Below are 138,137 nucleotides of genomic sequence, written 5' to 3'. Positions count from 1 at the left end.
AAAGCCAACTTTTCTGTTTAAGTGCCCGTAATAATGCGTCAACCACTATTTTGGCAGACACTGAGGATGCAGCTCCTTTGACTCTACATTAGTCTTTACTCATTTTAAGCGCTGCTGCAGGACACAGGCGTGTGAGCAGGGTTGGGACCTCGCGGTCATTCATTCTGTCTGGACAACAATACAAGGGAAGCTCGGCTGGAATCCCAAAAATCTCCCGGCAGAGCCCAGCTTTGCTCCCATTGGCCGGCTTCTCCTTCAGCTCTCTTCACCTTGTGACTCAGCTGTGAAGCTTCCGCCTCTCAGTCACAGGCTCAAACATAAAGCACATGCAGGAATGTGGGCCAGAAGGTAGAGACGAATGCTCACCCAACACGCGAGATCCAAGCAGGCCAACAGATGCACACTCGCACCCATGGGCGTGCACACAGTCACCCCCAGAGTGTACAAAGGACAGAGGGTCAGAAGGTGAAAGGGAAGAGGCCACAGTCCCTTCATTTTATCTTCCTCTCTATACATTATATGCAACAGGTAAATATATGAAGTATTAGGAGTAGTGTGTGTGTGTGATGTGATTCATTTTCCTAAAAAATAGACAGCCTAGAATTGTGGCAGATCTGAGCATAACATATTACACATTAAGCTGCTTTCTTCATTTGCACTAGATTCCAACAGTGTGTGTTTTTCTGCTATCCGGCTACACTGTCCGTCACTGTCCAACGCTGGTCCCCGGAGGACCGAGTGGATCAAGAGCAGCAGATTCCTCTGGCATGTGGACGGTTGAGGATGGGGGTGAACTCTGCTTCCTCTGCCCTGTGTGTGTGTGTGTGTGTGTGTGTGTGTGTGTACACTGAGGAACGTACTCCTACTGGGGGACTGCACATCAGGGCCAGAACAGGGGGAGGGGCAAAACCAGGATATAGGCCAAAGTTACAATGACAAGGACACAATGATAATGGAGCCATGAGCTTTTTATGTGTAGAGATGAGTACAGTCAGCAAAGTAACTGCACAGCCATGAAAAGTAGATGAACTTTGAATTTGTAGGATACTTTTGTCTTATAATATGGTTAGAGAAAAAAGTATCACAATGTGAAAATTATTGAGGTGGGTGAAGTTCACCAAAGTGAATTAATGCCCGAAAGCAAACGATTCCACCGCAGGAGCGGATACTCACAGCCGTGGTAGGAGGCAGGAGAGCCCTCGGAGCGGCCGTACTCCTCGCTGTAGGAGGTCGAGAGGTTGGGTTGGGATGAACCTCGGCCAAAGCCCATCTGGCTGCTCCCTGTGGAGACCTGGGCCATGCGCTCCTTGGTCTTCAAAGCCTGAGACCTAGCGAGACATCAGAAACACAATGTCACAATATTCAAATTAGCAAGTTACTATTGAGAAACTGACGACATTAAGCCACATTTATTGATTGCTCATGTCTACTACACTACATAGTGTGATATTAAAAAAGCATTTCTGAGAGACTTTGTTGCTCTAATTATTGGTATTAATCTAACAGTGCTACTAATATTATTAAATGGAGTTTTACATGAAGCTACATTTGACAAATCACAGCCACAGCAGCAACAGAAAGTCTCCATGATCGCTAACATGAAGCATGTCTAACTAGAGGGACAAGAGTCTGCAGTCGGGCACATCCTCCCAGTGAAATCATTTGGTTACAGCACTAGATGTCAGAACTCAGACAGGACAGCGTGTCAGCGTTGCTCCACCTACAGAAACAACCTCACGGCTCCTTTCAGTCTCCTTTGACCACCCCTACCTCTCTCCTTTGAGCCGGTCCTCGTCCTTTAGTAGCACCACGAGCTGCTTGCTCTTCTCCCTGACGTTGATGCCCTGGTCTTTGCCGTCTCTGTCGATGTACTGGAAGTCCTTCAGAGTCTGGATGGCAAAGATGTTCTCCTTGCACTGCAGCGCCACACGCTCGGAGCCCGTCTTGATCAGGTAGTCGAGCAGCGTGAGCGCCTTGTAGACGTGACGCCAGTTCTTGCCGTGGTCGTTGAGCCGTTTCCAAATCATGCTCATGATTTCGCTGAAGGCCACCACATTGTAAGTACTGTCGGCGATCTCCGACATGAGCGAGGACGACGGCCCCCAGGGGTCGTTGGAAGTTGCTTCTCTGACTTTCTTCTCGGCATCAGAGTAATTATTTACCATGTTCTTCATCTGCCGGCGAATGGTGGAGCTGGGCATGGTGGCAGTGGCGGTGGTCGGACAGGAAGAAATCAAATGGGTGCTTTCACACAGCGGAGGAGTGGGGGTCGCCTAAACGTTCCAGGAGCTCGTGCTTCAGATAAAACTTGGGACTCGTGCCCGGGTCCGTTGTCACGGCGCAGTGGAGTGCGTTATGCTGGTGTGTTTGTGCGCTTTAGTTTATGAGGCTTCTCCAGGCCAGTGCAGGGTTCCCGAGTCCTCCAGGACGCCCTCTGTTAAAACCATCTCCACACACACGCTGCTGACTGAACACATGACAACACCATCACCTGGGAGGACAAGATGCAAAGGAGAACGGGTTGGAGCATTTCAGGACAGGTGAAGGAAACGTAAAAGAATTTAAAACACAATAACACTTCCTCATTCCAACGTGTGAGTAAGAACCCATGAGAACAGAACATTATTCTCAAATATTTTTGACCAATAATTGTTTAACCTTAACACAAACCAGAAAACTTTCACGATTATTTTCCAGAAATGGTTGAACTGACAAGACGAAATCCAAAACATCTGTTCAAGTAACACGGTGAATACCAACCGTCAGTGTCGCTCCAATGCGCAGACTAACATCAGTGATAAGAATTTGTATTTATAGACGACCCTGGCATCGCTTTTCGAAACCTGACAAAACATTGCTTCATACTTTCACATCTAGTTCTGCAGTTTCCATGCAGTTGCAAACAGGCTGCCTCCCTCATATTATATAAAGCCATGTTGCCGTGACCAAAATCTGCCTTTCCAGTTTTGTGACCTCACTTAGGTTTGCAGCAACTTAAAGCAGTGTTTTGGAAATGAAGTAGGTTAGGGGCGGCCCAGTCTCTTCCCAGGCTGCTCAGAAGAGCAGACGAGCAGTTCACCGGGTGAACGTGGAGGACAAACAATGAATGGGAGCAAAAAGTGGAAAGGCTCATAAAAAAACAAGACCATCCTGGAGCAGATTCTACAGTATTTAGACAGTCAATATGAAGCTGATGAGGGAAAATGCAATTTAAGACCAATTTAAAGTTCCACTGTACTTTGAGTAGCAGAGTATTAACATTCAGTGAATTACTACGACCGATTTCCAGGAAATGAGAGACTAAACTTGTGTTTCCACCCTTGGGTGGGTGGCAGAGGAGATAAACCATTTCCAGTCTGATAATGAGTAGATGAGTGACTGATGACTCCCCTGTCCCGTTTCTGACAGATCAGCAGCCCAGCTACTAATCACTTCCTGAATGACGTGCAGACAATCATACAGAAAGTTTGTGACGCCCCACACAAGTTCCAGAAATAAAGTGACACACGTTTTCAATACGAAGCTGCGACACACACTTCTTCTGTGCTCTTGTTTGCCGGTTGTTTTGTGATATGTGCTGCTGTGGAACACGCCACAGCAGGCCCTACCTGCTTTGATCCTGTAGTCAGATTACTGCAATTTTTATTCCAGACTGCACATATTTACATGAATAAAGCTACACATACATGTAGTGATTTGACCCAGTCTTTAAACAGTATCTCAGGTTTAGTGTCATTTCCTCGCCGTCCCGCTGCCGACAATCTAAGAAAGCCATGAGCACTTTCCCTCTTCAGTAACTTGATCCCTGTGCCAAAGCCTGCACAGACGTGTCCCTGAATGAAGCACATTCACAAAGAGAGAAAGTGTGTTCACAGTGATTAACTGTGCTCTAAGCTTTCATGCAAACTAAACATGTTTGCATACATGTGGCTGTTTTGTTTTGTTTTTAAAGGGAGCTTCCTGCTTTGCGTTGCCATAGGAAGACAGCTGAGGAGGACCGAGGATGAGGTAATGAAGTGTATGTGTTCCTAGGGGTGGGGGTGACTTGGCACATCCCATAAATTCACTTAACACCAGTGAAATGCGATTCCTGTGGCGCATGCCCCCCTCCAAAACCTTCCCTCCTCACCCTGCATCCGCATGAATACAGCCCAGACCTAATGACACATCTGCTGCTATAATCACCTATTCACCCAAGTCAGACAGGAGGAAGAGAGGAGAGTCTGTCTTGTCCATTCCCAACCCCTGCGCCCCCACTACTCCCCGGAACAACCCCCACCACAACAGACCGCCAGCCCCCTTCCTTCAGTCCTTCTGTGCTTAGATCACAAGGCCCAGAAGAGATGGCACACAATACTTCTGCTTATGCGCGAAAAAAGGATCATCATTCTGCACAAGCTGCCACTTTATTCATTAAACAGAAAACACCTTTTCCTATAGTTTACATGAACCCCTTTTCCAACAGTAACCTGTCTGCGTTGGGCACAAATTACCCGAGTTGTAGCAACTGTGGCCAAAGAATCCAGCGTAATCCAAAGTCAGGGTTTGTTTTCTGAATGGGGGAAAAGCAGAATGCACCAAATGCAAAACATTACCCAAAGCACCTCAATGGTACAGAAACCAAACGGTTACATGCAAAGTCAAAAAACCTCAAATGACCACCGCTTATTCAATCACACTTTAAAAAACAAACTGCTTTTATTACTACGTTATTAAAAAGATCATAATGAAAACAACGTCCCAGTAAATAAATGTCCAGTTTGTTTGTGACACAAATAAACTGTTGATTGATACAGCCAATAGTCAAATGATGAAATATTAAATTAAACATTGTGGGGGAAAAACTATTTAGTGACACTTAAATGTGAAACAGGAACAGACAGTGATTAGCACTGAGGCTGAGTTTCACTGAACTGAGAACAGGTCCAGGCCAATAACAGCAAATCTGACTGGAGGAGAGAATCCTGCACAACGAGGCACCTGTGCGAGTGTGACACGTTTTCCTGTGTGTTCAACGAGGAAAGGAAAGAGTCTCACATCACGTTATCCAGCGAGTTCCTCCAATCAGTTGCATCCAAGTGCAGCCACAGATACAACTATTTAATCCCGCAGCTCGTGCCAATTCACGGATTAGGTTCTGCGATCTTGACGAGGGACTGTCAAACTCGAGGACAATCAAATCGCGAACGTGTGACTAGAAATAATAAAGCGCACCGGGGTCGGTGCTCATCATGTGTCCGTGCGGAGAACGCCCCGTTAAATGCCCCTTAGACGCCGCCTGTCCTCTCTGGATCAGGACAACAAAGCGGGGCAGGAGGAGGACGGGGATGATGCGTCTGTCATCCAATGTGACTGATCGTCCTCAATTTAGACAAAGCGCGACTCTCTCTCCGGGGCCACGTTTCTGTCGGCTTATCGGCCGAAAAGGCTCAGCCGGTCGGACAACACGGGCGGAAATAACGCGTCTGTTTATCATCTGGCAGCAAACACGTTCTGCCTGTCTGCCCGTGTAGCAGCGCGGCTAGCCGATCGGTGCCGGAGCGAGCGAGCGAGCGGGCAGCGCCCACACCGCCAACAATTCCTCCCAAAATCTCATTAAGTACACACACGTCATGTTCGCCACGATGACTCACAATAGCATCGGCGGACTTTGCAGTCGCCGCGATTGCGCCGCGATGCGCTGGTGCTGAAACAAGCGCTCGATCGACCCATTATGAAAAAAAAAAAACAAATCACGGCGTTTCCTTGAGCTGACGCGATCAACTACGTTAGCTTAGCACGCGAGCTAAAATAGCCCCGGCTATCATTAGTTGCTTTGCCATGTTAACTCCTCATATTTCCACCAGCATCGGTCCAAACGACAGATTCGGGTTACGAAACAATGCCAACCGTCAGCGGAGAACCAACATTGTGCAATGTCACTTTAACTCGTAGCATATGGGACGACGAGCTAGCGACCGCCGCTAACGCGAGCGACTTTAAAGTTGCGTCAAGTTAGCTAGCGAACAATGCAACTTAATTGCGTTGATTTACTTGGCGACATCAGGTCGAAAAGTGAAATCGACCAACTTGTGTTGGCTTCGTACGACACCCCGTGGCGCCCACTCTGCCGACGACTTTGGCGTCTAGTGCTGGAGCATCGAACCGCTGACTAACGTTAACAATGTTTCTGGCCATCCTTCCTGCTCATTCCGCACCTCCCCATCTTCTCTACCTCCTAGTTTCATACACTCTCTCTGATTTCACGGTCGCCCCATTTTCTCCACCATGTCTTTCTTACCCAACCCTTTCCTTTGTCTTGCTGATCTTCCATCAGCACCCGTTTACTTCTTCCTCCCGACTCCTAACCTCGACCAACTTACCCCCTCCTCCTTATTAGCTTTTCTTTTTGCTTATCATTTCTTGCCTCCTTCCATTCCCCGCGTTTTCTACTCCTACTGTCCTCTTCTTGCTTGCCTTCCATTAACTCCTGCCCTCTTCCCTTAATACCCCCAATTATCTTCTCCCCCCGAATTTCCCCCTCCTCGCTATTCCTCTCTCCCCCCACCTTCTTTGTTCTCTCTATTCTGTCCAATCCTCCTCTCGCCCTCTCCGCCTTTCTATACCCACCATTCACTTTCTCGATCCGTTTTGCCACTCTACCCTCTCTGCCTCACCACTTTCAACTTAATCATACGTTATCAAAACTTGCCTTAGAAAAAAGTTGGATCAGTGTTAGCAAAGCGCGTTGGGGTCGTCAGTGCAGATCAAGGCTCGTCTAAGAACGCCAACTGTTGATAACTTAGCATCTATTAAATGATCAATGTAACTTGAAGCGTGTCGTTATTGGGAGCCACGCAAATCCTTTCGCATAGAAAAGCAAGCAGTCCAGTCGTGTCTCAAACGATTTTTCTACACTTAGATAGCTAACTAGCATGCTAAGCTAGTTAGCGTCCCCCAAGCTAGCAGCCAAGTCGGGTGTTCGGTGGAGACATCACCGGAGCAGACTGGATTACAGGACACTCCGAAAACAGAACAACTCGCTCGTCTTTAAAACTGACGCTAACTTACCATATTGTCTGTGTTACATCTGCGTCTGGTGTCACTTTCACTCCGAGAACATGTAAAAGCTACGTAAAAACAAACAAGGCAGTTATTTGTGCGCCCAAGGAGCTTGTTGCACCTCCGCCTAGCTTGATGGTGCTAATGCTAAAGCCAAGCTACACGTCTCTCTCCTCCTCCAGAACATGGCGGCAGAGGGGGAGGAAGCCGGGAAGGGTGTGACCACGGCGGCTTAACTTGCTCGGGACGCGACAGGCCCTTCACACCCTGCGGGAAATGTGACACAGCGAGTCCGGGAAGGCAGCGTTTCCCCGGCGGCCAGGTGTGTCTGAGAGGCCCGTGTGGCCCCCGCACGGTGTCTCATCATGTATTTGAAGTTAGCGCAGGGGTGACATTCAACAGGGTGGACGGGTCGCTGAGAACACAACACGCATCAGCACTGATTACAAAGTCTGCTGGGGCCTGACAACATGTCATTTGAAGTCACATTCCTTGTCTCTTTGACCCTTTCTGTCCCTGATGAGGCGTCTCAGCTCCAGGAAACCAGAGACTTCTCAGAATCCACTTGCGTAATTTTCCCACTTACAAAACAAAGTCTGGGATAATGACACGTCGCTGCATAACGTATGAGCCTGCGTCGTCGGTTTCCAGTGAAGGCCCGTGTGCTGCAGGTGTGTCTGGACCGGCAGCGCTCATGGAAGAGCAGCATTCCATCGCTTTGCATGGAGTGTGGGATGGGAGGGACGCGCAGAGTCATGAGCTGCTGTTGTTTACTTAAACACAGCTCTATGAATAGAAATGACAGGTTCCCGTTGCCTAAAATAGACGGAGGCAGAGCTCCCGGCGACGGTTTCACACGTCTGGACCTCCGACACCTGAACGGGAGCGTGTGTCCAGCGCGGTCGCACATGTGGGCGTCTCTTTAACTCAGTGGACGAGGCCAAGCTGATCCCTGAGCGTGTGCTGCTCTCTGTTGTTGTTAGGGTGAAAGTCAGCGTTTACTACGAGCAGGTTGTTTAGATATGGTTTTATTCTCATGATGTGGAGCTGAACTGAGCTGACATTTACAAATGAGGACTCAGACCTGCAGCGACAGTGCTTTTTATTTCTAGCTTTGGTTTTTAGTTATTAAAACAAATTGTTGACTCGTTCGATCAGACTTCAAAACAAACACTCGTAAAGCACAACACCATCCCTCGGAAAAGTCAATAATTTGGTTATGATCCTATTAAATACAGGAAGGACTAGGTGTCAAAAAGAGAAGGACATGCAAAAAGAATTACATTACATTACATTAATAAAACTAACACATTTGCATTTTATGCACATTCAAACTTGGTAAATACAAAATAAACTCAATAAATGATCATTAAATACAATAGTTTTCTATTTAACTATTTCATGTGTGTGTATGCCCCCTGCAAATCCCATCATCCATCTGCAGGTCCACTTTCAGCCAGTAGGGGTCAGGAGTGATCTGCACATTCATCTGAAGCTCTGTAGTAAGTCATATGTACTTGTGACCTTTTATGTAAAAAGTCCTAATCAGCCATTTAATATCAACACAACAACCTCACAGTTAGTCACACATTCAGTGAATTACACTGTTGTTCCATAGATGTTGTTACGTTTAACATCAAACCATAAAGTAGACTTATTTCCATTTAGATGTTACAGTTTCACAGCCTATAAATATTATAGTTATTTATACTAATAGCTCACATTAGTTATTCATTCTCTGTCCTTGTGTATCAGACTATTTCAGATCCCCATTTTAAACTACTCATGACATTAGACAATACACAAACCCTCACACATCATTGTGAAATATTTTTGCCATAACATTATATAATCACCTCTGCACCGATGCAGGCAATGACAGTATATCACAGTTACAGCACCAGCTCCCAAGTGATAATAATAGGAAAACTACCTAGGGGTCTGTATGAATATTGACGTCTAACGAGGAAACAATGGGCCTGGTGGTTGCCTGCGATGCGAGAAGAACTGGAGCATCGTTCAACAACCTGCCAAGTGCATGTGTGTGTGTGTGGGGGCGCTGGTGGGGCTCCGTCTTTGGCCCGCTGTGGTACACGTGATCCCAGGGGCAGAAATCAGCAGAAAGGCACCAGAGGACACAAAGCATGACACAGGATCATGTGTAATACCTGCCTCTCCTGCCAGCTTATTAGCTGAGGCTTTAATGCTGGTGCAGATTGGACCCGAGGAAGGTGAGCAGGAAGAAACGTGCTTCACAGCTCTAACGACGGACACTCAACCGATCAGCAGCTCTGAGCGCTGACAGGTGCCCCTGGTTTGAGTGTTTTAGGCAGCAGGTGGACATTTTGTCCTAATGGCAGGAAAAGCGGTCGAGCGTAAGGATTCGGGTGAACACGTCCGACCCATGGAGCAACCGTGCATGTGTGGATGTGCTGCAGCCGGGCCGGGTTCCACAGCCCAGCCTCAGGCCTCAGGTGGAGGGGACCAGGGCAATGTTAGACAGGTGGTCATAGTGTCTGCTGTGCTTAGCTCACTTAGCTAAAGTCATCTCAGTGGTGGTAAATTATATTTAATTGTTCATTTGATGTTAAAATCCATAATTCAGCGACACTCGGGGACTGAATGAATGAATCCTCCTCTCCTATGTGTTGTCGACACACTCTCTGGTCTAGTGCGTATCCCATATACTGCAAAACAAGCTGACGCGAGTGGAACTAACACTTACACAGGAAACATTAATAATAAACTGCGGTAATCTCACTCGGCTGCAAAGAGACAGATTAATTCAAACAGCAACAGTATTTTCAGCACAGCTCACTGCCAGGTTTGATTATATTCCCCCATAACAGACTGGGAGGAATCAATGATTAACGCGCCACATGCTGCTTCAGGTGAAGCATGCGTATTTTTACACCAAACTCTTCAACTCCTGCCAGTGTCATGAATAAGACAATTACTGATCTGTTTAATCTGTGCATCAGCGCGGACAAGAGGTGGAAGTGTTTAATAGTGACGGGTGCGCGCAGACCGAGAAAATGGGAGATAAAAAAAATGTTCACCGCGGACCAATTAATAGGAGCGAAGGGAGAAAGAACTGTTTCACATTTAAAACAAACAGAGTGTGGAAGGAGAGACAAGTGATTAAGAAGCGAGTCTAACGAAAAACACCGTCATTGTGCCCGGTATTTCTGAAGGAAGTGTCGCACAGGAAGAAGGTTCCGCTGCAGGATCCTGAGCAGCAGGGTGTCAGAATGAACCTTCACACCACAGTTCATGATGATGATGCAACACACGCACAACTACAGGTCAGCTCATCGCAGCGGTGACGTTTGATGACTGACACCTGGCTGGAAACAGACACAGGAAGTGATGTGACTGCGTGGACTCAGTCTGCGACGACCAGCGGCTCCTGGAGGACGCGGCTCCTGGAGGACGTGGCTCCTGGAGGACGCGGCTCCTGAAGGCGGCTCCTGAAGGCGGCTCCTGGAGGACGCGGCTCCTGGAGGACGCGGGCTCCTGGAGGACGGGCGGCTCCTGGAGGACGCGGCTCCTGAAGGCGGCTCCTGGAGGACGCGGCTCCTGGAGGACGCGACTCCTGGAGGACGCTCCTGGAGGGACGCGGCTCCTGGAGGACGCGGCTCCTGGAGGACGCGGCTCTTGGACGCGACTCCTGGAGGACGCGGCTCCTGGAGGACGCGGCTCCTGGAGGACGCGGCTCTTGGACGCGGCTACTGGAGGACGCGGCTCCTGGAGGACGCGGCTCTTGGAGGAGCCGGTCCCATGGACGGACGCGGCGTACTGGAGGACGGGGGCTCTGGAGGACGCGACTCCGTGGCAGGACGCGGACTCCGGGGAGGACGCGGCTCCTGGCGGACGCGGTCTACGCTATGAGGACGCGGACTCTCATGGAGACGCGGAGCTCTGGGACGCGGGCTCTGGCTCACTGGAGGACGCCGGCTCCTGGAGGACGCGGCTCTCTTGGGAGGCTAGGAGGACGGCGGACTCCTTGGAGGACGCGGCTCTGGAGACGCGGCTCCTGAAGGAGCGGCTCATGGAGGACGCGGCCGTGAAGGCAGCGCAAGGAGTGAGAGGAGAAGGGCTGGCAACTGGCGCGGCATACGGAGGACGCGGCTCCTGGGAGCGGATCAAGAGAAGAGCGGCTCGCGGAGGACGAGGACATGGCCGGCGTATATGGAGCGGCTACTGGAGGACGCGGCTCCTGGAGGACGCGGCTCCTGGAGGACGCGGCTCCTGGAGGACGCGGCTCCATGACGGGTCACTCAGCGCTGCTAAAAGCAGGAGGTTCCAGTCCGGGCACTTCCACTTCCCCTTCTGCTCCCTGTCACCACGTGTCCAGGCCTCCGCTCTTCCTCCTCCACGTCTTGTCACGTCTGAGTCAAACGAGCAGCCGTCTGGGGATTTCCTGGACAGAACTGCACATTAACACTGTCCGCTTTGGTCTGAGAATGACTTTTGTTGTTGCTGTCTCAGACACGCAACAGATGATCAGATTGCAGGTGATGCCTCTCTGAGTTAAGTCACATCCACTCATTTCTGACTGTGGCTTTCATTACCTTGTGAAACTAACATTAGACTATGAAGCAGCTGATCAGACGTTGAGCTGTGTTCAGCACTAGGACATTTATAGAAATGACTATTTTAAAAGAAGGAAATTTAGTTAGAAACTGATTGTTCCAGCAAACAGTCAGTTCCCACTAGATTTCTTCTAGTTTCCTCTTTTTGAATGCAAATTTCATTTTACTGAAAAAAGAAAACAATGTAGCAGCAAAGTACTGAAATCAAAGTAGGTTTTAAACTAGTCATATTGGAAAGTGTCCATTATTATTATTTTCCATTTTCCATTTCGAGGTGTCTTTGCCTCATTGATCTTCGGGTAGGAGCAGGATTTTTCACTATGGGTGAAAATCGTAAAGAGTGCACGACCAAGCACTCAAGATTGATGACGCATCTGAAACGGCCAGCACTAGCTTGAGACAAATAAACGTGCTCCCTGCCACAAAGCGTGAAGAGATGTAGAGGAGGAAGGTAGATAAGAGAGAGGAATAGGAGGGGAGAAGGAGAGAGGAGAGAGATTCAGAGACGTAAAAAAGGGAAAGAAAGAACAGGTGAACAGAAGTGCAACGACGGAGCAAGACGAGCAGTGCGCCATGAGTGACATGAAGGAGTTAACGCATTCATGAGCAAGTGAGCACAGAGGGTACATATGAGAAAGATTGAGTGATTAGGATACGGAAGAGAGAAAAGAGGAGAGGCACGCAGAGAAGAGAAGAGAGAACAAGAGAAAAAGACAGAGAGAAGGAGAAAGGAGAGAGAGAAGAAAAGAAGAGATGAAGAGCGAGTAAAAAAGAAAGAAGAGAGAAAGAGAACAAAGAAGAGAGGGAGAGAGAAGAGAGAGAAGAGACGAAATGAGGAGAAAGCGAGAGAGAAGAGAGAAGAGAGAGAAGAGAGAGAGTGAGATGGGAGAGAGAGTAAAGAGAGATGGAGAGAGTAGAACGGAATAAACGATGAGAGAGAGATGGAGAGAGAGAAGAAGAAAAGGAATGAGACAGAAAGGAAAAAAAAAAAAACATAGAGAAGAGACAAGAAGAAGAGAGAAGAAGAGAAGACGAGGAGAGAGAGAGAAGAGAAGGAAAGAGAGAGAGAGAAGAGAGAGAGGAGGAGAGAATAAAAAAGAAAGAGTGAAGAGAGCGATGAAGAGAAAGAACTCAGAAGCCGAGAAGCAGTAGGCACAGAGCGGAACAGATGGATCGAAAAACAGAATACGAACAGGACCAGCACACAAATGAGGGGAAGAAAGAGAGTAGAGAGAGAGAGAGAGAGAGAGAGAGAGAGAGAGAGATGAGAGAGAACAAAAGAGAAGCGAGGGATGAACATAGTATAGCGAGAACACTAGTATTCTCCTCGAGCTGCAATCCCAACTATGCTCTCTCGATTCTCTCTCTCTCTCTCTCTCTCTCTCTCTCTCTCTCTCTGAACGTTACTCATGGCAGTGTGTTGCTGAGCAGCAGCCAGTCGCGTTTTTCCCCTCGTCGAGCTCACTCGCTCCGTCTCTCTCCGTCTCTCTCCTCCTCCTCTGACCCTCTCTCGCGTTCTCGGGCTCAGAGACACCAGACCTCCGCTCTCCGTCTCCGTCTCCTCTCAACCTCTCACTCATTTCACGGTATCGTCGTTTTCTCCCGTGATCTCGTTTTCTCTTCTTCCCTACCCCTGTTCCAGGCGCGTTACTGGGGGGGTCCCAGGGGGTTAGAGAGTGGGTGAGTGTGTGTGTGTGAGTGTGTGTGTGAGGTGGGGGGGTTTCAACATGGAAGCAGTGGCACTGTATACATTTCGTGCCACAGAGAGCGATGAACTCAGCTTCAACAAAGGAGACTTGCTCAAGGTAAAGAAAAACTTTGTGACTGATCAGCTGAGTGTTGGTGTCTGACTTGAAACTTGTCTTCAATGTAAAGCAGTGTTTGTGTGACAGCTGGGTGTCGTGGGCATTGTGTGCAGTCAGAGGCTCGGCTGGCCCGGCGTTTACGTTCACAGACGCTTTGTGTGACTCGCTCCGTGTCTGGGTTTTGGTGCTTGGAGCGGCGGGGACTTCCTGAACTTTGTGCTGCGTGCCCATCGTATGGCAAACTGTCATGGCCGCCCCGTGGCCTCGCTCGCTGCTTCCTCCCGCCTGCCGCCTGCTGCTGCTGAGCTCAGGGTGGCTGCTGCATTTACCCAGCACACCTGGGCGCCGGTAAATTCCCAGTAAGAATTTACCCAGAATATGTAAATACAATATGAAAATATAAAGCAAACCCAGTTGAAGCCCAGCTGTTGTACAGTTCTGATGGATAGGCGCCCAATTGCAATTCTGAGCTTGTTCCTGCACAGCTGGAAATTACTGTAGTAGAAAATTATCCCTCCAAGACATTAGCACTAAACCTCGGCTAGAGCTTCTTTCTAGATTTATAGCATGGCACCAGCTGTTCGGCGCTCAAACGTGGACAAAGCCACTGAAGAAGTGAGATTAACGTGTCCGGTGGATTTAACGTCAGTAGATCTGAGCAGTGCTGCAGTGGGAGAAGCTCTGAGTCCTGGACTGGGCAGCCTCTCATGCATATTTTAATCTCATAATTACTAGTATTTACAACATCATTTTATTTGCCAAAGCTGAATTAATGCTGTCTTAACAACCTGTGGTTTTTTATGGTAGTCACACATTTATTGTAACCACATTTACTTTCCACCAGCTGAGGTGAAATCGCTTGTCTCCATCAGAGCAGTTCTGGGTCAGACTTGGGTCAAACACAACCAGTGTGAGAATGTTTGAGAACTAAAATCACTTTGGTAGAAAAGATAACTTTTGTGGGAGTGTTTTAGTCTTTTTGTGGTGTCGCTGGTGGCAGAGCTGCTCCCTTCCCCACCGCGCTGCCAGCGCGGATGAAAGCAGATATTTTTATGCATCCATCTATTGTTGTGCAGGAGCCATGTGGCCATGAATCACTCAGACTCCAGAAGAAACGAGAGAAGCAGCTCCACGGTGACATGAAAACGTGGCTGCTCCGACGTCCTGTTTAAAGCTGATTTTAATTGGGTTTGGATGGTGCGACTGCCCTGTCACCTGTCAGCACCAACGTCTGACAACCAGCGAAGCCAGGATCCAAGTGTCTGGTCCAAGACGGAGAACGGGTTCTGCGGCTCCGAGTCCGAGTGTCTGAAGACGTTTACTCTGTGGTGTCAACGTTCCTGCGAATCATTTTGCACTTCTTCCTGTCTGCACTTTGGGGCTTATTTAAGAATTCATTATGTAATTGTTAAATCTGTTGGTGTGAACCGGAAGCTACTGAGTCAGTCACAGCTGAATTAGTCAGGGTGGTCGTGGATAAACAGTCTAATTATAGATTTCCTATACAGATTCTAAGAGATGGGTCTAAAAGCTGCTGCTGCTGCTGTCAAAGACGCTCTTCTGTCTCAGTTAATAAAGAATAATGAAAGACGCAGACGTAAAGAGATGAGAGACTACAATGGGTTCCGTTCCCAAGATGTTCATCATAAACACAACAAATGAGCATCTGGATGTTTTTCACGTGGGACGCAAAGATTTGAGACCTGTTTACTTGTCGAGAAAAGAGAAAGAGATGATTTCATGACAAAGGGAAGTGCTTGAACTGTGACGCACCTCACGGTGAAGGTGGGGGGGGGTCTCTATCAGATGAATGAGAAGAGGATGTTGATCAGGAGTCAGCGACATGAACGGGGGCCGCTCTGGTTCCGCTCCGGTTCCGCTCCGGTTCCGCTCCGGTTCGGTCTCCAGTCCCAGCAGGACACACGTGGGCTCCCACTAATAATAAACGCTCTGTTCAGCACCGAGACTGTTCCACTTTGTGACTGATGCTGTGAGCAGTAAATCACTTCCTACTGCAACATGCACATGTCCAGCCTGCATGAAATGACACGTCGAACAGCACAGGAACGTTCCGACGGAGGGGGACGTCGCCCGAGGAACTCTCCATCACAGCTGCACCAGCCTCAGTGCAGACGGCGACACACTGGGTCCTGTTCAGGTCCAGTTAATGAATGCAAGTGATCCAAAACACCCCAGCCCTGGTTTTATTCAGGATGAATGAACAGGAGGCTGTCACCTGCCTGTTCACTATGGCCACATGTGGCTGTTTGTCATTAATCTGGTGTAATGTCAGCGGGTGCAGCTTTAACAGAGTTAAATCCCAGCATCATCATGTAACGTTATCTATGTAATCCAGTTCAGACCAGATCTGTTCACAGGCCCTTGTGTAATCATGAAGGTCTTCGTGTGGCATTTTGATCTTGCCAATAATCTTGTGTGGAATTTATGTGGACTGATGGTTCACACGAAGACGGATGAGAGCCGCTGTAGCGGATAATAGGAGAGAAAACTGATGTAGCGAGGGAGGGAGGGAGGGAGGGAGGGAGGGAGGGAGGAGTGATGCCGGCCTCTCACCCGGTAGTAATGGCCTGCGTCCACATCATTACAGCAGCATTTCATCCGTGTGTGTGTGTGTGTGTGTGTGTGTGTGTGTGTGTGATGGCTCCTAGATCACCAACATGGAGGATGATCCCAACTGGTACACAGCTGAGCTCCACAACCGAAAAGGCTTCGTGCCAAAAAACTACATCAACCTACGGCCATACGCGTAAGTACACACACACACACACATACACACACACACACACACACACACACACACACACACACGCACACACACGCACACACACACACGCACACACACGCACACACACACACACGCACACACACACGCACACACACGCACACACACACACGCACACACACACACACACACACACACGCACACACACACGCACACACACACACACACACACACACACACACACACACACACACACACACACACACACACACTCATCTGTAAAGCGGACGACGGCGCCTCACGCGTCCGGCGCTGGTCTGCCTCAGCAGCTCATCAGTGAGTGTGCAGCGCTCCGGGCTCTCTCCGCTCTGGACATCTGCACTCCGGTGTGAGGCAGCTTCCCAACGGGACGCTCACTCGCTGCCTTACGTAACCACATGATACGGCCGCGCATGCTGGTCTCCATCGCATGGCCGTGCACCAGCTGGCGACATTCGTCTGTGGTGGGCAGCGGCCCGTGTGCTCCCTCCTCCACCGTTGGACTGCTCTGTCCTGATCCGATCCCAGCCGCTCACCTGAGCAGGACGAGAACCCCCTCATCACACAGAGTTTATTAATAACCGCCCTGCTGCCGTTTGCGTTGATCTGTGCTCCCTGAACTTCTTCCCTGCAGCTGGTTCGCGGGCCGTATATCCCGAGGCGTGGCAGAAGGTCGGCTCAGACACAGGGAATGTGGAGCGTTCCTGGTCAGAGAGAGTGAAAGCGCTCCCGGAGAGTTCTCCATGTCTGTCAGGTAGGACCCGAACTACGCTGAACGCATCTAACACTCTCATTCCTCTATCCTCGTCCTACGTGCGTCCTCTTATTCCTGCATCAGGCCTGTTTCTCCCCAGGGATCATTAAAGATTCATCCCATTCCATTAAATACAGCCTTATTCAATTAGCAGCTTGTGTACGTGCTCATCCACTAATGCCGTCCACTCCAGTTAGCCCAGTGATGTCTCCCAACATGCATCTCCACATACAACACCACTGCCACATGTTTGCTAATTAAATCATAATTGGATGCGTGCATGGATGAGCGCGCGTCTGCGGTGGTGGCAGAGGAGGCGGTCGGGGGCGTGGCCACAGGGCGAGGGGCGGGGTAAGAGGGGGATCTGCAGCGCCCCCGGCCTCCTGGGAGCTGATCCCGTCTGGCACATTACAGTGTGCGGGGCTGCTGATTGGGCCGATCGCTCGTCCTGTCAGGCCACGGGGCCGGGGCTGCAGCTGAGGCCTGGGCCCGTGCTCCCGGGGGGGATGATGCCCTCACACACGGCCAAAGACTTGGACGTGGGAGCAGTCGTTTGTTTGGCTGGATGTGAAGTTGGTTGTGATGCTTCTCGGGAAGAGAAAGGTTTATTGCACAACCCTGGAGGAAGGAGCGAGGGGGGGTGGGGGGGTGCTAGCGCTCCGGGGACAGAGGATTTTGATGCTACTTACTTTTTGGCTGCTTGTTGATGTGTCTCTGGCTGCCGCCGCCGCTGCTGTTGCCGCTGGATGGTTTAGCAGCTTGAAAAATGGGTCAGGTGTTTGTGTTTGAGCGCGTGTGGTCCTCGTGAGCCACAGCAAACGTCCTGACGGCAGGAACTGTCCGGTTCTGACGTCACTCCCCACGAAATCGGAGCCACTTTCATGGCCTCGAGTGGAAGCAGACAGGGACAAACTGCAGGTGAGATCATGGAACACTCTGGATGTCAGGTCACTGTATAAACCACTGAGTAATAACAAATCAAATATTTACACTTGTTTACGGTAATTGTGTCAATCTACAGTTTGAGTCTGGAAAATAGACGCCATTAAAACAATCAGCAGACCAGTGTCTTTACTGGTCACTGCTGCAGTCTGGAAAATCAGTCAGAAAAACATTTTGGAGTGAATAATAGATTAAATGAAGGACACTTTTCAAAGGTGGCTGTGAAATGGCATGTGACAGTGTCCTGGTGGTTTATTCAGTAGCTTATTTTTGGAAAATGGAGCAAAGTGATGCCAACGCTGACGTTTCCAGAAATACATGATGAGGCCATTCTGCTCCGCGCTTCTTACTGACTCAGCAGAAGAGGCACCTGGCTTTTCATTTTAACTAATGAAGCTTTGGCTTTTTACTCAAATCAGGCGCGTCACCTTGAAAACACAGCTCCCACTGTGTCGATGCCACATCCTCAGCCTGTTCAAACACGTGTGGCTGTTTCCAGCCACGTCGTCCTCACAGCTGGACATTAACTCAAAGACAAAAGTGTGATCTGTGCTCATTAAAGTCCCTTTAAACACTTCACTTCTCCGCCGCGGCCTCACATTTCCCTGACTCAAGCCCGTTGCTGATGACTCACACAGCAAGTGCTGAATCAGGCTGTTTATTCAGCTACATAATCATCTTTGAGCTTTAAGTGACACGCGGTGTCCCTTGAATGTCGCCACTTGGGACACAATTTCATGCTAAGTGACTCTGGTTGACCCCTCGGATCATGTGCATCAGTTTAGTTGGACGCATTAATCCATTTAGTGAAAAGAGCGGAGAAAGAAAGCAGTCAGCTGTGAACTGGGGCTTCAAAATAAAAGCGCAGAGCCAGGAGCAGTCTGGGGAAGAAGTCGACTCCTTTTCAATAGTCCAATAAGCTCCGATCGCCTGCACCACAGCTCAGTGACACAACGAGACTTATGGGAGAGACAGAGATAAAAATAGGCTGCAGGAAATGTAAAGCGCAGTGACGAGGGCGAAGCGCTGGTGGCAGGTGGAGAGGGGCCAGTTGAAGTTCTGATTCCTGTTTTCTCCCACTGGCAACAGAACCGGACCAGCCGGTCCTCAGGGAGACAAAGCTGCTGGATTTATTCACAACTGCTTCTGTTCTCTGCTTTTCTCTGGATCGACAGCGTCTCCAGCTTCACACAGTCTCCTGAACCCGGCTGTTTGACTGGGACGTCCCCAGAGCCGGGCCTGATTAGCCTCGTCAGGATGCCAACGTGTATCCCCATACTTTTGGTACTTTTTGATCCTTTTTTAGATAAAAACCGCCCCGTCCAAATGCAGTATAGCACCGTTTTAAATGGCTCAGAACCGCGGTACCAACTGTGCAGGCCTAGTCCTGATACGCAGGCTTTAACACTGGCTGACTGTGATCCAGGGCCCGTTTTGACCCAGTTTGCTGCTTTGGTGCCACCTTTGCCTCTGTGGCTGTGAGAAGCCTTCTATTAAGGCTCTTTAAGCTCAAAGCTGTTGTTGTCAAGAAGCCTCCAAGAACTCCTCTAGTTAATTAGTCTCTCCTACGCGGATATCGATCCTCGGGACGTTTCTAAAACCAATTAGATCCCGTCTCCCCTCGGAGCAGCTCTGGCTCTGAAGCCGTATTTGCAGGATTACCTCAGTGAAAGCACCCCGACCAACAACAGCAGCTCCCAGTTTGTCTCATCAAACACGTGTTTGCTCAGGCTCACGGATCACATCGGCGCGTTCACCTGCTGCCTCCCTCAGCGTCTTTCATCATCCTCCCCTCATTGGCTCCGTCTCCGCTCCCTCGCGCCTCATCCATCTGTCTCCGCGGCTCTGCTTTATTTATGCTGCAGGAGACGCAGAACTTCCCTCGCGCTCGCTCGCCCGCCCGCTCGCTCGCCCGCTGACACACACTCAGCGCACGCAGCGCCGCCATCACACGGCCCGCGTGGACGCACGCGTGTCGCCCGTCACACGTGTCCTTCAGAGTCACGGAGTCCGAGTGACAGCTGGAGGTGCCGCAAACCCAGACGTCTGCAGCGGTTCAGATTAGAGAGCGAGTGAGCGACGGGCCGATGGAGAGAGAGAGAGAGAGAGAGAGAGAGAGAGAGACGCATGACCTTCACGCTTCTTGATCTGCGCTGAGGAAAAGTTTTAAAAATAACTCCCGTCTGCATCGACAGCGTATCTCTGTGTCCGTTCTATCTCAATCTATTTCATTTCCTCGGTCTCATTCTCTTTAATCTCTCGCTCTGGTTCTTTTACTTGGAAAAGGAACATAATCTCTTTATCGCTGTGAGCCTTAATTACACTGGATCAGGGAGATGAGAGGGCAGCTGGAGAGTGGGCTTCGTATGTGAGCGTGAGAGACTGAGTGGGACAAAGCTGAAAGCGCTGCTGCTTGTGTTAATGTGATCTTAATAACCTGCGCCACCTAGAAAACTGAACAAGCGTCAGAACCATTCTTCCGCCGCCGTTTAAAATAGTCTGCGTTTTCACATAATTGTGTGTCTGTTTATTCTCCAGTTGCACGGTTTTTGTTTGTGTTTCATCACTGTGGTTCAGTGGTGGAGTTGTGTTTCGCACTCCAGGGCAAAGTGAGTATTAAGATGTGAAGCGGTTGCTCAATAAATATTTGAATGGATTCCGGTCAGCGGTGCTGAGATGCTGCGTGGGTTTTTTTTTTTTATCTGTTCAGCTGCAGTTCGACATAAACAACCTGTGGACCATTCGCCTGATTCAACGTGAAAGGTGTCACATGTGATTGTGGTTCAGACCGTGTACTCACTCTGCTTCTGCCACGAGAGAACACTAGTGGAATGAAATCCGGCCTCAACGTCTCACATCTCACATCAGTGCCCAAAGAAATGACAAATTAAAGACTAACGTGCATCTGGCAACAATAAAGGTCCAGTTGCGTGGAGCGGAGTCTCATTTAAGAGGTCAGAGGTCGGATGAGATGGTGAAGAAAATGAGTCCTTTGAGTGTGATGCTGCTAGAATCCTCTGATTGGACTCATTGTGATTAATGAACAAACCCTCCATGTGGGAGGCACCAGCTGAAGCCCGGTCCTGCTGCAGCGCTGAGGCCGAGGTCCGTCATGCTCGTAGTCAAGTCGGGTTCTATCCATCAAACGCATGCAGCTGTGAAATTGTGCAACGTTCATAATTTTTAACTCAAAGCCCCCAAACAAACCGAACAATACACGCTAGACATGGGCTTTGTTCTTGACACCTGCAGGAAACGTGAACTAAGTGTAGGCGACTGAAAATGTTTCCTCGTTCCCCTTTTCTTAGAATGGAACTCGCTTTTATGGGTTTTATTGTGAATCCCCTGAAGGTGAAGTCCAGCCTACATCCTCTTCCTCCCTTTCAGCCCTCGTAAACCTTCGCTCATTGTTTCTTTGTCGTCTGGTTACGTCACCGGCCCACAGGTGCGCAGCTGGCGGCTGCAGTAACCGAGCCCCACCAGTGGGGGGCAGTGGAGAGCGGCCGACATCTGGAGAGACGTTAGAGGAGATAATCAGTTACAAGCTCAGTCTGCGGTTCAGTTTAAAGAGAATTAAAGCCCGCTGCAGTGTCAGTGCAGCTCCACGAGCTTCACATCTGGACTCAGAGCTGCAGGTTCTTCATGATTGAGTTGGTGACAGCAGAGAGGGAGGTGTAGCTGAATGCCATGCGGTCACGGGGGAGTCGGTCCTGCTTGTTGTGAATAGAGAAAGGAATTCTGGGCCAAACAAGCCGATGCTCATTTACCTTCTCCTGACGCTTGGATCAGCGCCAGTCTGGCGACAAAGAGCTCAGTGAGGTCCAAACGTGCAAATGTCATTGTGTCGCTCACTGTGAAGAAAAGGTGCCGTCCAATTTATTAAGCAGCGTTTATTTCCCTCTGCAATGTCATATTTCTCAAAGCATGCATGTGATTCATTGTACAACCTACTCTGTGACGTGTTTAGAAATATGGGGGCGCTGTATTGACTTCCGCTGCACACTGCATGCGGTTATATAACAGTGTGAACACGGTGGGATGTCCAGATTTCTAAAGATAAGCTGGCAGGTTACTTAGCAACCGCCAGCGAGCAGGACAGGGCACAGGTACGCGTGCCAGCGAATCCCGGCCAAACTGCTTTAATCATAACAACAAGGCATGAGCTGCAGCACCGGGGCTATTTTAATCCTGCTATTTACTATTATACGCATGCATTTAGTCCTTAAACATTTGTTTGCATTGTGAGAGATGAATCTATCAGCAAGCGTTCACGTTTGCTTGGCATCAACTGCTCCAGCCTTCGTCCAGTAAATGTCACTGTCTGCTGTCTCTTAATTAACAACACAAGCTGCTGTAAACGTCTTAACGTGGCGTAGCTGTCGACAGAACATATCGAGCTATAAACGCGGTAGGAAACAAGCAGCGAGGACAAACACTGAGCCTCGACACTGACAGCTGCGGCCCCCGCGAGGGCCGAAGGCCAAGACCGTTGCTCTGAACCCAAAGCTGCTCCAAATTTACTGTATGCGAAAGGCAGAACGTGATGGGAAGAGACACCCGACCTCAGGACAAGGCTACGGGAAAACTTCACTGAACGTGCACACACTTGAGTGTCTTTGCAAGGACTAGATGCAAAAAGAATACGCTTCAGACCTGTTATCGTGTAAACGTCTGGTTCTTGACTGATCCCTGACCAGCAACAGTGTACTACATGGTGGCTCATTGTCAAATCATCTGATCTCACATCAGATCTGAACTCATCTGCACTTTGACGTGTCTTTAACTGTGTCCGCAGCTACGGGGACCACGTGCAGCATTTCAAGGTGCTTCAGGACCGCTCCAGTCAGTACTACGTGTGGGACGAGCTCTTCTCCTCCCTGAACGAGCTGGTGGAGTTCTACCACAGCAACAGCATCGCCAAGGAGAGGACGGTGTTCCTGAGAGACCCCGAGCACTTCGCCAGGGTGAGCGCGCACACACACACACACACACACACACGTTAACGGCCAACTCTCAGGTAACTCTCCACCCGCTCCTCGTGCTGCTTGAAGACGAGCCGAACCTGCTCCGTAGCGGAGCCGACAGCGCCGGGACCGCTCCCGCTCCGGGCCAAACGTCCGGAGCAGCAGGCGTTGACGTGGAGGTGCCGCACGTAATGAAGGATCACAGCACCGCTGACGGATCGGAGCAGAACCGGATCAGTCACGTCGCGTGCTGATCCGGAGGGAGGGAGGAGAACTGAGCGTGGGCTAAACGTCACTCCAGGTCAAACACGCATGAGCCTGTGGAGTTTACGCACATGATATCAGATGATTTATTAGCAAGTTCAAGACCTGATTTACTGGTTCTAAACATAAGATCCACAGGAGGCAGAGCCGGTTTCTGGATGATTTGATCCTCCACCATCCTGATGTGACGCCCGACTCGGCTGTAACGCCAGGTTTAGTGCTAGTACATTTGTAACTTGACTCAGATCGGGGGAATAGAAGCAGGTGTCTGTCCATGTAAGAGGAAGCATGTTTAGACTTGAGATGTGGGATCATCATCTTTCTGTTCACTTCTGGACTGTTTCTGGTACATTTCCATTGGTGGAGCCTTCAAATTTTCTCATTCAAACCTTAAAGACCTCTCCACAGAGGGCACATGTAGCCCAGAACACTGGTCCGGCTCCACTATGACATCAGATAATAGGTCTCAGAGGGTTTTTCTTCATTTATTTCTAACTCTCGACAACCTTGACCTTTGTGTGTAATTACCCATGCACATTGCTTGAGGTTGATATTTGAGCTTTTGGATGAAATGCCTCAGAATCGATGGCATCAGCTTCTCATTAGCGTCAGCTGCTCCTAGTGTGTTTACTCTGAGGAGGCTGATGAGCCATAATTTACAGGCATCCTAGACGTTCTGTGATTCCATCAGATGCTTTAGATTATGTGAAGATTGGAATAATCTGAGCCTCACTCCCTGGAACACAGAGCACCCAGAGTTTAGCTCATAGACGTGTGGGCGTAACGCATTTATTACCCTCTGATTTCTGTTCCTGTCTAATAATAGCGTAACATCTTCCCAGTGATCGTCCTGTGACATTTCCTCGAGATGAGTTGATCCGGCTCCTTTGATGTGAGACGTGAATTGTGGGTGAAGCACTTTAACGGCAGCTGCGTTCTTTCCCAATGTTAGACGTTTATTATTGGATTAAAGGCTTTACTGCGATTCACTCAATTTTCTCTAAGAATCTTACATCAACAGTGTCTCAATCACTACTGAGTGCATATTTGCAAAAATTTATAAATCATAGTGAAACTACAAAGTTAGTTAATTATTGTTACATTTACTTAATTGTTCATTTGTTCTGATTCTCATTAGGAGTTTTCTGTGCCAGCTGCATTATTGTGCTTCATATCATTTATTAGGCTTCAGACACTCAAATCTGAATGCATCCTGTTAGATCACTGCGCCGCTCTGCAACGACCCCAGGACAATATTAATCTGAGCCGAGGAAGCTGAGGTGACGAAGGTGCTGTGTTTACCTACGTCCCGTCGTAGCCTTGGAGGACGATCTGTCGTTCTATATCAGATCACAGCAGCTTAGTCATAACTCTGCGTCTGAGGCCTTGTTTACTGTGGGTGACTGTTCTCTGAGGCCTTTTTCACAAATACAAGCAGACACCGGAGCCTCATCCAGTCTCACCTCAGCGTTCAATCGCTTTGGAAGGACTTGGTTTTTCCTGCGGATTCGCTGCGGATGCTGTGTGTGTAAAATATTAATGGTTTCCCACTCCTTCACTTACCTGCACATGGCTGCACCCTCCACGCTCACAGATGACTTACGGCGCCTCGCTTCTGACCAGAAGGGTCGGTTTTAGTCACGAACCCAACGAGGTGTGGTTTATTCGGCGTCTGTGCATCGCTCGCCATCTCGCAGGGTGCGTGCGGCGCCGAGCCGCCCCCCGCTGACGTCACGGAGCAACGAGGCCGCTGATCACCGGGGTCACGGACCACGAGCCTCCTTCCAAATCGCTGCTCCCACGGAACAAACTGCATGCATACGTGCAGGATTACCTGTGCACACGCCCCAGCGCACAAATGAGGGCCTGCACACAAACACACACGCACACACGAGTCTGGACTAGAGCCGTGGAACAATAACGGATAAGACAGTGAGGATTTGGCAGATTTGCAGGGATGATGGATCGTGTCTGCGCCTCCTGATTGTAATCCTGCCGTCTGCTTTGTGAGAGCATCGCCTGCCTCCACGCTGGGCATCGCTAAAACAGATACACAGACTCGCATGGAAAGCAGTATTGGTACCCCCCCCCCCCCTCATATCACATCCACTTTGCTCTGTGGGAGTGCAGCTGACAGCTAGGAGGCTGCTTAAGTTCAAGACGCTCTCCTCAAAATAGCTGCTTTTATTCTGCTACTCTTCAACTGCTTTTAGTTCGCGAGTCGACGGAGATCAGAGAAAGAGAAGAAAAACTACGGCGAAGTAGAAACTAGACGCCGTGCAGCGTTTGAAGGTCTGTGTCACCGCGGCGCGAACGTGAGCGCGTCGTTGTCGTTTAGGCTCATTAAAACTGTGCCTGACCGGCAAAGACGAGCGAGTGGCCTGAATTTCACGCTCCAACGTTCACACACTAAGGTAAAACCGAGCGTCGGTAGATGCAAAGGTGCCACGTGTGAACGTAAAGCGCCTGTCGCTCCTCTGCCCACCCGTTCCTCCCACTCGCTCACGGCACCTTTTCAACACCCGCGCAGACTTTATGCTAAGCTAAAGGTGCTATCAGTGCCCTTCAGTGGCCGTCAGAAAGACAGGTGACGATTGGTTTGTGGAATAAGCCTTTACCTGTGGGTAAAAGGAGGCAAAGAGCATTTTCTTTCACCCTTTTATCTAAACTTTATTCCTTAGGATTCGCCTGCTTATCACATCTGTCTGCAGCCACAAAGGCTCAGCCACAGTAATGTTTATAGCAGGCTGTAGATTAGTGGTAGATAAACTCCATTTATCGCGGTGTTCTTGTTCTGTTGGCTGCTACTGTCTGGTCTCGCACATTAAATGCATATTTAATATCAACGGCCTGACTGTGGCGTGGCTGAATAAATGTTAAATGAGAACAATAAATTAAACATGTGTCTACTTGATAGAAACATCCAATTCATTCTGTATTAAGTGGACAGTCAGCGTCAGAACACAGGCTGAGTTTGTTAATGGACCAAGATACGAATTCCTTTCTTCACGCAGCTGCGTCCAGATGCTGCAGTCACAGAGAGAGCGGGCATCAATCATGGTGTCACCTTTAACATCGTTGTCGTGGCAACCGTAATGAAAAATAATTGGATATACTAATAATAATGGAATAAAGAGTCCTACAGCGTTTGAAGTTCCTCCACAGAAGCTCATCGTCCGCACAGACACATTGTTTGTAAACATGCTTTATGTTCAATGGGTGACGTGACGATGATGATGATGGTGACTTCATCTCATGAACTCTCTTCTTCTTTTCCAGCGTTCCCACCACGCGCACGCTCTCTTCGACTTCACCCCCCATCACCCCTCTCAGCTGCGCTTCCTGCGCGGCGACGTCATCGAGCTCATCGACTGCTCCGACTCGTTGCGCTGGAGGGGGCGTTGCCATGGACACGTGGGCTACTTCCCGCCGGAATACGTCCAGACCATTTACCAATGCCAGTGACCTTAACCGAACCGCTCCCCCGGGTCCACGGCGGAGCTGGAGACCTGCCCCTCGCACCGTCCCCCTCCCCCTGTCCCTTTAAGTGTTTTGGAGCGTATGATTGACGAGCCGCCACTGAACATCTCATCATCACTCTTTTACCTGACTCCTCCCATTTTCCCATGACATCACAAGCCGCGGCCTCATCAACCACCGCTTGATCCCACACATGGACCTGTACACTGTGGACACACACACACACACACACACACACACACACACACACACACACACACACGCTCATCTGCTCATCAACAGTGGCTCACGGTGAATCGAGGCAACACACACTCACACTAACCTGATGTCACAACCACAAGCAGTGTGTGTGGCCCCTGGGAGCCTGTGGAGAAGGGCAGGGTGCTCCCGGCGGCACATGAGTCGGGATTTGCTCCGGTGCTGCGCCGCTGTCCCCACGAGGAGATGGGATGAGCCGAGCGGAGGCACAGGGAGGCATTGTACGCGGGACCAGACGCTGAGTCCAGATACCGACACAGGAGGCGCTCCTGTCTCTGTGTGAGCACAGAAGGCTTCCTGTAGAAAATACAGTCTGTGTGTTTAATGATGGTAAAATTAATGCGAGCGCGCGTGAGTGTGGAGACGCTGTGTGTGAAGGTGTGTGTGAACAGGAAGTGGGGCGAAGACGTAAAACGCTCAGCTCATTTTATGGATCATCTGTTTATATGTATTTATTCCTTATTCGTGTGTAATCTCATATATTCCAATCGAGAATAATCATTGTATGAAACTTGATTAGTTTAAGAAACTGCGTTGACTGCTCTTCTTCAACCTGTAATGACGAACCATTCAAATAAAGTCATTTACCTCTTTGACCTCGCAGCTCCGACGTTATTCACTAACATTTACGCCTCCTGCGCTGCGTCGCAGCCAGTTCATTCTCGCTTTCATGACATTTCATGCTCAAAATGTCACTTAATTGCAATTCTGTGACATTTAGCGCGGCGTTTGACGAGCCGTCCCTCAGAGCGAGCGGAGATGACGGGGCGAAGCATCAACGAGGACCACGATCAGGACGCGGAGGGTTCTGCCTATTCACAGTAACAGTAGCTCATTTTACATTAATACAGAACTAGAACATGAACACGTGAATAATACGCAGCAGGTGTAACACAGTGGTTTGTGCCCAAATGCCACTTAACGCGGTTAAGCGTCTTATAATAAACGGTGAAACGTGTCAGGGCACGGGCTGTCGTTTAATTGCGGTCACGATATCAGGTGTGAGTGTGTTATTATCAGCTGATCGCACACAAACACGAGCGGAGAGCGCATCATAATGCGCGTTGTGCGGTGACACTGGAGCGGCGGCATGCGAAGAATGCCGCGTGACGGGCGTCCGAGACGAAGCAGGAAGCGGGTTTGTTTCCGTAGCGCTTCACGCCTCACTGACTTCTCGTCCTCCTCTCGATTCCTCCTCACAGTCACCTCTGACTCGCCAGCGACAGTCAGTCAATGGAGGAGGCCATAAATAGCGCGCCCGTTCGCTGCCTTTTAACTGCCGAGTCACTTTGAAGCGGGCGCGCGGCACACGAGCGCTGTGATGTGTGCGCGCGCGCGAGAGAGAGAGAGAGACGCACCGACACGTTTATTCTGACACATCTGTGCCGCATAAGAATGATAAGTGTCACTGACACGCTGTCACCGAGAACACCTCAGTGGGAGAAACAACGGTGAGTTAAAGGAAGTTAGTGAGAACGAGACACCGGTGAAGTGGACGGAGGAGAAAACTAAACACACCATGACTGGTCACTTACTAAGTTAATAGGGTGAGATGAGCTTTTAATAGGTCTATGAAGTTGCATCAACGTGGGTGCGTTGCTTTAGGTGCAACGAAGACAACAGAACAATGCAGGAGTCCGGTTGGTGGTGCTCGTCACAGCGCAGCAGGAATGCGCACCGACGGGTGTGACTGACGCGGCTGACGTTACGTTCCAGCTCCCGTCCGCTGCAACGGCGGATCCACCGCAGGCTCGAGGAGGTCCAGGCCCAGCCTTCCACGCGGCGTCACGACACCGCGAACGCGCCAGGACGCGTCCGCCAAGAAAAACAACAATTCGAAAATAAACACAGATTAATCACGGCCACCGACTGCTTCTAAGAGCATTAACCCTTTTTAATCCACTAACAGCACCAGTAAACAAGCTGAGCATCGCTGAGCATCATAACCTCCCTTGGCATCGTTACAGGCTCATAGATCATCTAATTACCTGTAATTACCTGGGAGATCAAACCTCATGTGACCGTGACGCACTGACTCAGCGATGAGAAGACGTTTCACCTGTGAAGTGGAATTAAAGTCGTTACAACACGAATGTTTTATTGCCGTCTTCAAACCCAGAAGCCATTAGTTTTGGCCGCTGTCCTTGTAAAAACTTGTTTCTTTGTCTTCCATTGTAAAGCGTTGCGTAAATCAAACCGCATTAAGTTGTTGGTATCAAGCTTGGGTTTTAACAGCAGGAGGCCACTGGTTCGTGGACCGGGTTCTGGTTGAATGAACAGATGTAAACGTGATTTTTACATTTCTAATGTACGCCCTCGTCGCCTCCAGGCAGTAGCCGGGTCCCATTCTCAGACTAATCTCTGCGCCGTGTTTCTTGGAGCCATTATGTACTTCACGTTGATCTGGGGCTCTCCCATCTGGCAGCGCAGTGAGGAAACATGACGGAACAGGTCGGGCAGCTCGGCCCAGGTTCTAAGCGCTCCGCCGGTGCATTGTTGCGTGCGTGTGTGACATCTGCGAAGCGCAGGAGCCGTCATGGTAATGATTTAACGACCATCTGAAATAGCGCAGGCCGCGGAGGTGGCAGAGGCGCGAACGGCGCGGTAGCGCGCGTGAAGGTGGGTGTGTTTTGCCTGTCAGGGTCACACCTGTGGGGCGGTGCCGCCGGCGCGGTGTCACTCTCGCTATCTGCGCCTTGGTCTTCGCACAGTCTGACGAACGCGGCCGAGCGTTGATGCGCCGCGGACGGACGGACATGGGCCCCGCGAGCCTGACGGACACACGGGCCCGAGCTCAGGTTGCGCGCGAGGAGCCGGCGTCTCACAGGACACGTGACCCGTGACCCCCGCGTCGGCGGCTTCCACGCACCCCCATGGCCCTGTCGCAGCTGCAGTGCCTGGACGACAACCACGTGAACCCGCGCACGCACGAGTCCAAGCCGGACTTTCTCTACTGCGAGGACCAGCGGCTCGCGCTGGAGCTTCTCCTCCGCGATGGTCGCGAGGCGTTCGCTAAGTTCGTGGAGGCTCGCGGCCTGCGCGGCTTCCTGTCGGACCCGGAGCTGGAGACCCTCGTGGCGGCGGCGGAGCCCTACGACCCGGACTCCGAGCTCTTCGCGGGCAACGCGGAGGACGACGAGCCCCCGCTGTCGCTGCACTACTGGCCCGAGCTGTCGGACACGTCCGCGCCCAACATGGACCTCGGCTGGCCGGACAGCGACTCGTACCGCGGGGTCACGCGCACCACCGTGTACACGCAGCCGCCCCTGGACGGCCAGGCGCACGTGAAGGAGGTCGTCAGGAAAATGATTGCGCAGGCGCAGAAGGTACGTAGACGCTCGGAGACCCGACAGCATCCATCACACGTCAGTGTGGAATTTAGCAACGTCTGCCAAGTTTATGACGGTGTTTTCACTTTCTAATTAACTTTACAGCAGCATAAAGCACTTTAGTGTGTAAACATGACATCGACCTGTTGTGTAAGCAGTTGTACAAGTGTGGGTCACTAGTGAAAACATGACAATGTTTTCAGCTCCATTAGGCCTGTACGTTTATTAAAGACCATTAATCATCATTTGTGGTTTCTCCCCTCATGTGTTGCTTATGTTAAACTCCATAATGTAAGAAATGGCAGCTCATGTCTGGGTTAATTTTTAGAACATAATGAATGTGAGCGATCCGTCGCTTTAAAGGCTCACAAGCTTTCATAATAACGTACTTTGTGTGGGTTTATCGGCGTCTCGGTCCTCTGACCTGCGGAGGATTGAGTGAACTGACGTAATCCTGCCTCCCGCCTTGAGCCGGGACTCGGCGCGAGGTCAGAGTACGGGCTGCTGACCGAACCAGACGAGGGGTGAAGTGCAACGCGATTAAACCGTTTTACTCGGGAATGAGAGGAGTGGCACTGGAGACGTCCCCGCTGCTGGATGTTTGCCCTCAGGGCTCCTGCAGATGAGTCACATGAAGCCACTAGTGTGGAAAAAAAGTCATGCTCTTAGTAGCTGTTCTCAGTAGCGTGTGTTTATTGAACTGAAACGCGATGTGGTCATTTCCACATCATCGTCTGGGAGGAAGTGCACAGGGCTCCTCTTGATAACATTATGTGAGTTTGCATCGTCATCTATGTATCTGCTAATTTGCTTGCATGAGCTCACAGTGTCAGCCTCATCCGTATACGAGCGTAATCTAGGCTCCGTGTGTGTGTGTGTGTGTGTGTGTGTGTGTGTGTGTGTGTGTGTGTGTGTGTGTGTGTGTGTGTGTGTGTGTGTTTCCAGATGATCGCGGTGGTGATGGATGTCTTCACTGACGTCGACATCTTCAGAGACTTGCTGGACGCTGGTTTCAAGAAGAAGGTGTCCGTTTACGTCCTGCTGGAACGCACGACGCTGCCTCATTTCCTGTCCATGTGTCGGCGGGCCAACATGCACGCCGGACACCTCAAGGTGAGGGGTATTCAGGTGTTTGTGTAAACCAAATATGATCCAGCCGAGGAGGAGGAGGAGTTGCACTTAGCTGGTTGTTCAGATCATCATCATCCTTTATAGAGTTCATTAAAACCAGAATAATAAGCTGTCAGAGCATTAAAGTTCATAATGAGTTCCTTAAGGAGAAGCTGTCATGGTTAATTTATAGAGAGCAACTGTTTGATAGAGATTGAGTGTTTGGTCTTTGGATCACGTGCTCAAATGCACAGATCGCATATTATGATGGTCGTATGTGTATGTGAACTAGTTCATGAAAAAGGAGAAGTAAGCGTTGTCCATGGATAGTGAAAGCACATGCCATGCCTCACTTTCCCTTTCGCACACATGCCCTCACACAAGGGTTCAGATGCGAAGCGGTGAAGCCTTCCAGTTGGCACCGCACCACAGGAGGCGCTTCCACCTCCTTCTATCTGCCTTTAAGTATATTATTCTGTTATTATCAGCACAGCATGAAAACCACAGGCCAAAAACCAGAACCTGGCCGTGTCGGGACCTGTGAGTCGCCGGGAAAACACTGAATCTTTATTCTAGATGTATTGAGACAAAACTCTTTTGATCCAGCTGCCAACTCGCAAAAAGCCTGATGGTTTGGGCTCAACGCGGCCATTATGAGCATCTCTGCGGAGGTGCCACTGATTCCCACCGACAGCGGGAGCTTTACTGGCAGAATCCAGCAGGGATTCTTCAGCGGGCCTCGGGATCATGCTAGAGACGCACGCGAGAGCACGGAGCATGGGTGTGCACAAGCATGTGTGCGTGTGGTGACAGTGTGTCACGCATGCAAGCACGGATACGCAGGCATTCCTGCAACGTGCACACACACATTCTCCCCTGGCTTCTACCTCGGAGGAGCTGAACTGACGGGAAACGCGACGCTTCCAGCAGCCTGACAGACATTCTGCACCGGCTGGATCTGGATTATGAGCAGCGCCGCGACAAAATGCCTGCACCGCACCGACACCTGAGTGTGAACACATGTTTGTGCACATGACGGCCACACATGACAAACGGACGCCGCTGTTCATCCCAGAATGATTTGTATTCTCATGGCATCTGCCAAGATGACATTCTGTGATTTACCACTGAAATTCTCTGCACTGGAGCAATAGGCAGGAGCCAAAGTGAGTTTTTCAGCATGGAGTATGTGCCAGTACCGTGTGCAGATCCGCAGGAACACCCTTGCTTCCGTCGCCTGCAGTTGCCCTACATTCTAATTGGTGAAATATTTGCTAGCAGAAGGACTTTGCATCAGGAAAACAGCAGATGGTTTAATGATTTCCTACTTTATAGAATATTCAGTGAGCTGCTGCATGAATGGTTTTAACATGGCAAACACACGTGTAGGTTTCTCTGTGGTTACGATGCTGAGGAGACGGCGACACAGCAGCGATAAGCAACTCGTACACGATCTCCTAAAGTGACAAGTCCGTCGCAGAGCGGAGTCTGAGCTGCTGAATAAGACGATGTCAGATGGGAAAAGGAAACGACATGTGTGACGGCTTGAGTCCTGTGACAAACAGCAGTAGATGTAGGCGATAATAAAGAGCCGATGACAGAGGATGAAGACTTCAGGTCAGTTCAGAGAGGTTTCAGATTCAAATACGTGAGGTAGCGTTTTCTTTGAATGCCTGGTCTCTTAGCTCGTTGTGTGCTCGTTGTGGGCTTGTGTCTACACAAAGTGTGTTTAAGTGACAGTTAACTGCTCATCATCCATAGCTTGAAGCTGAGTACGTACCTATACACACACACACACACACACACAACCACACACACACACATCTTGCTGTTTCATGTTTCAGTATAATGAGTCAGTCTAGGAACGTGCTGAGAGACAGAATTATTGAAGACGCGAGGACGGATAAAACAAAGGAATGAGAAGTGAGTCCATGTGACAGATACACTATTCAAAGGGCTTTTCATTCCTCAGCTCTTATCTGAAACGTTCTCTCACTCTTTTATGACTGTAACATATACTTTACCACCCAGCTATTAAGGTTAGTTAAATGTTAGCACAAGCCCTCATTGAGTATATTGCTGTACAGTCACACCTATGGTCGCTCAAAGTGAAAGCGTGGACACTGCATGGATGAATAACATGCACAGAACATAACAACATGCATTTGTCAGATTCAGTTTTGTTTGCTTTGAAATACTAGAAATGTACCAGTCATGCACTGAACTGACGCCTTTGGGCCGCCAGCAAAGCCCCAAACGCGTATTTGTGCAGTACCTGTTTGTCAGACAGATGGGAGCAACTCGAGCAAGTTTCAACACGGATCAAATTGGTCAAGAATCGTTGACGCGAACCGTGTGGTCCGTACAGCCCTCAGATCTTGTGAAGACAAGGCAGGGATTAAATAAAAGCTTGGGCAATTAACATGCATTTGGTTGTGCAAGATTTAATCACTGGTGGGTTTAATTGTGCCGCTGTTTAAATACGTGGAGCTGTTTGCTTGAATTGAGGGAAGTGGAAAATTACTCGTGCTTGTACTGTATGGCCGTGGGATAACGCATGGGCATTGAAAGACCTGTGACAACGATAAAAGACCGATCATGGTGCACATTGACATGGAGCACGGTTTCTATCATTTTCTAGCTCCTGGTGTCCAAAGCATTCACTGTGTGGGTCAAACTGCGGACTACGAGTAATGAACCCTGGTTGAACCGTTTGTACTCTGTGTGAAGTGAAAGGAGAACTTCATGCTACCATGAAAACATTTTCCCCATGGAGACGTACAGTAAAGGAAGCACCGACCATGATGCTGGTAGAATACCACAGGGAAGGGAAATGCACAGCTCCAGTCCAAGCCCATAACTCTGCAGAGATGCTGTGAAATTACTTCAGGACAGTCGTCAGTGCAGCAATTCAGGCGGGGAGCGAACCTCATCTCACGCAGGTCGTTGGAGCTCGTCTCATTTCCGGGGGGAGGTTTGACGATGTGCTCTTCGCATGTGTTTTACAGAACCTCCGCGTCCGCTGCACAGAAGGAACCGAGTTCTGCACTCGGTCCTGCACGAAGGTCAAGGGGCGGATGGGACACAGGTTTATGTTCATCGATGGAGACAAAGCCGCGTCTGGGTCGTACAGGTCAGTGTGTTCAACCTGTGAGAAAGCGTTAAAGTAGTTATTTCTGTCAGCTCCTCCTGTCTTTGTTCATGAAATATGAGCGAAGAATGTGCTGCCCGTCAACCTCCACATTCTCTGCATACTGGACCAACAGGTTGTTTATATATGCTCTGCACAGAAGAGGAAGATGCACGGTGACATTTCTAAACCGGGGTGATGAAGATGTCGCTCTAATGTCACTATTTGAGTTAGCATCAGTTTCACTGCTGCACAGTGCCAGAGCAAATACTGTGTCATCAAACCAGTTATACAATTGGTGGCAAATGTATGTGAACCTGTAGAAGCTTCCTGTCGACGGTGTGAGCACATCTGATGCTGAAGTTCATGTGTCTCTCCTGTGTTACTTAGTGTAACTCTTCTTCTCCGTGCGCTCTCTAGTTTTACCTGGATGTCCTCACGACTGGACAGAAACATCCTCACGGTGATTACGGGCCAGGCGGTGGAGGCCTTCGACCGGCTCTTTCGCATCCTGTACGTGACCTCCAGCTTCGTTGACCTCCGGCAGGTCGCCACCGAGCCGGAGCCGGAACCGGAGCCGCTCCCTCAGCCGGTCGCCGTGGTCCTGCCCTCGGCCGCTCTCGCTAGGAAGCTGCACAACCCCAAATACGCCCTTGTGGCTGCAGCCAGCACTCCTCCTCCGGCTGAGAACAACAGCCCCAAAGAGCCCTCAAATCCAGTGAACTCAAAGAACCCAGATGTCCCAGAATCCAACAAGAGGAGGCAGAAGCGGGCCAGTAAAGAAGCTGTGCAGGACCTCCCTCCCCTCCATCCTGGACTTACTGACTTAGAGAAAGCGTGCTTGATCATGTATCTGCCCACATGGCCTGAGCCTGACCCCCCCAGTGATGTCATAGGGTTCATTAACATCAGGGATGCCAGCAAACCCACTCAGGTCCATTTGCAGCGATCTGAGATGTTTGAAACCAGTCAAGCGATCAGGTTCAGCAGTCCGTTCCACGTGCCAAAGGAAATCTTGCCAGAGGTTGCCAAGCCCAGACAGCTCACTGCTAAACCCAAGCAGATGCTCAAACCTCAGCCAGCACAAGATAACACCAAAGCAGGAGGGTCTATGCCGCACAGCGCTGCACCAGCACAAGTCAGTGCACAGCCTGGAGACATCAAACGTGACAAAGAGGAAGTAGAGGCAACACCTGCATCTGGGAAAAAGAGCGAACCTGCCAGGGACGCGGCTGCGCTCACAACAGACCGGCCCGCTAGCCACGATGCTTCACCTCATGCAGCTGGACACACACCTCCTGAGACCCACAATCATCAGCCATTATGCAACACGCACAACGTCGCTACAAACAGTCCCAAGCCTGAACCAAACCAAGTAGACGCAGGTTTAAACACACAATGTGTTGAGCTGAGGACTCAGAGCTTGGAGTCCAACAGTATACAGTCTCCACATGTGCAGGTCTGCTCCAACTCCAGCTCAAACACCCAACCCCACATCAAAGAAATAACAAATTCCCACAGACAGGCTGGTCTCACACAGCCACAAACATCTGAAACGAGCCCTAACGTCCAGGCTTCCACCACCTACAGCCACAATACTACAAGCTCTACTGCTGGAACTCAGTCTGACAGATCCTCCTCCCTGTCTGAAAATACACACAATCCTGTTACTACTGAAGTCTGTGGTCCTTCATCCTCCATGGTTTCCCCTTCCACTCCAACTGTTCATCCATCCTTGCCTCCCCCAATCCCTAAACCCCGTACTGTCCAGCTGGTAATCAAACATGATGGCACAAGCGATGGTAAGAATCTGCCGGAGATCAGTGTCGTCAGGAGAACAGGGAAGCCGGAAAGCGCAGAGCCGCTGGTGGTGCATAGGGAGCGTGATGAAGCAAACGTGGAGAAGTCGCCACCAGAGAATAAGAAAGAGACCCCCCCAGAACTGCAGACCAGCATACGGCCACAGAAGGAAACAGAGCACACAGGAAATCCTGAAGAAACACCACAACAAAAACAGCGTGTGACTTTCCAGAACACAAAGGATGAGGAAGCAGGTGGACTGTACGATAACGAAGCAGAAACACAAGCTCAGTCGGACGGTTCGATTACGGACCCTCCAAAGGCAGGAGGTGGGAATATTCATGAGATTCAAACAGAAGTTGATCCCAAACGTTTGCCACAAACGGATTCTGAAATCACCTCCAGGACACAAACGGAACAAACAGCCACGACACTGATGGATGCAGAGACCCCAGAAGGAACCCAAACGAACTCTGAGAGTGTTCAAGTGCCGAAGGAGAAAAATGAGACGCCGCATCCAAGTCATCCAAGAGCAAAGGAACCTCCGAGAATGTCACCAAGTAAAATGAATCCACAAGACACCGGTCCATTAGAGACTGGGAGTTCTGTCAGTGCCTCAACACACAGGCCTGTGTCTGACTCCAGTTCTTCACAGAGAGATGATGTGGAAGAAAACTGTCCACAAGAAAGCGCTAACCACAACGACGGCAATGCAAATATGACGCAGCCTCACACGGACACTAATAGTGTCTGGACAGAATCCCAGCGGCCAAACCCGACCAAACCTCGGGGGGGGTCCCACACTCCAGAACGACCCCTGCGCCTCCACGTCTGTGACTCGCATGTTCCAGACCTGCGCTCGCCGGATTCTGAGCGAGGTCTGCGGTCGCTGCTACGTAGCCCAACTCCAGACGGATACACATCCTGCACATCCACTCCAGAGTCACGCACGGGGCCTCGGCCCTTCACTCCGGACCTTCGGACCCCTACACCCGATATGAGCGATGGCTACATGTCGCTGAGGGACGACTCCTCCACCTCGGAGGAGTATTATGAATGTAGTGACTCTGTTTCCCACGACCCAGAGTCTGACAACCATGGGACAGAAGAGGATCGTGTTGTCTCCACAAACACTACACCCGTTCCCACCACTGCCGCTAGTCCTGCATGCATAAGTAATAGCTCTCCTGCTACTGTGTTAGGCACCGCAGACAGGATCAGCTCCAGCAGTGACCTGCAGAGTTTGCCAGGGCCTGTTAGTGTCTCCTCCTCCTCTGTGCTGGAGCAGGAGCCGAAAGAAGGGACAAAGAAGAAAACAGTGAATGTAGAAAATGGAGGCGGTGAAGATGATGAAAAGGGGAGGAATGTAGCAGAGAGGAGAACAGAGCGGGTTTCCTCTGGGACAGAGAGGAGAGGCAACGAGGAAGCTAAGAAAGCTGCAAACCCACTAAAGCAAAGCAGAGATTTGACAGAGGTGGTGGAAAAAGACAAAGTGTCCCAACCCCAAGCTCCCAAGAGGAAAAAGGCACTGAACAAATCGGCATCAGAGAGTCTGGTCGATGGAGAACCGATTCCGGGAAAGTCCCCGACCCAGGGGACGGATCCGAAGCGATTGTCCTCCGCCGGCCTCCAACCAGATGAGGTTCCTCCTGAGGCAGAGGAGGCAAACGAAGACACGGCAGCGAGGCCCGGCGGCGTGGACAAGAGGGACCGAGACGGGCAGAAGGTACGAACGGGGCCGCGGACGGTCCCGCCGGAGGCTCCTCCTCCACACACAGTTCACATGCAGGTCCATCGAATCATAACCAACGTGTGCTTGTCAATTTTGAACCACTTTGCAGTTTTGTGTTCCGCGTACGCCAGTGACTTAAAGGGTAAGCACAGTTCACCATTCCTTCACTCTGTGGGTCTGAACTCTTAAATCTCAATCATTAAAGCTACAGTGGAGGAAGGTACAGTAAGTACGGAGTGTTCTGTCACTGATTCTGGTCTTCAAACCCTTTTCAGTCAAATTTAAACTTTAAAAGAAAGGAATTGACTTGAAATGAGAAAACTGATACCGGTTACACATGTTACCTTAGACTCCGTCTATGAGCTAAATATGAAGTTCATATAAAAAGACATGACATCCGTGTTATCGTAGCTTGTGGCGGCGCATCAGCAGCTCATACCCTGATCATTTGTGACCTTTAGAGGTGCAGGGAGGCAGATCTCTAACCAGCCGGTGTCATTATTGTTCTAGACGCTAACTTCATAATTAGACATCATGTGGTATCAATGTTTTCATATTTCAACCCAGTCAGAACAGTCAGATCTTTAAGATGCACCATGAGGGAACACTGTCTGCTCTACTATCACCTTTTTATTCTATACTTATTGACTCTTTTCTCTATTTCTACTAACACATGATCAGACTAAGCCAATGCAACATCAGGACTAATACAAATTACCTGCTGCTTGATCAGCTGCTGACCTCGTGATGTCTCACCGAGGCGCGACAGTCATCAGCTCCTCTCTAGAGGAGACGGCGCTGAAGTGTGTGAAATGTTTTCAGCGTGTGTGTGTTTACATCTGTGCGTCCATATGCTGTGATATAAGGTCTACCCAGCTTGTCACGGAAACAAAAAACAAACGGGTCAGGTAAGAATGGTTTCCCCTAGCGAACCGGGTCAGAAGGCGAGCAGCGTGTGGTGGGTGGAGTCAGGCGACCCGGTGGGTGGAGTCAGGTAACCCGGTGGGTGGAGTCAGGTAACCCGGTGGGTGGAGTCAGTCGACCTGGTGGGTGGATACAGAATGTACGAGGTGAACTTTACCATCTCACCGCTTCTGCGACTGTGACACACTTTAATGAAGTGCACTCATTCACACTGATGCAACATTCATGAAGTCGTGAAAGATGAATAGTTTCACATTTTACTGGCGCAGTTTAACTCACTCACTGTTGACCTGAATCTCCGCTTTCTTATCCAAGTCAGGAAGGTTTAACTTAGTTCAGTCATGAAATATTAACAAAGGCTGGAGTAAATTGGAGCTGCTGTTTGCAGCCAAGTCTCTCTCTCTCTCCCATTCGGCACCCGGCACTTGTTTGTGAACATAAATATTCAGCTCCACTAGATCGTGTAGAAATACATTGTGAGGAGGTGGCTCATGTATTAAACCTGTGTACATTCATTTTGTCTTTTCCTCCTCTCTCCTTCTCATTTCAGCTTTTCCACAGTCTTCCCAAGCTTTCACAGTCAAAGCAGCAGGAAACCGGCTGCTCTCCTCCCTCCCGGCCCCTCAGACCCCCTCGACTCCTCTCAGCCGCCCGGCCTTCGGTGACGCGTCTCTGGGGAGGCCATCAGTCCAACCTGGCAGACAGCAGGCTGCTCTCTGGCAGCTCCCAGGCCCTGGATAACGCCTCATCTCGCCGCAGACCTACCTCCGGACCGGGCCCTCCGGCGCCGGGCGCCGTCGGGTTCACCGCTGACCAGAGGCATGGCCGGCTCTACCGCAGCCAGCAGAACCTCGCTTCTCTGCAGGAACCAGCAGTGCAGGGAAGGACCCGAGTGGGGCAGGCGCCGAACGAGCCTCCCCAGAGAAAACCAGGCCCGGAGGCACGCGGGCAGGATGGAGCGCGGTCCCCGTTCACCATCACCTTGGGACGGCTGTACAGTCTGAAGGGTCTGAAGGAGAAAATGAGCAAACCTCCAGCGCAGGGCAGGAGAGGCAGCACCAGCTCTCCACTGCAGCGACACAAGAGCACGAGCTAGAGAAGGTTCAAAACCTGCACCATAACTGAAATAATTCACCTCACAGCCAGAAGGACCCGCGTGCGCTCCCTTTGGGTCTGCTGCTTCCTCCCACCTCCAGCTGTGCACAGGTGTGATTTAAAAGGCGCAGCTCCACTTGCTTCTACTAAGCAGGCGCCGCGAGCCCTTTGTGCCGAATCCCCTGCTTCACAGCTGGACTGGGATTTACCTCAGGTGCACGTTGTCGGAGGGCGTTCCCGCTTCCCTTTGTGCCGTCTCGGCATCGGGAGGATAATTAATTTAAACTAGCCGTTTACTGTGGAAGTCAGTTGAGCAGAGACTGATGCACCGCTTCCTCCATGTTACAGAGAATTGACGTTCCACGTTCAGAGTGGGAATGCAAATACAGTTTAGTTTGTTCCATTTGTATTTTACTCCTGTGTTCATGTTCATCTGTGTGATTGTAACTCCAACTTATACTTAATGGTGTTTTCTTTGCCAGGGCCTTTTTTTTCTTTTATTTGTTATCAGAAAAGCCTGAAGGGGTCAAGTTATTGATTCATTCTTTGTTCTCGCCAAATCCCATTTCCATTCGAAATGCTTTCTGCCTCGAAGACAAAGTCGCAGCCGTTGGTTATCTGCAGAAATGAGTGGAAAAAGCGCAGACGGGACGCTGCTCCCCATGTCCCACAGTTCACAGGTACAGCAACTAGATGCTGGCGAGTTCCCAAGTAGGAAGTGGATAGTGGCTAAAAACCCTCTTATGACGTCATGATATCGTAAAAAACAAACAGAAATGGGACGTTTCCCGTCCGTCAGGTGATTGACATGAGCTGGTGCCTGTTTGTGTGTTGCTGCATCTGCTGTGTGCTTATCCTTGGACGCAGGCTAACTTTGGGGTCGATTTCTTTTGCAGTAAAAAGTGGACTAGCTTTAGTCATCTTGATGTGAAATATAGATTGTGATTTATGGATGGCAGCCCTTTAGATCTGTGCTCCGTATAGCAAGATACAGCTTAATCATGCAGCACTTAGAGCAGATGAAAGTCTGAACGCTTCAGCTTGGAAGCGTTCACTTTGGAAAGTTAGAGAGAAGCAGGGAGTTCTAGTTCAGCCCCACTTTGCCTTAGGAAACTCCAGCTGTGTGTTTTTATTATAATCCATGTCAGACAATAATGAATCGCCTGATTCACGACCCCAGTGTGGATCTTTGTTACAGTGTGGTGTGTGCGCTAATAAAAGCTGATGATCGACTCACCTGGACCAGTCGTCAGCTGGAGGAGCTGATGTCTGAATACAGGCTGCTGTTTGTTCCTGACACGGGCTCAGTGACGGCACCTGGATGCGGCTGTGGTTCCGCTCAGACTCTGCTCCGCTCCTATTTATGTTGAATGTCATCCGGGCCGTTCGTCTTTTATGTAACGTTTTGGGGCGACATGAAAGCGTGCTCCAGAGAAAAGAAAAGCAAGTACAAGGAATTAGAAATGCAAAACACAAACAGCAAGATTTTGGATGCTCTTTGTTCTTGTTCTTCATTTCTGACTGTGACAGTGAAAAGAGAACCTTAATGAAAGAGGTTGACAGGGCTGTTTACGCGGCCACGGACGTGAGATGGGCTTTATCAATAGATTTCTGGGTCACACGTCCTGGATTTAAGCTGAGTCAGTGAGAAAGTGGAGGCTCAGAGCAGCAGTGATTGAGATACAGACGTCAGATAGAGAGCGAGACAGAAACAGAAAAAGCCTCCTTATCGGTAGAAACTCACACCCAGACGCCGAGGAACAGAGAGAAACTGCGAGTGATGCGGGAGGCGGCGAGATGCGGCGATAAACGCACGAAGCGACTTCAGCATCCCGTCAGTGAGACGAGGCCCGAGGGCGAGTTTCAGCTGCAGCGTTTGAACCCAAACAACAGAAAAAGATGAGTTTGCTTCACAGAAATGAATGCACATTTTGTGTTACTGAGTGTTTATTCAATGTGAATAAATGTGGGTTTGACTGAAACAGGCTGCAGCTCCCATGTTTATGATCATCATCATGTGCTTGATGATGATTTAAATGATGAGTTGACTTTTGGTACTTTCATAAAGGGAAACGTCACCATTTTTCATGGATGCGTTAAAAAATCACCCGTCTTCTGGGATTTAATTAACAGTCGCAGCAACAAAGAGAAACCAAAATAAAAGTGCGCGTACCATCTGTCATGTGACCCGCTGAAGCTGCTCGGTTCCTCTGTGCTCACTTCTATGTCGTTGGCAGCCAACTGATCTAGGAGCAGCGCTCAGACGAGACAGACGCAGAGCGAGCGGACAATAAAAGCTTGAAACGAGCCAGAAACGTGCGCGCTGCTCTTTTTTCCGTCTGAGCACTCGAAGCAGCAACGCGCTGAGTCTCGACTCGGCGCAAGCATCACGCACATCTCACATCACGCAGATCTCAGATCTCACATCACGCACATCTCACATCACGCAGATCTCAGATCTCACATCACGCAGATCTCAGATCTCACATCACGCACATCTCACACCGACCGGCCTCCGTGCAGGTGCTGTGGATTCAGACAGTCAGAGGCTGTGATAGTGGCTCGTACCCAGAATAGCACAGCGTGCACACTTAAATAAAAGCCATCCCGTGTCCCTCAGGCCGTTTATATGGAGATGAGACGCTTGGTTAGCAGGTGGACACACACACACACACACACACACACACACACACACACACGTTGGACTCATCATAGCATCATCCACTCGGCCGAGGCCCTGAAGCTCATCACAAATGATAATGCCAGACAGGCAGCCTCAGGGGCTGCACTACAGACACGGACACACACACGACGCAGTGACTCAGCCGTCACGGATGGCCTTTTGGGTGCCTCACACACACACACACACACACACACACACACACACACACACACACACACACACACACACACTGACTGGAAGGTGTAGGTGGACTGAGGGGCAGTCCACACATCCTCCCATATCAACCACATCCAACACATGACGTGACTCATTCTTTAATTAGTCTGTGTTCATGCTCCTCCGGGAAATGAAATGTCCCCTCAGCCTGGATTAAAACACACACACACGTCAACATGTCAGCTGAAATTCACTGCGTAACACCGGGCGCGGGAGGAGCCGCTGGTCTGCTGCGAGCTCAGCCTGGAGACGAGTCGCACGCCGAGTCCAAACACAGAGAACCCCCGAAGGAGCCTCGTTCCTTCTGATGCAAAGAGCGTTCTAATAGAATGAGTGTGTGTCATTAGCGGGTCGGCCTCTCGTCAGCTGCCTGTAGCTGCTCCCTGTCTGTTTCCCCGGAGGAGCTCAGACACAGAGCACAGCTGCGTCGTGGGAGCAGCTCCGCGGTTAGTAAGACCAGAACGCCTTTAGAGGAGGCTGGAACCTCACCCAGGTGAGCTATGTGTGTAGGTCTGTGGGCAGGAAGGCTGTGAGGGAGCGTTGCCTTCTCCTCAAGGCCTTTGAGCTCGCTGCCAACGTTCGCTGCTTCGCTTCACTTCCAGCCGTGTCTGCAGGACAGCGCTGCTTAAATCCTTAAGAAGCCAAAGAATTCAAGATGTGTAGACAGTTCCACTGAGCTGACACGGTTACACACGCACACGCGCACACACACAGACACACACACACACATGCACACACGCACACACACAGACACATACACATACACACACACACACGCACACAGGCACACACACACACACACACACACGCACACACGCACACACACACACACGCACACACACACACACACACACACACACACGCACACAGGCACACACACACACACACACGCACACACACACACACACACGCACACACACACACACACACACACACACACACACACACACACACACACACACACACACACACACACCGTCGACCCCTCGGACGCTGCGGCCGAGCCTGTGGGACCAAAGCGAAGCCGCCTTACACACGGCGCCCGCTGTGCCGCATGCGGCTGAAGGACTGGGTTAATGACGCGTCTGCAAACTCACAGTTACACCTTTCTCTAACTTGGAAACCAAATATCGCGTGAAACCAAGTAATTAAAGGCTCGTTGCCAAAGCTGAAATATGACGGAGCCAAAAACGTTCTGACAGCTTCAGCCTAAAAACAGAGATTCTAACCTTGGAAAAGTAAAATGAATAGTAATATTGCACATGGGTTCCTAATAAAGTGGCCAGTGAGACTAGTTTAAATGTCTGGATGGGACAGAGTTTGCTTTATTACGTGGAGTAATAAATCATTTCTGTTTCTCTCAAGAAATCAAAAACATGATGGAGCAAAGTTTAAAAGTTACTGCATTAATTTCTTTGCCTTGTTGTTGATTGACAGCCACAGAACAAAGTGTCTCAGTGTCACTTTAAAGAGTGGGCCACACCTGGTTGGAGGCGCTGAAGAGTGAGAATGTGGCGACGCCTGCGGAGCTCAGGGCCAGCTGGCACCTTGTGAAAGTTATTGTTGTTATTGTTTTGGATTAAAGATTTGACACTAATACTACGAGATCCACGGGCCGCAGAGCGACGAGGGAGACGGGCGGCGAGATCCCAGATCCCAGATCCCAGATCCCAGATCCACGATCTGAGGCGGGATCTGTCCAGACAGAGCATCAGGGAGGGTCCCGCTGCAGCACAAAGCCTAGAAAGGTCACTCACACACACACACACACACACACACACACACACACACACACACACACACACACACACACACACACACTCCCTCCACTGGCATGCAGGCGATTATTGCAGCGGCATTAGATTAATCCTGTCAGGAAAGGTTCAGAAGAAGAGAGACGAAAACAGACCAGCTGCACACACACACACACACGCACGCACGCACACACACACACACACACACGCACACACGCACGCACGCACACACACACACACACACACACACACACACACACACCTCAGGCCTCAGCTCCTAAGCGGTGCAGGCGGGAGGTGCTGGGCTTCTTTACTCAGTGGGTCAACGTTTGCAGCTGGAGGTGAATTTAGACCAGCAGCTGGATTCCGGCCCTGGAGCGACAGAAACACGCCGTCATACGTGACACCAGCAACTCAACTAATCCTCCTCTCAGATTCCTTCACGTTGAACGGAAGCTCAGAGCTTCACAGCACAATGGCGGCGCCGCCTCAACGATCCACACCCTGGAGTTCACTCTTCCTGTGGGACGGGACCTTCAGGTGTCTGTTGATCTCCGCCGTGTTTAAAGGTGACACGCTCTCGTTTCTGTGTATGAGACCAGCGGCTCCGGCGCGACCTCGGGCGCGACCTTTGCCGTGACTCACGCTCGTGGCCGTCAACAGCTCAGAGCGACGACGGCAGAGACAAAGACAGGACACACAACAAACATCTGCAGCTTCCTGTGGAACGGGACGCAGACGGACGCGCCGCCTGGCAGAAGCCTTCACTCTGCTGCAGAAGCCTGTACTCGGCTGCAGAAGCCTTCACTCGGCTGCAGAAGCCTGTACTCGGCTGCGACTGCAGAAGCCTTCACTCGGCTGCAGAAGACTGTACTCGGCTGCAGAAGCCTTCACTCGGCTGCAGAAGCCTGTACTCGGCTGCGACTGCAGAAGCCTTCACTCGGCTGCAGAAGCCTTCACTCGGCTGCGACTGCAGAAGCCTGTACTCGGCTGCAGGAGACCGTACTCGGTTGCAGAAGCCTGTACTCGGCTGCTGAATCTTGTCCTCGGCTGCAGAAGCCTTCACTCGGCTGCAGAAGCCTTCACTCGGCTGCAGAAGCCTTCACTCGGCTGCGACTGCAGAAGCCTGTACTCAGCTGCTGAATCTTGTACTCGGCTGCAGAAGCCTTTACTCGACTGCAGAAGCCTGTACTCAGCTGCTGAATCTTGTACTCGGCTGCAGAAGCCTGTACTCGGCTGCTGAATCTTGTACTCGGCTGCTGAATCTTGTACTCGGCTGCAGAAGCCTTCACTCGGCTGCAGAGGCCTGTACTCGGCTGCAGGAGACCGTACTCGGCTGCAGAAGCCTTCACTCGGCTGCAGAAGCCTTCACTCGGCTGCAGAAGCCTTCACTCGGCTGCAGAAGCCTGTACTCGGCTGCGACTGCAGAAGCCTGTACTCGGCTGCAGGAGACCGTACTCGGTTGCAGAAGCCTGTACTCGGCTGCTGAATCTTGTCCTCGGCTGCAGAAGCCTTCACTCGGCTGCAGAAGCCTTCACTCGGCTGCAGAAGCCTTCACTCGGCTGCGACTGCAGAAGCCTGTACTCAGCTGCTGAATCTTGTACTCGGCTGCAGAAGCCTTTACTCGACTGCAGAAGCCTGTACTCAGCTGCTGAATCTTGTACTCGGCTGCAGAAGCCTGTACTCGGCTGCTGAATCTTGTACTCGGCTGCTGAATCTTGTACTCGGCTGCAGAAGCCTTCACTCGGCTGCAGAGGCCTGTACTCGGCTGCAGGAGACCGTACTCGGCTGCAGAAGCCTTCACTCGGCTGCAGAAGCCTTCACTCGGCTGCAGAAGCCTTCACTCGGCTGCAGAAGCCTGTACTCGGCTGCTGAATCTTGTACTCGGCTGCAGAAGCCTTCACTCGGCTGCTGAATCTTGTACTCGGCTGCAGAAACCTGTACTCGGCTGCATCGCCATCTGCAGGCCTTGGACCAGTCCCGGCTGTGGGTCGGCAGCGTGCTGTGAAGTCAGCTGTGCAGGAGCCGTTGCTGTCGGTTCACATGAGGTTCGTCGCTGAGCAGCTTCGCTGGTCGTCTTCCTCCATCTGGTGGAGGGAGACGAGAGGCGCAGCACATCCACCGACTCAACAGAAGGACGACTGAAGGAAATGCTTTTGAATTTTAGTCTTTATTGGGTTTTATGAAAGGATTCAATAAAAGAAGATGATCTTTCGCTAACACCCAGTTTGTTGATAAGAGCAACCTGTGTAGATGTTAGACCTTCAGATCCAGTCAAACCCGTCTTTAAAGCGCCTCATACATGACACAGGCTGCAGCTGAGATGAGATGGTTCCTGTGTGTGTTCCATATTCCGTCCATTCTTACACTAATACAACTGTCAACTCTAAACACGAGACGGAACTTTACGTGGTTCTCTGCCATCATGAATTAAGGCTAAGGCACATTCTAGAAAAGCTTTTGCCCTGTTTCCACCTGCGTCGATGCAAAAAGCTGCAAGTATGTGGCACAGTTTACACAACGGTTCATATCACAGACAGCAACACACAAGAATCCCCGACCTGCTGCACAAAAACCAGATGTGAAGCAACAAAAGCACAATGAAACATCTGTCACGCTCATTTCTAGCATAGTTTGTTTAAGCTCAGACTGATTAAAACACCACTGGACTTCTCATGTTGAGGTTTGTGTTAACGACATTCTTAAATCATTTACTGTAAAAAACAAAATGCCATCATAATAAAAAGATGCATTGCGCTGCAGGGACATTTAACAGTACAACAGTACAACAGCCGACCGGAGTTCAAGTAAAGTTACTATATATTATTATGAGTTGGTTGTTGGTTGTCGCTAATGAGAGAGTCTCATGCAGCTGAGCTTGGTCTACATTCGGTGAGTGATGTGTGAGTTTCCAGCAGAGGGAGCCCTCAGTCGCACCACAAGGCGTTGGCGTTTGCATAGCTTCTCCTGCCCCATCAGCCGTTTGCACAGGTGATGATGAGCACGAGGGCGGCTGCAGGTTGGAGGGCGCGATGCGGCGATGCGTTCAAGGCCCCTGAGTAATGTCACTGAGGGCACAGCTACGGTCCAAGCACAGCGTGATGCAGCTACAGAACAGAATCTGCACCGGAGTGAAGGTGGAACCAGAACCCGGCGTCAGGTCCGTTACAGTTGATGAAGGGACAGACGTTGATGCCAGCGGACGAAGGAGGAGCAAAAACAGTCAGATCTGTGTCTACGAGCAGCTGCAGCACCAGCAGCACGACGGCAGGACGACATGTAATAAAGTGCTTTTAAATGAGCAGGAACTGTACCTCCACAGATAGAGCTCTGCTACGATCACATCAACTGATGCTAATGCTGTCATTTTGTCTCATTTCCAGCTCGGCAGAAGCTTAGATTCACTTTTCTCTATGGCATCGCTTTCTTTTTTCATAGTCCAAAAGAAACTTGGCTTTTGTTTGCACCAGCAGATGAAAATCCCTTGTGGTTCCGGGAAAAGCAGTAAATATTTAGACAGATTCATACACTGCAGTCAGGACTATGGAGAATTTATCAAACGCTGGTCGTCATGCGTTTTATCAAACTAATATTTATTTAGAGGCTGATGACTTCAAGCTGCTGCAGACCTGGAAATGTGTGTGTGTGTGTGCGTGTGTGTGTGCGTGCGTGCGTGCGTGCATACATGCGTGTGCTTGTGCATGATGCATGTGTGTGTGCGTGAGTGTGTCTGTGTGTGTGTGTCTGTGTGCGTTTGTCTGTGCGTGTGTGTCTGTGCGTGTGTGTGTGTGTGTGTGCGTGTGTGTCTGTGTGTGTGTGCTTGCGTGTGGGTGTGTGTGTGTTTCCATGTGTACGTGCGTGTGTGTTTCTGTGTGTTTGTGTATGTGCATGGATGTGTGCGTGTGTGCGTCTGCAGGGGCCTCTGATGATAATGCTAACATCTGCACTCTCCTCGGCTCCAGGGCACTAATGCTCGTCAACACAACGCTGACCACCAGCGAAGCAGCACTTGACTCCCTCCAGCTCATATTGATCGTCTGGATCTCAGTGTGCGACTGTGAGCGCTGCCCTCTCCGCGTCCGTGTGCTTTCAGTAACGCTCACGTCACGTTTAAAAACTTGCCCGACTCCACTGCTGCAGATGCACAGCTGGATATTAAGGGCACGTCAGGTGACGGTCGTCAACAGAGGGAGGAAGAAGCAGAGTGCAGTCCTGCTGAGGGAAGAGGGGATCGAATGCACGGCAGCACCCCCCCCCCCCCCCCCTCCCCTCCCCCCGGCTAAGTGCTGCAGAGATGCAAGTGTGTGTACGAGGGTGAGGGAGTGGAGCAGCGCAGACGCTCTGATGATGCGGGCTGCGAGAACGGACAGGACGGGAAACGTGACCTCAGCTGGTCACCGTCGCACTGCATGCATCAGCTGTTTATGTAAGAGAAGGAGGGCGAAGGGTTTAAACCCGCTGTAATGCTCAGCCTGACCTGCTCCATTGCCTATTGGTTTTTTCTATTATTTTCTATAAAACAACACAGATTAATTGTGCCTCCTTCGTGTATAAGCTCCTTTTATACAGAGGGGGGGGGGGTGAGGCTGTTGCCCCAGGGCGGATCGGCAGCCTGGTGTCGTACAGTGGGATGAAGGGGGGGGGGGGGTTCTGGAGTAGCGTCCCCAGAGAGGAAAATGTGCTGCTCTTCACATATGCCATGCTTCTGAGGTCCGACAGCACAGCGTACACACACACACACACACACACACACACACACACACACACACACACACACACACACACACACACACACAAAACCCCAAAAACACACACACACACACACACACACACACACACACACACACACACACACACACACACACACACACACACACACACACACACACACACACACAATCCCTCAGTCTGTCTCTAAGCTGGAACCAGCCAGCGGCGAGTACAAGCAACCATGGCTCTGACCCTGACGAGAAGGAGGGGACGGGATTTACAAAAAAAATAGGATTGTCTTCTTTAGAAAAATAGAATTTCCAGAGGCTGATAAATGTCTTTGGCACTTCTGAAAACACAGCACACATAAAGAAACCAGCGCTGAGTAGAAAAGGCCGGGGAGACAGCTCCGAAGCCACACAACCATTAGGACCGTCCCGGTTCATCCGCATATGAGCCTGGCGAGGCCCGGGTGGATCTGGGCCTGGACCGGCCCGTACTCCACCACCTCCCCGTCCACCGTGATCATGCCCTGCGGCGTGACGGGCTCCAGCCGCAGCGCCCGCACCCTCTCGTACACCAGGTGGGGGCACCCGCACGCCAGGTGGCCGCCCTTCTCCATGGCCAGGAAGAGGCGGAGCAGCGCGGGCCGGGAGACGCCGGCCGTCACGTAGAACAGGTGGATGAGGCCGTCGTCGGCCGCCGCCCCCGGCGCCGTCCACAGGTCCTCGGCCAGGTGGGACTGGTACACGGCCAGAACCAGCACGAACTCCTGCTCCCTCACCACCGTCCAGCTGTCGGGCACCGGCTGGTCCAAGGCCGGGAGGAGCGGGGCGGCCGGGGCCGGGGCCGGGGTCCGGGTCCGGGCCCCGCCCTCAGGGGGCTCCGGGTCGGACCGCCGGCCCGCCTTCGGAGGCCTGCGCGCGTCCCTGACGGGCAGGTAGGCCAGCCTGCCCTGGTAGACCCGGAGCGACGCCAGGCGCACCAAGGTGCCCATCAGGAAGCGGATGGGGCCCACGTGCCGGTACTTCTCGCTCTCGATGTCGACGTCGGCCACGAAGCCCCAGGCCAGCGACAGGAAGGAGTAGAGGCGCTGGCGGGACGCCAGCTGGACGGACACCAGGTCCAGGGAGCCCACGAGGCCTTTGCACAGCATGAAGCCGCAGCTCAGCAGCAGCTCCTCGTTCCAGGCCGGCGGCGACCTGAGCCACAAAGAGGGGGTTAGAGGCCCTGCTGTGGCGCCGAGCGACCAGCAGGGGGCGACGGCAGCGGCCGCTCTCAGCCGTTCTGGGCCGACCGGTTCCACTGCTTTAGAGTGTGGTCAGACCTCCCATGAGAGCGACCTGCTGCAGGGACGACGTGCCCTCAGCTCTGCTGGAGTTACACAGAGGCCCCTTTAGGCCCCGGAACCTCTGTCTTTGTCTGTAGGTTCGTGCATTTGAACGACTCATTCACAGACCGACTCACTGTGAGTAGTGGTGGATGGAGGCGGCCAGGGCGTTGCCGGAGCCGCCGGGTAGAATCCCCAGCGGGACCTGGATGGCCTGCTGCCAGTCCTCGCGCTCCATCAGACCGTTTATGACCTGGCGGCAACAACACAACGCCTTCAGGCCCATTCAGCGCTACAGAACCTGGGCTGTGTGTGTGTGTGTGTGTGTGACGCTCGAACCTCGAACAGCAGCCCGTCTCCGGACATGATGACCAGTGCGTCCCACTGCGACAGGTCCGCCTTCCTCGCCAGCTCGCGCGCGTGGTTCTGGTGCTCTGATGGGACGACACAAGGACAAGGACGTTAGGAGGAGCCACATGTAGGACAGAGCCCCCCCCCCTCAGCCTCCGGGGGGGGGGGATCAGCGAGATTAGGCGGAAAAGAGATTCACTTTCCCTCTTCTATCACATTAGGCCGTCCAGCGGCCACTCAGCGGCTCCGCGGCAGCTTAGCCCGACTGCGAACAGCTGCGACCGCGTGCTCGCTCGCCCGCTCGCTCACTCGCTCACTCGCCATGCGCTGCTTAATGCGCCGCCGGAGGATTGACTTATTTGTTCAGGCCCGTTTCTTTATTGGCGCTGACGCTCTGCAGCCGTGGACTGAGCGGCTCCTCTTCGCTTCGGGCCGGCGCCGGGAGGAAGAGGCTGTGTTGGGGGACCTCATATGTATAATCTGTTATTAACAGAATTATTATTAAGGTCCCACATGCTCAGACAAAGGAAATACTGCGGCCTGCATGTAAAGTCCTCATCCTGATAGTAGTGAATGAGAACAAAGAGATTTCAAATCTCAGCGCCAAAACCAGGCGCCAGGCTGGGGACCCATACCTGGCTCCCCCGCTGACATCCAACTCCCGCTGACACAAGCGACAAACGGAGGAGAAACTTGGACGTCAGCCATCCTGATTGGACCAAACAATAGGACGGGCGTGACCAAAAACACGGTTATAAAAGTCGCCGTGACCGAAGACTCGTCCCTTGTTCTCCCCCTTGTTCTCTCCCTCGTCCCTTGTTCTTTCCGACCCTGTCCCGTTTCCCCTTGTTCTCTTCGATCTCCCGTTTCCCCTTCCTCTCTTCGACCCTCTCGCTGCCCCACCTGGAGCTTCCCTCGGCACCAGCACGCCTGAAGCCTCCACCGCAGCCAGCAGCTGAACCAACGGAGACGTCGTCACAGAGAACGGGCCTGATCACCCATCTACTTCCAGCCATACGGCAGGAAACCGCCAGCTTAACCGCCTCACTCGCCGCCGCATCAGCTGATCACGACGCGATCACCGCGACGCACACCTGGACCGGACCGGACCGCAACAGCGCAAGCACGCACGCACGCACGCAACGCCGGAGCTTCTCACCAGGATTGAGCAGTAAGGCAGAGGCATTCTTAAGTCTGAGCAGAGTAGAACTCTTAGGGTATCAGTAATTGTTTTATTGTTGTGTTTCTTTTCCTGCACACACGATCTGACCGCTGTGTATTTCCGCGATCACGTGACTGTAACGCTGTTACAGATCTACGTGAATCTAAGAGGTGCACATTGAAGTGTTGTAACCTGTGATTTCGCTAGCTTAAGTGCTTTATTGTGTTACTGTGTAGTGCTCTGTTTCTGCTGCGACCACGCCAAGCGCACGTTTCAACCACTGCACGCTTCCGCGATCACGTGACTATATCGCAGAATATAGCCCCACGTGTTTGTGTGACCACGAGCCTTATCCACGCTAGTCCCACTTCACACTCCTTTACACGCTTCTTTCCCTGTGAGCGCCAGACACGCGCGCTCTATTCAAAGGGCTCAACGGCACACGCGCGCAGCTGTGCCACCTCACCACGCCCCTAAAGGGGGGCGCTCTCCTCCTCCTCCTCTTCTCTCTTTCTCTCTCTCTCTCTCACCCTCACACACATATACACACACACACACACACACACACACCCCTCTTATCTCAGGTAACGCGCATACACATACAGAACGCTAGACGAACACACCATATAATTAAGTTGTGATTTGCTGAGTTATTCAAGATAGTGTTGACACTAGAGTTAATATTAACTGTTTAATAAAGCGTTCATAATTTAACTAGTCGTTGTTTGTGATTATTTGTATATGGTTTTGCAGCACTAGTGAATTGAGTCGGCTATGGTACGGAGTTCACCCTTCAACTAACTTAAATACAAATGAGACTGTATTGGCTTTTCCAAATCGGTTATTGGTCCCTGGAAACAGGGTGGTGCCCCGTAAACTAAGTAATTATTAATTCAATTAATAATTATTAAATCAATAATAGTAAGTGTTTCACTTGCCAAACTATAGACATTTGTCATATAGTTATATATATTTAAGCTAATAACCAAGATTTGTGAATCTAAATTATAAACATAATTGGTATCTCCAATCAGGAGCTATAAATCCAATTATTATAATTTGTGCTCCTCGCATATCCCCAACATAATTGGTGCCCCGTGTGAGGCCGACAAAGATTATTCACCGTGCTGTAAATCTGTACAAATAATCTACTGGTGGATGCAAGAATCCATAACTGTGTGTGGCAGAAACCAAGGTGCCCTTTGCTTTAACACTAGTTACTGAGAACTGCAGTAGGAAGAGTGGGCCTAGAAACTTAGCTTCCAATTTGCATTAAGAGGCCAAGTGTAGCTTTAGCATAGGTTGCCAAACCACCAGGGTACTACTGTTAGCCTAGCTACTATCTTAGCTATTAACTCAGGGTTAGCTGCCATCAGTGTTACCAAGCTGTGCTTTGTTAGCTTAACGTTAGCTTAGCAATGAGCTACCACATGTCAGCTTGTGTGTGTGCATGTCAGCATGCTACCATTAGCATAGCAACCCCAGAGATTGAGAATAAGTTGTGCCAAGCCGTCACTGAAACCAAAGTGAGTAGGCTTAGTACCTTTTCAGTTAGCAACGGGAGCCAAGGTTGGTTTTCAGCAAGAAAAACCCAGACAAGCCTCCACCGCTAACACATAATAAACATTCAAGTAAGCCACAGGTTGAAGTGTCACCTGTGCACCACTGTTTTAGCTGTAGTTGTAAACCACATTGCTCCTCAGAACCAGAATGGGCAACGTGAATCTTTGGAGATCTGGTGCTGAACGTTCCCCCAAGCAGGGAAACTTAGACTTTCAAGGAGTTGTTGCAAAGATCTTAGATGTGTCAGTAACAGAATTAGAAGAACTCAATAGTTATACTATTGATGAATGTGAAGCGGAGTTGCAGAGGTATTTATCTTACATGACCAAGCCCTCAACGGAAACTCACCTGGCCCAAGAGGTAATGGGTGAGTTAGCTCTACTCTGCCACCGCAAGGTGCAGCTGAAGGCTGCAGAGTACGAAAAGAAGCTCTTCCTTGTGTGCAGTGGCTACAAAGCTGAGCAGGAGACCGTTTCCCGCCTCAAGCAGAGTCTCTGGGTAACGAAACAAGAGCTGGAGCAGCTCCGGGAAGATAAGGAGAGATTGCAGCAGGACCATGACGCCCTACAATCTAGTCTCCTAGTGGCCCATCAAGAGGTTGAGAAAGCCAGGAGGAAGAGCCAGAGTGATCAGGTAGACACGGCAGCCAGTCCAAGGAGACCAGAGCTGACCAAGTCAGGCGTAGATGGTGAGAGTAGGCTAGCTCCCAGGAAGGCTGAGCAGCCCCTGCCTCTTGACAGCCAAACAAACCGATCACATGCAAAGCTGCAGATGCCCAAAGCAGGCGCAGTGGCTCTCGCCCAGAGGCTAGAGACCCCCCAGCCACCTCCTTACGAGCACCAGCTCAGTACAGCTACTTGTGTTACCAGTGAGATAGCCAAAGGCAAAGGTTTTCAGACCACTACAGTGGCTGAGTACAGGAACATTAGCACTCCAGTGCACAGGAAAGCATCCAGAGCAAACTTGTTTTACTCCCCCTCATGCACTGAGGACAGGAATGCCCCCACTCTGAGGAGGGAAAACTCACCTGAGAACCAGAGTGACAGTGGCAGATTAAGCCCCCTGTTGGAGGAGAAAGCACCTCGTCTCAAACGCAGGAAGCAGCGTCGGGTTCACCCACGTTACAGCGACCAGTGGGACGACACAGGCTCAAGTGACTCTGATAGTGCTTATCCTTCCCCAAACTTAGGTTTGCGCCTACGCCAGCTTGAATCCCTAGCCAAGGACATTGAGTGCTTTGACCCCAAGAGCCATGATTCTACCATAGACGACTACTTGCAGGAAGTCGATCGTTGCTTATTGGACCTCCCTCATGCAACAGCTCGCGAGAAACTAAAGCTAATCTGGAAGACTACACCCAGGAGTGTCCATGTCTTCATGGAAACACTCGAGCCTGCGATTCGGGATCATTACTCGTCACTCTGTCGAGCTTTAAGAGAAGAATATACCCCATATTCTGATCCGGCAGCAGCTATCTTTGAAGCGTTCAATGTCTTACACAAAAGAAATGAACCTCCCAAAGAATATTACAGGCGCCTCAGAAAGGCTTACTTCCAAGGACGGAATACACCAGGTCTAGAAGAAGACAGTACGTTCCAGTCCTTATTCCTGCATAATCTCCATGACAGCATCCAATTTGATGTCGCCATGCACTGTAAGACAGGCAGGCGCACAATGCAGGGAGTTGTGAGATATGCCCAGCTGGTATGGGAAACGCATGTACGCCCCATTAGTAGACCTGTAGCGGACGCCAGAGTTTTTAGCATCCAGACCCATCAAAAGTCTGACTTAACACTTGAAGGCCACGAAATGCCTCGTGCTAAGAGAAGCAGACGAGGGCAAAGGAAGACTCAAAACCGCAGGTCACGTCGCCAGCAGGTTGACACAGTCAACCGGGAAGATGCGTCTCTTCAACGCTGTAATTCAAGGCCAAAACAACCTCGTTCCCACCCACGAGGGGGAAGAGGTCGGTTCAGACAGAACTTGAACCATAGGTACAGGGACCACAGTCCAGTTCACCTGTCACGGGAAGACTCAGAGCTGGACATTGTAAGTCTGGTACGGAGATGCGTGGAGGAAGCCTTAAAAGAACTTGACAGGCCTAACAGTTCGGCTGCTCCTTCAGACCTCTCAACAAAAGCCAGACACTGACTCCCCACTAGTGGATTAGACCAGGCGTCTTTCCCTATTACACTAGGTATGAAAGACATAGGTGGCCTAGACCAGGCACCAAGCCTGCGTCAAACACATCCACATACCAAAAGGGGGGAGCAGTCCCAGCTCCCAAAGGCGAGGGTAGACTAGTCCATGCCACAACGTGATATGTATAAAGAGAACTAGTCCGCATCCATTGTAGGTCCCAAAATCTTATCAGCAACCTGGTAGGAATAGCTGGATCTCTGGATGAGCCTAAACAATGTGTAACCAACACATATTTTCATTTCTTCTCCTAAATGATTTTGCAGCCTCCTGAGACCCTCCAGGACAATCAGAGAAGATAATTCAGGTACAGGTAGCTAGGTAGGCTAATGAAATCTCATCTGCAAGTTAGCTCCTCGGTCAGAGTCAGTAGCAACTTATTGAGTTTCTGTTAAAGCCTTATCAAGGAAAGCCTTGTGTCCACTACCACCACGGTTATGCATCCCTTTCAGGTACCACAACCCTGGCAGTACCAACTCGAATTGTGGTTAGATCAACCTAGAAGCAGGTCCATGTCTTTATAGATCTCATGCAACGAGAGAATGTACACACTGTAGTCCACACCAGACACAAACATGTACACTTCATAAAGACACCAACCTGGCAACGCCTTGCCAGCTAACAACTCTTTCACGAGTTGACCAGCAAACACTAACCACACCTCTCTTCACTCATCTATCCCTCTCTTTCCTTGTGTTTTCTTTCACCTAAGAAATACATAGGAAATGATATGGTTTAGGATTGTAGTCAGACATGCTCTTGCCTCTGCTCAGACATGCTCTTGCCTCTGCTCAGACATGCTCTTGCCTCTGCTCAGACATGCCTCTAAAATGCTCAGACTTGCCTCCAACTCTAACAAACAAGGACTGTTTGGAATAAATGGACTGTCAATGAACATTGATAATCCCCACAGGAGATGACAAGTACACTGAGGACCTTAAGGTACCTGTCAGAGCACATGGACCCTTTCAACGTCTTGTTCCGAAGCGACGGCTGACACGCCATCATTCAGAACAAAAAGGGGGGATGTTGGGGGACCTCATATGTATAATCTGTTATTAACAGAATTATTATTAAGGTCCCACATGCTCAGACAAAGGAAATACTGCGGCCTGCATGTAAAGTCCTCATCCTGATAGTAGTGAATGAGAACAAAGAGATTTCAAATCTCAGCGCCAAAACCAGGCGCCAGGCTGGGGACCCATACCTGGCTCCCCCGCTGACATCCAACTCCCGCTGACACAAGCGACAAACGGAGGAGAAACTTGGACGTCAGCCATCCTGATTGGACCAAACAATAGGACGGGCGTGACCAAAAACACGGTTATAAAAGTCGCCGTGACCGAAGACTCGTCCCTTGTTCTCCCCCTTGTTCTCTCCCTCGTCCCTTGTTCTTTCCGACCCTGTCCCGTTTCCCCTTGTTCTCTTCGATCTCCCGTTTCCCCTTCCTCTCTTCGACCCTCTCGCTGCCCCACCTGGAGCTTCCCTCGGCACCAGCACGCCTGAAGCCTCCACCGCAGCCAGCAGCTGAACCAACGGAGACGTCGTCACAGAGAACGGGCCTGATCACCCATCTACTTCCAGCCATACGGCAGGAAACCGCCAGCTTAACCGCCTCACTCGCCGCCGCATCAGCTGATCACGACGCGATCACCGCGACGCACACCTGGACCGGACCGGACCGCAACAGCGCAAGCACGCACGCACGCACGCAACGCCGGAGCTTCTCACCAGGATTGAGCAGTAAGGCAGAGGCATTCTTAAGTCTGAGCAGAGTAGAACTCTTAGGGTATCAGTAATTGTTTTATTGTTGTGTTTCTTTTCCTGCACACACGATCTGACCGCTGTGTATTTCCGCGATCACGTGACTGTAACGCTGTTACAGATCTACGTGAATCTAAGAGGTGCACATTGAAGTGTTGTAACCTGTGATTTCGCTAGCTTAAGTGCTTTATTGTGTTACTGTGTAGTGCTCTGTTTCTGCTGCGACCACGCCAAGCGCACGTTTCAACCACTGCACGCTTCCGCGATCACGTGACTATATCGCAGAATATAGCCCCACGTGTTTGTGTGACCACGAGCCTTATCCACGCTAGTCCCACTTCACACTCCTTTACACGCTTCTTTCCCTGTGAGCGCCAGACACGCGCGCTCTATTCAAAGGGCTCAACGGCACACGCGCGCAGCTGTGCCACCTCACCACGCCCCTAAAGGGGGGCGCTCTCCTCCTCCTCCTCTTCTCTCTTTCTCTCTCTCTCTCTCACCCTCACACACATATACACACACACACACACACACACACACCCCTCTTATCTCAGGTAACGCGCATACACATACAGAACGCTAGACGAACACACCATATAATTAAGTTGTGATTTGCTGAGTTATTCAAGATAGTGTTGACACTAGAGTTAATATTAACTGTTTAATAAAGCGTTCATAATTTAACTAGTCGTTGTTTGTGATTATTTGTATATGGTTTTGCAGCACTAGTGAATTGAGTCGGCTATGGTACGGAGTTCACCCTTCAACTAACTTAAATACAAATGAGACTGTATTGGCTATTCCAAATCGGTTATTGGTCCCTGGAAACAGGGTGGTGCCCCGTAAACTAAGTAATTATTAATTCAATTAATAATTATTAAATCAATAATAGTAAGTGTTTCACTTGCCAAACTATAGACATTTGTCATATAGTTATATATATTTAAGCTAATAACCAAGATTTGTGAATCTAAATTATAAACATAATTGGTATCTCCAATCAGGAGCTATAAATCCAATTATTATAATTTGTGCTCCTCGCATATCCCCAACAGCTGACTCAGCACTCTGAGCCTCGGGAGGTGATGCTCTGCTGGAGCGGCCGCCCGCTTCCAGCGTCTCCCAGCTGGTGCCACACACAGGTCAACTGGGGTGAGGATGGGGATTGGTTGACTGGAGCCTCATACACTATGTAGGAGGCTCACGCCGACACGAGAGGAGCCTCGGCTGCCGCTTGTCCTTCCTGAGGCCAAGGCTGAGATCCACTCATCACGGAGCTGTGCTGTGTATCCCCCCCCTCCCCTCCACCGCCGCCTCTTCCCCTTCTCCATCCAGCTGCTGTTCTGAAGCCATCAGACGCAGGCCCCCCCTCCCCTCTCCCTCCTTCCTCCCTCCTCCTCCCCCCTCCTCCCTGACGCCGCTGTCAAAGCTGCCAACTGACTCTGGACGTGACAGCTTCCATGTCAAACGGCAGCGATGGATGAAAGTTGAAGCCCGAGACGTAAACGAGGCCTTGACTTCGCAGCCTTGGATTCTGGTGTTTCGGTGGAGTTCAGACCCCTCAGAGGCGCTGATGCCATTAACAATCTCTGAAAGGCTGGACTGTTCTAATGCCGTCACGATGGAGGCTCAACGTTCACGTGCTCCCCTGCATTTGAGGTCAGTGTGACCGTGAGTTACCTGTTATGACCAGCGTGTAGGGCACGCCGGCCTCCGTCAGCATGGTCTGCACGTGGGCGCTGAACAGCTGCAGCGCCTGGCCGCGTCCACTGTGGGGGTTCACCAGGATCAGCACCCTGCAGGGCCGGCGCAGCTCTGCGTAGACCACGCCTGAGGCACACACACACACACACACACACACACACACGCACAAACACACACACACACACACACACACACACACACACACACGCACACACACACACACGCACAAACACACACACACACACACACACACACACGCACACACACACACACACACACACGCACAAACACACACACACACACACACACACACACGCACACACACACACACACACACACACACACACACACACACACACACACACACACACACACACACACACAGATGCATTATGGAACGCGACAGTCACGCGCCGCCTTTAATGTTAATGCGCTGTGCTACTTTCTGCTCACGCATGCGTCACAGCTGGAGCTTTGACTCGGCCCCTGAGGAAACCTCCTGTTGCTTAGGTTTCACGTGAAGGAGCCTACAACCGAAGCTTCACGTGAAGCAGGGTCCAGCTGCCTCCCCGGCTGCAGGGAGACGCTCCCTCCGTCCCCTCAGCAACAACCAAATAAATAAGTGCAGTTGCTTTGAGGGAAAGGAGCAGACAGATGATGTGGGATAAAGGACGAGCAGACGACTGTTCTCTTCCTCAGGTCATATTCGCATTCTTTTTCCCTATTTGTGTGGCATCATCATGTTGAGCTTCCGGCGGCTCAAAGGATGCTGCAAATCTGCAGAGACGCTTCGGCCGCTGGAGGTGGATTTTGCAGCGGATGCCCCTGACCTTTGACCTTTAAAGCCCACACGGACTCGCCAGAGGCCGAATCGGGTGAACTTAGAGGCCGAAGAAATCGATGTTGTGGTTTTTAGGAGAGAAACTTCGCCTCTTGTCTGATCGAATACCCACTTTGCAGAAGTGCGGCCTCCTTCAGCTGATGGCGATGGTTTACAGCTCAAGTTCAGAAATATCTCAGCGAGAGAGGCGTGAACGCACCAGGAAGCGCGCGGTGGGAGCCAATAAACAGCAGCACGTGCCAGACTCCATTCACTCGCACCGCTTTACTATTGTTACTTAGTTTTATTGGAGAACAACGAGCTTCGCAGCCACAAAGGGATTTCCAGAATTCAGTGGAAGCTGGACTTTGACAACGACAGATTCAAATACAGATCCAGCATTTACTTTATTTATTACTTTTATTTCTTAGACGGAAGGAGGCATCTCACTGGTTTAAAGCCTCCAGAATAACAAAGAAGCCGCTAAGTGTGATTATCACGCACATAATTCAGCAGCGAAAAATGGTGTCATGCAAAGGAATATTAACTTGATTGCATTAAATAATGCAAATGAATGAAGAAATGCTGTAAAGCTTGTTGAATATAGGCCACGGAAGGAATGAAGAGTCACCTCACTGAATTCACGCGTTAGAAAAGTCATGTCGAGATAAAACTGATCTGAGTCCGGTCTGCTTAGTGAGGCTTTATTTCTATTAGCATGCTAATAACGCTACATGCAGACACGGAGCTAACTTTCCTCTGAAACGGATCAAAGTTCAAATGATTCTGAGGCAAACGTCTCCAAGAATCAATGCAGCTTTTTCCACCTGCACTGATCACGTTGTGGTTTGCTGCCCATCATTTTTCCATTCTTCTCAATCTCGTGTGTGTGTGTGTGTGTGTGTGTGTGTGTGTGTGTGTGTGTGTGTGTGTGTGTGTGTGTGTGTGTGTCTGTCTCAGTGTGTGTGTGTGTGTGTGTGTGTGCGTGTGTGTGTGTGTGTGTGTCTGTCTCAGTGTGTGTGTGTGTGTGTGTCTGTTTCTGTTTGTGTGTGTGTCTGTCTGTCTCAGTGTGTGTGTGTGTGTGTGTGTGTGTGTGTGTCTGTCTGTCTGTCTGTCTGTCTGTCTCAGTGTGTGTGTGTGTGTGTGTGTGTGTGTGTGTGTGTGTGTGTGTGTGTGTGTGTGTGTGTGTGTGTGTGTGTGTGTCTGTCTGTCTGTCTGTCTGTCTGTCTCAGTGTGTGTGTGTGTGTGTGTGTGTGTGTGTGTGTGTGTGTGTGTGTGTGGAGTCAGGCACCTGCTGGCACATCCTCTCCTCACGCTGGCAGGCTTTCAAGTGCCGTGCGTGTGTGTTTTCCCACTCACAAGTGGATAAACGCGCAGAGCGAAGCGGCAACAGGCAGACTGGATGTGACAACGTGTCACCGCTTTAAAACGCGGTGCTGACAGAGGAGTCGTCAGCTCGTTGTCACACAAAAAAGTACAGAGATACGAAATTACTACAGCATCGCATGCAGGTGGGACTTGTCACGAACCCATTCAAGAAAACTCTCGGAGCGGAAACAAATATGCGGTCGACGAAAGAGAAGCAGACAGCGACGCGTCTGCAAACAGACTGAATTCCAAGGCAGGAAGTGCGAGATGTGTGAGGACTGATGTGCAGGAGCACTGAGGCATCGCTGGGCTGCGGGTGTGTGTGTGTGTGGGGGGGGGTCTGACAGGCCGTCACAGCCACGTGTCACTGAGCGCTAGAGACAGACTCCGGAGGGAGCGAGACGCTGGCAGGGTCAAAGGTCACGCGGTGACGCACCGAGCTCCTCAGGGAGCAGAGATCTCCCTGACAGGAGCGCACCTGACGCGGTTTCTGTGGGAGCTCAGAGCCCCGCGTCCTCCTTCAGCGTGAGCGTCCCCGACACACACGCGGCCGCCGGCGCCGTGGAGGCGCTGTATCAGACCCGCATCACGGCGGCCCGGCTTCATTATTCACGGCCCGGTCCGCACCTCCCTGCAAACCCATCGCCACATACGTTCCTGCCTATTCGCTTATTACGGCAGAGAAGTCGCGTCCCGGCTAAACACCAATCTCGGTCCGTGTTGCACTTTTAATCCAACCTTTCCATCTGCGGCGTCGGATGAGATGCCACACAATTAACTCCCAGGGTAAACACACTGTGTGGATTAGTGAATCCCACTGACTTTCACGCACCCTCTAGCAGCAACCGGCTGCATCTATTAGCACACATTTACTCATTAAAAACACATAATATATTCTGCTAAATGCTAAATTATTGCCTGGACCTGGAATCCTGAAATAAACTTATAAATTAATGATACGACGGCATCGCCGCCGAGATGCCGCGTTCAAAAGCGGCGCCGGGGCCTCAGATGGTTGATTAGTATGTTTGGCCTCTAGAGCCGCAGCCTTTGATCGGCGCCGGGGGAGTGCGGCCCGGCCCAGTCTCCATCTGGACTCCTGCCCGGCCTCCTGCTGGCGCGTTCACCTGGAGGCGGCGCCGGCATGACGTTCGCCCCCGTCTTTGGCGAGGCCGCATTCCAAATTCGTCACCGCCGAGTCAAATATCCTCCGAGCGGCCGGGTTTGCATGTCAGCGCCACATTCTGAGCAGCTGGATCAGAGAAACGTACAGTACCTGCCTTTGGATTTGGATTCTGGGCACCAGAACTTTGTTTCAAGCGCGAAGCCACTTGTCTGGGCTAATTAGCTGCATGAGCACTATTCATGCTAATTGCTGTCGTGTGCACGAGGCTGGAGCACAAAGGACAACGACAGTGAGACGAGATGAGGCCTAATTAGATTCTTGTGCGTCCGGGTGTTTTGATGCGATCCCTCCCACCCGTCAACAATAAGTCCTTCTCAGTGGGACGTTGCTGAGCTGGGATTAATGAAGCGCGCATGTCGTGTGTGACGAGTGCGTGTGCGTTTCGCGGCTTTCCAGGCACGCGGGCACCGCTTGAACCGATGAGGCAACCGTGAGTGCCGCCGGCAGGTATCTGTCGTTACGCAGCAGGTGGAGCAGGACGCGGCTGCAGATGGAATGTGTGCTGACTCTCTGCCAAACCTGTTTGGGCGACGGGAGGGAGCGCCTACATGTGCACTTAAGACTCAGATCAGCCTGCTTACACATAAGCCTCCCAAGCACAGCCAAAGGTCACTTTTGCATTTTGCTCCAAAATAACGAAAAACAGGTGCAGTTGCAGTGATCTGAGGTATTTCCCTTCCCATACACGCAGTTTCTAACCCCGCTGTTGCTGCTGTAGGTAAGTTGCACGTGAACACTGCCCTAGAATAACATCAGCCACGCTCACCGTCTCTGCGGGGCGCCTGCAGCGCCGAGGCGTCTCTGATGGCGCGAGCCCACCTCTCAGCCTCCTGGAGGTTGGCGAGCGGCTCCTGGACCAGCGCGACCCGAAAGCACTGCTCCACTCTCTGCCGGGCCACGCCGGCGCTCATCCAGCGCCGCTTGAACGGGTAGAAGTAGGCTGTGAAGTAGGCGCCGACGTCCGCGGCGTCCGGCGCCCGGTGCGCCCGGCAGCCGATGCAGTCGGCCAGGTTGAACACCACCTTAGTGCGGCCGGGCGACGAGGAGATCCTCTGGATGGTCAGGGCGCTCTCTGTCAAGCTCACCGAGTACCGGACCCTGTCGTTCAGGACGTCGCTGAACTCCCCGTACAACACGCCCACGAACCCGTTCCGGCCGCGGGATGGGTCCGCTTCAGAGGCGCCTTTCTCCATCCCGCGCGGAGAGAGCGACGCGTCCCGCAGGCCGGTGTGCGGATGGCGGAGCGGTGCGGAGCGCGCTCGAGCCAGCCTGCTGTGGGAGTCCCGGCTGAGAACGGCAGCTTTCCTAGTTCAGAGTCTCTCCCTAGTGACTGAACCGGGAACGGCAGTGATGGAGCGGGAGAGCGACTCCAGGCAACGCTCTGCGTGCGCCCTGATTAGATCTTGATGCTGAAGGAGAGTCAACGCAGCCGTTCAATTTACTCCACTTAGTTTGGCCATTTAAAGTCACGCGCACAATACAGCCTAAAAACATTTGGCCAGAAATCCGTCTCTTTACAAGGGCTGCGTACTGTATGAGAAGTAAGTGTGCAAAAACGGTGATATGCAAATACGCAAAACAACGTATTTAAACTGAGCAGCGGTAGTATGAGCTGTGTGTAAATGTACTTTGTGTGCAAATTAAGGGTATTTACTTAATAGAAATACAGTATCTTAATGAATCAATGATTCTTTTCAAATACCAAAGAGACTTTCGAGTATTTGTATGCATTTATCATATTGCCAAAGTTATATAACATAGCGGAAATATTTATTATAAATCTCTCATTAATGTCTAATTTGGGTTTGCCACGCCCAGTGTGACGTCACATGGGAGGTGACGTTTGGGCCTTATAAAACAGGATCGCGCGAGAGTTGCGGTCTTCTCGGGCGTGGTGCTGCGGACGGTGAGGGAGGGAAGCATGGAGCGCTGTTACGCTCCGATAAAAGTGATTATAGATTCTACAGTAGAAGAGTCGCCGTGAAAAGGTGGGACATGATTTAATATAGTTGACAAATGTTTAGGTTTAGTTCGTGTAGCGCTGCTTTTAAATGTAACTGTGCTAGCCGGTTAGCCACCCGTTAGCCAGAGTAGCACGTGCTAGAAGAGCATGTGGGAACCTTCGATGACTTTACATATAGTTACATTTTACAGGAAGCTGTTGGAGTTTTCGTCCTCTTTGCTAACAAAGGGTCCCGGCGTCATAGAACGTGAATCAGACTTTAAGTTACACTTTTGTCCAAACCCTGCAGTGCAAATGATGAGTTTGTTATCCCTGTCTGAACATAATGTGTGGAAGCAATGGTATCTGAGCTGCTGCGGGCTGGTGGATAAACATTGATATGTCGTGTATGTGCTGCTGACCGATCACTAAAGGAACGTCTCTTTGCAGGTTCCTGCTTCCTCCTTTCCTGCTGCGCCCCTGAAAAGGTTTGTACCGTACAGCTCCATGTGACCGAAATAGCTTTTGATTCAGTGATGAAAACTTCATAGGAAGTGCCGTCTGATGCGATAACTGACGATGGCAAGAGCTGTTCTGAGAAATGTGATCACACCTTGTGTTGCTGGCGGCTCATACGAGCATGTAATGACAGATGTGATTTCTCTATACAGATGTAACGCCATTAAAGCAGGACTACAGAAGGTTCCAAGCCTGGGACGACGTGAACAAGGTAAATGGTTCATTAATGTCCTAATCAAGCCAGTGATGAGAGAAGTTATCCCTGTCTGAACACGTGTGTGGAGTCATGGTAACCTGAGGCTTGATCTGCTACAGTCTGGATTGTGTCAAGAGCTTGTTGAGAATGTTGTAAGATTTCTAATTTCTCTTTGATTTTGTGCAGATCTGGACACAGCAGCTCGGCACAGGCTTGTTGATGCCATGAACAAAATATTAAAAACATACATGTATTGATCTTAAAGGTTTATTAAAGGTAAGTATGAAAACAGCGTAATGGCACAAGTATTCAGCATATTAACAGTAATATAAATTCTACTGCGAGCATCCACAAAGTTCTGGTCAACTAATGCTTGAGTATAATTTGTATGATTTCTTTTTTAAATTTTCTAGAAATAGCTGCTCCTCTTGAAGGAATTCACGGTCCTGTAGACAGAAAAAAGGTTGTAGAAAGGAAATTTAAACCCTAAATTATTTATGGTCTTTGAATATTTTAGGGCAGTTGTTTCTAAGATGATCTACTGGCACAGACCATTACGGTATCTTTTTTAAATGTTTTTAGTTGTAGGTGAGAAACATGTTTCTGTAATTATAACCTGTGAAATCTTCAATAAAAGCCTATGCAGTAATATCAGTTGTACCAGCATTTTTTTATCATCTATATACCAAGCTGTGTTTATACGTTTGAATAAACTGCTTTTAAAGCTTTGGGCTCTGAAATGTTTTTACATCCAATGGGGGGTTGATTAGTTCCAGCTACAGGTTTTTACCTTTTCAGCGGTGTACTTCCACAGCGCCATGCTGGCCTGAAGCACCATGGACTGGGAAGTGGGTGGGGGGACGTTCAGGGTTGATGACAGGTCAGGGTTGGGTACCACTGAACCAGAGTCTCCTAGGACAAGCGTTTTGTAAGCTGCTTAAATTTATTTAAATGACTTGTGTAGATTTTAGGAGTTACCTGTTAAAATGGGTGAAATGACTTGTGTTAAAGGTGCAGCAGGAGGATCTGGTCTCAGTCTGTTGGTCTCCTGCAGGTGATTTAACCGTATTCGGTCCTATAATAAAAGCAGCTCTTTAATGCTGTTCTGTACTCAGCATGTGTGGTTCATATTAACTGGCACAGACGTACCTGAAGGATTCGTTGTTCTTGCTGCCTCAGCTGCTCTGTTTGGATGTGAATATTTCTGAGTCTTGCCTCGTGCTCAGCCTCCACACGCTTTGCCTCCTGCAGTGCTCGTTCTCCCTCCTCGTATTTTTCTGCAGACAGCTGCATAGGACATAGTGTAGTTGACAGTCAGATGGTACACTCTGTACTGTAGTGTTGTGGGGCTAGTTCACCTTGCTGAAGGCTTCCACTTCCTGGGCTCGTGTTTTCAGTCTCAGTGCTGTGCCTGTTACTCTTTCTCTCTCTCTTTCTAATTCTTCTCTTAGTCTCTCTAAGGTTTCTCGCTCCTGTACCACAACCATCTCCTTCTGTTTCAACTCTGCAGTACGAAGCTTTAGGTCAGCTTGGTCCTACAACAGAAGAAAGTCAGTATTCAAATATTTTAAGTCCAACAACTCATGCCAGAATGCCGCTCCTTTCTAGTTTGAAGCTGACCTGTGCCAGGCTCATGATGGAGCCCTCTCTCTTCTCTAAGAGGCTGCTGACCTCCCGTTCAGTCCTCTCATACCTCTGCTTCTCTTGGGCGTGGAAGTGGGCCCACTCAGCTGCCAGCTTCCTTCTCTCCTCTGCACAACGCTGCATCACTGATTTCTGCTCCTCCAGCAATGAACTCTGAGCGACAGGCACAAGTGCTAAAGGGCCAGAAATGGAATCAGAATGCACCTCTTGTCTAGAAACTGCACTTGTCATCCTCACCTTCGCTCTTTCCAGCTCTTCTCTCTCGATGCTGATTTGCATGCTCAGAGCATGCCGTTCCTCCTCCAAGGTTCTTTGAGTTGACTCTGCTTTGGCCTGTTCTGCTGTCATCTTCCAGCGCTCCTGAGGAATACCAAAAAACAAACAAAAAAAAGAGCTGGTGGTTTTGGTGTCTGTTCTGTCGATGTGCAGTTGTGCTATAATGCTAGGATTTGGTATGTAAAGATATTGTGTGTTTGTGGTCTGACCTTTTCAAGCTGTCTTTGCTGCTCATTGAGCTGAGTGTCCATCCTGGAAATGATTTCCTTGAGGTAAGCTCTCTCGTCTGCCATGGTTTTCTGCTGCTGATTCAGCCGGTCCTGCATTACTGAAATATTCATTTAAAGAATGACCTTAACCCATTTGCAGTTTCATAGAACTACACTGTCCTTGATAACTTTGTCGCTGTGTGTGTGTGTGTGTGTGTGTGTGTGTGTGTGTATATGAGGTACTTCGAAGCTGCTCATCTCTGTGCCGTGCCCCCTGCTCCAGGCCATGGGCTGTATGTTCATGTGTGCTCTCCACCCGAGAAGAAAGCTCTCCTAGCCGAGAGGAGAACTGCTCCATCTGCTCAATCACCAGTGTAAGAGACCTGGATGGAGAAAGTGGAATAACAGCACATATTAATCTGATCTGTTTCTTAACTCTAAATGTTAAAAACAGGTGCTTCAAACAAAAAAACTGATTGAACCGATACTTAGTGACTTAGTGACTCACCTGGTCTGAGATGTTGCACTTGTAACTGCATCGATCTCCTCATCCTTTAACTTCTTTAGTCTTTGAATCTGGTCTTCGTGGTCTTTTTTCATCTCCAAGATTGATTTCCTTTGTGTCAATATAAAAAAACGTGACAAACATATAAGAAACAATTATTCAAAAATGAGCCAGAGTCTGGTTTAACGGAATTAATCAGATATTTTTAAGACTTGCTAATACTATGATTTAGAATGTAGCTACTGCTTTAAAAAATGCATCTCAGTGTCACCTCTGAAGGTCTCTGAGTCTGTCCACCTCACGGTCTCTGTCCTGCTGAGCCTGGGCCAGTTTCCGTTGGTACTGAGCCTGCAGCTCAGAGCGTTCTTGCTCGGCTGATCTTGTTACTGTGGACAGACGTTCCATTAGCTCCTCATACTCCTGCCGCGCTCGCGTGTCCCTTTGGGCTGTCGATTCCTCGAGCAGCTTGACCCGGCTTCTGAATGTGCACAGGAATACTTGTGTTTTAGGCAGAGGCAAACAAACATGATCCATATGAAAGCAAGAACACAGATGCTTCACAGTTATGGATTTGCGTGTGCATGTGAAGACAACTGTGGAGGATTACTTGTGCATGTTTTCCATGAGTTCTACATCTTGCTTATGCCGCTGTTGGATGCTCTCTAGCAACATCTGGCACTGATCTCGCTCAAGCTGCAGGGTCTTCACCTGAGTAATAATACATTAGCTTCCGACTGGACAAGTACACCATGAGAGTAAATAAAGGGTCATGTTGGCATTCACATACCTGTCCTTCAAGCTGTATGATACGAGTCTGCAGAGTCTGATAATCTCCAGATTGTTTCTCTCTGTCTCTGACTCTCTGCAGAATCCCTGCATCTGCGACACCTCCAAGACCGAGCAACTGAGACTGCATCGTCTTTAGGAAAGGTTTAGGCAAGCCAAGAACAAGCGAGTAATTAACCTGTTGTGGTATTTTAAATTAATCTCTAAGTAGAGGTATGCAGCTAGGTACAGTAGGTCTTCACCTGCTGTTGTAGCAGAACGTGCTGCAGACTGTCTGCTGGAAACACCACCTTTTAAAAAGTTTATAAAAATGTATGAAGTGGAATCATATTGTTCCTAATTCATAACAAACTTGTTACAGAAACGCTTCAGTACCTGTGGTTGGACAGCAGTCGATGTGTGAAGTAGCTGTGGAACTGCTGAAACAAAATAAACATGTATGTGCAATGTGTCTTAATCTCTACAGAAAGTTACTATGGTGAAAATTACAAAATGACTAATTAACAACTTTAACAACTTTAATAAGCATATTTTGTGAGGTGGCATCTTGCCGTGTTCAATACCTTGCTTAGGCCTCTCATCTCTGACAGGAGTGGAGTGAGCAGCCGGGGTGGGTGGTCCAAGGAGAATTTCAATGCCACAGTAACAGGAGAGTTTTAAATAGAATCATAATTCCAAAAAATGGGATTAACAGATCCACATTACATTTACCTTGTTTCCTTGACAGCTGTGAAAGTGTCTTCTCGGTCTCTGGGAGCCTGTGAAGTGACTTGGTTGCTGAAATCAAAAGGCAGGCAATCATTCAGCAACCATGTCTTCTGTCACTGTATGAGTCCACATATTTCCCATCATACCTGACAATCGTCCCCGCGTCCACGTTTCCTTCCAGGCCTGAATGCTCTTCCTGCTTGATGGTTTTAGCCTCAGAGTTTGACACAGCCTTCTTCCTGCTCAGTGCCCCTGCCAACCAGTCATCATTCTCCCCCTCCTCTTCTTTCTGTGTGTCTGGGGTGTCTGCTGTCCCTTTGCCAGCAGCTGGTACATGTTTACCAGTCAGCGATGGCTTTCTCTCCAGCAGAGGAGAGCTAGGAGCCTTTGGCGAATCGACTGAAGATTTGACCTCTTTGCCATCATGTTCTAGAAAGGTGCTCTCATCGTTTGCCCTGAGGCCTAGCCAGTCGCTGGATTTGCGTTGACGAGCGGCAGTGGGGGAGGCGGGTTTTAATTTCCTCTCCGGGGTAGAGACACGGACATCCTCAGTGGAAAATCTGATAACAATAAAAGTTAAATTTCACCAAGCCAGGACCCACTTTCCTCAATCCTAGTAAAACCAAGACTGGGCCGCCCACCTGACAGACTGTCTGCGTGACTGACGTCCTTCCACTGTGGATCCCACAGTGGGCTGATAGGACCCAAATGTAAGGTCTCCTTCTGGAGGTGGTTCTGGTACATGTGAGTAAAATTAGCTTTAATTATTTGATTCTTTTAAATTGTATAAATTCAGAACAAGTCTTAGAAGAACATAGCATGTTTTATTACCTTTAATACTGAATGTCTTCTCCTGCTGCTGCTTCTCTTGGGTCAGAGAATTGTCCTTCATCTCACCCGTAGGCGGTCGCTTCGTAGCACGAGGTGATGCCAAATTATCCAGAATTTCATCTAGTCTAGTTCGAGATCTCTGAGGAACCTCACTCCTGACACATACAGCACATTTTTACAAAAATTACAGAAGGAAAGGTGAAAAGAAACCTTTGCAAGAAGTTTTTAAATGTCATACTTTGATAGCAAATATATTTCTAAGATAAGTTTGCCTTTACATAAGAACAACAATAGGAGTGAACCATTAATTAATACCTTTCCTTGTTAGACAATAGAGGAGTCTCCGTTTTCTTGGGATTGTTTTTATTATTGTCAAATCCAAGTGCATCCATAAGGTCGTAGTTTTCATCATCAAATGTAAGCTCACTTGGTTTCTTTGCCATTTTAGCTGAAGAGCAAAGCAAAATGGTCATGAATAAATGGAAAAATCTGAAGTAAATATATTTAGGAACTCTTGTCTTACTCTTTAGGACAGGAGATGCAGCTGGAGAATTTTCAGGTTTCAACTGTGTGCCAGTTTTGGATTCAGACTCAGTTTTATCTGGAAGCAGATCATCAAGAAGGTCTGCCAGTGGGTCGTTGAGATCTGCAGAAAGTGTGGCATAGTTAAGAACGCCTTTCAGGAAGCCCAACCACTGTAGGATTCACTGGGAGGTTCCTAAAATAGATGGGGTTTTCAAGTAATAGTATATAGAACACTTTCTGTGTGTGTATGGAGTGTCAGTTCATGATAAGGGGTGGTAATAAAACAGAAAAACGTTTGACCCTTATCCTGTACCTTTAGCAAGTGGTGACTGACCAAGACCCCCACTGCCATCCACACTTTCTGAATTTAGGCAGCAGGTTGAGAAAAAACAGAGCACATTCAGCAGTAAAGACATGGTTTTCAGTCTGAGGAGGCTTTGTTCGTCTAGCTGGGTTATTTAAAGCTTGACATCAGAGGTGGGATGCAACAACCACGCTCACTCACCAGAGAAGGTGAACTTCTTGTAGGTACGAGCTGTAGACGTGGAAGGTGCAGAGTCTGGCTTCTTTGCCTCTGTGTTTGGTTCATCTGAGTAAAGTGGGGGAGACGTTTTTTTCTGTGACTGCTACTAATAATGTAAACTTCAAAGACATAATAATGTGAAGCAAATAATGAGAAAATAATTTATGCAAGATTACCTGCTCCCTCTGGTTTTACATTGTTTTCTAATGCTGCAAAGTCTTTCTTTGTTCGTTCATTACCAGTCGACTTTGTTTGGGCTGAATTTGGCTTTTTCTTTAATGCAAAGAGGTCAGCATCCATATCATCCATGTCCTGTAGATCATAGACAAATAATGTGTAATCTGTCACCATGTACGCACGCAAAAAACTGACCTGTTGTTTCTTTATAATTACTTACTTTCATGTTCTTGAGTATGTCATTGGGATCTGCTGCTGATATATCGGAGTCCTTGGACAATAATTAGTAAGAGAGGAACAATACAATAAATCAAAGATAAAGTGAATATACTGTATTCATCAGTATACGTCTACTTTTATACCACTGTTTACAGTACATACCTCAGTGTCCCCACCATCCTGCTTCACCTCTCCTGCAAGCATACTGAAGATGTTTTCTGTAGCCGATGAGCTGGAGAGGAAGCGAATCATTAGTCACAGAATATAACATTTTATTTTCTAAAACTATTATCCTTGTTTTGCTATCTCACCGACTGAGAGGTCCACTTCGAATTGCTTTTCCTCTTATCGGAGGCTCTGGTGAGTTAAACATTAGGATAAAACATTAAAACTCCCAGTATATATATATAGTGCAGCATCAATACTCCCACGTAAGTTAATTTTGGTGATGACAATAATGTTCTCACTTACTTTTATCCTCAAGTAGGTCGAGCAAATCGTCACTTTCAAATAAACCTTGAGAAAAGTCGCAATGGGACACAGATTTATGTACACATGCTACAATTTGCTCAAAGCGCTGGCTCTCATATTATGCAGGTATTAGTCTAATGCTGTATCATTACTAGCAACTCATCATCTATTAGTAGATTAATTTATGTTAGACTATAATTCAATTTCTCAACATCTCAAATTCTGCCAGCTCTGTACATACAACGTTGTAAAATAACTGCATCCTGGCAGATCTAAAGTTAGCGACGTCTGTGATGTAAATTACCAACCTCCGATCTTTAGAAATGATAAATAACTGGAGGAACTTACTTTTGGATGACTTGTCCTTCGGCTTTGTAGGCTTCAAAACACAATGGAAAACATTACTTACCATGTTGAATATATTAACCTGGTCAAAAGCAAACAGCTAACCTGATGCACGGAAGAGGCTGTGGATTATTATTATTAATGTAATAGCATGCTCACGTCTGTTGCGCTCTGACTCACCATGTTTAGATATTTGCTGGATATTTGAGAGGACCGTAGCTAGCTTATTTTGCTAACCAGCTAGCTAAATCTGGTCAGGCGTCTCCTGTCTCTATTGGCAACCACGGAGTTACGTCGCCAACCTTTCACATAAAAAAGTCGGAAAACACGCTAAAGTCACATAAGGCGCTGTTCTATGCTTAACATAATCATGTTTTGCATGTAAAAGGTCACCGGTTTACTTTGATTTTGACGGTTAAATGAATAAAACCGCGACTAGCTACAGCTACTAGCTAAGATACTGTAGAGGCGCTAAGGATCATGGGAAGATCTAGTAAGGATTTTTATATGTGTATAGTAGGGGGAAGGTTACTGGTTATATTGTTTATGTGTAGGTGTTTAGCCTAGTGGTCTGTGCTATTTGTAATGGTTAATGAGTGTGACTTAGCGATTAACGGTAACTGCGGCCGCCGCACAGCCGTCCCAACCGGCAAAACGAGCGCTTCCTGTTTACTGTTCGCGGTGCATTGTGGGTGAAGTAGTGTTTTATCACATACTTTTGGTAAACACGTTTCCATGTGTTTAGTTTCACGGAGTGAACGACCGTTGACATCTTTACGTTTCGCCTTCTATATTACCTCGACTCAACCGCCACCAGGTGGAGTCAGAGCTTAGAAAGTGAGTTAAACCAAATAATAATTCATCTTTTGAAGCTCATGGTTAATTCGTTCAGGCCTAGGCTGTTTGTTGTACTTTTAATTAGCATCATGAAGTTTTGTATTGTTTTCTGTCAGGATTGTGCCTCTGTGTTCTTCTTCCAAGCCTTTTTGGTTTCAGAGCTGTATTCCAAACTGGATGACCTTTCCACTCTGATTATCCTAGAGAAATCATGATTTGTGGCAGGGCCGGGGGCAACCTCAGTATAAAGCAACTGGTTTGTACATGCAGGAGTAGTTTGTTTTCTCACTGTTAGTTGTTGCAGCAGTGGGGAATTGTCAGATAAGTCTTTAGCTGTTTTTAGTTTTGTCCAGTTATTGAAGAACAAAATCACAAAAACATCTGTCGGCCTGTCCTTGCAATGATGACCCGATGTTCATTCCCAGTGATTTGTAGTTATTCCCCTGTGAACCTACCTGTGTGTGCATGTGTCCTTTCAGTCGGACTGGAAATTATTTAGCAATGCATACCACTGGATCATATCCCTGGAATTTGCAGATAACTCAGGTCTTATATCAAATGAAAGACTTTGGGCCGAAGAGAAAAATGTAATGTTGTTTGTTACGTCAGAAACGGACGCTACGTGCAGAAGATTAAGGTGAAAAACATTTTTTTCTCCATTTTTTTCTCCAATTGATTAATTACAGTGTCAGCTGACATGCAAGTTGGGAACATATGCAAGGTCTATATGGTTAGGGAATGTATAGAGCATACTGTATGTAGGTCAGCCCACTAAGACACTGGGAGCCACACAGTTTGCACAGCTGCCTTTCATAACTTTATTCAGTCGGTGGGCTTCAATCGTGAGAACACAAACCCTTTAAGGATTAAGCACAGACAATACATCAATTCATTCATTCTTATTTTAGAGGAAATCAGGTCACTCGCAAGCTGCTAAGAAAAACTACCTATACCATAAATCCAATCAACTTTTCTGTTTAACATTACTGATAACTTTTGTTCAAATCAAAACACACAGAAAGACAAGAATATTATACTGTGGTTGGGAGGTTTCAATGGAGGCACAGAATATGTTTTGTTTCTGTAACATCTAATAAAGCAGACAATAATATAACTATTGCTGTAAAATTATTATGTCACTGCATTATTTTGGTTTCCTGGCTGGACATTATCCCAAAATTATACTGTTGTTTTCTGTCTGAGTGAGGGAGCAACTGCTGGGCTCACAGCGGAGGTCATGATCAAAACAGGCTCACTCTTTATCCAGCCCTTGTTGTTTTTTACTCCTGGTGGGAGTCTTGGCCTGAGCTGTCAAGTACAGATGAATCAGATCAATGAGAGCAAACAATGGAGGATTACAGGGAATCTTTCCCGTGTTGTCTCCCAAAAGAGGCCACTGACAAAAGAAAACAGAAAACAAGGTTTTAGTTATTATAGAATGAGACATTTGTCCATTCATTTGCAGATCAATGTACTGAACATAGAGTATAGCACATAATCAATGCTTACCTGATGCTCATCAAATGTTGAATAATGGCCCTCTCTGAAATAATCCACATCTACAAGAGAGGCAGGCGAAGTGAAAGCTAACATGCAAAGTCATGAATGATGCAGATAAACGATCATTCATAAAAGAACGACTCTCCCTGGATAAAGTGAATGCTATTCAGGTGACAGGTGAAGCACAACACCTCTGTGAGAACTAACGGTGAGACAGACTCTCAAGTTTGTATCTTTGACAGCTGCACTAAACAGTGCTTGTGATGAGGCCATGTTTTTATCATAACCCTCTGATAACTCGTAGGGCTGTTGTTGCTCTGAATCATTTAGTATTAGCGGTGCAGTGGGGAGCACTTCTAAGCTAAATGTGGGGCACAGGCATCTCAGCTCTTTATGCATCTGTGCCCCTGTACCACCCCCACCTCCTGCCTGGGACCCCCCCCCCCCTCCATTTTCCAGACAGTTACATCCATTTTGAATGGAATTACCACACTGAGCCACTTTCTAAGTAATACAGGAAGTATTACTACCCTGCTCTGCCACTAACAGTGCCTGGGCAAAGCTTATTTCATATGATCTGAGCCTAGACAATACCAACACTATATATCATATTATATATATATTATATTATAATTTATTTCCTAAATGGAAAAAAATGATTAGTTTGAGTTTTTGTTTGCTGATTCCCAGAGAAATGCCCTTGAAAAAAGCCGTAGTAAACATGGACTCATTGATTAATTGATTCAAACTTTTTCATGAGCACAAAGTTTGAACTCTAACTCCAGTAAACCACGCATCTAATTTTGCAAATGCAACAATTTTTGGGTCCTGGCCAATATTTCAATCTGCCAGTTCGAGCATCTTACACCTGCTTCACAGCACAGAATCCAAAGGGAAACACATCCTATGCAGTTGGTAGTTGAATTCCCTTGGGTGTTTTCTTACCCCGTGTTGCTCATGCTGTCATTTTTGATCATCTGCTGCTCTGTTGCTCTTCATGTATGGCACATCTCTCTCACTAGCATCTTTCTGCCTGTAATGTGTGACAACAGAGCACCGGCATCAGTATTGTCCTGCACAGCTGCTTGCACGTGGGCTCAGGGCTCACGCACTGGTAAAGATGTGAGGTCATCCTGCCGTGACCCGGCTGCCGCCGTGCTCCTCATCGCTGCAGCCACGTGGCCTTGTTTGCCACTGCTGCGTGAGTGGCTAACCAGGGGCGGGGGCACTTTGAATCAATTAGACGCCATGGACTGGAGAGCTATGATGCTTCTACCTGGATTCACAACCCATTAGAGTGGAGGCCCTGCGCTGTTGTTGTGTAGCAAGCTGCTTAATCCATGCTACACCCAGGGGGCTGGTTTTAAATCAATGATGCAGGTAAGCTCTTACCTCCCTCACATCAAAACAAGGCTTTGCTGTATTTGTGTGTGTGTGTGTGTCTCATATACTGCCAATGGAAATATGTAGCACATGAGACATGGAGGGAAAGAATAATAGCAAATATTTTTAAAAGGTTTTCAATTTTTCAAAATTCCTTTAAAGGTTTTATAGCCTTTTGTCAGAGATTAGTATTTAAATCTAAAAATACAATAAATCAGACCTGATGTTTCATTATTATTTGTAAAAAAGAGGCGAGCTGCTATAAGAAACGCACAGTAAATGTACTCACGGCTTGATTTTGCTGGAAAAGCGCTGGCGCAGGATGAGAGCGATAGTGGTGAGAACCATCATGGTGGTGCACATGGTCCTGCCCCGGAGACGTCCTGCCTCGGACTGCTGCCGTTACAGCACCGAGGCGCATTTCGCCATGGAAAGGCTGGAATAGTAAAAGGCACTTTGTGCTGTAACAATCTGACTATTTCAGTCTTTCCTCTTGGCTCTCGCTCATGAGTGGGGAGATTAGCTCCGAGGATTAGCTGGGATCAGGGAGCGGGTTCGATCTCGCTGGCAGGACTGGGAGGTAAACAGAGCATGCTGTGTGTTTCCACTGCGAAACCGAGCCACAGAAGCAGCCATGATATCGCGGGGTTTGTGCTCAGAAAGGGGAGCGTTTTGTAAGAGGCCTGTTGAAACTGGCCTTAAGTGGCACTTTGGCAGCGCTGCGACGTGGCTTTAAAGCACGGATTAACACATGCCAGTCAAATGACCGTGTCTCTGGATAATGCTCCTTCACTGCTATTGTGCCCAAACGCACGTCTGGATGTGCTGAACTGTTATTACAGAACTCACAGCGGTGCTTCTAAATATACCACGCGCTCTAATGAAGTGGCTGCAGGCAAAGTGCAGCGTTCTTACGGTGTATTAAGAAAAAGACGGAACGTAGTGGGATAAATGAGGATATAAATAGAGACTTCCAGCAGCTGAGCCACTTAAACTTAGCACTGCTGACTCAAGCTGAGAATAAGGGAGCAGTAGGCCAGGAGAGAGGGAGAGGTCTAATTCAGTCAACGCATCCACGGCGATGAGGCCGATACAGGTTTAAAAGGATTCCACACCCCAGCCGTGATGTCACAGGGGTTTATGCGTTTTTTTATTCAAATTCAGGGTAAATACAGATACAAAGGGACAAGAAATGGTTCACACAATAATTACAAGTAACTGTTGGAAATGTAAAAATGACCTGTATGCTCAGAATGACTGACACAAACGGATTACAGGAAAAATATCAGGGAGAACATCACTTGATATTTAGAAAGAATGGTATTTAAATGGCAGTTCCTACACACAGATATTTCCTAGAAGGCACATCCAAGTCAAATGTGACCTCTTGTCCACTGTAACTTTATTATAGCGTTCTCTTCCTATTTACTCTCTCATTTACATAAATGGTTTGGTCCTTTATGAGATAGAAAAACAAAGTGTAGAGCTTTTAATGTTTTAACCTCTCTCTCACACACACACACACACACACACACTTGTTGACGCCTGTTCTTGTTGACTACATTAAGTGTGTATGTTCCATAGCCCGCAATAATCTTAGTTTACAGTAGATTACATTTCCAGATTACACTGATCCGTTTTCTCTGCGAGGCGACGGCTGAGACCCCGGCTCTCCGGGCCGGCGCGGGCCGGGCTCCTCACCCGGTGGAGGCCGGGAGCTCGGTCCAGCCCACCTCCTCGTACACGGCGGTGATGTAGAAGTAGACGGTGGCCAGGAGCTTGGTCCACGCTGCGCCCACGTCCGCTGTCACCACCTGAGGGAACACCTCCGCCAGCACCTCCAGGATCACGCCGCTCAGGATCTGAGCGGGACAAACAGCGCGTTCAGGCTCTGACTCCATGGGTCACACCGGGAGGCTCAGCCGAGAACCTGCTTTGGAGCTAATGGGTGGGTTGTGTTACCTTCAAACCATGACAGGCTGTTTTATTCTCTCTCCTGAATCCCCTGAATAAACTAACTGGCTGCCAGCTGTAGTGATGCATTTAGTTACAGTATTTCCTGAAACGTCCTTAATGTTTAATCCGAGGAACCCTCCGGGTCATACTGGTACCTTGAAGTAGACGGGCTCCACCTTGTGCCGCAGCGCGTGGGCCTTTCCCACCACCTGCAGCACCGACGCCACCTTGTCCGCGTCCTCCAGGCTCTCCACCAGCGTGTTGAGGGCGCTCATGACCCTGTGGGCGTGCTTCCTGAGCTGGGCGCTGCGCTCCAGCTCCTCCGGCTCCTCCATGTGCCGGAACTGGCTGAAGTACTGCTTGGCCGAGGGGAAGTTGACGAAGAGCCTGCGGAGGGAAGAGTTGGACCTGAGTCAGAGGCAACGGGCAGCTGCAGCGAAGAGCCCACCGTCCTCATCCTGCACCAGCTCCTCCTTTAGACTGGACAGATACCAGTAAACATCAGCGCTGACGGGGGAGTGCTGCATACTTCACCTCTAACAGTTCTCAGTGGCGGTGGTACATATTTCCTACAATTGGAGAATATTGAAAAAGTGAAGGAATCAGCAGGTGAAATAACTTTTTCTTTCTTTTTTACATTAATTGCATATTTAATATATTTCGTTTATCTTTTCTAAACAGATTAAGTTGAATTATTAAATGGAACATGTTTCTCCTTCAGGCTTATCAAAACATTTATACACATTTGAGCTTAGCGTAACGTCAGTGTCTTATCAGCTACAGGCTGCTTTCAGGCGTCAACAAAGACCCAGTATCACGCTGAATTTGATGCATCGTTTTGTTCCTCCTTGAACTTCATGGTAATTCAGTTTGGCGTTGCTCAGATCGCATGCCATGAATTACATCCTGTGTCAGAACCCCGTCCCCCTGGTTCTGCTCTGGGACCCGGCTGGCTCGGTCCGACTGGTTCTGCTCCGGCTTCTGTCATGCCTTTGAAAAACAAACCCTGGGTCCTGCACGTTTGCACGAACTCGAACAAAAGGTGAAACGTGATAATTAGAGAGGGCGAGAAGGAAAAGGAAAACGTCAGTGGCTGCTGAAGGTGACACACGATGCCTTCCTCCACTTTAAGACTAAACTTACAATTCATGTTAGCCCAGAAGCAGCCAGCGCTCACGTTTCACCGGCATGCAGCATTCTTTGGGTCGTGGAGGGAAGGTCTCTATTTTGCTATTTCTTTGCACATCTTACGCAACTCACATTGTCGAGGGGCAGAAAAAGAAGGTTCAGAAACGTTTCTTTGAGTTTCTTCCCCGTCGGAACCTCAGAGGTGTCACAGAGAATTAGCAAAGAAGACCCAAAATCACCTCCTCCTCCACCGTCTGGGATGAGGCCAAAGCATCTGGTTAGTGGCTACCGAGTCCCGGTGTCCCATCTCTGTCATGACACCAGAATGAAGCAATGTTGTTCTGTGTGTGGGGTCTGCAGCACACGGCTGGATATGAGGCTTTACTCCTGAATTTAAATGGCTGCAAAGGGAACGAGGGTGTGAGGTCCTGTCTTAATCTCCCGGCTCTGGGTGGAGGGTCCTCTGCAAGTATTCCTAGATTCACTCCAAAGTAATGAGGAACCGCCGTGTTTAATCTCTCTCTTCTGTAATTGCATGACCTGTGGTTGCATATAAATAGCCTCATTAGAGTTTTATGTGGACATTGGACTCGAAATCCTCACTTTTTTATTCTTCAGGACTAACTGAAAAGCCGCATACAAAGACTGCTTCTAATTTCAGTGGCAGTCAGTCATAATTTGCGACACTAAATGTTATCAGTTGCTCCAAAGACTGTTTAAGTTAAACCTGTGTTCAGGTGAGGCCTGGATTCACTCGCTGTCGTGCTCACGTGTTGCCCTCCTGAAGGTCATGTGGTTTCCACTAAGTAATATCGGAGGGAAAATTCAGGTTTTCATACATTTGGGAAGAAAAAACATAATATTCCGTAAAGTGGGAAAACGCATTGTTTTACTGACGCCGGTTGCACAACCTTAATTCTGACCCTGGGCTCAACTTTCATGGGCTGCAATAATAAAGGATGAGCACGAAGACCGTAACGCGAGCGGCTCCTGTTTCCAGAGAGAAGTGGGATGTTGTACAGAAAGCGGCTGCTGGTGATGGAGTCACGCTGCTTGTGGGCTGCCTGGTCCTCTGCGCAGGAATTCAAAGTATGACCCGCTCTGTATGGGAGTCATTTATGAGCCGCTGATGCATGATGGATGGAAAGAAAAAGAGGCCAGAGGTGAATGTGAGGAAATATGACCGACTCCTCCTGGACTTTATGGAAACACGTTTGAGAAAAGACCAGGTCTGTCTGTGAGTCACTGTGTCTCCAGCAGGTGAGATATTAGAGTGGAGGAGATAAAATGCTAATTTGACCTTATCTGGAGTGAACTAATTAAAGTTGTGGAGATGAAGAGAAAACTGATGGAGCTGAAAAACGAGCAAGTGCAAAAGCTTTTCTCGCTGTCACAATAAATAGGAGATTGATTCCGAGCAGTGACTGAGACTTAAAGCCTGAGGAGAAGTACCTGATGAGGATGGCCACCCCGACGTCGTCGCAGCTCTCGTACACTGAGCTCCAGGACTCCTGGATCATCATCCTCTCCTCGTCAGTGAGCGGGCTCGGCCGCTCCACGTGGTCCACGTCCCTGTTTCCCTGCACGCTCTCCATCTGAAAACACAGCTGTGCAGAGCTGAGCACGTGCAGAAGGAAGAGGTGGGCGAGACACCCCTCCCCCAGAACAAACGCCGTGTGCTTTACCTATTCCTTGTGTCACTTGGTGAATGGGGGAAAGCGAGTCGAGCTGCTCCGCTGCCTCCCGTTGCTCTCTTCCACTGACTCTCTGCTGAGCGAGAGTGTGAGTGGAGCGCGGGCTGAAAAAAGGCGAGCAGCGAACGAGGAGGAGCCTCAGCACTCGCTCTCTGCTCCACTCGCCTTCCCGTCCCTCTCTCTCCTTTCTCCCTCTACCCACCTTCACCTTTATACTGTAGTTGGTGTGTGATGAAAACATGATGAGATAGACCACAAATCCCTAAGAGGGGAGTCAGATGTGTACATGGAACTTGTGTGCATGAATGCAATGCAAGATTATGATGTCAAAATAAGATAAAGAAGCGCACTTTGACCTCCAGAGTCAACGCTCCAGGACAGCGGGGAGATTAAGCTCTGATAACATTGAATTTCTTACAAAGCCTCGCTGATATGAATTCAAAAAAACGCTTTAGTAAAAATTAAAATGTGAAATCGCTCCGTCGATACAGATTATGTGACGTGTTCTCTGTTGCTCTATCGCTGAGCCGTTGCCCCCTTCACTCAATGCACACATTCTACAGCAGCGGTGATCTGATGGGAACCATATGCTGCTTGTGTTATTCACATCTGTAAAGAGGAAAACGTTCTTGTTACTCACCCAGAACGGAGCGAACGGCTCCAAGTCAAATAAATGCTACGAAAGGACACAAACTATGATTGACTTGATATTTAGTGCCTTACTGTGGACGTACACACACACCCATGTTAAACATTGACAGACAGTATATTTTCAACAACTCATGCTCCTGAGAAAACTGTGACTTAAGGTGACACAGCTTATTTTTCCTGGACTGCATAATAAACTATGAAAGCAGCGTTGCCATATTCCCTTATTAATGGAATTATAGTATTACATAATCAAATGTAAAATGTTAGAAGGCAAATAAGTTAATACAAATTAGGCTCTTTCAATAAAATACAACAGCATCAGTGTTTACAGCAATACTGAATATCTTTAAATCATAAAATTAAGTGGCATTTTTTATATTACTACATTACGGATAATCATGCTCTGCTTATAATGATAATACAAAGAAGCGGTCCACACGGACTGTAGCAGACTGGGGCTCCGCTTCATTTAAACCATGTCATACCTTTAACCCACTCTTTCCAGAAAAACAAATACCTAATCATTTTCTAACAAATAAGTCTAACGGCATACCTCTACTCACAACAGGGTGTGGTGCCATCTAGTGGACATGTGGAGTAGCACTGCTTTTCAGGTGCAAATAAACATGTCATTTATTTTATTCTTTTAATTAATCTAGGGCTAATATTAAATTAAACCCACATTCCCCGTTTTTGCAAAACGACCCACCTTAATGTCGGTGGGGATCATTTAACTGTGTCACATGTTTTTCATACCATATTTATTTGATTTCCCTTTTCTCATCATTCCTTTGCTGCTAAAATAAAATGAGACATGATACTAAATATAATCCTAATCTTGCAGAGAACCTTCACTCTCAATTATCAAAACATGTCTTCCATAAGCCGCAGTTGCACAGTTTGTCCCAGAAGAGGTTCCGTAGCTCTGCGGAAAAGTTACTGGTCTCACTCGGCTACGTTATTGACCAGTTTAGCGCCAAAGCGTTCGCACACATATAATAGGACAATCAATGCAATGCTGAAAATAATTGTCTCTGGTTTGTAGTCATGGTGTAATCAAGTTTTTATTTCACGCCGAAGGGTATTTCGCGTGACCTACCAAAACGTAGCAGGCTAGTGTGCAGCGGCTAGCTAGCTAAGCTAACTGGTGGCGCTAACGTCAACATCGCAGGCAAATTGACAACAAACGCAGTGTTTGGTGTAAAAACTATTGGTCGTCCCTCGGTCTGATAATTAGAGCAGCAGCAGCGCCGCAATGAACATCGCTAAAAGTGGCTATCGCGTTTTCTCCGCAAACTCCTCCGCAGCCTGCACAGAGTTGGCCAAGAAGATAACGGAGTAAGTAGTTGTCCCGTTGGTCGGTGGTGTTTGGCTAACGGTGGCCAGAACGAACACCGATCACAGTCAGATCAGCATCTCTCAGCAGGGAATTAACGAATGCTGCCATAAGCGCCTCATCACATTGTCTGTACATCTTGACTTGGACTTGAACGCCCTATTTTAATGAAGATCACACCGGGCTGCATGCCACTGATCATTCCTGCTGCTCGCACAATTTCGCAGTTGGTTTGGCTGTGGGTGAAACGTGTTTTTGTTTCACAGACGGCTGGGAGTTGAACTGGGGAAGTCTGTGGTCTTTCAGGAATCCAACAGAGGTGAGGAAAATGTGGCCTGATGGGAAGATGTAGTCATGCTCCGTGTTTCATGCATGGACATTTAAACTTGATGTAACTACTCTGCATTACTGTATTTTCTGTTTGCAGTGTGTGGCTTTTCTAAATGGACTAATCATGTCTTGTTTCCTGTACAGAGACTAGAGTAGATGTCAAAGAGTCTGTTCGTGGACAAACTATCTTCATTATACAGACTATACCAAGGTGACTATAGAAACATCTGGCACAGATCACATCAGTCCACATAGACTGATATAACTTAACTGTGTGTGTGTGTGTGTGTGTGTTTTACTGCCTCCAGAGATGTCAACACAGCCATTATGGAGCTACTTGTCATGGCCTACGCTCTCAAGACCTCCTGTGCAAAGAACATCATTGGCGTCATTCCCTACTTCCCATACAGCAAGCAGTGCAAGATGAGGAAGAGAGGCTCAATCGTGTGCAAGTTGTTAGCGTCCATGTTGGCTAAAGCAGGTATGAACTATAACATTTGGCCTAACGTTTCTTACTTCTCAATGCTCGTTGTTGTCTGGTGTCCACTGTATCTAAAGGCATGAAACCTATTTATCGTTCAATTGCGCATCATTCATATGATTTTATTCCTCTAGGATTAACACACATCATTACTATGGACTTGCATCAGAAGGAGATCCAGGGCTTCTTCAGCTTTCCAGTGGATAACTTGCGTGCCTCTCCTTTTTTGATTCAGTACATTCAAGAAGAGGTGATGGTTGATCAAAGTGAATGTGTTTGAGTGACTCAAAGGTACTAATCCAATCAAACGTGTCGATCTGACCAACATTAATGTGCTTTTCCCTTTTTCTGCCAGATTCCTAATTACAGAAATGCCATAATTGTCGCAAAATCTCCTGCAGCAGCTAAAAGGTAACTAATGGCACAGAGAGCACAATTTATGGTTTCAACTAAAAATAGGTGGAATATAATGTAATGCACAGTTTATCTATTTCCAAACTGTTCATTTTACTAATACAGTATGTGTTATGTGTAAAGTATAGAACACAATGAAATTGCTGACAAGGTTCCTGCTCTCTTTTGCCTCTGCATTCTCACTTTTCTCTACTTTGACTGTTGTTTTTTTCAGGGCTCAGTCCTACGCAGAGCGCCTGCGTCTGGGTCTGGCTGTGATTCATGGCGAGGCTCAGTGTTCAGAATCTGACATGGCTGATGGAAGGCACTCCCCACCCTCTGTACGCAACACCACAGGACACACTGGACTGGAGCTACCTTGTAAGAATACCCATCTAAGTACAGCATAGTTTGTGCAGCAGGTCCAAGTCCTTCACTGTACTTCTTCATACAACATATAGTGCCTATGAAAAGTATTAACCACCTGAGGAACTTTTCCCCTCTAGACTTTTAAAAACATTCTCATTGCGGCAGTGGGAGTCTCTGAAGTCGCCTCGAGAAGGTTTTGTGGCCTGATCAAACCAAAATATAACATTAGGAAATCAAATTAGATGCTGCGACTGTCAACAAACCCTGCAAATGTTTGCTTTATGCACGCTCTCATTCTAACTTTAAAGCTTGTGGCTCTTTAACGTTGCCTGGAGGACCCTCACTAGTCTTTGCATTTAAGGAAAGCCTACTGTGCACAGATTCCTTCAGTTTCCTAAAGACGCACTACATAGACCTATACTCCTTTATATATTAAGTAATGCATTTTACTTGTCAAAGAGGTGAAAACCTCCAGGTTGTACTTGTGCAGGTGTTCATGCTTTTTATAGGCAGTTTATGCCCATGCCAATCCACACAATGAAATGTAATAACCCAACTCATAGCTGCTAGTTCAGCTCATCAGTGCTTCAGAGTTTAACACTTTATTTCTAATGTATATCCAGCCAATAACACCTCTGTTTGGAGCTAACGACACTCATGCCATCCATCAGAACTAGATTTGTGTTACTGCATGTCTTTAATTGCACAGAAACATCTACTTCTCCTATTTTATAAAGGATGATGTGCTGAACATTCATTTCAAGTTTTAGAATGTCCCTGTTGGACTAAAAATATTTACATATTGGTGTGTAATTCTAACACGATTATGAATATATTCCCAGTCTTTATTGTGTAAAATAACACCAGATATTCAGTCTGATAAATTGTGTCATTGGCAAATGACTCCAAAGTATTTGCATCCTGTATTTGTGTTATTATTTAGAAGAAAACTATTTTGCGTGTTTTTAGTGTTACCCTTGGCTTTAAAAATCCTCACCTGGACCGATCACCTTAAAACTGACCCAACCATGAGGATAGCTTGTCTTAAACATTTCTTTGTGGTCAAACTAGAAAAGAGGATTTTCCAAGTCTTGGCATCCTGTTTGTCATGTCAGATACTTGTGCATTTGTGTTAACGTGGTGTTTATTTGTTGGCAAAAGCAGGCAAACAACAAGCGCCGTTCCCTGGCATAGAGCTCCCAAGTACGACCGTAAACTTAATTTCCATCTGACTATGAAATGATCCCTCTGCGAGTGGTTCCTCGATTTGTGCATGTGTAGATAAAGGGTTTGTGTCGCATCTTGTGGAAGCACAGTCTGGATTGGTTCTGGAGACTGTTGGAACAACTGACAGTGACGGAGCTCGTTCCGGCCAGCTGGCTCCAGTCCTCTCCATTCATTACGCCGTTTATTGGCACGCGCGGTGTGAAACCAGCAGCTCTCAGGTTCACGGCACCTTCCTGCAGAAGACTCCAGGCGGCTGCTTCTACAAGATGGTCAAACCGTCTTTATTTTGTGTTCTGGTTGTATTTTTAAAAACCCATGAATCAAAGCAGAGCCGCGCCATCTTTGTTTTGTTTCTTTCGTTTCATTTAAATGTCTGGACTCATCTTGCCAATCAACACATGGTGCACCTTTATTTAACCTGCTCTGAGAAACCTGATCAACGTTTGGTCATAACTGCATGTGGTGATAACAACGAAGCATGCTTGTCCTGAAACCTAACGAAGTGCAGGAGAAACATTAGAAGTCTCATTACCTTCACAGGCGACTTGTACTTATTTAATGCAGTATTACAGGCGTTTGCTAGAACCTGCTGCTAATATTTGCCAGTGAAGCCCCATTGACTAACTCCATTCCCTCAGAATCTTACCAAAGTCGCCTTTCTAAAGATACTCAACCAAGCATCTGTCAAGTGGCTTGTTGCAGACTCCCAGCAAGCAGTAAAAACCTTCTCCGTCAGCGCGTGACCTGCTAACGACGTGGCTTTTGCTGTTCTAGACGTCTGAATGTGACACTTCCAGGGTTTCTGATGTTGTGGGACTCACGGTATTCAGCAGAGTGTTCTGCAAGGCATGCTCTTCCTCTCTCTGCTTCCACCTTTTCCTTCCCAATCAGCTCTGCCGGCTGATTGTTTACTAGTTGATTGTGTTCTTTTACCCTTTGAATGACTGCATTTATATGTACAGGAATACTTGGAGTACAGGGCTAAAAAAGGCATCTTGTTCTTCTTGAAACACAATATATTTAATGTTTCATTGTTAAATAATGACAAATTGAAGAAATGTTTGATCTGAGTTTGGTTACATCATTACATCACACAGATGCTGAGACAAGCGCACAGGATGTAATCTGGTTCTTTGGTTCATGTAAAAGTAATGTGTGGCAGCAGGGATGTTCACCTGAGGACTGACCCCAGAACAGAACCAGATGTGTGTGTGAAACCCTCCTCAGTGCCTGTTTAGCCGCTGTCGTCCTGTGTGGAGTAAGACTGTGGTGCATTACTCTCACGTGCAGACTGCTCCCATGTGCCTGCCACAGGACCTGAGGTTGTGTGTCCGGCAGCTGTCTGTCGATGGGTATCCTGGTAGAAAAGCCTGTCATTTTATTTCTTTTTCCTCATTTTGCATGGCATGTGCTGTCGTAAGTTTAACATCTGAATTCCTCGTAGGGGTAGATGGGGTAGAATGGTGGGATCATCGCAAGCAATTGCTGGCTTGTGATTATCACATCAGATTTTAATTACGGCATTGAATTAACTTAATTGAACGTGTGCTACTCAGTTACATGATCCAATTATGAACTCAGTCTGCAAAATGTTTTCTCAACCCATTTTACCCAATCTACGGAGATGTCTTTATGTTGAGGAGGTTGTTCTTCTCACAGGTCACCGTTTCCTCTCTTACTTTGCAGTAATGATGGCCAAGGAGAAACCTCCCATCACTGTAGTCGGAGACGTGGGAGGGAGAATCGCCATCATTGTGGTAAGATGCAGCTCTGCGCTAGCAGCGAATGAGACCAATACCAATTGAAGGTCGATATAGTTTGTATATTATATGACAGTGTGATTTAAAGGCTGTAACCTACATACTCATACTTTTTAAATGAGACAACTGTTTTTATCACCTCTTTAGCTTATAAGCAGTAAAAGATACAGGTGCTGAAGTCAAACAACACTTTGCTGGTTCAGCCTTATTTGGTTGGGTATGACCAGTGATGAATATTCTCCTATTATTTCAGAACAGTAGTTTAGTCTTTTACTAAAATTAAACAGGATAAATATCCTCCTTTTACCTCTAGAAAGATGAGTCTAGCAATATTTTCTATTTTTGTCATTGACAACAATAAATATCCAAATAAAAGAACAAAACCATTTTTGTATGTTTAGAAAAAAATGCTTAAAAAAACCTATATGCAAATGTATTTTATAATACATAATATAAGAAATGTTGTAAATAGCTCTGTAATATTTCTTATTTGATGCTCTTAATATTAATAAACATTTCGACTAGTAGTTTATGCTTTTCAATAAAATGACCTTATTTCTGTTCTGCTGAGAGGACGCTGCAGAGCGTCACTGCCACCTAAAGGTTCTAAGCTGCAGCTACACACTTTGAGGAAGCATCTGTATGCAGCTGTAGGCTGACTTTGTGGACAGTCAGAAGAATGCACAGAGATGCAGACTATGTATAGTCTATATCACCTAAGGTTGGTCCACGTATCCCAACCCTCACATGCAGGCTGTGTTTCTTGCTTTTGTTTTTAGGATGACATTATAGATGACGTAGGAGACTTTGTTGCTGCTGCAGAGATCCTGAAGGAAAGAGGAGCTTATAAAATTTACATCATGGCCACTCACGGTTTACTGTCTGCTGATGCCCCGCGCCTCATCGAGGAGTCTGCCATCGATGAGGTGAGGACAAAGTGTCATCGCTGCGTGAAGTCAAACAAGATACTTCCTCATAATGAAAGGTTATGTTTTTTGCATGAGTGCGTTGCAACGAGAACAAGGAGAAGCTCGTATCTACAGTTGCGTTTCTGTAAACTATGAATCTCAGTTTTCGCTTCCACCTCATCATCCAGTTTTCAGAAAACAAAAGTGTTTCTTCACCATGAGTTTATTGTATGTTCATGTTTGTTTCGTTTGCTTCTGCTGCTCAGATTCTCTCTCTGTGCTGCATCCTCAGGTGGTGGTCACAAACACAGTTCCCCACGAAGTCCAGAAGCTGCAGTGTCCCAAAATAAAGACTGTGGACGTGAGCATGATCCTGGCTGAGGCTATTCGCCGCATTCACAACGGGGAGTCCATGGCCTACCTGTTCCGCAACATCACCGTGGACGACTAGACGCGGTCCGAGTGGAGGTTTGTCTTCAGCTCTGACAGCGGGTGGACTTCACCTGCGTGCTGTCAAAACATGCTAATGCCACGTCTCATGTATGTATGTCAGGATTAGATGGTTATTATTGTAATTTAAGAATGACAAACTATTTATCTTCCCTCAAAAGCTCTAAAACCGTGTGTATTTTGATCAGTAGAGGAACGCGTCAGGTTCTTATCGTGTATAACTCGAGTGTCTGGGAGCCGTGACACATTGAGTTACGACTTGGCACCTTGGATTTTTCTTGTCTTGCTCCTCTTGTTTATTGCCAAAGGTGAACAAAAGATGCTTCATATAAGTGATTTTGTAATGATAAAAGGGATAAAGTCGTGTCTAGTAATGGGCAGGACGCTTCTAGACCCTCAGCCTCCTGCTCACTGGTGCGTCTATATAACCGTTGTTATGCTGCTGTGTCACATCATCAGAGGTAGAAATCATTAAACACTACAACAGAAATAGGTTTAACTACAGGAAGAGGGTGAATACAATCGGTCTGATTCAGCCTGAGTAGTTAAAGCCTTGGTGTTGAATGTTCTGCTTCCCTGACGGCAGACGGCCTGACGTTACTGACTCTCAGCTGTTCATTGATCTGCATCCGTCTGACCCTTCAGCATGCGTCTGTTACTCTTCATTCTATGGGGACAGTGACTCCTATCTCACATTACACATGTCCACAGCTTCAGGACCTTTTAGCCAGTTTACTGCAAACCAGAGATTTTACATTAATGCCACCTGTTTTTAAAGCACACTGTAATCGTCAGCGTCACCTGCTGATGTGACTGAGATGAAGAAAGTCGGCCGTGCTCTGGGGGGAAACGTTGCACTTACTTCTCACATTCTTTTACTTGCACATTGTTTTTAATTTGTGTTCAAATCTGACTATGTTTTTGTTTTTGATTGTGAATCGTTGATGAAGGAGGCCAAAGCCTTGAGTATTAACCCAGCACTACGATGCTTGTGACCAGTAGACACTGAATGCATTCATCTGATGAGCAGCGTGACCCCGCAGCGGTGTCGTCACCGTCCTTCAGCATCTACTACAGCGTCCAGCAGACGTGCAATAAAAGGAATGAAGCGTGCCCTGTAATAAACGTGAAAGTTTAGAGTAGAATGGCAAAAACACATGAAGCCTGGTTCCGGGCGGCTGTGACGTCCCTGCGTTGGTTCCCTCTGACGCCCAAAGGGAACTTAGTGTATTTCTGCGCTATTTGAGCCTTTTGCTCAGGGAAATATGCTTAAGGAACCACTGCACAGTCCTCGTTTCATCCCCTGGCGTGTTCCTGTTCGCTGAGGACGTCTTCCACCTGTAGCTCCACACCTGATGCTTGTCTCCTCATGTACTAATAATAAACACGACGCGCACACGCGATCCTGGGGCGCGTCTGTGAAACGCCGCCGCTGCGGCAGCTCCGATTGTACGAGCACGTCTCATCATGTCTTATTTATTGTACATGTGACTTGTCAAGAACGCGAATGTTTAACGCTACGGCCCGTTTGTCTGACTCCCTGTTTGTCAATGTGTATGGAAATAAAAGAGTTGCATCTGTCAAATGTATGGATGTGTCACTACTGTCTCTGTTACCACAGAGTTGATCATTTTAGCTTCAAATATCAGTCTCACTTCTGCGTTTGCTCTGTACCATGACAGGTTTCACATTATGTTAAATTGACTTAAAAGTGATAATTTCACATAATTCAGAAAGCACATAGCACAGTGTTCTGCTCAGTATTTATTAGTAGTATTTGTTTAATTTATAATTTAAAAGTCTATTTTTCATACCTGTAAAACGCAGGAGCCCGTCTGGTGCCGGAGTCAGAGATCTTATACTTGTTCAGAACTTCTCAGGCTCCGATCACACACTGAGGAGCTTTGACCAAGTTTAGGAGCGCAGACTAAACTTCGATAAAGGCGTGAAGGTAAAGGTCTCCCTGTCCGACCACAGGCCTCCTGCTGCGTGTCCGTCCACCACGAGTGGCAGGTCCTGTGCACCGGCGGACGGTGGCTGAGAGTTTAAACAGGGCATAAAGAGGAACCAGAGATTTGATAATCGCAGGCCACTTCCTCGTCTCATTCTGAGGAAACAATGCACCTTGTTTTGAGCGTCGTTGGAAAGGGGAAGCACACCTTTCTTCTCCCTGCTCGGGCCTGCGTGGCATTTTAACAGGTTCAGACTGTGAGTTGAGCTTTTAGAGAACATCACAAATGTCAAACACAGTCAGGTGTGGACATAATGTGGACTGTAGTCAGGTATTTAAAATATTTATTGTTCAGCTGAAGTCGTGGGGAGGAGGAGGTGGAGGAGGATGCCAACCTTCCTCCTCCTCCTCCTCCTCATTAGGTTTCTCTCCCAGTCTAAATGCTGCTGCACCTGTTTGGTTGAAGTGAAACTCTGCTTCCGTGTGTGTGTGTGTGTGTGTGTGTGTGTGTGTGTGTGTGTGTGACATGAACCATGCTCCCTACATTCACCTCTCTGTCTCACCACCAGGGGGCAGCAGCAGACAAAGACAAACCTGGGCAGGATCAGGGTTCAGTTCATTTATGGTTCGATTCATTGAGGTTTCCAGTTTTTCAGCTTACTTTTATTGGGGTTCAGTCATTTATTAATGTAACAAACCATGTGTAGTCAAATAAGTGAGTCAGGTTTTATTCAGACCAACTTCACATTAAAAAGCATTTCTTGGGACTGGGACGATTTGTGAAAGTGGAGTTTATTATATATTTGTTTTATTACAGAGGAGAAAACATGTAAAAATGACACCTTCAGTTGATAAAACCTCCCTTTAACATGAATGGACTTCATAAAAAGCATTAAAACACACCAGCCTTGGTGTAAATACCCACAACATCACAGCTACACAACTTTTCTCATCACCAGTGAGACAAAAGCCAAGAAGTAAACATGTGGCACAGAAAAGCTGAGCTCATGAAGCGAACCGTCACCTTTGACCTTCACAGTAAGTCGCGTGTGCTCAGGTTGTCACTCTGAGCACCGTTTGTTCAACTTTGTGATTCACATTGTGGGTCTCAGTCACAGCCTCCGGCGCTGGTGCGACCGGTGGGACCTCCCGCCGTCCGCTCCGTCTCCAACCCTCGGCCGAGCACTTCGCGGCCCCTTCGTGGACCCCCGCGGCGCCCGCGGGCCGCGCCTACGAGATGAGGCAGCTGTTGGCCTTGTTCATGGGCGGCCGGCGCTCGCTCTGCGCGGGGATGGTCTCCCGCCGCCGGCACGGCGCCGGGCCGAGCCTGCTGGGCAGGTTGGCCTGCTGCAGCAGCTCCCTGAACGCCTCCAGCACGTTGATGTTGTCTTTGGCCGAGGACTCCAGGAAGCTGTGGTTCCAGTCCAGCGCCACCGTGGACAGCACGTCCTCGCTGGACACCCGCCGCTGCTCCCGGCGGTCGATCTTGTTGCCTATGACGACGATGGGCGTGTACTTTTCCTCCTTGACCTCCAGGATCTCCTCGCGCAGCCTCTTGACGGCGTCCAGGGACTCGGGGTCGTCCACGGCGTACACCAGGGCGAAGGCGTGGCTGTTTTGGATGGAGAGCTTCCTCATGGCCGGGAAGGAGTAGCTGCCGCTGGTGTCCATGATGTTGATGGTGACTTTGACGCCGCCCACCTCGTACTCCTTCCTGTGGAGCTCCTCCACCGTGCGCCGGTGCTTGGGCTCAAAGGAGTCTTTGAGGAAGCGCTGGATGATGGCCGTCTTCCCCACTCCGGCGGCGCCCATGAACACCAGCCGCACCTCTACCTGCTTCTCCTCAGAGGACATGGCTGCAGCCGTCGGCGCTGGAAGTCAAGCCTGCTTCTTGCCTCGCGTTGAGTGATGGAGCTGCACGCTGTTGTGCTGAGGAGGATGAAAGCAGATGTAGGATGTGAGCACGCCTGTCAGGCTGCGCTGTATTTATGTTCACACAGGGTTCCTGCCTCCTCCTGCTCTCGACCAATCAGGAGAGAGCAGCGTTTGGCCGCTACTGAACGTACAGAAGCCAATCACACGCTCATGTAAAGTGTGTGCGTGTGTGTGTGTGTGTGTGTGTGTGTGTGTGTGAGTGAGTGAGTGATGTCAACAGTTTTACTTTACTTTTTTTTTTTAATTCATGCACCGATTGTTTTAGTCCTTCTTTGTCTGTTGTTGTGTCCTATTATCATTATCCTCCCAGACGTGGACACTCTTCCTGCGTCTTCCCTCAGTCCAACCTCACATTGAGCCCAGGTGAGCCACAGGTGAAACAGCGTTTTGACCTCTGACATTTCTCCCCTACGACTGAGGGCAGCGTTGTCTCTGCAGGAGTTGAATGTCAGCTGTGAGGGGAACTGGACGATACGTAGAGTGAAGCCATAGTTTTCCAGCCGTCGTTATCGTGCTCGCGCCGCTCTCATGCTCCCTTTGCCCAGACTTTGTCACTTGTTGCTATGATACCAGTGAATCCATTACCTGATCTCAGAGGGAGCCGTGAGTAGAAATGTGCTACTTAGTGATGCCTTTCATTACCGAATCGAACTGTTGGTGCTGGAAAGTGGTAATGGCCTCTAATGAGGTATACAGGCCGTGTAATTGGCAAATGAAAAGCATAATTCATGGCACAATATTACATTAGACCAACAGCCTGTGAATTTGATTAAGAAATCCACTTACTGCACAAGCAGATTTTATTGTAGTGCATCTGGAGGTAATATTAAATTGTAGTGTTTTGTTTCCCCCTGATGCTGAACATCATAAAGTCACTAAGGAACTCAGGGATGTTCCTAAAACTGAAGCTCTGAGTCTCTGAACGCAGGAGCAGGACGGTTCTGAGCTCCTCCCCTGACTCTGGTTCTGCTGGAGTTCTGTCTCCTGGCGCCGCTCACTGAGGTTTGTTGGATCTTGTTCTGCTGTTGTCAGATGCTGAGGTCTTTATAAATGGAATGAATGACTCATTTCCATCCTCCTCCACCAGTGGACCTTACTCCGCGGTGCTGACCCGCCGGTCCCCTGCAGCTCAGAGGTGTTGGTCCGTAATGATGAATGGCCGCCGTGATGAGGGGAACAAGATGTTCTCAACGTGCGATCTCCTTTTGATCACAGAGGAGCGACGCGCTGCTCTGTTCATTAATTACCAGCTCAGAGCCCACTTTGCAGCGTCCTCATAGAGACGCATGAAAGCGGCGACTGCAGCTCAGAGCGCGACCCGGTGCGAGGATCCGCTTGCAGCAGGTGCCACCTGATGCCGGCGTCCGGTACCCACGATGCACCGCCACATTCACCGCATGCGAACCAGCGTGTGTTTGCTCAGCAGGGTTGGCTGGAGCCCAGCCCTGCCTCGCAAACATGTCCCGTCTCAGGATCCAGCGCTCTCACGCTTCGCTGCTGTCGGAGCAGCTCAGCTGAGCCGCGGCCCACGGGGAATTCAAAGTTTGCACATGTCGCACGAACCTCGCCGCAAAGCAAACAGCCGAGCTGCTGCGGCCTCGCGCCAGAGCCAGGTGGAAGCGTTAAATGTCCCCGTTCTCCAGGGCTTAAGCTGGAACGCACGCGGGACCTGCAGCCGTTGACGTGCGTGGTTTTATTGCAGCAGGTTTGAAGGTGTCGCTGCTTCCACGGCCTCGTCTGCACCAGAGTCCAGTATGTGCAAACGTAGTGATGCTCCAGAGGAGCTGTGGTGCTTTTGGCCCGAGACCAAACCTCACACCAGTCTGCTAATTTCTTACCATTTCTCTTAATCCGTCCTTTCACGCAGCGGCTTTGTGACTTCACGCAGGACCGGGTTGTGTGCTTTCAGGCCCGCGGGTCGGCTGGAACATCACGTCCCGGATTAGGAGCGCTGCGCTGGCGGCGGCTGCAGGAGCGGTGCGCTCAGCACTCGCGTGCACGCAGACACCTTCTATCTGCTGACAGCACCTGCAACCGCGTCTCCACCAGCGAGGCGCTGAGTCAGCAGCAGTGGGCGCTGCTCTTCGTGTGCGAGGAGACGTCTTTCTTCCTGACTGGGCCTTTGTAGGAAGTCCAGCTCGGTGGAAGCGCTTGCATAAGCGTCCGTGAGTCTGGTTCTATATGTTATGTATGAAGGACTTTGTTATGCAACCGATGAAAGGAGGGAACGTGGGTAAAACAGAGGATTTGGATGATTGGCAGGTACGTGTGACGAACAGGAACCGGGTCCAAGCCCGTCCAGGTCAGAAGCAGTTCCTGGTGGGAGCTGCTTTGCCTCATCTCCCGGTCCGACCTGTCGTGGTTCTGCCTCACGGACCTCGTGTCCTGCTTTGGCTTCGTCACCGTGAGTCTGAGCTTCCACCTCAGGAGCCGCAGAGCGTCGTTCTAATTCCACTGGTGCGTTGCCCGTTTGATGACTCACTGCTTGTTGTATCATGGTTTTATTCTGTGTCTCAGTCTCCACCAACACCAACATCATTGCCGTCAGTATCGTGCTTGTTTTGTGTGTCGCGAGGAGCCAGGAGGCAGCAAAAACAACTCATAACCTCATATCAGCGACTTCAATGGGGATTAAACCACTTCTCCCCCATTTAATAGGAAACATTCTGCAGCATCTTGACCTAGTTTTACAATGAAATATTCAACAGCTTCTTCATTTTTTACAGACAACCCAAAGTCAATCGTAACGTTTTTCTGCAGTTTCGTCATATTTAATTGAATTGGTTTAGATATTTTTAGGGACTTATTTCTGTGACTCTCAGGCGTTTCAGTGAATAAGTCTCTGCTCTGCGTTCTCCCGAACGCATGAGGCAGCGTGAACAATTCATGCAAATGGACTCAATCGAGGCTGGAATCTGCATAAACAGAGCTGCTGGTGGGAGGGTGGAGGTGAGGGAGCGCCGCCAGCGGAGCAGCGACTCCTCAGTCCTTCACGAGGCTGTGACCTTTGCTGGCGCGTTTGTGTATTTCTCTGTTTATTATGCGTTTGCGTGAACCGAGGAGCTGCATCAAGAATAGAGAAGCTGCTGCTTCCTGCTCGAACGGCGGTGCCTCCACAGACTCAGCCGCTCATCACCGCTCACAGGCATCCTGCTTCTTCCTCATGGGGGTGAATGCTGCAGGCCACAGAGCAGAGGCTGCTGCAGGTACCGTGGTCCCAGCAGCAGCGTGGAAACCAGGTTTGATTCTCCCAGGTGACAACGCAGGTCGCAGAGGGGATGTGTGGGGCGAAGGCTCGTGCCTCAACGTGAGAGCGTTTCTTATAAGTGTCACTTTATGCAAGATGCATATGAATGAGCCACAAATAAAGCCTCTTCATCAACTCTGCGTGGCCGGTTTGGTTTATAGGGTCCTTATGCAACAAGTCAGAGTTCCGTCTCTAGAGCAGGATGAACACATGCTGCCAGTTATTGTGATTCGCTGTGAGTCTCTCAGGAGCGTCTCCAAGGTTTGTTTGAGCTCGACAGATAACCTCAGGTAATGATCATCAACCAGCCGCATCGCTGAATCACAGATATTTTTAGCTTCTGTACTCGTCAGCTGCAACAGGTTACTGCTGTTAAACAGACTGGATAAATGCAGGATCAGCCTTGAAGTGATGAAGTTCTGCTCATTGATCCTGTGCATTCAGCCCCTGCTGGTCCCCATGGTTCTGCTCCCTGACCCGGCTGAGGCCCGTGTTTGTACACAGAGCTGATGGAGTTGCATCAGCGTCTCCAGTCACTGGGTTCATCTGTCCTGAACTGTGGCCTAATTCCGCCGTCTGCAGCCTGCAAACACGCCGCGTGGCTAATTTTACGCCTCGCGCCGCGTCTCCGATGGGGAAGCGAGGGCTCCTGGGAGTCGCGGAGCGCGTCCAGCGCTGTGTTTGGGCTCGCGGTCACATGACGCGAGGATTTGTTTGACTGTGTAATGCAGCAAGATAATGGGTGGTAACGCGAGCGCTGGTGTCCATCACGCGCACGGACACGGCCTCACTGGGGTGATTGAATGATGAGACGGTGATGAGGCTTATGGTCCAGAATGAGCAGAAACAACCTGAACATTTGCAGCTACGTGGAATAATTGGATCTTATATAAGCGCTCCACGTTTGATGCTGGAGGTTTTTCTGCTCCTGCAGCCGAGCGCGACTTGAAAGGATCCAAGCGATTACAGCTTATTTGCCTCGGCTTCGCTTTTCTTGCCCAGATTGTCACAGTGACACCAAACATTTTGACTTGTCACCGCAGACGGAGCGGAGGGATAGAAATAAAAGGGGCGTCAGGACATAAAAGTGGAGAGACGCCGGCAGAGCTGCTGAGCCGCTGGAACGACAGCGAGGAAGGAAGAAAACCGCAGATTAAACCAATGATTAGACTCTTGAATCCTGATGCAGAGCATTGAACTGCTTCTGTTTGAACGTGTGGGTGTCGCGTTGGTCGTCGCTCTGAGAACCCTCCTCCCGTCACATGAAGCCGGGTTCATCCGTCTCCATCATCAGGTCATCAGAGCTGCAGACGCATTCTCACAGATCTTCTCTGATTGAGTTGCTTTTATTTCTGAATGAATGAGCTCCTGTGTCCGTAACCATGGTTACTCATCAATTTGCTCCATGAGCTGAGCTCTCAGACATAAATAAGTTTTATTAGGAAACACTTTAATTTTGTTTTCTTCTCCTCACGAGGAAAGAACACGATGTTCCATATGATGTAAACACAACATCCAAGCTTTGCACGACTGTCGTTTGCCTGTGAACCTCCACCCAAAGGTGTTGACACGTGTGTCAGACGACTCGTGGCTCGACACACAGTTTTATTTACCCTCGTGCTGTAATAAGATGCGACTAGTTAAGTCAAACACTCTGTCTAGTAGTTGGAAGCAGCTTGAATCTTTCAGAAACCAAACAGAGCAGTTCAACAATCGTTCTCTAATATCACCACTGCAAATACAGACAGCTGATCAGGACATAACAAAGCCTCACACCTGTTAGAGTCTGATGAGGAGTCCAGTTGCTGCTCCCATTAAAGCTCCTCGGCGCCGAGCGGATCCGCTGCTCGTCTTTCAGAGCTAACGGGAGAAGACAACGTGTAAGAGAAAAGCCATTGTGTCGGTTTCATGGGGCTTCGCTTCGCCATGGCAACAGATGGGTCTCCATGGGAGAACATGGGCTTCCTGCTCACGTAAAAGGTTGAAGCCTCGCATCTGGATGAAAAGGAGCCTGAATGAACCCACCAGCCGTTCATCATGTTCTCACAGTCAAAGCTAAAGCTAAGCTAAAGGCAGCCACTTCACATGTTTGCACCAGTTGCTCCTTGACGGCTCATTTCAGCAGATCCACCAGATTAGAGTCTAATTTACAAGCACACGTGTGTTTTTTTAAACTAGCAGCGCTGAACGCTCGCTGCACTTTGTACTTGCCTGAAGCCCTGAATACTTGATGAGCTCCGGAGCCGCGTTCGCTCCGGCGCCTGCGTGGCCCAACTCGCTCCGACGCAGCGAGAGGAGCCGACACATCTGGCTCCGGCACAGATGTGATGCAACCTCCAGGATCCAGGAGCAACCGCAGGTGAACGAGGCCTCTCACTTCAAGCCGCGGCAGCTACAAACGTTAGGTAGGAAGATTTCAGAAGCATTGAATGCTACTCACATTTTTATTCAGCATTTTTACACAGCCTTAAAAAACAAAAGCCTTTGATCCACGTCAGAGCGTCGGTTCCCACTAACAAAGCGAAGTCTTCCATTTAAGCAGAGTTAGAGTCAAAGTCCCACATGCAGAAAGTTGAGCGTCACTAAATGCGGTGCTGCCCTCATGTGGTGAAGCTGGTGGAACGCTTGGCTGGAGCCAGGTTCCCCGTTGGGACGCGCTGTGCTTCTGGTGGTTTTCTCTCTATGTCACAGACTTGAACGTGATCACAGCCACCATAGCGCAGATCCAGTGCAGGCGGTCCCGTCGGCCTCCCGCCGTCGTGCTCCTCTCCAGCACCGACGCGCTCCTCTCCACCGCGATCAGCTGAGAGCAATCTGTGAAGAGCAGAGGCTTTTAGAGGCGCGATGGGAACCGTGAGGAGGACGTGGAGGAAAGAGCTGCTCACGTGTGACTGTGAGGTTGGTGACATTGAACACTGATCCCAGTTTGGACCGGAATTTGCAGATGTACTTCCCCTCGTTGACTGGCATCACGTTGAGGAGCGTGAGCGTGAGCCGGTGGTGGGACGCTCCCGCTGTGACCTCACACAGATCCCCGGGGTCCGTGTTCCCGTTGACGCTCTCACACAGCGTCTTCTTGCCGTCCAACCAGGCGAACATGAGGATGTCGAGCGTCGGCGCGGAGCTGTCGCCGGGCGCCTGGACGGTGCGGGCGTCGCACGTGAGCGTCACGTTGTCTCCGCAGCCGGCGTTCACCTCCAGCGGAACCTCCAGGGCCAACTTGTTACCGGCTGATGGTGGGAAGGAAGAGCACAGGACGATGAGCGGCCGGGTTCTGGAGGAACCCCTCATCCCTCATCAAAAACAGTCAGAAACTCATGTAGCAAATGTGATCAGTTTATTTGAATCTGATCAATGAGCTCAGCTTACAGTATAACATGCTAACATGTCGCTATGCTAAGCTAAGGTAAGCTAAGCTAAGCTAAGCTAAACAGCTGCTTTCACATCATGCATACATGGAATCAGAATCAGAATCAGAAAAGCTTTAGTGCCAGGTTCTGTAGAGCACTTTACAGAACGAGGAATTTGACTTGGTGTCGGCAGGTACAAACAGTACAAACAGTACAACATACAACATGACATGGTAACAGTAACACATACTGTTGTACTGTGGAAGAGACATCAATGAAAGAGACATCTGTTGACTTTTTTGCTATTTTGAAACCTGAACTCAAATGAAATGTTTTTTGAGGCGTCGGCCTCTTATTGAGCCACTAAAGTCTCAGTGCGATGACGGAGTCTCACCTGCGAAGCCGACGGCTGAGGTGAACCAGAGGAGGGAGGTCCAGCCCAACACGCGCCGCGTCCTCTCGCCAGCGGAGCCGCTCATCGCTGCGTTCAGGTTCAGGCTGCGTTCAGGTTCACGATGCGTTCAGGTTCACGCTGCGTTCAGGTTCACGCTGCGTTCAGGTTCATGCATCGACCCATCACACGCAAACGGAGGCGCTCCGCCGTCGCCCGCCGTGCGGCTCCGGACGCACTCACGACGGTTTCAACCAGTGGAGGGTTTCATCCGCTGAGTCAGCGCTTCGACGTGAGCCGGTGTCAGGTTCTACGTCGTGAGTGGACATGCCCTGGAATGAATGGGGCTCAGCTTTGGCTTTTCCTTCATCCTCTCATCAACTGCGTTGTGTTGAAAACCACTCAGGGGTTTTGCTGCGTGTTGAAGCATGAAGCATGTTTATGTGGCTGACTTTTTTTGGGCTTCCAGCTTTGTCTGCACATGAACATATATTAAATATGAGGCTCTGCTCCACAGGTGGGAGCGTTTCTATCCAGTCATCACATGCAGCATGGAAGCTTGGAGCAGCAGGGACTCAGATCTCTTCTAAATCTGTGTGTCATAATTATAGTTTATTTTGAGGAAAGTTTTGGTTGTTGCACAAGTAACAGGTTGAGACACGCGGGGAAACAACCGGGGAAACAACAAGCACAAAGAGAAAGTAAGAGCTGTTGTTGCTGCTGGGTGGATTATGAGCGTTATGGTCTGTCATGATCAGACGTCCTGGCTTCAGCTGAGCCCCGTGATCGTCTCAGCGTTATTGTTGTTCTAAATGAGCCGGTTTATCCCTGTGTTTCCATTAAACTGCTCCTGATTGCTAATTTGAGTTTCAAACAATACAGCATGAAGTGAAATCGCTGTCAAAACGGGCCTTTTGTTTTCTTAATTTTAGAAATAGAACAAAAGCATCTGTTTCCTCTCATCTGTGTTTGGAACAAGGATTATTTCTGTCCTGGGAGACGCAGGCACCGACGGTAAAAAGGTAAAGCAGGAAACTGTTCTCGGCTGCTTCCCTCCTGCCCAGTCACGCAGCTAACGCAGGACTCCTAACGATCAGGTGCGAGGCGGCGGATCTGTGTCAAAGGTGCCTCAGCACAGAACAAACACGATCGATGCCGGGCCTCGTGCGCGGCGTCGTGTGCACGAGGAGCTGCAGCTGCGTCTGAACAGGAACACGACGCCGCGGAGGACGATGCCTCTCATTCAGACGTGAGTGTTTCCAGGTAGTCGGCAGATGAACGGGCTCAGCGCTGCAGAGTCGAAGGGGCCTTTTCAGGCGCCTGACTGCAGAAGCCCACGTACATCAGATGCCGTGCTGTTTCTGGAACCTTGACAGAAAAACATTGAATAATTGATGCCTTTGAACCTGAAATCCACAATGTCCACAAAAATACCAAACTACAACCAGCCAAAAGAATAAGGAGGCTGCAGTGAAATACTGCAGTTATCTCTCTTTTAGCTGCTGGTGGTGTGGTTGAGTCACTGCTCAGTACTACATAGTACTGCTCAGTACTGCTCAGTACTACGAAGTACTGCTCAGTACTACGAAGTACTGCTCAGTACTATGAAGTACTGCTCATTACTGCTCAGGCTTCAGCTCCTGTGTTTTGAAGTTTTCTCTGCTGCTGCTTCAGGTGTTTGACCCATTTAGCTGCTAAATATAAAATATGAAAAATAGCTAATAAGTGAAATGTTAAACCAGCGATTTAAAGAATCCGCTGTCCTTGAGCACCTGTTTCTATAGACTCGGTGTGTTTGAGGATGAGAAAGTGAAGGTAAACACTGGGAGGCAATGAGATAAAGGGAGAAGCCGCTAGAGATTCAAACTGTGGGAGACAGAGAGACAGTGTGTGTCATAGAAATGAGAACTACTGAGGAAGTGACAGTTTAGAGGTCAGACTAAGTAACAAAGGATGGAATGGATGGCAGCACGTTTCCCTGCTCTCGGATTCACTGAACTCCTGCGTCTGTGGGGCTGCTGCTCTTTTGTTTGTTGCTTCCTCAGCCTTTCTGTCCCTCCGTGACGCCACCAGCTCGGCCCGCGGGCCGTCAGCGCAGTCAGAGCGGCTGGGTGGAGGCGGTTGCCGTGGCGACGGGGGATGCTGCCGCTTATCGTCTCCTTACGTGTCCCTGAACAACAGCTTCTGCCGCTGAGGTCGAACTTCAACCTTTTCTGATTTTAGACAGAAGAAAAACTAGAAAACGTTCCTGTGTGATATACGATAATTCATCAACTGGTGACATCATTTCTTCTTGTATCTTGAGGACTGAGGACTGATTAATGACAGCTTTTTGTATATTTGCTGCTTTCTCTTGTTATTTAAATGCATCTGTTCCAGTCCACCGTCTGTTTTCAGATTCGTACACTTTCTCCATCGAGGTCTCGTCTCCGTAACCAATAATTCAAGTGTCTCTTCCGGTTTGAATCGTTAGATGGCGCTCTGAGTATAAACAAGCCGCCGCGGAGCATCCGTCCTCTCAGAGGAATACGGAGCTCAGCAGCGCGTTACTGCGCTTGATACATCTCCAGGATGCTCATGACGACAGCCTCGTAGCGGGTTCTGCTGGTGCCGCCCGGTCCGGTTCTCCTCCGTCCTCTGACCGATCGCGTCCTGCAGCTGCTGAAGTTGCTGGCCGCGCGTCGGGCTCCGTGGGCTCCGTGGGCTCCGTGGGCAGTCAGGGTGGGAAGTTGTTGGCGTGGCACCTTTCCAACTCCTCCGGACCCTCGTGCTTTTCGCCACGCGACTCGCACGCACAATGTTAAGGGGATCTCATTGTTCCGCGCGTGGAAAATGATCGCAGCCAGCACCGACCTTTCCATTATGGTGAGGAGATGCCTGCTTACTTTCAAACCGTTCAGGTAAGAGCGCGTTCCGTTCAGTCTCATGCACATTCACCGTCAGATAGAGCGAGGAGGAGGAAACCGCCAGTACCGCCGTCACGCCGCTGCCGTTAATTGAAATGCACACTGTGAAGCAATTAACGTCTGTTACCGAGTTAAAAGTTTCCCCAGCAGCTTCGGCAAAGCGGCGAAAAGCAATCAGGCAGCGACGAACTCATTAAAACTTCCCTGTTTGACACGATGGGTCGTGCACCGGCGGAAGCGGCTCATTAGTGAAGCGACTGCACATTCCCTGCGTTTCCCACCAAAGTGTGCAGGTGCATCGCAGACGCACGCGCTTCCCGTCCTCGCCGCGCCCTCGGCTCCGTCACAGGCTCCAGCCGAGCGACCGCAGCCTCAGCACCGCAAAGGCATCAACGGTCTGTGCTGCGGTTCCAGCCCGCGGCCCCCCCCCCCCAGCACCCCCCAGCACCCCCCCGGGGCCCGGCGGCGCGTGCACGAGCGACCTGAGAAAACGTCCGCGTGCCGCGCGCTGCTCTTTTCAAAGTGCGGCCGCTCGTAATGCGACGCTTTCCATTTCGGCTGTTCGCTCGCTGAGCCCAGTGCGACGCAGAAAAGCCATGCATGGAAGGTTTGTTTACTGGGAGGTGGCGGCCGCGGTAAATGCTCCTCTGTGGGGGTTTAAAAGCACGTCCATGCGTCACGAAGCCCCACGAAGCGATGAATGTCCACTCTGGGCTCTTAACTCGGCCGCTCCTCTGCTTCTCTCCCTCCTGCAGGATCTTCGTGCTCGGCATCGGCTTCTTCAGCCTCTGCTTCCTCATGACCTCTCTCGGGGGCCAGTTCTCGGCCAAGCGGCCCGGAGACTCTCCGTTCACGGTGCGGGCCGAAGGTAAGAGCGTGCTGGGAGCTACTGGGAGCTACTGGGAGCTACTGGGAGCGTACTGGGAGCTACTGGGAGCATACTGGGAGCTACTGGGAGCTACTGGGAGCGTACTGGGAGCATACTGGGAGTGTGCTGGGAGTGTGCTGGGAGCTACTGGGAGCTACTGGGAGCGCCTTGATTGCGGCCAGCGCACACACTCGCTCACTTTGTTCATCAGGCCACAGGAGGGTCTCTCATCTGCACGCGACCTTGTCCTGACCCACATGAACTTCTTGGTAAATTATTTTAAAAGTGAACTGTGGAGTTCCCGCGTGTCACTGGAGCAACACTGAATTAATCATAGGAGCAGAGGACGCTGATTCAAGTAGTAATTAGAAGTTTTAATAAATCTGTCGGTGAAGATTAAAAAGTGGAAATGTGAAAAGGTAAAAGTAAAGCAATCACGGCTACGATGGAATCCATTTAATAATCGCTCCCCACTGATGGACTGATTCCTTTAGTCGAACCTCGTCGTGATAAGTGGGAAATAGCAGCGCCGACCTTGCCCTCGCACAGATCAAAGCCACACGGGCAGAAAATAAAATCTGAAAACTATTTCAGAGGCTCCGTCCGCGGGAGGAACTTGTCTTTCTCCGCACGTCTATGTGCCGCTGCATGAAAAGCGCGGCATCGGCAGCGGCCGCGTGGGCTTCCGGGCCGCCGTCTCCCACCTTTGAGTCGCTGCCTGGCGCCGTGTTGACACGCGCGCTGACAGACACCAGCTGGCGCCTGTTTGCAGCGCGTCCAACGACGCCGCTTGTTTGTACTAACACACCAGCTCCCCGTTCATTTCTATTCAAATGAGGCGGCGGTAATGGAATCATTCCGCTTGAATAATGCAGTCTGCCTCGTGGCACTGACTCCGTGGGTGTGTTGTGGTATCAGACGCTCTGGACGATGTTCCCACGAAGGACAATGAAAGGGTTGTCCTTCGTGGAAAGGGGGGGGGGGGGCTGTGAGATAACAGTGACCCGTGCATAAAAGCAGTGCGGGAACCTGAACGCGCAGCGTTTGGGCCGAGCTCCGGAACCACCTGTTTATTGCTCGTCTCGCAGCACAAGCAGCTGCAGACGCTTCGGAGGAGCTGCACCATTGTCTCCGTCTCCGTCAGCGGCTGCTCTCTGTCCGTCTGTCTGGCTGCCTTTTGCATCGCTGGCTGTCGCACACAGTGTTTCCACTGTACGTGCTGCTGGTTCTGCAGAGCTCCGGTACGTGCAGCTTTAAGGCCGACACCTGCATCGCGTCCTTTTGAAGGTGTAGCACTGAAAGCTAATGATGGGCAGCGGGGGACGCGTGAGAGACGGGGGTTTGATCCTATGGCGCCTTCAGAGCTGCAGCTCTAATGAGCTCTTCTGGAGACCACCTTCATAGTGTGTCCTGGACCACAGGGGTCTTAATGGCAGCTTAGCCACAAAAGGGGAAATGGGCCCAGGATGCTTTTAGGTCCCCTCCAGTCGGAGCAGAGCAAATGGTTCCGAGCATAATGCCTGCTCCATTCCTGCTGGCAGGTTCTATTACTCCATTAGTTCTTTATCCATCAATCTCTAAGTGATGTGAAAATCTGTTTAGAAAAAAGGCTTTTGGCAAAAACAGGGTGTGTATTAAATCTTTCCCCAGCTTCCTGTGCTCAGACCTGCACGTTTACGTTTATCGCACTTTCTGGAGACGTTAATGAAGCAACGACGCACACTTTGCTGCGTGGGAACATCTGGAGCGTTAAACAGGAGACGAAGGGACGCTGTCGCCTCTGCGGCGCGTTCATCCGTCACCGTGGCGACCGGCGGAGCATCGGGCGCGTCCCGCTGGCGAGCGGACGGCGGCGGCGCCGCCTTTATTTCAGGGCTCATCCTCAGCGAGTGACGCATGGAAATGAGTCTCTCCCGACATCGCTCAGCGTCAGCGTGTGGAATTCACAGCTCCATCAGAGTGATAAACACGCGTGGACTCCATGAATACGATGAACTGACCTCTGCTCCTGATGCTGCTTGTTTGCTGGTTGAGCAGCAGGAAATGGAGGAGCAGCAGCAGTGATGAGCAGAGCAGCGCTGCTCATTATCCACTCGTCCTCGGGTTTAAAGACTGAGGCCGGTTCAGGTAATCGCTGCTGCCGTTGATGGACGCAACTAGACACATGTTCAGTAGCTTTGCAGCATTCAGCATCTTTCATTGAGGTCGAATGTGCAGGAAATCAAAGCGGAGGCTGATTTGCTGGCTCTTATTGTCTAGCAGTAAACTACTTTGGGCATTTTGCTCCGCCGGCGTTTCTCTGCTTCGTCGAGAGATGCGGTCGAGGGCCGCTCGCTTTTGTTGCGTTGATTAAATTGTCTCCTGAGGGAAACGGAGGGAAATGAAGTGCCACAACTTTGATTGCAACTGTTTCTGTAAATTAGCTGGAGCATCGTTATCACCTTTAGTCTGATGCGTGCATGCTTGTGCTGCCAGCAGAGGCATTAATTAGTAACAAAGGTATTAGTCCAAATGCAAAAACGAGTCCGTGTTGCAGAGAAGTGGAAGTGGTGCATATTAACGATGTGTTCACTTTAAACTGGGATCCGCTAAAGTGTCAGGACACGCTGGCGAGAGGATGCCTCGGGAGGAGCCGGTCTCCTGGGGCGTCATTCCCATCACACCCTCCAAGTCAGAGGAGAGGGAAAATGCTCCTGAATGAGCTGTGACAGCGAGACGAGCTGCAAACTGGGTCAGAAAGTTCACTTCCTGTCGTACTGTAGGCAGCATTTTCTGTTCTTGTGACTTCATTCATGCAAGAATCTTTTTTTGTGTGTGTGTGAAAACAGAAAATGTGTTCATGCAAATGCGTGTGGTTGTGTGTGAGCGGTGAGACGGTCGTGGGCCGTGACTCCGCTCGCGCGCGCTTTTCAATTAGCATCCTGTGAATCAGATGCTTATTGACAGCAGGCGTGAGGCTGTGTGTATTGACGAGGCTGCGGCGGAGCGCGACGCGGCCTCTCCTGGACGTCTGCAGGCCGTCGGCGGGTGGAGAAGGAGCCGGATCCAGGGTTTAATGGAAGCCACGGGAGGAAGAAGAACGCGGCGCCGGTGGTTTCTGCTTTTCCACGCTGTCAGTTACAATGAGGGGCTGGAGCTGCACGGAGGAAACGTGACAGAGGTCTCTGCTCTAATAGCTTCCGAATCTGGCAATTCCACTATAGGTGGCAAAAAAAGAGGGAGAAAGTGGAGCGAGCGTGGAGCGAGCGTGGAGCAGCGCTTTCTGTAATGAATATTTGAATTAGCGCTCAGACGATGGGAGTGAGTTATTTATGCGTGTGCGAGCGTATGAGTCGAGAGCTGCGGGGGATTTATCCTGGTGACAGGTGAGATGGACAGGTCCGAGGCCTGAGCCTGAGCGCAGGAGCAGCCAGCATGCATATCAGGGGCTGGTGGGATTTATGCGTTCAGGGCTGGACCGCGGCGCTGGAGGAGGTGCAGCGAGGCTGGTATAAATCAAGCGTGACACAATGCTGCGATCGATAGTCCTCCCGATGCCCAAATGACTGAATGGAGAAACATTGTGTTTCCATTTTTTGCTAATTCAGTGTAGAATAAATAGTCACAGAGGGCGTGAAGCCCGGTTTGCAGCCAGGTCCGTGACCACAAAGGCCGTGACATCACTTTTTATCATTTAGGGTTTGTAGTAAAACGGTCTGGATTCACTTTGAGCGCAAACCTTTACTGTAGAGTTTGGTCAGAAAGCACTGGATGAAGCTTTTGGGGGGTTCGGTTTTTGTGGCCAGTCCTTCAGAGACAGATCCTCCCTTTGAAACCATCAGGCAGCGGCAGAAGCCGTTCCTCTTTATCATCGTCTGTCTGTGAACGAGCTCCTTCTGTTTAAACATCCAAATCACAGCCTCCCACTGAAGAGACCCTCGCTCTGACCTAATCTGGGGAATTTAATACAGTAAAATGAGCGATGATGGAAACACTGAGCCTGATGCTGAGGGGTCAGATCTAAAGGACCAGGAAGACACTGATGAATAAGAGCAGCTTCGATATTCAGGCAGACGTCGGCTCGGAGCGATCCGGTTCTGTGGCTCGTTTTATGGTTCTGAGCAGGTGTGACGTCTGATTGATCTTCATTGTTGAGGGGCCAGTTTCCTCCCAGCTGGTGACCGCTGGTTCACTGGGCTCAGCAGGCTGCAGGACAAGCCGGCATCTAATTGAAGTTTGTTCGTATTATTGATTGTGCTGAGGCTCTTCCAAAATTGAGTCGTTAAAGGAGATTAGCTGGCGCTAAATCGGCCTTTTATTAAGCAGCGGATGAGGGACGACACCGAGGAGGCTCAGCGCAGAGATGCCATCTCCCCCTGAAAACCCCACAAATTAGCCGCCGGGTCCCCGGAGGAGGCGGGAGCAGGAGGAAAAGGCAGCTTGATGAGCGGGTGATTGCAAACACACACGCGGCGCGAGCTAAAAATGGGATCTGTCTCAGTAACGCTGATTTACGAGCGCAGCGCGGCCGTGCAGGAGTCGCTTCCCTTCCCACACTTCAGCCCAGAGGCCTCAGATTCACTGCACAGCTCCCCGCGGCTGACGGAGGATCATCTGGAGCTGGCTCCTGGATCTCCTCATGCACAGAAGGCAAACCTGTGCTGATGCAACGGCTCCGATCAAACCTCTGCGTTTGTGCTGGTTTCACGTGAAGCAGCACTTTATTCCTCCTTAAATCCTCTCCTCCGTCGCCTCCTTCGTCTTCCTGAATTTATTGTTGCGCCGCTGCTATAAAGCTGCAAATGCGGATGGAAATTTATTTAGCCTCTTCCCTTTCTGTCTGTGGAGGGAAAATTTGTTGTGTAACTGCTGAATTATTCAAAGGGAGACGTCTTCAGGCCCGTTTGATTGAGGATATTGTGGAAATGACTGAAACTGAGGAGGTTTCGGGCCGCTCTGCTTAGTGCCACTCACCTTTAAGCTCAAGTGAAGCGCTGTAATTCTTGTTCCTGAGCGTCTCTCTTCTCTTTATTTACTTGAGATGTGCTCTACTGCGTTTTCCTCCATTGAGAGGTGACCCCACCCCCCCCCCCCCACCCCCCGGCCGGTGATGAATGAGCTCTGACAGAGGAAGTGAGTGCACACACACTGGAGCTCTGAGGCTCCAATGGAAGCGCAGCCCCGAGTTCGCCTGGTTCCGCTCCTCCCGGGGAACGGACCTCCAGTTCTCTGCCGAGTCTGTTTATCTGCAGCCTGGGCTCGTGTGCCGGAGGCGATGGGCTAATTGGGTTCCGGTGGCGGAGCCGGCGCACGTGAAGCCTCCGCTGCTCGAACCGCAGCGCCGTTACAGTTAATTACAGTTGATAATGAGAGCGGCGCCACGTTTGAGCTCTGGATCTCGAGTGTGACCCGCCGCGACCTCAGCGCCAGCAGCTGCAGGTTCACTGCCGAGGCTGTTAATAGTCAGACGGGAGCGCTGCAGTGGCAGCGTTGGGTGAGCTGTGATCTGTGATGAGGCTAAAAGAAAATGGAAACTGAAGTGGGACATAAAAAATGATTTCTGATGTTTGATCTACAGAATTCAGACAAGGATGATTTTCTGTTTGCACAGAACCAGGTTTGGGTTTTGTGTGTCAGCACTGTCCTCAGCTCCTTCCTGGTTCTGATCCCTCACATTCTCGCTCTCTCTCTTGTTCTTTTCAGTGCTCGGTGGTCAGGAGTCTCGTGGGGTCCTGAGGAAAATCAGCGACATGCTGGAGGTGATCATGAAGAGGATGGACGCTCTGTCCAAACTGGGGAACACCACCGACACCCACCGGCTGGATGAGCTCAGCTCGGCCCTGGACAGGTGAAGACCCGGCTCAGTGAAAGTTGTACAGCTCAGTTTTTCCGGCGCTGGATGTGATTATTGCAGCGTCAGTAGGGATGAAACGGGAGGAGCAGCGGGTCGGCGCTGCTCACTCTGCAGCGTGTCGAAGGTGGGCTTCAGCTGAGATAAAACCGAAGAGGACCCGGGGGACGGCGTGTGAAGAGCATGACTGACCCGCCGGGCTTCCCAGCAGAGCCGGAGCCTGGCGGCGCCGGAGAGCAGGGCACGAGAGGAGAGACCGGTCTCTCAGGATGTGGGAGAGACCAGAGCGGTGGTCGCGCCTTTTGTTAAAAGGAAAAGATAAAAGGGAGGGCAGGGGTTGAAGATGACTGGGCCCGGTCCCATGGTTTCCATAGCAACGGGCCCGTCTCATGCCCGCGCCTTCTTCCTGATTGAAGGAAGCTCCCTGTGGTTTGTGCCTTCGCTGTTTGCTTCCTCCTGGTCGTCACCTCCCGCTTCCTCACATCCACAGCCAGGAAACATCCACTTCAAGAGAGTCTGTTGAAGGAGCTGCAGGAATACCTGCAATTTACAGCCTGTGTGTGGTGAAAGTGCTGCTGAGTAATCAAAGGCTGCCTGAGCCTTTAATATAACACCTACAGGGTTTGATTTAAGCGTCCAGAAAGGAGCCTCTGCCACGTTGTTCTAACGGTCCTTTAATTGGCCTCTCAGGGAATAAACTGTAAATGTTACTGTCACAGAGGCCAAACACTTTCAACTCGGTTGGAGGGAAAAACGTCTCGGGTTTTTTCACCTCTGCTCAGAATGAGACTCCTCAAGGGTGGTTTTGGCTCATTCTCTCCTCAGAGCGGTCCCGTCAGTGTAAACACACCAGCGCTGTCTGTGCAGGTGGTGCATGTGAGCTGCACGTGTGCCGGCGTCCGGACGATTAATTAGAGCTGACCCGCTGCTTAAAGGACGGAAGCATCGGCCGGGACTGGATGAATTATGCATGTGCACGTTTAGACTGGATTTACACACGTTAAGCAGAGCTATTGATGAAGTGGCGTTTACTCTACAAACTCAGCTTTAGATACTTGTGTTGTGTTAATAATCAATCACACATAAAAAACGAGCCTGTGCTTCGCATCTGCTGCACGTGTTTGACCTTGGACGGATCCATTACGTGCCAATTAAACTATGGCTGCGGCTGCAATTATCAGTCGCTCCATCAATTAAGGGCTCGGTAGATAATTATCCATTAATATCCCATTACTTGTTCATTTATATCAGAATCCTGGACTCAAGCTTCAACAACAGCCTTTTTGAGGTGCAGTGAAGCAGCTTTAAAAACCTGCTGTCTCCAGGGACCAGCTTCAATATTCTGACTCCCTTTTAGTTTATTTGTGTATTCCAACCAATAAATGGTCTGTCAGTCTTTAAAAGCTTTTTTTCGATTTCACGCCTGGAGTTCCAGACAATTAGCATTTGTTCCACTTCTTCATGCTGAGGAACGCTGGCGCACGGGAGCAGCGCGTGCATGATGTTATCGTCTGCGCGGAGGCCCGATCGCAGCGGGTCGGGTCACGGCAGCAGTCGCTGGTGACGCCGCAGTATTTTTAGATGACCTTCTGTCGTTGTGTGTCTGTGTCACGGTCAGGATCCAGCCCATCGGGCTCGTGGAGCGCATCCAGGCCATAGCCCAGAACATGTCGGACATGGCGGTGAGGGTGGAGCAGATCCTGCAGCGCAGCATGGCCAGCGGCAGAGGTGTGAGACACGCACACGCACAGGACGCACACACACACATGCACAGGACGCACTCACACACATGCACAGGACGCACTCACACATACTGTACATATACTGTATACAGGACACACACACACACATGCACAGGCACAGGAAGCACACACACACATGCACACCCACAGGACACGCACACACACATGCACAGGCACAGGACGCACAAACACATACATACAGGACACACACACACACATGCACACCCACAGGACACGCACACACACATGCACAGGCACAGGACGCACAAACACATACATACAGGACACACACACACACATGCACACCCACAGGACACACACATGCACACGCACAGGACACACACACAGACGTACACACACACCTCAAGATGCACATGCACGCATACACACACACACACACACATGCACACCCACAGGACACACACACACATGCACAGGACACACACACACACATGCACACGCACAGGACGCGCACACACATACATATACTGTATACAGGACACACACACACACACACACATGCACAGGACACACACATGCACACGCACAGGACACACACACAGACGTACACACACACCTCAAGATGCACATGCACGCATACACACACACACACACATACACACACTCAGATCCAGCCTTTTCTGCCTCTTCTGCTGGTTGATCACACAGAACTCGTTGGGAGTCGTTCACGGCGCATTAGTGGCTCAAACAGGACGGAGCCGCTCGTGTCACCGCTACACGACAGCTGCGTGTTTAAATCACAGTGATGAATCGTCTTTATTAGTCCTCATTCCCAATTTCGCGTCGGACAGCACAATTAAATTTACAAGTGGATCCTTTCTCCGCTCCGTCGCTCTTCACGGCTGTAAACAGCGCCGCTGACGGCCTCATTAAAACGTGTGGCATAACTTTGCCTGTCATGAGGTCTGATGCCATTAAACGAGCGCCGGCTCACGTTGGCGGCGAAGGCGGCAGCAGCACTTCTCATCGTGAGGGCTCCTGCCGTTATCGCGCTAATCAGGCAGAATGGAGGCAATTATTAGTGAGGCTGCGCTCTCCGAGGCCTGGCAGGAAGCGGGGGGGACCAGCAGATCCGGTCAATGCAAAGCCGGCGAGTCAGAAACCCACCAGAACCACTGACACATTATCAGCATCGACCACTACGACGAGGGCAGATTTGGGCCGGGCTTGAAACTGGACAAATCCTGATGCTTTATTATGTTTCCAGCTGTTCTCACAATGATAAAACCCACTGTAGCTGCTCTGTTTTGCTGTATTTGCATCCAGGCTTTATTAATGCGCTGCTCCTCTCTTCTCCAGCTCGGGACGGAGCATTAGGACAATGCGAGACTCCCAAGGATCCCCGCTATCCAGACTGTGCAAGCAAGATGGATGTAAGTCCCGTATCTGACGCGGAGTCAACATCTCTTTGTCCTCCCGCCGTGACTCACCTTGGTGCAACATAAATTTAGCATAATAAGATAAGAGATGTTTTAAGGCTCCGTGTGGGAAACGGGGTCTCTTAGCAACAAATTGTTGTGGTTGACAGCAAAGAAGATGCGCATATGAAAATGAATACAAAGGAAGGACTGTATACACGTAGAAGCTGCAGGAGAGAGGAGCCAGCTCTAATATTTATACGTGTAGGAAGCTTCAAGGTTCAATGGGAACGTGTGCAAATATGTGCTGGCTATTTAATATTGAATTACTTCATCTACTGCATGAGGCGTAAATGAAGTTTCTGCAACGGTGACACGCCTTTTCCAACACATTTTCACAGTTGAGGTTTTTACTCATCAACCTGCTCAAATGACTCTAAACAAACAGGAGACTCTCAATTAACACTGCGCCTGCAGCCGTCGTCGTTCACGTTGGAGCTCATCGATGAAGCCGGCGTCTGAGGGGCTCTCAGATTAGAGGAGGCACCGGGGAGCTCGCAGAAGTGGCATCCAGTTGGATGCTTAGGCAGATCGTGATAGTTTGTTCATTTAAGTGACTGCAGCCTCAGCCTCCTCCAATGCCTCAGTGGCAGCTGTTTGGTCTCTCCTGCAGTGGATGCGAGCTCGCTGGACCTCGGATCCCTGCTACGCCTTCTACGGGGTGGACGGCTCCGACTGCTCCTTCCTGGTCTACCTGAGCGAGGTGGAGTGGTTCTGTCCCCCGCTGGCCTGGAGGAACCAGACGGCTACGCCCACGCTGAAGCCTCCACCCAGGAGACAGGTAACGCCGCGCCGCCGCCTCCTTCCCTTCATTCGAACCACACAGGGTTTGGCTGAAGCGCTCCTGGACCCAGGTGGAGCCTGGATGTCATCTCTCAGCAGGTTCTGGCTGTCACCTCCAGCCTTTCCTGCATCATTCCATATTTATTTCCAGCCCAAACACATGAAGCAGTGTGATTGAATGGCCTGCCTTCGTCGTAATTCGCCGTAATTCACCTGCGCTGTGAGACTCTTTCTTATTGTGTCTGGAGCGTTCTCCTGTTTACTGATAAGACCTCCAGCTCCCCCACGCAGTTGCTTCCTTGATTAGCAGTTGCACAGGAGCGCTGCGCTGTGATTCGCTGATTAATGTGCTGAAGGGGACATGCAGAGTGAGAGCTGCCTGTTTATGAGGATGATGCAGGAACCCCCACGGATGCGTGTGTGAGGCCTCAGGCCACGGGCCGATAACCAGCTCCCTGTGCTGCGCACTTCAACCTCCTCCATAGCTTCAGATCAGCTTAAACCCGCGGCTAACGGTTGATTGACAGCAGCTCTGACGTGCCTTTCTCCCTCCCTCTCGCCTCGCAGGCGCTCTTCCAGTCGGACGTGGGGGCTCTGCTGGAGCAGGTGGGCACCGGGAAGGAGTCGCTGAGCTTCATGAAGCGGCGCATACGACGGCTGGCGGCGCAGTGGGCGGCGGCGGCGCGGCGGCTGGACGAGCGGCTGCGCGGCGGCTGGAGGGAGCGGAGACGGGTCAGTATCTGGACCCGTCTGGGCCGGAACGGGACCGGGGGGGGGGTTTGTGCGGCTCCATCTGGAACAGATGCCACGAGGAGCCAGTCAAACATATACGACTTCAAACACGCCTTCGACAGCTCCTCATTTGGACCCAATCCATCTGTTCAGACAGAGACAAAGCGTCCAGCGCCGGATGTTTTGGATCAAACGGATCCGACCGCTTTAAAGCCCACACGCCGCCATTAACGCACCAAAACAGCTGTGACATTTTGTGGGACTAACGTTTCCTCCTTTTATCTCCGGCCCCTCGATATGAATCACAGGCTGCTGAGTCACAGACACGAGTAGATGATGAGCGACGGCTGCCGGGACCTGACTGACATTTACGGGTTAAAGGGTGTTCGCCTGCTGCCGCGTCCCGTCCGATGCCTTCTGGCGTCCATTAAAACAGCCACGAGCTGAAGGAAAGCCTGCTCTTTAAAGACCCGCGTAGTTTAATACGCCGATGACACAGTAAATTACATGCTGGAACGCTCCTCATCCTTCGCTTTGAGCTGCTCTGGGTGTGATAGGGTTAAAAATAACAACACGCTAAACTCTAAGGGGTGATTTGACACTCAGTAATTCCAACAGTCGCTCATTTTGTCTTAGAGACGAGGAAAAGGCACAAAGCAGTAGCTGCGAAACGTTGGAGCATCATCAAAAACATGAGCTTTTACTGCTAAAAGGTGTAGAAGCGCTGGTTCTGATGTCAAAGCATCTGGACCCGAACCTTCGCTCCTCAGAACATCTGAGCACCTAGAGCATTAATAATAAGGCGCACCTCCATATTATGAGTTCTGCAGATCTGAGGTCCATTCTCTGCTTCTGGAGGAGTGAAATCAATAGATCGAGATGTTTTCAACACACGCTGGCGTCGAGGGTTCAGTGCTTCTGTCCATTAGCTCTGTGAGCTTTAAGCCTCTCTGTGGAGCTGCTGGGTTCCCGTCTCCTGCCTCGTTCACGTGTTCCATCGCGTCTCCCGGCTGGAACTCGCTGACTCGGCCTGTTTTGCGTCCAGATTGCTTGTTTTCTCCGAGCTCGCCGCTCTCGTTCCTCGCTGCTCGTTTCCGACCAGTGATGGTTTCATTGCAGACGTGAGGACTAATTAGCCGAACAGCCTGCAAATGTCGTTTCCCTTCGGCTGCTGGCGTTTGGTTCATTTCCTGTGGAATTGTGTTTTCCCCGAAGCCTCTGTCGCGTTTCTTGTTGAACAGACGCCGCGCTTTTCCCTTTGTACTGTTTTTTGACCTTGCCGGCGTGTGAAAACCAACTGTTGCTCTGCGAACGAAGCCGTCGCCTTCTCCACCGAACAAAGGCTGCGCTCGGCTTTGTCGGAGCTTCGCGTCGTGCTCTGTTGAAATCCACAGCCGCCTCCAGTTTCTACAGAGGAACATTAGCTGCTGAAGCCCGGACAAACACGACAGCACCAGAACAGATCAGAACTCGGACCACGGGCGTTTCCATTCCCTTATGTCAACTTTATTTTATTTTTAGTTTTATTTCTAAAAGTTGAAATCTAGAATTGAGGAATTCTCTGGTTAAACTGCTCCGTCTGTTGAAGCGAGCATTGAAAAAGCTCTTGTAGCAGGTGGGGGCCTGTAGCAGGTCGTCCCACAAACAAACAGGTAGAGGAAGTGAAACAATAATTGAGAGGAGTAATTAAACGCTGCCATCTGTGGAAAAGTCTAATTTCATCACATATTTAGCAGCTCCCAAATTCAATTCTCCCCTGTGTGCGACTGAAGCGCTCGCGCCTCATCCTGCATATCAATGAGCTGCGGGTCAGTTTCATTTCAGCTCCAGATGATTGTGTTTCTCTGGGACTCGTGTTGCTGTGAATATGCAGTCGCCGCTTTCATTAGATTCTCAGTCGTATTTAAAACTTGACACCGCTGATCCATGTCAAATATTTGGATTTATTCACAAAATCTCTATTATTCATGGCGTATCTGGGGAGCGGAGCCCGGGAAAGTCATGAATTCATGGAGATAATGAGTTTCTACTCCACAGTAACGGTCCAGAGACGAACCGAGCCGCACACTCAGCCGTCAGGCTCTTATCGCCCTCGTTCTCCTGCTTTCAGATTCTGGTCCATGTGGGCTTTCTGACTGAGGAGTCCGGGGACGTCTTCAGCCCCAAGGTTCTGAAGGGGGGTCCTCTGGGGGAGATGGTCCAGTGGGCCGACATCGTCACGGCGCTGCACGTGCTGGGACACGACCTGAGGATCTCGGTGTCTCTGAAGGAGCTGCACGGGTAAGCGCCGCTCCCAGGAGGCCGAGCGCCTGCTGCTGGTGACGCATCCATGCAAAGTGTCAGGTTCTTCTGGTGAACATCTGTTTAATGACAGCACGAGGCATTAACCAGGATCTTGGCATCTGGTGGCCGTCGTGGGGGATCTGCGGCGCCGTCGGAGCAGATTCAGATTCAGTCACCTTCATCCAGACACAGATAAGCTGCTGCACAGGGCTTCTTCAGCCTGAGGGCCTGACCGCATCTCTGCAGCCTGTGCATCTCCTCCCCGTTGCTCACTGACTCCAGATAACAGGCTTGTCAACACAAACAAGTGCTTATGCCACCAGTGAATAACACACACACACACACACACACACACACACACACGCGCGCACACACACGCACGCACGCACGCACGCACGCACGCACGCACGCACGCACGGCCTTCCATTCAGATTGAAGCAGGTTCAGCCTATAGATTCTCCAGGTCCAGGTCCTGGTCCTGGTCCTGGTCCTGGTCCTGGATCTCTCCCTCCACCAACCTTACGCTAACCGGTCAGGAGCGTCGCTGCGTTGCCCAGATGCTGTGGACTCCTCCTGCCGGCGGGGGTGCGGCTGCAGCCGAGCGGCTGATGGTAATGTGCGCTTGTTATTGAGCAGCGTTCGCGGCGCCGTGGGGAAGAGGTGAGAGCATTGATGAGCTGGAGCTGCACTTTGATCTTACATCTCAGGCTGCGGAGAAAAGCAGCTTTGATAAGAACAGACTGGGGAGATGAGTGAGGTGGGGGAGACTTCTGCTGGCGGTGCTATTATTTACCCCACTAATTGGTGTCATGGTGTATTGAATCACTGCAGTCTGTCTCCAGTGGAGCAGCGGCTGAGACACACGTTCCAACAGGAACCCAAGGTTACGCTTCCATCCGAGCAGGGTCGACTGCACAGTACGTGGAGCAGAGGCTGATTGGGTGCCGTCGCTCGTTAGGGCCGATGCTTCTTCTCGTCACCAGATGAAACTGTGACATGATCCATCCAACACGCTGTAGCGACCGAGGATCCGAACCAGCGGCGCCGTTTCCCACCGCTCGCTCGCTCTCGCCCCCACGTCCTTTAAATTGACAGATCGCTACGTGGGCGGCGCTCCCACAGATTCCCTCAGGCTCGTGTCTATTTACATTTCCCTTCGCTTTCCCACCCAACGCGCCACCGAATGCCGCAGGACGTCCGCGGCGGTGCCGATTCCAACCGCGTGATTTACGTGATGAGCGGGTCGTTCCGGAGAAGCGGATCAGCCACAGTGGGAGCGGAGCCGGCGTCGTACTGGCCGCCAACTGGCAGCACTGGCTTCACTGACACCTTGTTCCACTTAGACACAAATATTCTCACGCGCCGATGACGCACCTTCGCTTGAACAGCGATCAGTCAGATAAAAGCTTCAACCGTTTGATGAAAACCCAGCAAATTATACAGTAAATCTATTTATAAGACAGAGAAATTCAAACACTCTGCGCAGCAGATGGTAAAACTGCCCATGTGAGTCATCCATGATTTATCAGGCTTCACAAGTATCTTTTATGAACGATGTCATCAACTTGGTGCAAAAGCTGTAGTTTGTAGTAGTGAGTGAATGAAACCACCAATGAAATGGTGGAACAAGCTTTTCTACCGTCATAAATACAGTTCTGACCAATTTGCCTTTCGTGCACCTGCTCGCAGTGAAGTTGGCCTGTGGCTGGAGATGTGATGCCGAAAACAACGTAACTTCATCTGTGATCTTAGTTTAGTACGATGCACTTTACTTGACTTTCTCCTGGTTCTGAGGAGTGAGTGTGCGTTTTGAGTCAAACGTGTGTAATCAGCAGAGCCGCGTGATGGAAAAGCAGAAACGGCGGCGACAAGAGAGCCGCCGGGCGCTCTGAGGGTTTCTGAACACGGCCTGGGGTGATTTTAAATGAATACTCGCCCAGATGTTGTGTCCCACACTCCCCAAAGCGCTGTTCTGTACATGCTGCAGCATCACGCTGCTGCTTAGCACAGTTTAGGAAACTGATCCGCTCGTGATGGAGGCGGATCCAGAATAGAACAACACGGATGAGTTCCTGTTGTGCCTTTAAATGGTTGGAGCCTCGGTTTGAGCGCTCCAAGCTCTCAACCCGGAGCTCATGGGTTTTTGCTGGTCCTGCTGCTCCGGCGATGCTCTGGGTCTGGATCTGCTCCCAATGCCGGGCCTTCACGCGCTGTGGTCCGTCCCCTCTCCAGTCATTCTGAGCCTTTGGGAACCTTCCCTCCCTTGTTTTCATGCCTGGCCTCCGTTCCCCAGGCCGCCGGGTTTCCATGGCGCCAGAGGCCAGCTGTGTCACAGGAACCGCGTGCAGGGGTGGTCGTCGAGTGGCGCCGGCACCTTTGTTCTTCCCTTTGCTTCTGTTTCGTTTGCGTCGTCCTTCGCTCTCGGCTCCGTCTCCCGTCTTTTATTGAAAGATGAAATCCTCCCACTTGATTTCAATAACTTGTGCATAGTGAGGAAGTTCGCTGTCACTGGATCCTTTCATTATAATTCATTGTGAAACAGCTCCAGCTCCGGGTTCCTGGTGTAAACAGCAGCTTCGTGTGGGGAAGACGGCGCCGGGTTTGGTCCTGGACGCCGACCGTGTGAGGGAGAAGGTCGCTGATGCTCAGAGTCTGAGCCTCTACCTGCACAACACTGCACCTATAAATAAGCAGCAGTTTGGTTTTCTTAATGGAGATGTTGTGAATAGGGATAAAACGATGAAACTGTGGCTCGTTCATTACAGCTGTGTAGGTTTGTGTGTGTGTTAGAAACAGACTAACACAGAGTTCATCCATTCAGTTCATGCACAGTTTGTGTATATTCCCATTTCCACACTCGTGGCTCTGTAATGGTTTTTAATCCCTCTCCTCTTCCCCTGAAGTTCTCCTGGATTTGCATATATCCAATTAAAGCGCTGAGCAGCGGCTTCGGATCCACGCGCACGTCTGCACTCCGTCAATGTAGAACATCTGCTCTGGCAGTAACACGTCAGCATTACACATCGGGGTCCGGAAAGGCCACGACTCGAGCCCAGAGCCTCCCAGTGAAACCACTCATGTATCTGTACTGGTGAAGGAACAACCACGTCATCCGTGCACCATCTCTCACATTTGGCACAAACGTGACTCACAGAACTGAGCAGTCGGAATCTCGTGTTCTGCTTTATCTGACCTTCCTTCAACGTCTCGAGTGTCGGACGGGCTCCACAGAATCGAACAGAACCGCAGGCGAAGCGAGCAGCTTTTTGCCTGCGCGGCGCTGAAACGCAGGGGTTTGTGCCTTTGACTGATGAAAGTGCGGCCTCCAGCATCGCTGGCTCATTATCCCGTCCGCTGTGGGGGAACCGTCTCCACGGGTGCTGACTAAATACGCTCACTGTCCAAGCGGGAATCGATCCGCTCCGGCTTTGCAGGTGTTTGTGTGGACGCCGGCTTGTTTGGGATGCGTTTCTGAGCCGGAGCCAGAGGAGGGTCACGGCTCTGGGTCCAAGATCCTTCATGGAGTGGATGGAGGTTCGCAGGCTTCAGCGACGGAGGGGGGGTCGCGGCGCGCTGTCCGGACGCTCAGCAAACATCCACTCACGCTCATTCTCCCTCGACGCCGCTGAGCGGCTCCAGAGCCGCCGGCGCCCGACGAAGCGGCGCTTTCTGCCATAATGAAAACAGATTGCGCTGTTCCCAGACAAAGTGCCACCTTGATCCCGACTGAAAGCCGAACGCGGGCTTTGTCATAACAACACTTTCACATCCCTGTCTTCCCTGACAACAAAAGCCTCTCAGAGCCGTTCCACGCGTAGGTTTTTATTTAGGCGGCGTCTCGGTATCGAGCCTGATCAAACCCAGGATGAGAGAGGAACACGGCCCACCGTCAATACAGAGCCCGCAAATTCAATTAATGCAAACAACAGACCTGGAATAATGGAGAGCAGCCGGCGAGCAAACATTTCTAATCCTAACAGGAAGTATCTGGTGCCGGCGCTGTGCCGGCGCTGTAGGAGAGTCGGTGTGAGCGTGAGGAGACCCCCTGTGTTTCTTTCTGTTTTCTGATCCCCCTCGGTTCGTTCCCAGTCGCACAGAGCTGCTATTGCTGAGCGTTAGAGGAATTGGACTGAAAGTAGGACTGTGTAATAATGCATTAGTCCCATGATCGGCTGTCACCGCTGTGGTTTGGGGGGAAACAGTGAATCTGCCCTGATGTTATAGGTCTCTCAGGGAGTATTATTGTGTATTAGTCTGTTCTCTGTGTGTTCTCTGTGTGTTCTGTGTCCTCTAAGCTAGCTGCTTAGCGTGTTCTGTGTCCTCTAAGCTAGCTGCTAAGCGTGTTCTCTGTGTACTCTAAGCTAGCTGCTGAGCGTGTGACCTGTGTCCTTTAGGCTAGCTACTAAGTGTGTTCTGTGTCCTCTAAGCTAGCTGCTAAGCGTGTTCTCTTTTTCCTCTAAGCTAGCTGCTAAGTATGTTCTGTGTCCTCTAAGCTAGCTGCTAAGCGTGTTATGTGTCCTCTAAGCTAACTGCTAAGTGTGTTCTGTGTCCTCTAAGCTAGCTGCTAAGCGTGTTCTCTTTTGTCCTCTACAGTAAGCTAGCTGCTAAGCGTGTTCTCTTTTTCCTCTAAGCTAGCTGCTAAGCGTGTGACCTGTGTCTTTTAAGCTAGCTGCTAAGCGTGTTCTCTTTTTCCTCTAAGCTAGCTGCTAAGTGTGTTCTGTGTCCTCTAAGCTAGCTGCTAAGCGTGTGACCTGTGTCCTTTAAGCTAGCTGCTAAGCGTGTGACCTGTGTGTGCAGGTTTCTGGGCGTCCCCCCGGGGAGAGGCAGCTGCCCGCTGACCGGACCGCTGCCCTTTGACCTCATCTACACCGACTACCACGGCCTGCAGCAGATGAAGCAGCACATGGGCCTGTCGCTGAGGAAGCACAAGTCAGTTTTTTCTCCTTCTCCTCCTTAGCTTCGCTGATTTGCTCCATCCGCCGCTCTGATAAAATGCTCCGCCATCGGCGCATCGAGCGGCCACAGTTACAGTCGGCTAAACGGCGAGCCGGTCGCTCCGGCGTGCATCAGCAGAAAGCTCCTCCAGGGAGGGGAACTAATTCACCCTCTTTACGCGCTGATCAATGAGTCGGATGCAGACTTTTGGGCTGGTGCCACCTTCATTTTCGTCTGTGCCAGAACCCAGCTGTTTGTTCCACAGACTGAAGTGAGACACAGACGTAGGTTTAGAAGGAGTCCGCCTTTTACTGGCGACGGGTGAAAACACAGTCAAGGTTCAGGGAATTAAAAGGATCCCCGGCAGCGAGCAGGTGGAGGCCGGCTGCGTATGTGGAGGCACTAATGACCAGGCAGGTGCAGAACCAGCAATCACATGAAAGAAGACGGACTTCCCAGCGTATCCCAGCATTCCGAGCGGTTGCAGGCTCCGTCCGCCCACGATGAAGCTCAGCTGGCAACGCTTTTTGTTCTGCAGTTCCAGCCGGGAAACAAGTCCTCAAACAAGGCAACAAGCTGCAGCTCTGGGAGGAAAATACTGTAGATTTTTGGGAAAGCAATCAGATCCTCAACGTAGAACAATGTGGGGGTGGTTGAATCCAGTGTCGTCCTCCACTTTTTTGTGTGTTAGCATTTGTTAAAGACCCGAGCGGCGCCCGTTGGTCCTTACTCTCACTCTTTGACTCCGTGAGCGCCCCAGCGAGTGCCGGCCGCTGCTGAGCCCAATCAGCGTCCGTCCAGGGTCAGTCCTCCTCCGCCAGGAGGGGCCGCGGCGTTAACTCCGTCCTCAGGCCGGACACTGATTAGAGGCGCAGGGCTCTGATGACTGAGCTCCCGCCACAGCGACGCATCGGTTCAGATTTTCAGGCTTCCCAGCTGCTTTTTGTAAAGCTGTTTACTGGTGTTGGGGTTTGATTTGGGAGCACATCAACCGTTTGAAGGTGTCTCAGTGCTGAAGCTGTTTTTACTGGGATCTGTTTTCCTAAGACTGTATTGATCCGGTTCGGGGCCGGTCCTGGTGGAGTTGAACAGGGATTTGATTTAAACCTCAGACGTGTCGACTGGCAGAAGACATTGACATCCATCAAACCAGGACAAGAGACGAGCTCTCATGCGTCAGAATGAGAATAATGTTATCTGCTCCTGTGGCTGCCATTCATTCTCTTTTATTACATTACAGTGGTCATAGGACAGTTACAGTAATTAATCCTTGCTCTTCATGTGCAGGTTCAGTAGAATAAAACTCTAGGCGCTCTTCTGTCTTTGTCCCAGGTGCCACATCCGAGTGATTGACACCTTCGGCACGGAGCCGGCCTACAACCACGAGGAGTACGCCACCCTGCACGGCTACCGGACCAACTGGGGCTACTGGAACCTCCACGGCCAGCAGTACATGACCATGTTCCGTAGGTGGACAGGCCGTCGCTGCATGTCGTGAGCCGTCCGGCCCGCCGGGTTCTGGGGGCTAGGGTTCCGGGGGCACGGTGCGTCTCAGAACCGGCTCAGAACAGCTGCGCCTGCACCGACACCTGAAGGCAGCGCAGAGACGTGACAGGAAGCGGACGCGCATTCGCAGCACGAGCAGATCCTCCTGTTTGTAGCGCTTTCCAATTAATTCTGCAACAAAAGGGCGTCTCCCGCTGTCTCCACGACACTCCACCGCTATCACAAAGCGCAGTAACGAAGGACGCCGGCTTTCATCTCGGGCTGAAAACAGTTTCATGGATTTCTTTTGTGTGCATGTGTGTGTGTTTGTGCTGCAGTTCATTGTGTGTTAAAAACCACAGCGAAATAATGGAGCGGAAAGCGTCTGAAGTTATTTCTCCCGGTTGTCGGGGGTTGAAATCAGTTCCCCCACCTCATGTGGAGTCTCTCACACTCCGTGCGGTATTAAAGTGAAGCAGTTGGGCCGCGCCGGCTGGGATCGGCGCCGGTAAACCCGAGGCCCCGTTATGGATGCTCAGCCACGCTACCCCACACAGACGGAATAATAAGCCGAGGAAGCGGCGGCTGGGATTCTCCACAGCGGCTCTTCTACTTTAGGCCTATTTTCCGACACAGAATTGAAACTTTGCAGCGTTGCGGTGCCAATTGATTTGTTTGTCCTTGGCAGCCCACACTCCAGACAACTCCTTCATGGGCTTTGTGGCCGAGGAGCTGAACGAGACGGAGCGGCTGCACATTCAGCGGAGCAAGGTCAACAACATGGCCGTCGTTTACGGCAAAGAGGCCAACATGTGGAAGGTCAGTGATGCTCAGACGCACACGTTAGCATTCTGTAGGTTAGCGGCTAGTGTTGATGGAAGTCACCGCAGGACAAAAGCACAGTTCGAACCTGTGAAACACGTGATGTCGCCTTTCATTCGAGTAAAGTCGTCCTCCAGGAATCGGTCCTAAAGCGGCAGCAAAGGAACGCTCGCTTTGAGGGTAAAGTTCCCTCCGCGCGGCCGCTGTTAGCCGCCGTTAGCTGCTTCTCGCGCCGCGGCGCAGCGTCTGCGACGCGTCCGGGTCCCTCCAGACGACGGTGCCCCTCGCCGAGCGCAGCCTCTTTCTTAGAATGTCTAATGCCTGATTTGATATTCTCTCTCTTCCTCTGCATCTGCCTCGCCACGCTCCGTTCCCTCCTCTTCCACTCGTCCCCGTGCTGCTCTGCTCTGCATTCATCATCCCATGATGCATCATTGATGTATTCACACAGCTTCAAGTAAGTACACCTGCATTTCGCTGCTTTTATTGAGCGGTGGACGATGGCTACACTGTTTTATATGTATTTCTGCATATATATGTATATATGTAAGATCCTGTTATGTTACATCAGCCGACATCCTCTGCAGGTCTCTTAACAAACCTGAAGCTGTAGTGAAACCAGTTTTTAATGCATATTAAGGTTTCGGCACAGTCTTATTCTGTAGTAATTCATTTTAAAGAGAAAGTGTGATTTCATCTCCACGTTGCTCGGAGATATTAATGTGGCCCGAGATGAAAAATGACAAATAACAGTAAGATGACATTTATAAATGATTTATGCCTCCAAGACACAGTGTTGGTAAATAATTCATAACATTACACTGAGGAAATAAAATCGTTCAGCTTTACATTAGGAGAATGATTCAGGCACATTGTCTCCCAGGACACATTCAGCAGCTTCGCAGGTGATGAGTGAGACTAATTAATCTTTATACCTCATAGATTATTGCAGCTGCAGGAGGTGTGATGTAAACAGTGTAAATTAAACACTGCACAGTAAAACGCAGACTTTCAGTCCGTGCAGAAAAAGGAGACATCAGGACTACAGCTCATATTTGGAGGAGTTATTACTGGTGCCGCTTCATTAAACCGGGGTCAGAGGTTAAAGCTGTGTGTTCACAGGGGAAGGAGAAGGTTCTGTCCATCCTGCACCGTTACATGGACGTGCACGGGACCGTGTACTACGAGACGCAGCGCCCCCCAGAGGTGCCCGCCTTCGTGAAGAACCACGGCCTGCTGCCTCAGCAGGAGCTGCAGCAGCTGCTCAGACGGGCCAAGGTGAGAGACGGTCCGACCACGCTGTCACTGTGCGTCCAGGTCACCCCAACGTCTCCGCTCCGTCTCTTTCAAGCTCTTCGTGGGGTTCGGCTTCCCGTACGAAGGCCCCGCCCCTTTGGAGGCCATCGCCAACGGCTGCGTCTTCCTGCAGCCCAGGTTCAGTCCCCCGCGCAGCTCGCTCAACCACGAGTTCTTCAGAGGGAAGCCCACGTCCAGGGAGGTACATCATCAGAGCTGCTTCAGTGCACATAAAGTACAGTGACCGACCTGGGCCTGATGTGCTGTGAAGACGCTAACGACGCCCCCCTCCCTCCCTCCCTCAGGTGTCCTCTCAGCATCCGTACGCCGAGCAGAATATCGGCAGGCCGCACGTCATCACCATCGACTTCAATAACTCCGAGGAGTTCGACGCCACCGTTCGGGAAATTATGAAGATTAAAGTGAGTCAACTTCATTGGGCTGCACGTGTGACTAATTATTGGGCCTCTTGTATCGTAGCACAGAGTGCTCCACGCTGCGAGGCGAGGCGTAATCTGCTCCACGCTTCCTGTCTGGGTTTGACCCACTTCTGAAGCCCTCAGCCTCTAATGGAGCTCTTAATCATGGCGTCCGGCGCTGCAGAATGCTTAGCTGGCTCCGCTCCGCGCTGCGCTGCTAATTGCTTTGGGTGCAGTGGCCCGGCCCGCACCTGGGTCTGTGCAGTGGCGCTCCCTGCAAGCGAGCGCGGCCCACATCAATCCATCAGCCGACAGACTGAGACGCGGGTGAAGCAGGTGGGAGCCTCAGACCCGGTCCTGGTTCACAGCCCGGCCTGGTTCGGTTTCATTCTGACTCTGGCTGGTTTCTGTGAGCTTAAGTGCTGACGTCAGCGTCGGGAGGCCCTTCGTGTCTAATGGCTCCGCAGCAGCCGTGTGCGTCTGACATGACATGAATCGTGTCGTCTTCTGTGGACCCACAAGGAGCATCCGCCTCAGGAGTATGAATAACTCTTGTTTTATGTCATCGGCGGCGGCTGGAAATAATGAGTGTTGCCCACATGTCTCTGCTGCCTCCGTATATAAGCTATACAATCATTTAAAAGATGCTCGCTGCTGAATTCAAATCACCGCCTGTGAGGATTTGTTTCCTCCCTCTGTCTCCGATTGTGTTATATAAAGATGCCCAAAAGCCAAATTGCACAGTGGAATAGCTGATGAAGTGGCAGATACATTTCATTAAACGCAGATGAAATGAAGTAATAAGACGGTGCTAAAAGGAAGACAACACTAAAAGGAAGCGTTTATCACTTTAAAGGCCCGCAGCTCCGTGGCCTGAATGGAGGATCGCGCTCCGGGGACCTTCATGCCTGATGTACGGCCTGATTATCACCGTCATCAAAACCCTATCGTTTATAAAGCCGGAACCAGCGCAGGCGTGTGTGGAGAGCGGAGCTGCTTCCTCCCGTCCCCGTCTCCCTCGCTCCTCACACGCTGTTAATCCACAGCACGAGGAGCCGTCCATCAGAGTTCTGTCACCGCGTTCTGATGAAGCGTCTGCCGTCAGGAGTCGGACGATGAGCGACGGCAGCAACTTCCCCCCCGGGACCCTCAGCGCTTCCATCCGCTGTGCCACGTATTGATATAGTCATCGCTAATATAATGAATCTGCGGCGCCATCACCTGTGACGCATGGGGTCATTGATTTGAACGTGGGACGTGATATAAGCCTCTCACAATTACGCTAATGAATATGTCAGCTTTGATTCATTTCCAGATCCTCAGTTCCTGTAATTACAGAGGCTGAGTTCTGAGATAACGCTCTGTCTGACCCCCCCCCACATGGTCTCATCATCTGTGTGTGCAGGTGGAGCCCTTCCTGCCCTACGAGTACACCTGTGAGGGGATGCTGGAGAGACTGCACGCCTACATCCAGAACCAGGTCGGACCTGCCTGCTGAGGGTCGCAACGGTTATCTGTTTGGGATGAGCTTCATTTGACGGAGCTCAAATTAGTCTGAGTCGAAGCCTGTGAACAGCTGTGTTGTATTTTGTGACACCGTGGGTACTTTTGACTTAACTGATCAAAAGATGGACCTTTAGCAGGTTGTTCTGCTTTTATTGATTGTGTATTGGTTAATTTTGCTGACTGACAGATTTGGACCACGCAGCAGTGAAAGCACTGATTAAAGCATGTGCTGCTCAGTGCAGCTGAGGGAAATCTACAGTTTTCTATTATCAGCCTCTTTCATGAGGCTTCAGTAAAATAATAACAATAGCAGTTACAGAGGGGAAGTGCGACGTAGCATTTAGCGACGAGAACAAAAAACAAAGGACGGGTCTCGGCGTCTCTGTGGCCACAGAATTAATTGCACGTTAGCCTCCTGCTCCTGAACCAATCCATTTTAATTTCTCTGGTGATTCTGAAGCCTCCAACGTGTCTCCATCCTCAAACCATCCCAACTGTCAGCCTCTGTTTAGAGTCTTCACGCTGTAAATCCATTTTACTCCTCTGTCTCTCTCCCTGAGAGTGCGGCGCCTTCGTTTTTTGAGGTTTTAAGATTTTTATTACTCGAGGTCTCTGGTGTTTATTGCTCAGATAAACACAGAGTAAAAATTTAGGAGCCGTAAGTGAGTGAAGGTTGATGAGTTGAATGAGAGTGTCCTCTAACAAATAACTAGTCCCTGAAGTGGACTAGGTGGAACCTAACACACACACACATTCAGGAGGCTGGCCTTTCTTATTAGCTGCCTGCATTATTCTCCGCATCCGCCTCAGATGTTCTGCTCTGTGTGCTGTGCGTCACATCTTAGCATCACGGCGCGCGTCCTGGTATCTGGCAGCCTCGGGTCAAAGCGATGTGCTAACCTCTGACACAATCTGCCTCCAGCTGTCAGAACCGTGCTGCGACTGGCTCCGTCCGCCTGCAGTCTACGAGGCCAGAATCCCAATCAGTCGCTTCTCGTTCTCACTGCATCCCGTCTCCTGGTCGCTCTCTCAGCTCAGACTCCTCCCTCCTCATCAAACCCACCCTGTTACTACATGTAATACAGTAAAAGCATTTAACTGAAGAGCACCACATTTTCTCATTCAATGGATTATGAATATTATGAATGCGTGTCTGCACAGATCTACAAAAATGTACATGTCCACCTGCATAACATGGTCAAGTCTCTGATTAGGTCATGATCTAATCTTTTTCATTATCATGGAATTATTATTTATTATTGTAAATGACATTGATGTAAATGCGTGTGTGTGTTAGACATGTTTCAAAGTGGAAGTGCAGCAGAGATGAAGAGATTGGAAAGCTGGTTATTGCCTGTGGGCACTGAGAGCATGTTTAATAAAGGGGTCTGGAGGCCAGAGGGACATGTCAGAGAAATGTTATTACCTCAGTCTTATGAATAGCCGCAGCTGGAGGGGAATCTAATCAGGCGCTCACCGGAGCCTAATTCTGCCTCCAAACCTCCCTTGTTATTTTGTGCCACAACTGCTTTGGTACCATTTCCTGGGAGATTGATGAGGTCCAGTCGGGCTGATGGGCGCCGTGACGTCGCAGCGGCCGCTCATTTGCACTGACACTGTTGGCTGCGTCTGAGGCGCCGTGTTGTGTTTCGCCCACAGGACTTCTGCTCCCCCGAGGAGCCCTTCCCTGCGGGGAACTGGTCCTGGCTGGGCAGCGCCGCGGGCCCCTTCGCCCTGCAGCCCAACTCCAGCGTCCTGCTCTGGGCCTCCAACGCCAGCTCCCACGCGTCATGGCCGCCGCTCGCCGCCCTGCGGCTGCTGGCGTCGCTGGAGGGCGAGTCCTGCGTCACGGCGTGCCACGGCGCCGGGCTGGTGTGCGAACCCGCCTTGTACCGGTTCATCAACATCAAGGAGGCCTTCAGCGCGTACGCCGTTTCCTCCTTTCTGATAGGAGCATGTTTGGTTTTGCCTGAGAATCGGTTGCCCTTTTAATTAGCCATGAAAAATACCTCTCTGTAAAAACAAAACGCATGTTTGGCTTTTAATTGGTTTGTTTGAACAACCTAAACAGATTTACTGTGGATAAAATACTGTAGAGATCAAATGAAATCACAGTTTTACATTTATTACATTTTAATGACATTAATTACAATTAATTACCTTAATTAAAAGGTTTGTAGATTTGGGTCATACCGTTTATTATAAATTTACTTAATCCCAGTTTTCAAGTTGCAGAAGGCGATTTTTCATCAATCTTTCTGTTATGTTCCCATCAAAGACCCAGAGACGCTGTGCCCTAAATAAATGGCTCTAAGCGTTGGTTTGGTTGGGTTTGCAGGTTGGACTTCCAGTGCGAGGGGCTGGAGTCGGAGATGAACCACCTCCTCCCCGCCTTCTCGGCAGAACACGCTGAATGCGGTCTGCAGCAGGACCCGCTGCTGTTCAGCTGCGCCGGCTCCAGCGCCAAGTACCAGCGCCTCTGCCCGTGCAGGGACTACCGGGCCGGACAGGTGGCGCTGTGCAGGGACTGCCTATGACGGACGGTCGCACTGGCTCCGCTCTCTTGCCTCCGATCGGACCGGCTGCAGCGTGGATAAGGTGGTAACAAGCTCTCAGGGAACCTGCATGACGAGGGTCCACGGCCTCTGCAAAGGTCACGGTGAAATGTGTGAATGTAGAGTAGCAACGAAAAGGAGCGCTTCGATTTAAAAAAATGCAAATGCTTGAATTCACAAGTGTTTACTCGGTGTTGTGTAAATACAGTATCATAGTGGAGTTTGGATATTTGTACTAGATGCACCCAAAGCCATTTACTCTGTGTTGAGACGTACTATTTTACATGTCCTCCGATGAATATATTTGTACATAAGTGTTGCTTAATAAAATAAAGTGAAAACACGTCGTCATGACTTGAATGAACGTGTAGCAGCTGAGAATTATGACAATTTAGTTAGTTTCAACTCAAATATAAGACAATATTAATCTTCTATGGTCAATTTCGCCAAATCAAGTGTGAGGAAATAACCTAATTACTTTTTTCAGTGTGATTTATGAGCAGCCTCCTTCGGCTCAGTCTCTGGATACAAGATGACAATACAGTTGGACTTGTTATAAATAGCTCAGCGCCGCGTGTAGGCGGACGTCAACGTACAGAAATAGGCCGCAGATGAAGCTGGCGCTGCTACTGTATCTGCTGAGGCCGGGGCTCAGCGGGCGGTGGCGGGGATGAGACGAGGCTTCGGTGCCGGAGCCGCCAGCCGACCCGCGTGTCCGCTCGTGTTTCCTCCCTCAACACCGAGCGGCGCCGCCCTGATCCAGCTGAGCCCCGGGTGACCTTTAAAAGCACAGCTGGGACGGCATCACTCACGCTACTGAGCGGTTCTGGTCAATCAGGGCGAGCGCTCCTCATTACTGGGATGAGTCTGTTCTGCAAATGTGCAGGACGAATATCAGCGGCGTTAATTCGTCTCGGAAGTCCTTCCTTCAACCTCAGCGCCAAATTTAAAGGGAAATAAACGTTCACCCCGTTCAAACGTTTGACAGACAAATAAACAGCCGGTTATTTCTATCTTAGCATTCTCCACAGACTCTTCAGATGCAAATGTAGTGAAATATTTCATGACTAAAGAGGAAACTTTCCAGGCACATTTCCACTCTAATCTATTTTTCATGCCCCCTTTTGTTTCTGTGCGCTTTGTGAATGAAACTATTAAGTTAGGTCGAATATTCGGCTCCGCTGTTTTAAATCACCTTCACAGACGAGCATTAGAATATGCACAGAAATGCTGCAGTGTCATTAAAGTCATTATCATGTGAGTTGCTGCTCCACTGAAGCCAGAACCCTTCAGTAAGATAAAAGGATTTTAATGAGACGTCCTGAAAAGATAGAGCTGGAATTCTCCAGTTTTCATTTAATGATGGTGCTGGTGTCTCGTTGACTGATAGCAAGAACCCAAGTACAATATAACCATTTCTGCTCTCTAATCTATAATCTCTGAACTAATATTGAAGTTTTTCCTGATGCTTAGAAACCAAATGAAAAGGAATGACGTGTGGCAGCGATTGTCATTGAGGCTCTGAATGGTTTTTCTTAGGGTGGGAATTCAAAAACCTTCAGGGACTCAACGTTGTGAAGGGAGAGTCTGTAAAAGGGCCGCCGCATGTCGTTCAGAGTGGGATGTTTTCGGCTGCTGAAGCCAGAGATGCTGCAGTTGGTGGGTTTCTTTTCAGCTGCCGAGGGAAAGAAGACGACCTCTGTCTGTGGCAGTAAGAAAACAGCTCTGTGAAGATCCGGTCTGATGAAATGCACTTTATTTTTATGCCCTCGCCTTTCTTCTACCTGTGCATCCACACGCACCCGCAGCCTATAGAAACAAACTGAACTGACTCACATAGACTCACACTTTGCTGTGGACACACAAATTCCAGGTGAGAAAGTGTTCAGTGTGTTCTCTGTAAAACTGCTGCATATGTTGCATTGGTCGTGATCAACGCATGCATAAGTTACACAGAGGGATTCGACAGCACACAGGCCACAGGGCGAGCATTAATCAGCAGGCGCCTTCATTATTCCACCTTCCACTCTCTTACTTTCTCACTCACTCTCTGCTTCTTATCTCGCCCTTCTCCATTAATCAGCGTCTTCTAATCTGCCCTGTGACACCTTCACCTTCCTGTGAAGGTGAGCTGTTTGCTGGCGGTGATTCATGTGCGCTTGTTGTTGTTGTTGCTTTAATTAATGGGCCCCTCTCCCACCGTGCTCCGCGTGTACAACACACTAATGCATTACTGCTGTGCTGAATATGACAGTTGTGTCTGATCCGCGCTCTCGTCTGCCTCTTTAGCGCCGCTGACTGAGTGGAGACTCGCTGCCTCCAGCTCACGCCGGCTCCCACAAAGATAAATGCGTGGCACATAATGACTCTATGCGCCACTCTTTGCGTGTGGCGGATAATAAAAGGTGTCTGGGAAACTGACACTTTCATAGAGCTGGTTTAATGGAGTCTGCCCGTTACGGCTGAAGAACCCAGCGTGGAATTATGTTAGTGGCTTTGAGAGAACTCCTCTCGCTGGTGGAGTGTATTCAGGACACACTTTGCATACGTCCTGTATGATGTTTGTTTAGTCACTATGAGGCTCAGAGAGAAACCACGTCGCTGTATCCTAGATAGAAGAAGTCATGTGGATAAAATTATCCTTCTCTGTCTGTCACCTGCGTCCTGTATTTCCAGCGTTTGAAGCTTCCTCATCACACGTGAATTAAAAATAAAACAGCAAAGTTCAGCAGTTGTTGCAGATAACTGATGGAAATGACCTTCGTCTGAATACATTCTCCACCGCTGTGCATGAAAAGCAGCAGAAAGGCTCCAGCTGCAGCTCTGATATTTCTGTTCCCGTCAACAAAGTGAACAATTGCAGAGGATTCTTGGCTCTTGGTCTGCGTGCGTGCTCAGATTCAGAGCCTCCGGGCTGTAACGCGGGTCGGCCGTCCTCCTCCGGCTGCACGTCTGCAGCAGCGCAGGTGCTGTAGGTGTGAGGGGGCAGCGCCCGCGAAACACTAGCGGTTTGTGCAAATGAGAGCGATGCGACGACGCTCACGCTCAGTAATGACTGACGCAGGAGAAGCAGCCTCGCGCATGAACCTCCCCATCGCTCAGGCAGCAGAGACGAGGACCAGGAAACAAATTGGTTCAGATGCGACCGGGTTCTTATTTCCCTGCTCACAGTGTGGCCACACATTCCAGTACACAGACACTGTGTAAATTGGACCTGCATGTGTCTGTAGAGCACAAAGCCAGTCACGAGTCCTCGCCTCAGCCTCGTCCACAGATGCTGAGACGTCCTCTGCCACAGCCGTCAGCCCCTGCGTCTGCCACGGCCTCCCATTAGTGCGCTTAAGGAGCCGGCAGCGGCGCCGGCCGGACCCGCAGGAACCCGGGCTCGCGGCCCTTTGTAGCAAAGTGGCAGCTTCTTACCCGCCCGTCTGCGGCCACGCGTTTAGCTGCCGTCAGGCCTGACAAATGAGGTGGGCAGAGAGAGTGACGGGAGGCGAATGGGATGAAGAGAGAAGCTCTGACCCGGGTGTCTGGGAGCACTGCTGGAAGGGGGGGGGTGAGACGGTGTGAGGGGAACGAGGCATATGAGGGGACGCAGAACAGGAATCAGAGGAGCAAAAACAGCACGCGCATGTGGCAGTTTTTATTAGCCAGCCTTTGAGTGACTTCAAAGTGATCTACAAACAGCACTAAGCCCATACAGCAAAAGAGCAGCGCTCTCAAATGGAAGCATGAAAAACACATTTCTTGGATCCGTGTTGTGAGTAGCTTGATGTAAAAGTTTTGAGAGAGATCAAAGGTGCGGTGCCGTTCTACAGCCAGCGTGCTGCATGTTCTCATCACTTATTTACTGAGCTGCGCATTGATGCGGGAGGTGAGCGCCCACAACGTGGCTGTGGAGGAAATCAGCTGCAGACGGGGTTCAGGAACCGCTGCAGGTCCGACGCTGAGCTCGTGTCTCACGATTCCCACGCTCAAAGCTGCTCTAAAGTGCAAACATTTGAAGCATCCCAGCACAAAGCTGCTGTCAGCGCCAGCCTTGTGGATCTGAGGGAGGCGCGGGTTAATGGCTCCACGCTATCATTAAAAGACCAATTGAATTAACAAATAGTAGCAGGGGATGAAGGCTCCCAGGAGCTCCATTCACAGCCTGACCTTCCAAATTCCTTGAGTTTCACTTTATCTCAGGATGCAGCACTTAAATCTAATTACCTGAGCAGCTCTGTCCCTGTACCTGCACGCGGTGTGTGGTTCATGAGAACAGCAGCACCTCGGCCTCGTTTGGCCAAACTCTGAACGAAGCAGCCGATGCAACAACCTTGAGTTGTTTTCATCTGCGTTGTTAACCTTTAGTTTGTTATTGAGCTGCAGCAGTAATGAATGTAGATCTGTACGCGAGCCGGGCCTCCTCCCAAGGCTTCCGCTGCCGGCTCTGCTCACAGACGCTGTCACTGCCGCACGGCGTCCGTCACGGACGTCTCCGTAGCAACCGACGAGCGGCCTCGTGCCAAACCTCGCATCCTGTGTGGTAAATCAGTCCGATGTTTACGAGCGATTAAACCCCTGAAACGCTGCAGATGAGCACTTGAGCGCGCAGACGACGTCTGATGACTGATTCAGCGCTCGGCTGATCAGCTCCTCTGGCTTCAACCACTGTCTTTGTTGGGCACAGATGAGACCTCAGCTGTTGAACCTCAGCGTGTCTTAAACAGTTTCCAACACTGACTCGTGGCAGCGTTTGCCACTCACCGTTCCACATGTGAGGTGATCTGCATGTCGCGGCTATTTTCAGGAAGCTAATGAGGCTTAAGGAGTCGGTGCAGGCGCCGGAGCCACCTGCTCACGCACATCATGTCTCACAGGCTGACTACATAATCACACAGAATTGTTTCCTGAACTGCTGGATTTTCACCCATAATTATTTTTCACGGAACCTGGAATAACACTAACATGAAGTAGGTGTGAGGGTGCCAGTGGGACCAGTGGGACCAGTGGGACCAGTGGGAGCGGTGGGAGCGGTGGGAGCGGTGGGACCAGTGGGACCGGTGGGACCGGTGGGAGCGGTGGGACCGGTGGGACCGGTGGGAGCGGTGGGACCAGTGGGAGCGGTGGGACCAGTGGGAGCGGTGGGACCAGTGGGACCGGTGGGAGCGGTGGGACCAGTGGGAGCGGTGGGAGCGGTGGGACCAGTGGGACCAGTGGGAGCAGTGTGCTTGGATGACAGCTAAATCACAGTGTCATATATATAACTTTCCACTCTCATCAACCCTATAGTTGATCTCTCGCAGCTGCTTAAGGCTTCCTACCTGTTTCTGCTCCTGTCAGAGGTGATAATTACGCGTCTCCATGACCACGGGTACCGTAGAGGAGCGGCGTCTGCATATCTGCTGAGCTGGCGTCTTCCTGACCTCACCTCTGAGCACAGAGGAGCTGTGAGTTTCTCAGGAGAGGTTTGGGCTCATGTTTGATTAGAGTTCGTGGGAACGACCACCTGACCGCTCCCACGATGTAAAGTCAGCTCCATTAAAGTAGAAGCCGATGAGAGGCTGAGGCCTTTTTACTGGGCACCGCACGCGTCTCCATTGATTGAAATTATTGCAATAGTAATTTGCCACGTTGTGCCTGAACGTCCAGAAGATTGGAATGATATTAGAAGAACAACACATTATGGATTTACTCATTAGTGCCTGAGATCATCATTGCACATGAAACAACTGGCTGCAGCTGCTGAGTGTGGAGCGACAGACACGGGGTGAAGTGAGTGTGTGTCTATTGCTGCATGTATATCTACACAAAATCTATAAGTACATCTACAGTGTGTACATGCGTATTAGGCCTCTAGCAGCATGAAGCACGACGCTTTGTGTGTGGAATCACTCCTTCTTCTTCTTTTTCTTCTTCTTTTTCTCCTCCTTCTTTTTCTCCTCCTCCTCCTCCTCTTTCTGCTCTCTTTCCCGTTCTCCGCGGCCGTTTTAATCTAGCACCGGAACGTTTTGCTCTCAAACATAATTATATCAGAACGCTCCTGGGCCGTGATGTGATTTTCTCTCTTCCAGTCGTTTCACGTAGATAATTTTAACTTTCTAGTTATACGTGATGTTCGCGCGTGCACCCGGCCTGGGAATGCACCGAAAGCTGGGTTGAACAGTCGCATCCGTATACACAGTATCTAGCCTGGCCTGAAGAACATGTGCAACATGACTGTATGTCCATGTAATTAATCTAAGTCCAGTCTTAATTAAGATGAATGTTTAACCTATATTTAAATATGCAGCTCATTTGTTTTTCTTGCCCGCGCTGCTTTCCTTAGATTAGATTCACTGTAAGAACGAACCAAGCGCTGAGCAGAACGGCTGGTGCGAAGGCACAGGGTTAGTGTGTAGGCGGAGGAGACCAGGGGAGGAAATCATTACACTGTTTAAAAAACAGACGAGCACAATGTCTGAGACGCTGAGCAAATAGTCACGCGATTTGATCCTTCGGCGTAACATCCAGTCACGAAACGTGCTGCGGTTCATTCAGCCCAGCAGTAAAATGCACGTGAAGCTATCGTAGCAGGAGATCCAGCACTCGCCTGGTGCAGGTCCGCAGCACGTCGCCTTATGGATTCGTATTCACAACTTTCTCTCTTTCACGCTTCATCCTGAGCCATCGTGGAAAACTGTGTTGGCTCATGTGAAAGTAGAGGCCAGAAATCCCCGGAGTTCAGCTCTGCAATTAAAAATCTGTCAGTGGAACGTATAAAAATGCTCAAACACGCTGAGATTTTTAAAAATTCCATTAACAGGTGTTGCCTCAGCACTGCTGGGACCATAAACCAGTCTCCGCTGGCAGCTTTAAAACCACAGCCTTTCATGGCACCTCAGACACTCTCAGTAGATGTGGATCAGTCGGGTGCAGCCGCAGGCTGGTCAAACCCAGGAGAAGCTGCTCGAGGCTGGAGCGTCAGCTGGATCCTGACTCCTGCATCATTCAGCACTGGGAGCTGGAGACCGCTGTATAAACGGGGACTCGTTCTACCAACATATTCATGTATACTCACCTGGATTTACTCCAATACAGCAACTCTGATGTAAATTCTACTTTAACTTCTCAGTATTTGACCTGAAGGCAATAATTATACTGTATATTCATAAACCGGATTTTATATATTTTATAATAACGGGTCTTTTCGTCCCAGTTTTATAGGCGTAGGTAATGAAGTGGCCACTTATTGTTTCCATGTTGATTTTTTCAATTGATTGCTAATGAACCGAGGACCTCAAGTGGACAGACAGTGAACAGCACCTCTGTTTTTGAGGAGTCGGACCAATCCCTGGCTGTGCAGCCTGATACCAGTTTGTTTCCAGCCTGCCCCATCATCCCACCAACCTCCCACACACACGTAACACAGCATCTCTGAGGAGCTCGCAGGGGTTGAATCCACCACCCACCGCCGCCCGTTCAGGTTGACCTTTACGTCACGGCGCCAACTGCGCTGTGTGTCTTCAGACCAGCTGGCAAATCTTCAGATCAACTGTTCATTAACACAGATGAAAGACTTTTCTGTGGGGAGCGTTTGTTTCTTGCGTTGCAAACATTTGCATGAAAACCGAGGGACGTGTTATTTATTCATTGTTTTATATGAGCAAAGTCAATCTGAAACATGTAAGGTGAAACATTATCTCCATTACTGTAATTACTGACTGATGTGTCTGTGGCTGGTTAGGGATCAATATGTACACACACACACACACACACACACACACACACACACACACACACACACACACACACACACACACCTTGTACTGAAGTTCTTGTCAATAATTGAATATTAAATCATGTAAGAACCAAACTCTGAGGTTTATGGATAAATGTTAGGTTTGTTGGAAAAATCATTTCAAATTGCTTAAAGCTCTGTGTGTCATTGGTTTTCTGAGGTGGCCCCATTCTGAATCAAACTGAGCTCATCCTGAGGTACGAACCCAGAGGAGGCAGCAGAGTTGTGGCTTGAAGAAACTAAGCATTTAAAGCGAATAGTTCAAAGAAGCCTCATCTGCATTCACGCTCAGTTTGCTCCTGCAGAATAGATTTAGGTACAATCGTTCCTCTGATTTAGCTTAATACTATTTGTCTTTATTTGCTTCATGATGATCATCTGAAGGTCGTATGGCTCCTTTTATTTATGAGTCACAGTTGTTCATGCTTGTATTGCACAGTTTTATTAAACAGATCCTCTGTGCTCATTAATCTTTTATTACTGTAGCCGAGCAGCTGATGAATAGAGGTTTATTTATGCTCTGGATCACCAATGCATGAATAAAATGCTGCATGGCTGCATAAGCTCCATGAGATTTATTGCCAGAGGTTCTTGGCTCTGAACAACCGTCTCTAAGGTGCGCGGAGTCGTCGTGGAGTGTGGCTCGTGTTCAGGAGAGGAATACGTCCCTTATGCTTTATTCACAATTACAGTTAATTAGACGTGGGCGCTAAGAGGATTGTAAAAGGGATGATGCGCTGTGTGAGGTGTTGAGCCGCGCTGAAAGGATGGGACCCCTGAAGTCAAGTGTTTTCCTTTGCTGCCAT

At 49.8% G+C, this 138,137-nt stretch overlaps 9 protein-coding genes, 3 long non-coding RNA genes and 3 other non-coding genes across 33 annotated transcripts in view; 8 read left to right on the top strand and 7 right to left on the bottom strand.

Annotated features, from left to right (window-relative positions):
* The window catches only part of epn2 (epsin 2), a 14,436-nt gene extending 7,229 nt beyond the window's left edge, over positions 1–7,207 (bottom strand). For 3 of the 6 annotated variants that reach the window (XM_029159453.3, XM_029159457.3, XM_029159458.3), the window contains exons 1-3: positions 7,051–7,207; positions 1,771–2,491; positions 1,174–1,328 (exon numbers count right to left, since the gene is read on the bottom strand). In XM_029159453.3, coding sequence (XP_029015286.1) covers positions 1,174–1,328; positions 1,771–2,201 — 586 coding nt within the window. In that variant the 5' untranslated portion in view covers positions 2,202–2,491; positions 7,051–7,207. The other 3 variants (XM_029159456.3, XM_029159454.3, XM_029159455.3) reach the window with 3 other exon arrangements.
* Positions 7,208–7,233: 26 nt separating this feature from the next.
* On the top strand, positions 7,234–27,481 carry grapa (GRB2 related adaptor protein a). 3 transcript variants are annotated; one of them, XM_055510943.1, is made up of 5 exons: positions 7,234–7,363; positions 16,111–16,208; positions 16,858–16,977; positions 22,715–22,883; positions 26,427–27,481. In XM_055510943.1, the coding sequence occupies exons 2-5, from the start codon at positions 16,120–16,122 to the stop codon at positions 26,610–26,612; spliced, it is 564 nt and encodes a 187-aa protein (XP_055366918.1). In that variant the 5' UTR covers positions 7,234–7,363; positions 16,111–16,119; the 3' UTR covers positions 26,613–27,481. The 3 variants fall into 3 exon arrangements, with proteins under 3 accessions (XP_055366918.1, XP_055366916.1, XP_029015113.1); XM_055510941.1 differs by lacking the exon at positions 7,234–7,363 and adding an exon at positions 8,520–8,543; XM_029159280.3 differs by lacking the exon at positions 7,234–7,363 and adding an exon at positions 13,060–13,441.
* LOC129604486 (uncharacterized) lies at positions 16,211–19,945 on the bottom strand. Its single transcript, XR_008695403.1, has 3 exons — positions 19,677–19,945; positions 17,667–17,863; positions 16,211–16,759 (listed from the first exon to the last, which is right to left on the bottom strand). It is a non-coding gene; the product is annotated as an uncharacterized LOC129604486 (long non-coding RNA).
* A 2,106-nt stretch (positions 27,482–29,587) lies between the features above and the next one.
* Positions 29,588–41,987, top strand: LOC114860696 (protein FAM83G-like). 2 transcript variants are annotated; one of them, XM_029159480.3, is made up of 6 exons: positions 29,588–30,211; positions 31,160–31,327; positions 34,333–34,457; positions 34,875–37,980; positions 38,096–38,128; positions 39,461–39,600. In XM_029159480.3, the coding sequence occupies exons 1-5, from the start codon at positions 29,759–29,761 to the stop codon at positions 38,123–38,125; spliced, it is 3,882 nt and encodes a 1,293-aa protein (XP_029015313.1). In that variant the 5' UTR covers positions 29,588–29,758; the 3' UTR covers positions 38,126–38,128; positions 39,461–39,600. The 2 variants fall into 2 exon arrangements, with proteins under 2 accessions (XP_029015313.1, XP_029015311.1); XM_029159478.3 differs by lacking the exon at positions 38,096–38,128 and having other exon boundaries at positions 29,589–30,211; positions 39,461–41,987.
* A 4,822-nt stretch (positions 41,988–46,809) lies between these two features.
* Positions 46,810–64,157, bottom strand: LOC114861042 (sphingosine kinase 1). Of its 2 annotated transcripts, XM_029160019.3 has the most exons (5): positions 63,582–64,155; positions 59,418–59,567; positions 51,038–51,132; positions 50,836–50,951; positions 46,810–50,570 (listed from the first exon to the last, which is right to left on the bottom strand). In XM_029160019.3, the coding sequence occupies exons 1-5, from the start codon at positions 64,006–64,008 to the stop codon at positions 49,811–49,813; spliced, it is 1,548 nt and encodes a 515-aa protein (XP_029015852.1). In that variant the 5' UTR covers positions 64,009–64,155; the 3' UTR covers positions 46,810–49,810. The 2 variants fall into 2 exon arrangements, with proteins under 2 accessions (XP_029015852.1, XP_055366666.1); XM_055510691.1 differs by lacking the exon at positions 59,418–59,567 and having other exon boundaries at positions 63,582–64,157.
* Positions 64,158–64,658: 501 nt separating this feature from the next.
* Positions 64,659–66,121, top strand: LOC114860570 (uncharacterized). Its single transcript, XR_003786634.3, has 4 exons — positions 64,659–64,803; positions 65,208–65,245; positions 65,429–65,487; positions 65,659–66,121. It is a non-coding gene; the product is annotated as an uncharacterized LOC114860570 (long non-coding RNA).
* On the top strand, positions 65,065–65,134 carry LOC114861167 (small nucleolar RNA R38). Its single transcript, XR_003786718.1, has one exon. It is a non-coding gene; the product is annotated as a small nucleolar RNA R38 (small nucleolar RNA).
* On the top strand, positions 65,287–65,357 carry LOC114861168 (small nucleolar RNA SNORD49). The gene has a single exon (XR_003786719.1). It is a non-coding gene; the product is annotated as a small nucleolar RNA SNORD49 (small nucleolar RNA).
* Positions 65,512–65,581, top strand: LOC114861224 (small nucleolar RNA R38). Its single transcript, XR_003786767.1, has one exon. It is a non-coding gene; the product is annotated as a small nucleolar RNA R38 (small nucleolar RNA).
* Positions 65,726–73,363, bottom strand: LOC114860568 (fas-binding factor 1 homolog). Of its 7 annotated transcripts, none has more exons than XM_055510686.1 (31): positions 72,872–73,363; positions 72,695–72,725; positions 72,347–72,391; positions 72,187–72,232; positions 72,038–72,107; positions 71,877–71,927; positions 71,656–71,791; positions 71,462–71,545; positions 71,270–71,317; positions 70,955–71,077; positions 70,747–70,879; positions 70,432–70,586; positions 70,242–70,335; positions 69,747–70,160; positions 69,604–69,669; positions 69,456–69,526; positions 69,268–69,311; positions 69,135–69,182; positions 68,894–69,025; positions 68,714–68,814; positions 68,378–68,584; positions 68,110–68,217; positions 67,845–67,984; positions 67,602–67,720; positions 67,354–67,476; positions 67,093–67,269; positions 66,831–67,007; positions 66,622–66,759; positions 66,451–66,547; positions 66,263–66,405; positions 65,726–65,918 (listed from the first exon to the last, which is right to left on the bottom strand). In XM_055510686.1, the coding sequence occupies exons 1-31, from the start codon at positions 72,872–72,874 to the stop codon at positions 65,835–65,837; spliced, it is 3,408 nt and encodes a 1,135-aa protein (XP_055366661.1). In that variant the 5' UTR covers positions 72,875–73,363; the 3' UTR covers positions 65,726–65,834. The 7 variants fall into 7 exon arrangements, with proteins under 7 accessions (XP_055366661.1, XP_029015078.1, XP_055366662.1 ...); XM_029159245.3 differs by having other exon boundaries at positions 66,263–66,381; XM_055510687.1 differs by having other exon boundaries at positions 69,268–69,308.
* A 958-nt stretch (positions 73,364–74,321) lies between these two features.
* Positions 74,322–77,049, bottom strand: LOC114860571 (uncharacterized). Its single transcript, XR_003786635.3, has 4 exons — positions 76,701–77,049; positions 75,974–76,061; positions 75,038–75,087; positions 74,322–74,924 (listed from the first exon to the last, which is right to left on the bottom strand). It is a non-coding gene; the product is annotated as an uncharacterized LOC114860571 (long non-coding RNA).
* A 490-nt stretch (positions 77,050–77,539) lies between these two features.
* Positions 77,540–81,845, bottom strand: LOC114860569 (cytoglobin-1-like). 2 transcript variants are annotated; one of them, XM_029159251.3, is made up of 4 exons: positions 81,181–81,845; positions 80,948–81,102; positions 78,523–78,754; positions 77,540–78,273 (listed from the first exon to the last, which is right to left on the bottom strand). In XM_029159251.3, exons 2-4 carry the CDS (start codon positions 81,088–81,090, stop codon positions 78,109–78,111), a joined length of 540 nt encoding a protein of 179 aa, XP_029015084.1. In that variant the 5' UTR covers positions 81,091–81,102; positions 81,181–81,845; the 3' UTR covers positions 77,540–78,108. The 2 variants fall into 2 exon arrangements, with proteins under 2 accessions (XP_029015084.1, XP_029015083.1); XM_029159250.3 differs by having other exon boundaries at positions 80,948–81,090; positions 81,181–81,838.
* Positions 81,846–82,735: 890 nt separating this feature from the next.
* LOC114860695 (phosphoribosyl pyrophosphate synthase-associated protein 1) lies at positions 82,736–90,683 on the top strand. Of its 3 annotated transcripts, XM_055510692.1 has the most exons (12): positions 82,736–83,178; positions 83,443–83,495; positions 83,651–83,717; positions 83,815–83,987; positions 84,122–84,237; positions 84,343–84,398; positions 84,616–84,761; positions 85,911–85,952; positions 87,663–87,733; positions 88,516–88,662; positions 88,937–89,112; positions 90,045–90,683. In XM_055510692.1, exons 1-11 carry the CDS (start codon positions 83,096–83,098, stop codon positions 89,093–89,095), a joined length of 1,113 nt encoding a protein of 370 aa, XP_055366667.1. In that variant the 5' UTR covers positions 82,736–83,095; the 3' UTR covers positions 89,096–89,112; positions 90,045–90,683. The 3 variants fall into 3 exon arrangements, with proteins under 3 accessions (XP_055366667.1, XP_029015307.1, XP_029015310.1); XM_029159474.3 differs by having other exon boundaries at positions 82,737–83,178; positions 88,937–90,683; XM_029159477.3 differs by lacking the exon at positions 85,911–85,952 and having other exon boundaries at positions 82,738–83,178; positions 88,937–90,683.
* A 1,135-nt stretch (positions 90,684–91,818) lies between these two features.
* On the bottom strand, positions 91,819–98,068 carry rasd4 (rasd family member 4). The gene is made up of 2 exons (XM_029160134.2): positions 98,004–98,068; positions 91,819–92,974 (listed from the first exon to the last, which is right to left on the bottom strand). Exon 2 carries the CDS (start codon positions 92,897–92,899, stop codon positions 92,276–92,278), a length of 624 nt encoding a protein of 207 aa, XP_029015967.1. The 5' UTR covers positions 92,900–92,974; positions 98,004–98,068; the 3' UTR covers positions 91,819–92,275.
* Positions 98,069–102,270: 4,202 nt separating this feature from the next.
* Positions 102,271–129,912, top strand: LOC114860725 (alpha-1,6-mannosylglycoprotein 6-beta-N-acetylglucosaminyltransferase B). Its single transcript, XM_029159522.3, has 18 exons — positions 102,271–102,868; positions 103,630–103,742; positions 109,425–109,569; positions 111,191–111,300; positions 112,635–112,708; positions 113,367–113,534; positions 114,104–114,268; positions 116,379–116,548; positions 121,349–121,480; positions 122,819–122,952; positions 123,660–123,790; positions 124,245–124,250; positions 124,916–125,071; positions 125,145–125,291; positions 125,395–125,511; positions 126,914–126,988; positions 128,674–128,939; positions 129,353–129,912. Exons 1-18 carry the CDS (start codon positions 102,801–102,803, stop codon positions 129,549–129,551), a joined length of 2,376 nt encoding a protein of 791 aa, XP_029015355.1. The 5' UTR covers positions 102,271–102,800; the 3' UTR covers positions 129,552–129,912.
* Positions 129,913–138,137: the final 8,225 nt, after the last annotated feature.

This window comes from Betta splendens, chromosome 8 (assembly GCF_900634795.4).
Source record: "Betta splendens chromosome 8, fBetSpl5.4, whole genome shotgun sequence".
Taxonomy (NCBI): Eukaryota; Metazoa; Chordata; class Actinopteri; order Anabantiformes; family Osphronemidae; genus Betta; species Betta splendens.
The sequence above is the reverse complement of the archived record's forward strand: the minus strand, read 5'-3'. Positions and strand labels throughout refer to the sequence as shown.

What these genes read in the sequence shown, in the direction of transcription:
- grapa (XM_029159280.3), top strand. Translation starts at nt 13,364, where the DNA reads ATGGAAGCAGTGGCACTGTATACATTTCGTGCCACAGAGAGCGATGAA. An exon ending in ACAAAGGAGACTTGCTCAAG is followed by an intron (nt 13,442 to 16,110) that starts GTAAAGAAAAAC and finishes GATGGCTCCTAG; the next exon opens with ATCACCAACATGGAGGATGA. An exon ending in ATCAACCTACGGCCATACGC is followed by an intron (nt 16,209 to 16,857) that starts GTAAGTACACAC and finishes TCTTCCCTGCAG; the next exon opens with CTGGTTCGCGGGCCGTATAT.
- LOC114860696 (XM_029159478.3), top strand. Translation starts at nt 29,759, where the DNA reads ATGGCCCTGTCGCAGCTGCAGTGCCTGGACGACAACCACGTGAACCCG. An exon ending in TGATTGCGCAGGCGCAGAAG is followed by an intron (nt 30,212 to 31,159) that starts GTACGTAGACGC and finishes GTGTGTTTCCAG; the next exon opens with ATGATCGCGGTGGTGATGGA. An exon ending in GCCGCGTCTGGGTCGTACAG is followed by an intron (nt 34,458 to 34,874) that starts GTCAGTGTGTTC and finishes TGCGCTCTCTAG; the next exon opens with TTTTACCTGGATGTCCTCAC.
- LOC114861042 (XM_029160019.3), bottom strand. Translation starts at nt 64,008, where the DNA reads ATGGAGAAAGGCGCCTCTGAAGCGGACCCATCCCGCGGCCGGAACGGG. An exon ending in GAGACGGGCTGCTGTTCGAG is followed by an intron (nt 50,952 to 51,037) that starts GTTCGAGCGTCA and finishes TGTTGCCGCCAG; the next exon opens with GTCATAAACGGTCTGATGGA. An exon ending in TCCATCCACCACTACTCACA is followed by an intron (nt 50,571 to 50,835) that starts GTGAGTCGGTCT and finishes TTTGTGGCTCAG; the next exon opens with GTCGCCGCCGGCCTGGAACG.
- LOC114860568 (XM_055510686.1), bottom strand. An exon ending in AGGATGGTGGGGACACTGAG is followed by an intron (nt 71,928 to 72,037) that starts GTATGTACTGTA and finishes TTATTGTCCAAG; the next exon opens with GACTCCGATATATCAGCAGC. An exon ending in TGTAAAACCAGAGGGAGCAG is followed by an intron (nt 71,546 to 71,655) that starts GTAATCTTGCAT and finishes CACTTTACTCAG; the next exon opens with ATGAACCAAACACAGAGGCA.
- LOC114860569 (XM_029159251.3), bottom strand. Translation starts at nt 81,090, where the DNA reads ATGGAGAGCGTGCAGGGAAACAGGGACGTGGACCACGTGGAGCGGCCG. An exon ending in GGGGTGGCCATCCTCATCAG is followed by an intron (nt 78,755 to 80,947) that starts GTACTTCTCCTC and finishes TTCCCTCCGCAG; the next exon opens with GCTCTTCGTCAACTTCCCCT. An exon ending in TGGAGCCCGTCTACTTCAAG is followed by an intron (nt 78,274 to 78,522) that starts GTACCAGTATGA and finishes TGTCCCGCTCAG; the next exon opens with ATCCTGAGCGGCGTGATCCT.
- LOC114860695 (XM_055510692.1), top strand. Translation starts at nt 83,096, where the DNA reads ATGAACATCGCTAAAAGTGGCTATCGCGTTTTCTCCGCAAACTCCTCC. An exon ending in TTGGCCAAGAAGATAACGGA is followed by an intron (nt 83,179 to 83,442) that starts GTAAGTAGTTGT and finishes TTTGTTTCACAG; the next exon opens with ACGGCTGGGAGTTGAACTGG. An exon ending in ATTATACAGACTATACCAAG is followed by an intron (nt 83,718 to 83,814) that starts GTGACTATAGAA and finishes TACTGCCTCCAG; the next exon opens with AGATGTCAACACAGCCATTA.
- rasd4 (XM_029160134.2), bottom strand. Translation starts at nt 92,899, where the DNA reads ATGTCCTCTGAGGAGAAGCAGGTAGAGGTGCGGCTGGTGTTCATGGGC.
- LOC114860725 (XM_029159522.3), top strand. Translation starts at nt 102,801, where the DNA reads ATGATCGCAGCCAGCACCGACCTTTCCATTATGGTGAGGAGATGCCTG. An exon ending in AGCTGCTCAGACGGGCCAAG is followed by an intron (nt 125,072 to 125,144) that starts GTGAGAGACGGT and finishes GTCTCTTTCAAG; the next exon opens with CTCTTCGTGGGGTTCGGCTT. An exon ending in ATCAAGGAGGCCTTCAGCGC is followed by an intron (nt 128,940 to 129,352) that starts GTACGCCGTTTC and finishes TTGGGTTTGCAG; the next exon opens with GTTGGACTTCCAGTGCGAGG.